At 41.2% G+C, this 126043-nt stretch overlaps 2 protein-coding genes across 3 annotated transcripts in view; one reads left to right on the forward strand and one right to left on the reverse strand.

Moving 5' to 3' along the window:
• Positions 1-17539, reverse strand: part of MRS2 (magnesium transporter MRS2) — a 42062-nt gene extending 24523 nt beyond the window's left edge. The window contains exons 1-5 of one of the 2 annotated variants that reach the window (XM_074319115.2): positions 17247-17539; positions 15383-15456; positions 11643-11679; positions 10033-10145; positions 459-632 (exon numbers count right to left, since the gene is read on the reverse strand). In XM_074319115.2, coding sequence (XP_074175216.1) covers positions 459-632; positions 10033-10145; positions 11643-11679; positions 15383-15456; positions 17247-17409 — 561 coding nt within the window. In that variant the 5' untranslated portion in view covers positions 17410-17539. The remainder of the gene's footprint in view (positions 1-458; positions 633-10032; positions 10146-11642; positions 11680-15382; positions 15457-17246) is intronic. The other variant, XM_019716818.3, reaches the window with a different exon arrangement.
• Positions 17540-30595: 13056 nt separating this feature from the next.
• On the forward strand, positions 30596-119448 carry SLC44A3 (solute carrier family 44 member 3). Its single transcript, XM_088799453.1, is given in 16 exon segments — positions 30596-30712; positions 31147-31254; positions 36628-36770; positions 38995-39128; positions 39864-39866; positions 40073-40166; positions 47892-48052; positions 50356-50442; positions 51675-51814; positions 54848-55034; positions 64572-64737; positions 83727-83883; positions 87337-87423; positions 108024-108161; positions 117425-117661; positions 118703-119448. Coding segments are annotated over 16 exon segments (1971 nt in total). The 5' UTR covers positions 30596-30685; the 3' UTR covers positions 118805-119448.
• Positions 119449-126043: the final 6595 nt, after the last annotated feature.

Raw genomic sequence — 126043 nt, forward strand, 5'->3', positions numbered from 1 at the left:
AGAATGATTTGATGAATGATTTGTGCTATAATATTTACCATGCGTAAGCACCTTTACAACATACATACAATTTAACGTAGAGAACAAAATGAAATATATTAAAACCTTCTTGACAGGTTCATTTATATCATATTTAGATGAATATTTTGAATTATCACCCCTGAATACAGGTATTAAAATTGTATAAAGGAGAGTCAACTTGAAAGGTGCTTTACCGAATGTCATAACATGATTCGCAAAGAGACTCTATATTCTACACCTAGAGACTTCACATCTATCTGACTGGGTCATCAAGTTTAAGAATTAATTACACTCTCCATACAGGACCCATAGAGATGTTTTTGTCTGGGGTGAGAGTATGGTTAGGGAAAGTGCCATTGAAACAATACCAACTTTGCCTACTCAATAGCATTCTAAAACCAGAACAAATTCAAGAAGCTAAGTAAAAACAGGCTTACCCAATACTGCAGGAGTGCTTCTATAGCTCTAAACTCAAAAGGTAAAGGGTATGTGACAAGTTGACCTTCTCCAGCCAACTGTGAAGGGAGTTCCCGGAACAGCCATTGCTCAAGATTTAAATTACGATAATCTAATATCAGAAGACATTCTGGAGTTATCACAGCTTTCAAATACTGTAAAAATAAAACAAAGAAATATATGTGTACATACACATACACACATGCACATATATTACAAGCTGTAGACTTGTAGGAAAAATATAACATTCATAAAATAAGATTTAATACTCTTAATTTTGGATTAAGCCTAAACTAAATCACTGTTCATTTGGTTTTTCAAGAAAAAACTCAAGACAGATTTGGTTTTGAAAAAAATAAGAAAGGATAAAACCAAAACATATGTGTGTATGTGTGTGTGTGTGTGTGTGTGTATATATATATATATATATATGTGTGTGTGTGTAAAAAGAAAGGAAGCCTTGATATCTCTAACTCACTCTCAACAGAACTGGAATTAAAGAAATTATGTATTTATTAAGACATCCAGAGTAATCGTGAGAAAAACAGGGAATAAAGGAAACAAGGTCTTCTTAAAAGTCATATATTCAGTACACTTTAAGAAAAGATTTAATAAATCATGATTAGTTTGGATGAAATGGGAAAATTTCCCTTTTAAAATATCATCAAATAATATCAAGCTAATTTGGAATTATGAAGATAAAACTTATTAGCCTTAGAACTCTAATTTAGAGCACTACGGACTTCTGGTCAAGATGAAGTAGATAAATGCTGTGCTCGTCTCCTTCCACGACCACATCAAAATTACAGCTAAATTATAGAACCACCCTTGAAAATCACCCGAAAACCAGGTGAACAGAAGTCCTATAACTAAGGATATAAAGAAGCCACGTCAAGACAGATAGAAGAGGCTGAGACACAAACCGGGCAGGTTTCACATCCATGGTGCAGCAATTAAGAATCAGAAGAGATATTTCAGCTGCGGAGGTTCCCCTGGAGAGCAAGTGGTCCTAGCCCAACACCAGGCTCCCCAGCTCACAGCACCAGGGCTGGAAACAGGAGTCCCCACAACATCTGGCTATGAAAATCAGTGGGGATTGCATCTGAATGAGACAGAGGGCTGCTGGAGTTCCAGGTATGTCACTTGAGGGGCCCATGCATGGACTCACTCCTGCACAGACTCACTCACTCTGGGCTCCAGTTCAGGGGTGGCAGCTTGACAAGCACTAAAAACATATGGGGAGGAGCTTCAGGGTGAGGGCTGGAGGAGCAGGGGTCAAGACAGCTCTCTCTGGAGACAGAAGTACTGCCAGACACCACTGTTCACTTGTTGAGCTATCCCTTCACCCAGCCAGCAGACACAGGCAGGTGCCAAATTTGAGTCTCCATCAAAGTGGCTAACACTTCCACCCTGCCCTGGTGATGCCCTGAAACCCTGGCCACCCAACTTGCACATCCAGACCGAGCAGCTTCCAGCAGCTTTTTCACATAAGCAACCTGCCTTGGTTCACACTGCAGATTTCTTAAAAAATCACTCAAAGCTCCACAAACCCCAAACAAGTAGTGGCTGGCCTTGGTGTGCACTGTATATCTTGCTAAGTGGCCCCAATGGCAGCACAAATAGCAACTGGCCTCAACTTGCATTATAACTCACATCAGGTGGCTGCAAGCCTGGCATAAGCTGGAGCCAGTGTTGGCTTGGATTGTAACTTTAAATGAAGTGGCCACAAACCCAATACAAGAGGCAGGTGGCCTCAGCTCACATTATGGTACCCACCAAAGGGTCCCAAGCCCAGCACTAGTGGCAGCTAGCCTCGTTTACAGCACAGCCTCTCCAATGCCTGCAAGCCCAGCACAAGTGGCAATAAACTGCAGATCACTTTGTAGCTCCCACCAGGCAGCCCAAGGCCAGGCACAGGCGGTGAATGACCTTGGCCTGCATCACAGCCCCTCTCAAGAGGCTCCAGAACTAAGAGACCTGGTGACCAGCTTCACCATAACACCAGAGCACCACCTAACCACCTACACAAACGACACATCCGAAAGGCAGACTCAGTTGGCACCAGAGCCCCACTAAAGTGACTTCTGCTCGTGAGATCCATCCTGGCACAACAGCTTGTCCTCCGTAGTCACAGCAAGCCCTTGCAGCCGGTCAGCCTGAGGGTCACTCCCACCTACTGATGTGCCAACAGCAATCAAGGCTCAACTACAACAGTAAGAGACACACAACCCACAAAGGGGACACCCTAGAACACCTGCTCAGGTGAGCCCAGAGACTGTTATCACTGGGCCCCATCTTCTACTTAAGGCCACTCTGTCAAGATGGGAGATGAAGCAGACCTACCTAATATATAGAAACAAACACAGGGAGGCAGCCAAAATAAGGAGACAAAAAAACATGTCCCAAATGAGAGAATGGGACGAAACTCCAGAAAAAGAACTAAACAAAATGGACACAAGCAATCTTCCAGATAAAGAGTTCAAAACACTGGTTATAAGAATGCTCAATGAACTTAGGGGAGGAATCAAACAAGATGAACCAAAAGAGGCCACACCAAGACACATCATAATTAAAATGCCAAAGGCTAAAGACAAAGAGAGAATCTTAAAAGTAGCAAGAGAAAAGCAGTTAGTTATGTACAAAGGCGCTCCCATAAGACTGTCAGCTGATTTCTTTTTTTTGAAGATTTTATTGGGGAAGGGGAACAGGACTTTATTGGGGAACAGTGTGTAGTTCCAGGTCTTTTTCCAAGTCAAGATTTTGTCCTTTTCAATCTTAGTTATGGGGGGAACAGCTCAGCTCCAGGTCCAGTTGCTGTTGTTAGCTGCAGGGGGCATAGCCCACCATCCCTTGCGGGAGTCGAACTGGCAACCTTGTGGTTGAGAAGACACGCTCCAACCAACTGAGCCATCTGGGAGCTCAGTGGCAGCTCAGCTCAAGGTGCCTGTGTTCAATCTTAGTTGCAGGGGGCGGAGCCCACCATCCCTTGTGGGACTCGAGTAGTCGAACAGGCAACCTTGTGGTTGAGAGCCCACTGGCCCATGTGGGAATCGAACCGGCAGCCTTCTCGGCGTTAGGAGCAGGGAGCTCCAACCACCTGAGCCACTGGGCCGGCCCTGTCAGCTGATTTCTTAATAGCAACTTTGCAGACCAGAAGTGATTGGCATGACTATTCAAAGTGATAAAAAGCAAAGACCTACACCAAGATTGCTCTACCCAGCAAAGTTATCATTTAGAATTGAAGGAGAAATCGTTTCTAAGACAAAAAAAAGCTGAATGAGTTCATCAACTCCAACCCACTACTACAAGAAATATTAAACGGAAGTCTTTAAGTAGAAAAAAATAAAAAATATGAATGAAAAAATATAGAAAAGAAACATTACTCACTGACAAAGGCAAACACTTGGTAAAAGCAGTGGATCAACCAACTATAAAGCTAGTATAAAGGTTAAAAAGCAAAAGTAGAAAGATCATGTGTAATTACAACAATAAATTAAGAGACACACACAAATACACACAACAAAAGAAGTGAAAAATAATGACAAAAACATAGACGTTGAAGGGGTGAGTAAAAACAGTGGCGATTTTAGAATGCATTCGAACTTAAGTGACCATCAACTTAAAATACACTGCTATAAACATAGCATGGTATATATGAAGCACATGGTAACCACAAGCCAAAAAATCTACAAGAGATATACAAGAAATATAGAAGAAAGAATCCAAACATGACACTATATAATCAACATACAAGGAGCGTAAGAGAATAAGGAACAGGAAAGAACTACAAAAAAAAATCAGAAAACAATTAATAAGATGGCAATAACTACATATCTATCAATAATTACTTTAAATGTAAATGGACTAAATGTTCAATCAAAGACACAGGGTGGCTAAAGAGAGAAAAGCACAAGACATATGCTGCCTACAGGAGGCCCACTTTAGATCAAAAGACATATACAGACTGAAAGTAAAGGGATGGAAAAAGATTCCATGAAAATGGAAATGAAAAAAAGTTGGAGTAGCAATACTTATATCAAACAAAATGGACTTTAAAACAAGGGCTGTAACAAGAGACAAAGAAGGGCATTTCATAATAATAAAGAGACCAATTCAAGGAGAGGATATAACGCTCGTAAACATCTACACACCCAATGTAGGAGCATCTCAATATGTAAAGCAAATATTGATGGATACAAAAGGAGAGATTGACAGTAACACAGTCATAGTAGGGGACTTTAATACCCCATTGACATAAATGTATAGATCATCAAGACAGAAAATCAATAAGGAAGACAGTGGCCTTAAATGAACATTAGATCAGGTGGACTTAATTGATATATTTCAAGCATTTCACCCCAAAGCAGCAGAATATACATTCTTTTCAATTATACATGAAATATTTTCCAGGACAGAACACGTTAGGCCACAAAACAAGTCTCAATAAATTTAAGAGGACTGAAATCATACCAAGCATCTTCTCTTGATCACAGTGGTATGAAACTAGAAACAATTACACGAAGAAAACAAACACACACATGTGAAGGCTAAATAACATGCTATTAAAGAATGAATGAGTTAACGATCTAGGAAGAAATCAAAAGATACCTTGAGCCAAATGAAAATGAAACGACCCAAAAATCTATGGGACCCAGCTAAAGCAGTTCTAAAAGGGAAGTTCATAGCAATATAGGGCTATCTGCAGAAATAAGAAAAATATCAAATAATCTAACTTTACACCTAAAGAACCAGAAAAAGATCAACAAAGCCGAAAATCAGTAGAAGGAAATACGAGTAATAAAGATCAAAGGAAAGAAACCAAATAGTCTAAAATAACAATGCAAAAGAGCAATGAAACCAAGAGTTGGTTCTTTGAAAACATAAACAAAACTGCTAAACCTTTAGACAGACTCATTAAGAAAAAAGAGAGGGCACAAATGAATAAAATCAGAAATGAAATGACAACAAAATATTAGCAAACTGAATTCAGCAATACATTAAAAAGATCATATACCATGATCAAGTGAGATTTATTCCCGGGATGCAAGGTTGGTTCATATTTGCATATTAATGTGATACAGCACTTAAAGAAAAATAAAAATCATATGATTATATCAATAGATTCAGAAAAAGCATTTGACAAAATCCAGCATCCATTTATGATAAAAACTCTCAGTAAAGTGGGAATACAGGGAACATACCTCAACGTAATAACGGCCATATATGACAAACCCACAGCTAACATCATATTCAATGGTGAAAAGCTAAAAGGTTTTCTTTAAGATTAGGAAAAAGACAAGGATGTTCACTCTTACCACTTTTATTCCACATAGTATTGGAAGTCCTAGACACAGCAATCAGACAAGAAAAAGAAATAAAAGGCATCTGAATTGGAAAGAAAGAAGTAAAACTGTCATTAGTTACAGATGACGTAAAACTGTAACTAGAGAGAACCCTAAAGATTCACCTAAAAGTTATTGGAAGTAATAAATTAATTCAGCAAAGTAGGATGCAAAATTAATATTCAGAAAGCGGTTGCATTTTTAAATACCAATAATTAACTATCAGAAAAAGAAATTAAGAAAACAATCCCATTTACAACTGCATCAAAAAAGAAATAAAATACCTAGGAATAAATTTAACCAAGGAGGTAGAAAACCTGTACTCAGAAAATTATAAGACACTGAAGAAAGAAATTGAAGATACAAATAAATGGAAACATGTACCATGATCACGGATAGGAAGAATTAACATGGTTAAAATGTCCATATTACCCAAAGCAATCTACAGATTCATTGCAATCCCTATCAAATTAACAATGGCATTTTTCACAAAACTAGAACAAATAATCCTAAAATTCATATGGAATTACAAAAAAACCCCATATAAACACAGTAATCTTGAAAAAAAAAGAACAAAGTTGTTGGTATCACATTACCTGATATTAAACTATACTACAAAGCAATAGTAATCAAAACTATAGTAATTAAAACAGCATAGTACTGGCATAAACACACACACATAGATCAATGGAACAGAACAGAGAGCCCAGAAATAAACCCACACCTATATGGTCAATTAATCTACGACAAAAGAGGCAAGAATATACAATGGGGTAAAGACAGTCTATTTAACAAATGATGTTGGGAAAAATGAACAGATACATGCAAAAGAATGAAACTGGATCACTTTCTTACCCATATACAAGAATAAACTCAAAATGGGTTAAAGACTTAAATGTAAGACCCGAAACAATAAATGCACTATAAGAAAACATACGCAGTAAGCTCTTGATGTCATTCTTAGTAATATATTTTTGGATATGTCTCCTTGGGCAAGGGAAACAAAAAGAAAAAATATACAAATGGGACTACATCAAACTAAAAAGTTTTTGCACAGCAAATGAAACCATTAACAAAACAAAAAGACCAGCTACTGAATGGGAGAAGTTATTCGCCAATGATAAATCTGACAAGGGGTTAATATCTAAAATATGTAAGGGACTCATACACCTTACCACCAAAAAAACCCCAAAACACAAACAATCCAATTAAAAAGTGGGCAGAGGATCTGAATAGATATTTCTCCAAAGAGGACATACAGAGGGCCAATAGACACATGAAAAGATGCTCAAAATTACCAATCATCAGAGAAATGCACATTAAAACCCCAATGAGATATCACCGCACACCTGTGAGAATGACTATCATCAATAAATCAACAAACAAGTATTGGTGAGGATGTGGAGTTGCTGCACTGTTGCTGGAATTGTAAATTGGTGCAGCCACTATGGAAAACAGTATGAATGTTCCTCAAAAAATTAAAACTAGAACTATTATATGACCCAGCAATTCCATTTCTGGATCTTCGATAAAATCCAAAACAGTAATTTAAAAAGGTATGAGTATATGCGCCTATACGTCCACAGTATCATTCTTTGCAATGCCAAGATATGGAAGCAACCTAAGTTCCCATCGAATGGATAAAGATGTAGTACATATATACTATGGAATTTTACTTACAGCCACTATGGAAAACAGTTCAAATGTTCCTCAAATAATTAAAAATAGGAGGTGGCCAGATGGCTCAGTTGGTTAGAGCGCAAGCTCTTAACAACAGGGTTGCCGGTTTGATTCCCACATGGGTCAGTGAACTGCGCCCTCCACAACTAGACTGAAGACAACAAGCTGCCGCTGAGCTTCCTGAGGGGAGGCCAGATGGCTCAGTTGGTTAGAATGCAAGCTCTCAACAAGGTTGCCATTTCAGTTCCTGCATGGGATGGTGGGCTGGGCCCCCTGCAACTAAGATTGAAAATGGCAACTGGACTTGGAGCTGAGCTGCGCCCTCCACAACTAGATTGTAGGACGACTTGGAGCTGGAAAAACACACTGTTCCCCAATAAAAAATTTAAAAAAAATTGCTTAAGAAAACCCATGAAAAAAAAATACTACTATATGACCCAGCAATTCCACTTCCGGATATTCAATAAAATCCAAAATAGTAATTTGAAAACATACGAGTATATGCACCCTATGTTCACATTATTTACAAAGCCAAGATACGGAAGCAACCTAAGTGCCCATCAAATGGATAAAGACATAGTACATATATACTATGGAATATTACTTAGCCATAAAAAAAGACTGAAATCTTGCCAGTTGTGACACATAGATGGACCTAGAGGGTATTGTACTAAGTGAAATAAGTCAGACTGAGAAAGACAAATATCATGATTTCACTTAGGGTTCCCAGGCAGGAATTCCCGCCTGCTCTCAGGAATTTTTTTCACTTTCCCGTTTCCAAATCCCGAGAAAAGTTGGTCGGGAAATCGGGAAAATTGGCTCCTTGAACCCAGTAATACTCACAATGGGAAATAAACATACTACTCACAATGCATCTCTTAGACATTTTTCCCATTTATCGCTGGGGTTCTGGGTGGGAATTCCCACCCGTTCTTGGGAATTTTTTCCACTTTTCCGTTCCTGAATCTCGACAAAAGTTGGTCAGGAAAATCGGCTCCTTGAACCCAGGTGGTTGGTAGTATCAGCTGTCACTTTGTGGAAACGATTAATCGTGGAGAACAGAAAACAGTTTATACCTCAGGATTCAGGAATGGGAAAGTGAAAAAAATTCCTGAGAACGGGTGGAAATTACAGCCTGGAAACCCTAATTTCACTTATACGTGGAATCTAAAGAATAAAATAAACATAACAAACAACATACAGAGAACATTTTGATGGTTGCCATATGGGAGGGGTTTGGGGGTTTGGTTGAAAAAGGTGAAGGGATTAAGAAGTACAAATTACCAATTATAAAAGCAATCGTGGTCATATAAAGTACAGCACAGGGAATATACTCAATAATATTGTAATGGCTATATTGTATGGTGTCAGAAGGGTGCTAGATCTAGCAAGGCGATCACTTTGTGGGTTATATAAGTGTCTAATTGCTGTGGTGTACACCTGAAATTCATGTAATATCATGTCAACTGTAATTGAAATATTAAGAAAATAAAATAAAAAAGAACACTGAAATTAGAAATTTATTCAAAAAAGAAAGATGGCATCATTTATATTAGAAGAGTAACAGAGAAGAGTAGCCTGTGGCCACTGTATCAGTGACATAAAAATTAGGGTTTTTTTTTACATTTTTTCAACATTTTATTGTAATTTTTACACAGAAATGTTGATAAATTATACAATGAACAGGTATATACATACTATTTATATAACTAAAATTCTACTAAAGTTGCTTTATTACACATTTCTCTATCTGTTCATCAAATAAATACTGTTCTAAAGGGTGCTAGCTACTGATAATAAAAGTGAAGAATGTTTCCTGGAGAAAATCACCTGCAAGAAGACTACTTCCATCTTTTAATTTTATATTTTATTAATTCTAGATAAATGGGCAAAAACCAGCCATCAAAGACTTTTGAAGAAAGCCAAGTCTCATGTCAATGCAGGGCCAATACCACTAAGACCCGTCTGTGACTCCTCATCTATTTCTGAACCGCAAACCTTAGCCCAACAAAATAACTTATGTTCATTTTAATTCTAAATCACTAGGGAAAGCCAAATTATATTTGGTGTACTCTGAGTAGGCAGAGGAAGATACAATGTATTTTAAAAAGCTTACCATAAAAATGAAAACATTTAATTTATATTCCTGGGCTATCTGCAAAACCAGAATATGTACTTGGTAGATAAAGTTATAATCACATATAATTGTATACAACTGAAAATGTCTATTATAAATCAAGCTTCTTTCTCTTATCATTTCAGAAGCTCGAGATTAAATGTAAACAGAGAGATGGAGACCATGTCAGAACTTTCCCAGCATAGCCCAGAGCAGTGCCAAGCCTGCTGAACATATGTATGTAATCCATATAAAATGAGTTCTACTCCTAACATGTTACATTATAAAATATCCTATGTTTTACATAGCTCTTTTCGTTATAAAATTACTTTTAACCCAGGTATTGATCATGATAGCTAAGGAATTAACTTTCATAAGACTGCAGTGGAGAAATGCAGATGAAATAAAATCCTTTACCTCCATTCGCATGATAATCCTATTGTTTCGGGTGGTGATGCTCATTAAATGCTGAAACCTCAAGTCTCTGGCTTGAAGACCTAATTCTTGATATAAGTCAGTTTTCTTCCTTTCTATAAAGGAAATATTTTCAATAAAAAGTGGGTTAGAGAACCATATGACTTCACTGATATGTGGTATATAAAACTGAAAACAACAAAAGCACAAGATAAACAAATGAAGGAACAAAAACTCATATAGTTTAGGGGTTACAAGAGGGGAAGGGGGGCTCTAGAAGAGGGTACACGGGGTCTAATATATGGTGATGAAAGAACTGACTGGGTGGTGAACACACAATGTGAGATATAATGTATTACAGAACTGTATGCCTGAAATCTACATAACTTTACCAAGTGTCACCCCAATAAATTAAAAAAAAAGTGGGCTAAACCACTCAACAGAAGAGTTTAGATTTTTATATCAGAGCACCTCCTCCATTCCCCCACCCGCCAAGAGAATTTTCTATTATTACCAGAAACAAAAGCTAAAATGAGTCTTTTTAACACCCATTTTTACCTCAAAAACATACTCAGGTTAAATCTGGTCAAACTCTAATTATTCTTTTCTTCTCATACCCATACTTCATAAAATTTCTCTGTACTTGGGACCAATATAAAAACCATAGCTATACATTATTAGAACTTAGAGAGTATGAATTTCTAACTCTAGAGACAGGTCATCTTTTTTTAATACGAATTATACAGAACTACACTCTTTTATTCTCACTACATTATCATCTTTAGTATTTTAAATTTGTGAAAAGTTCAATTTTCTTTCTTCTTGGAATAATACAAAAATGAGAAAATAAAGTCAGTTGTCACACTAGATTCTCCAACCTGAAAACTAAATTTATTACCTAAAGCAAAAAAATGACACTGGTTATAGTATTATCTGTACTTGTAGCATCAAACCACATCTGTGACAGAGCTCTAAGTAGAACAATCTTTTGAAGGAGACACTGAGCAAAAAACACCCAAAATATTTTATTACGATCTCAGGAACAACAGGAACAGGATCATGAAATTGGAAGTGAATGGGAGATCCGAAACCTGCCTCTGAGGATGGACAGTAATACTTTGTTTCATTTTAAAAAGTAACTGTCTACAAAAGCAATCATCAGCAGAGTTCCATCTGACTACCGTGCCTTCTCTCCTGCTTTTTGTCACCCACTACAATGTCAGAGGTATTATGTGATTCCCCCTTAAACATGGTACAGAAGATGAGTATGAGGACTAGGGCAGTGAGAATAAAGAGCAACAAAAGGGATGAGTGCTTCTCTGTGTTCCAGCTGCACTCCAAAATATCCCTTTACATCCTATTAAAGCAAATGTAGCTCATGACAGAAAAAAACAACACAAAACAAAACAAAACTGGGACAATATGCATGATCCAGGTATTGCCAGTTCCAATGAGGACTGATGGACAAATTCTGAAGGAAGTTCTCCTTCATATAAACACCCATACACTCAAAGAACATTCTACTCAAAACACTACAATTTCTTGATTTCCATCAGAATTCACTCATTCACTGATTTAAAAAGGTGATTTAGAAGAAATTTGAAGATACTTACCAAAAGAAGTAACATTTCCTTCTTTGTCAAATTTTGTCTGAAGAGAGATAATAAAAACAAAATATTATTTCCTCCCAAAATAGTATGCTATTTATGGTATTATAACATATGGCACTGATATCTCCTAAACACTGAAATGCAGATATAAAGGCTAACTGCCCTCCTTTAGGTTAAATTCAGTTATGAGTTAAAGGTTTTTTCCTTTGCTAGGACAAATCTGACCTGGATTAACTATCTTGGTTCCTCTGGAAATGTGATAAGAGTATTAGTTGTGTTACTAGGCAATATTGCTTACGGTAAAAATGTCCAATGATTGGTAGACTGCACTGGACTGGGAGGCCGATGAATGAATTACAGACACCTGGTGGGAAGCCATGGGTGCCTTTCTGAGTGGTGGCTCTTATAACTGGCCATGTTCCTTGTGGGAGCCTTGGATGTGCCGAGATGGTTACAAGAGATACTGGCACTAGAGGACATGGGAATTCTAAGCCAAGGCGGACCTCACACCCACCTGAGAATACTGTCTCATTGCACCTGAGCTGTAACAGAGGGTGCCAGAGTAACCCCTGGATGGCTGCAAGGACTTCTCTTGAAGAGGGAACATCTGATGCTGTCCTTCTGCATTCCCTATCTTTTATCATTTAATAGATTGGGACCAACTTGGCTTATCTTGTGAATCTAAGTATCTCCTGGAGGCTGTGAAGTCTCTCTGGTGGGCACTGCTGAACCAATAAAGATTTCCAGAAAGGCATCTTCTGATAGTTTGAAGAAAGAACACGAAGCAGAAAAATTTCCTAAAGCAAAGGGAACATTTTTCTGTAATACTGTCCACAGCCAAGTTTGAAGATGTCAAATTATAGTTGATGAATCACTATGTACCAGGCTGTAGTATTAAGCATGTATTTTCACCCTGTTCGAGAAAAGCATCCGAGGAGCTGGTTTGGGAAACGAGGGTTTTTTGAATACTTGATATGCTAAAAATCATTTGAATTTCCCAGCCCCTCCAAGCCTGCTTGCTTCAAACTGGCCAGCCCCCACTAGCCAGATTGACACATTGCGTTTCTCACACAGGGATTTTGTACAACTGGGATTCTCAATTCAATGCACTCTGCAATGGCTAAGAAAAAGTAAAATAAAGTGAAAAGTATAAAAAAAAAAAATGTATTTTCAGAAAGGTATATTCTTAGATATAGTTGCAGATACACTCCAAATCCTGGGTTATTACTATGGAAATATATTCATGCTGTGTTAATAATAATAATAATGCCCCACAATATATAGCTGGGTTCTCATCAGTAAAGATGACTGTGACTATATATAATGAGTACCACAAAACATAAGTATAAATGGGAAATTTACATCAAAGGAAACTTTATGTTTTATGTAATAGACTAGCTTTCCTCCATATATTTATTTCACAACTAATATCTGCTACAGAAAATTTGAAAATCAAGACAAATAAAATTATTCACCTGAAATGCCAATTTTAGAGAAAACCATGATAATATTTCACTGAATGTCTTTACAGACCTTTTCCTATTAAACATACGAGGTCAGACAATTAAGTTTGCGAACTCATCCTAGAAAAAGTGAGACATACCTCACTGCTGAATATCACCATGGTCACCTTCGAAGTACTGCCTTTGGGAAGCTATGCACTGACGCCAGTGCCCTGTACACCCTTCAAAGAAATTTTGGAACTCTTTTTCTGGAATGGCCATCAGAGCTGTTGTCATATTACCCTTAATGTCCTGAATGTCATCAAAATGTCTTCCTTTCAATATTTTGTTTATCTTTGGGTAAAGAAATCACTGGGGGCCAAATCAGGTGAGTAGGGAGGGTGTTCCAATACAGTCATTTGTTTACTGGCTAAAAACTCCCTCATAGACAGAGCAGTGTGAGCTGGTGCATTGTTGTGATGTCAGAGCCATGAATTGTTGGTGAAAAATTCAGGTCATCTTTTTCATGCAGCCTTTTCAGCACTTCCAAATAGTAAACTTGGTTAACTGTTTGTCCAGTTGGTACAAAGTCATAATGAATAATCCCTCTGATGTCAAAAAAGGGTTAGCAACAGCGTTGCAACAAGTTCGCAAACTTAATTGTCAGACCTCATATTCATGTTACAGACTTCTTTGCAGTCTCTCCTCAACTTTAAACTTAATATACACTGAATATTTTTGTATCTCAATATTTATCTGTGTCATTTGCAATGGGACTTTTTCTGCTTAAAAAAAGATCATAGAAACTACGTTTTCTTAAAATGTTTATGTAGCAATGTAACTTAATTACCAAAAGTGAGGTGATTAGCTCACTTTCTAAACTCACTTTATTTAAAACACTGTCAACTGATTTTGAGTGTTACTGGGAGACAATATTTCACCTGCAAAGAACCTTTTCTCAATATTTATCATCTGATTTTGTATTCTTGTCTAACTAAACTGGACAACTCTTCTAGAACACTGAGGAACAGTGATAATTTTTACAGGTAATTCTGGTGATTATCTTCTTCTGTATCATTTATAAAGAAAAGTTCTTAGTGTAATAAGCCTAAATAACAATGATAATGGCTGATACACATTAAATGCTTATCATGTGTGAGACACTCTTTTAAGCATTTTATATATGCATATTAAACTCCACAACAGTTCTATAAAGTAGCTACTATTATTCCCAGTTTACAGATGAGAATACTAAGGCACAAAGATGTTATAACTTGTCCAAGTCCACCCCATTAATAATAAGAGGCAGAGCTGAGATCTGAATTTAGGAACTCTGACTCAGAGCAAGCACACTTATTTTTAATTTAAAAAAAAATTTTTCAATTACAGTTGACCAGTCTCGACATAGCTTCTTCTGTGTATGCTTAGTTATAGGACTTCTGTTCAGCTAGACTGCAGGCAATTCTCCATGATGGTTGTTCCGTAGTTTAGTTGTAGTTTTGATGTGGTGTTGAGAGAAGGCAAGTACAGCGTTTACCTACTCTGTCATGTTGACTGGAACACTTCAGCACATTTATTTTTTTAATTAAACTTTTTTTTAAAAAATTGAAAGCCTACAAAAATGCTGCAAGAATATTACAACCAATTACAACATAACTTTTAAACAGAATCACCCTTTCTTAACAAATTTTGCTCCAATGGCCTATTTCTCTCTCTAAATATGTGTGTGATACACACAACTCTTACTTTATTAATTTTTGTACTGAACCATTTCAGGGACATTGTCCCTCTATGGTTAATAACTTTCAAGGACTTAATAGATTCATGGGGAAATCCTGAGTAGAGGCATACCTGGTTTTATTGTACTTTGCTTTATTGCTATTCACAGATGCTATGTTTTTTCACAAATTGAAAGTAAGACCTTCCACCAGCAAAAAGATTATAACTCACTTTATTGCGATGCCTGCTTTACTGCAGTGATCTGGAACCAAACCTGCAATATCTCTGAGGTCTGCTTATATTCAAGTAGGAAGCACTGAACTGTGATTGGAACGACCTGCTCCAGTACTAAAGAGCTGCACAGTCATTAGCAAAGTTTCAAGACAGCTGTTAAAACAAATCTAGCTGGCACTCACATCACTAGCTAATAAGCAAAACACAAAGACAACATGACTTTTGAGTATAATGATTCACTATACAACAAAAAATAAGTAATATCTTGGCCAACCAGTCCAACCCAGTTAACTTAATAAGTATGGGAAGTACTTTCTGTAAGTTATCAAACATAGTATACATACTCACCACAGTAAACACTGGAGCCACACTGGCTAAAGTGGCTTGAGAGACATCAGAAGTTCTAAACCGGTGCATTTCACCTGAGGGATGAATTAGAGAATTCCCTGTGATCATATGATTGGTTTTGCACATATAGCTAAGACACAACTCTCATATTATGTGGTCTTCAGACTATTTTACTATTTTCTCAACCCTTTTCCTAGAGAAAAAGAAGAAACACTCATTTTAATATTTCTAGGTGGTTACATTAGGTTTAGCACGGAATGATTTTTAAAAGCAATTGCTTAGGTGAGGCATTAGAATGATTTATGGATTCAATCATCCTTTTTCCTTTGTAATCATTATTGGTATCTCACAGTAGGATGAACAAATGTATAACACAGTGTTCTGAGATTAAAAGAAAATGTCCATTCCTTTTTGCATGATTTAAAAAGGCTCTTCATGTAAATTGGTAGATATATTTTTAAAAATATAGACCCCAAGTACCACTTGACCTTTCAGCATGCCAATATCAGGATTATTTGCTTGACTTACAAACTTTTATTTCTTTGTATTAACTTATTTTCCACAGATACACTACACACTTTATAATTAATACTTATCAAATAACCACCTGAACTGGAATGCGGACCCCACTGAATTGGAATGAAGACAAATCTTTACTTGAAAATAAATGAAAAACATGATTAGACTGAGTTGAAAGTGAGCTCTGAAGTATAACCAAGTAAATTTAGTATCTGACAAAAAAACAGTTCAAAATACTAAACATAAGAGGAATCAGTAGAAGGTGTAAAAATACTACCCGTTATTTTATGTTTCCAAAGTAGTTCAGCTGACTCCACATAATGTGCAGCTATATTCTCTAGCCTTATTCCTTCTCATTACTTACATTTAATGACGTGTAATTTGTTAGCACCTGAAGTTTGTTTTCCTTTTATAAAATACAAACTATATTATAAAGGTCAGCTGAATAGTGGTAAACGTCAGAGCTATAAATCAGCATTTGCTAATCAGTTACAAGTTAGATAAAGCATTACCAGGACAGAGATTTTGAATTTAAATATTTGTCCTAAAACATTACGTGGGCTGAACCTGGGTTGGGAAGCACTATCAAAGGAGGGACTATGGGATGAACCCAATTCAGACTCTCCACTGAATATGGGCAAAGAGGTGGAGATGGTGGGTTACTTTGCGAGGCTTTTGAGAGCACAACTACGTATCTGAGGGCAGTACAACACTGAGAAGCCTATACATTTTAACGCCTTTTGTTTCTCAGCAATAGTAGTATCCACGTTCTCACGTGTGAAAATGTTATATGGTCACGCTTTATCATTTGATGAAAAAATGAACAATTTAGATTCTTCCTTCCCGCCTCAATCCCCAGATGTGTTTAAGTGCACATCTTTCTCAGGGCAACAAGTCTCACTTCGAAAGGACCGCGTTTCTTCCCACACCCTACCTGAGCAACTGTGTGCACAAGGAAGAGGTAAAAGACAAGGAATAAAAACTAATGAGTAGTATTTCAGGTTGATGAACCCAATTCTGACTTCAGAACTAAGTGCGACTAAGGGTGAAATAGGTTTTAAAAAAACAAACCTCACCAGAGCACTTAGGCGGGGAGATAGGAACACAGGGCGGCGAGGAGAGCAGGGCGCGGGCACAGCCGAGTTCGGGACGGGGGCCGGGGCTCGCCCGCGCCCCTGGGCTGACAGACCCCCAGGTGCAGCCCCGGAGGCCGAGGCTGAGGGCGCGGACGGGGCGGCCTGCTACGCGGGTGGGGCCTGAGGTCATCGTGGGTCGGCGTCCCAGCGCCGCAGGACAGAGGGGAAGCGGGGAGGCTTGCAGCTGGGGGGGGAGGGGGGGGCAGTACCTTCCAGGCGGGGCCGGCGGGGTCTGCACAGCAGCGCAGCCCTGCTCCCTCCCAGGAGCCCAGCGGCGCGCCACGTCAGGCCCCGGGCCAGGGCACAGAGGCTGCGCCGGCGCAGCCCCACCGCGCACGGCAGGAACCGGGGCAGGCTCCGCAGGCACTCCATGGCGCTGGAACCAAGCGGAGGCAGCAGCGGCGCCGCACACCGTCATGCCGACTCCGGCGGCTCAGCCCGCACTGCGTGACCCCACGCGAACGCCGAGGTGCGCCCGCGCCGCGTCCTGAGCGCGCTTGGGCGGGACCATGGGAAGCGCTCCTTTGTCGCGGAGCTGTGACGTGTGGGGGGACAGGTGGAGGGGTGGGGCGCGTTCACCCGAGAGAGCGGGCGAGTCTAGATTGGACTTTAGGGCCCTTGAAGGGGTCTGGCTAGCGCATGAGGTGTCGATTATTTCTGTTAATTAGTAATAGTTTGTTGACTGTGTGGCAGCCACGTGCATACTCTGGCCTGCGTGCCAAGATGGAAGGGTATCTACTGAAGGGAAAAGAAAGAACCGGAGAGCTTTGTTATAAACATACAGTTCTTCCTGTAGGGTTCTCGCAATTGCGTGGAGCGGAGAACGTCCATAAGCCCTAGCTCCTCCCATAAACCCTCCCAACTGTTTGCTTCAGGTTCCAGTTTATCTTTATCAAGTTAAACGTAAAAAAAAATACCCAATGTATGTGTAATGCTTTGCAGTTTCTGGAGCATTTTCATTCATATGATAAAGTCTGCAGTTAGGAAGTGAGGAAGTGATGCCCATTGCCAATTCAATGTAAGTGTAATGTAGCAGAAATAACGCACTGTCCTGGGGAATGCTGTATTAAACTTTTGCTAGTGAAGGTTAAGGTACATAAATATACAGGACTTATAGTCCATATTTAATCAACTGTAAGATAGTATCTGTTGGGTCTCTGAATGTTAGAGATCTTGACTTAATGTTAGGTCTCTGAATGTTAGCTCTCAGAGACCTTGACTTGCGGACAGATCCATGACTGCAAGAAAACAGCAAAATGTCTGTTGGCCTGCCCCTGCAGACAGAGCCAAACTTGCGATAACAGAAAAGTCACAAAACAGCTACTGGCTTGCAGGTAGTCAACATTTTCTGTTCAAACAATGCTACCTTGGGGGCCGGCCCGGTGGCTCAGGTGGTTAGAGCTCCATGCTCCTAACTCCGAAGGCTGCCGGTTCGATTCCTACATGGGCCAGTGGGCTCTCAACCACAAGGTTGCCAGTTCGATTCCTTGACTCCCACAAGGGATGGTGGGCTGTGCCCCCTGCAACTAGAAAACAGCAACTGGACCTGGAACTGAGCTGCGCCCTCCACAACTAAGACTTGAAAGGACAACAACTTGAAGCTGAACGGCACCCTCCACAACTGAGATTGAAAGGACAACAACTTGACTTGGAAAAAAGTCCTGGAAGTACACACTGTTCCCCAATAAAATCCCGTTCCCCTTCCCCAATAAAATCTTTAAAAAAAACAACAACAATGCTACCTTGTCAGCACAGCCCCTATAAAACCCTCCACACCCCTTCCTTCGGGGCTGCAAGTCTCCTTTAGGCGTGCAGCCCAGCCTGTAGCGGTCTTTGCTCAGTCCGATATACTTTTCTCTCTTATAATAAAAACTTCCTTGTTGACCATGCGTGTTCCTTTACTGGCTGACCTATCATTTGTCGAAACGCGGGGAGGGTTTAGGCCAGAGAATGCAGGATCGCCTCTTTTCTTTCTCTTCTCCCTTCCGCGGGGCTTGATCCGCTCTCTGGCTACCCTCCCGGAACTGCCGTGAGGACACCTAGGGACTTTCTCCCTTCCGTTGCTCTCGGAGTGAATGAAATCTCCTATTCTCATCTCATACCTTCTGACTCTCACTGTTCTCGGACCTTCTGACTCTCACTCTTCTCGGACCTTCTGACTCTCACTCTTCTCGGACCTTCTGACTCTCACTGTTCTACAGTTCTACAAAAGTCCTAGTGTTAGACCAGAAGGTTCCTCTTGGCCCCCGTGGGGCCAGATCCTCCCTGTTTCGGGGACACCCAGCCTGTGAGTGATCTCTTGTACTCATGGGGGTTGAACACCGGGATTTGGGACCCTTCATCCTCTTCTTTTCCCCTTAATAGGAGGCTCCCTCCTCATCCTTCTCACTCCATCTATTCGAACCATGGGGACCTCACATTCGGTCTCTGCCAAACCCACCCCTCTCAGTTATCTCCTCCACAACTTACACTCCCTCAGGCTCAACTTACAGGAGATCCGACCCACATGACTTATCTTTTACTATAACATGCCTGACCCCAATATAACTTCTGTCACCACAACGGAAAGTGGTCAGAAATTCCCTATGTCCAGACCTTCTTTACTCTTCGACCTCGAACCTCCCTCTGCCAAACCTGCAACACTTTCCAAATTCTCCTAGCCCACTCTAAGCCTTCTCTGCCTCCAGATGAAGCTCCCTCGTTTGACCCAGCTAACGATCAGGCCCCTCTTCCTCGGCCCCATGCCCTACTACCTTCTCAGCTTAAACCTTCTCCCCCAAACTCCAGCTCCTCATTTCTGGAGGATTTGGTTCTGTAAGTGTTGTCACACAGCAGCCTAGCCGACAGTCCCCCCGTGTCTTTCCTTGAGGAAAGAAAAGTCTGTGAGACTGTGCCTTTTTGGGACTTTGCTTAACTCAGTGTTTTACACCTTATGTCTCTCTGTCTGGTCTCCAAAAGATGGTTCGCAGCCAAAGACGGGTAAGATATCTCACAGGAGACACAACCTAAGCCAGGCGGAACCGAGTGGAGACCTCCAATGAGCTGCCTTAGAAAATCAGAGAAGGAGCCTTGCCTCCCCTTCCCCCTGCCTGGGAAAAGCCATTGCTAACTCTGGCTTTCCTCTCTCACCTGCTTGTAAGAGAAGTCATGAGGGCAATAAAGATCAGCTCTCTCCACTTATCTCAACGGAACTGTTACAACATAAGAGACTTGCCCCCCAGGGAAGTGCATACCTCACCTAAGTCATCACATGACTTTCTGCTCCGGCTGCTTGGGGACAAAGATAATTGGTTTGATTCACTTTTGTGACATGATGTATGAGATTCACAGACCATGGAAAAGATAATGCTACTTCCTTGTAGGATTAGCAATAAAAGCCACCAGTCGGCCTGATTCGGGGCTCCAGTCTCTGGCGACTGCGAGACCCCCGGCCTTCTGAGATTTAACTGCATTAAGTCTCTGTTTCTTTCTTTCTTAAAACCTACCCCAACGCCGCCCCTTCTCGCACCCTCACGGCCGTGTTGCGCTGGACGTGACGTGTAAGTGCTCTGATTTATGTAACTTATTTGTTTTATTTGCCCCTGGTCTGTCTTCATTCCTTTTCCTTTTCTATTTGTGTCTTAGACACCAAGCTGATTGGGAGCTCTGTATCTATATCTTCTGTGAGCCCCCTATGTTGTATATTTAAAATTGTTTGGTGCACCAACGCTATATGCAGTAACTTGACAAAAGTAAGTCTTAAAAGATTTCTCTAACTCTCAGTAACTTTCAAGGTCTCATGGATAACCTCAAATGTAAACAAAGGGCTGCTGCTGCCTCTGCTTGAGGCTGAGGTAACTGAAGAGAAAAAAAAAAGAGGCACTTTTAAACCCAGGTGACGAGTCTCCCTCACTCCTTATTACAGTCTCCTGAAGTTATAAGGGCAACTATAAGATCTTAGGTCCTCCCTACAATTGTTGGTGGTTCTGTTTATGTATATAGCCTCTAAGGTCCATACTTGGGTCTGTTTTATGTACATTATAATGGTTTTGCCTCTAGATGGTATTGCCAGTTTATAATATTTGATTGACTAAAAGTAAGAGATTAAGTGCTTATATTAATTAAGATAATAAAAACTAACTCAACTACTTCTCAGCATCACATGATCTAAGGAAATATTTTATACTAAGGCTGGTTTCTTGGTTTTACTAAGTTGTGTTAAATGATAAAAGTTATTAACTATCTAGGTATTTCAAAACAATGAAATACTGAAATATCAATTATTGGATAGGTCTGAGTTTATTTCTGGCTTCTTGTCACAGGAACATTAAGAGATAAATTAAGATCTGTTAATGAATGTACCATGTATTTCATTACAAAAGCCTATGCTTTTGAAGGTTATAAAATATATTCCTCTATTTACCACGGAAAGTGCTCATTACTTGCTTTTGGTTATCACTAAAAATTAAGGTTATAAAGCTAGTACAAAATTCAAGTTCAGTTTTCTCTCTCTGATAATTAAGACAAAGTTTATGAGACTATTGGTCTACTACTAATACAAAAAGTTTCCCACCTAAAAAACAAAGATTATATGTGTGTGTGCATTACATATTGTATAGAAATACAATAATTTCTATATTCTAGGACTACTGGTGTTCATGTACCCTTCTCATGTCAGATATAAACAACTATTAAAAAATAATAATTTAACTGTTTTTACCAAAAACCTAGATAAGTTAGGATAAATTCATTAAGCTTGGCCTAGTATTTTCCCTCACCTGACAGCAAATTATAGTAATTCTGACCCATTGTTAATAAAAAGCCACACAATCTAGAAAAGGCCAGGAAATTTGTTTAAATATCTTTAACAACCGAGACAGTAAAAACAAGTAATAAAGGAACAGTGAGACTACAGACAAGGCCAGAGGCAGGCCAGATTTTTGGCCACAGTTATAAACAACCCAGGGCTGAAGCCACCTCAGGGTACCCCAGAAACCCCAGAAGAGGAAATGCCACCCGACAACAAATTATAGTAATTCTGACCCATTGTAAGGAAAGTAAGGAAAGTCCTAATCCTCCAAACCAGCAGTGCCTCCTGTGCAAACTAAAAGGGCACTGGAGGAGGGATTGCCTCCTATTCTGAAGGGAACAGGAACCAACTCCCTCAACACAAATGGCTGTGATCACTGTTGGGCCTGAAGTTCCCAGTGGCTCCCAAGCTCTTCTCATCACAGGGGTGGAATTGGGGGAGCTTGACGTGGCAGGTAAGTCTGTTAATTTCCTGATTAATATAGAAGCCATTTACTCTTTCTTGACTGCTCACTCTGGACCTATTTATTTCCTCTAAAACCTACTTGGTTGTAAAGATAAAAGCCCTAAATTTGGGCTCATTTTACTCAGCGTATTCTTTACCATTGGCCTATGCCTCAAAAAAAAAAAAAAAAAAAACAAAAAAAACATAAAATAAACAAATCACACTTAAAAAGGACTCTAGAAAAAGTGTTGTCAGGGGACCTCTAACCCCTAGCTCTAATTGCTGCCCATCGCTTTGGATTCTGACCTCAAATCTGTTATTTTCTATATTATTAACTTGGGAAAAGGACAACAGGCACTTAAAATATAAGGACTGGCACCTCCCCCAGGGCAACTACACATTACAGCCCCTTAAAGTTGTGAAGTTGTAATGTGTTAAAAGCCTGGAGGGGGAGGGGTCTCTAACAGCCCAGTTGTCTCCTAAACTGAAGGGACTCTGCAGTTCTCCCAAACACCCGAACTACTGTCAGGCTACAGAGAGTCAGCAGCTGGGTCCCCTTTCCCTTCGAATCAAACCTGTTTTATTAAAGTCTCCACAGGATTCCCCCAGAAAAAAGACTATTGCTTCTTTTCCTGTTAGCCAACTGAAGACCTTAAGCTTCTCTTTGAACAAACAAGTCACTCTTCCAGGACTGATAACTACTAATAACTAACCCCAGACTACTGGAGCTGCTCTCAATACCTTTATCTTAAGAGCTCGGTTTCCTCTTTACTTACACGCCCCTCCCCCTCCATGCCCTTCTCACTCTTAGGGACCCTAGTTATAGTCCCTTCTCTCACCTTCACTCGTTCCTCTTCTCATTATCTTCAGGCTACTCCTATTTGGACCTTGCCTTTTTGACCTTTTTGCCAAGTTTATCTCTTCCAGAATCAAGTCTATTAAGCTACAGATGGCTCTTGTGCAAGGCTTCCAGCCCACCCCTGAGAGCGACTCTGTAACCACCTTCAGCCCCTGGATCAGAACTTTAACTTCCAGCTGAACGCCCCTAAGGTAGTTCAGTCGGTATACAAGGCTGCCCGCATTTTGGAGGCCTAGTCGTTCCACCATTCCCCATTCCTCAGGAGGATCCAACCTCAACCTTCCTAGTCTTCTTGGCTTAGCCACAGAGGACTGACTGATGGAGCGCAGGGCCCCGGGCTCCCTCCTGCATCACAACAGCGGAGCCCAGGGTAACTCTTCAAGTGGCAAGTAAGCCAATCTCCTTCTTAATAGACACAGGGGCCACCTACTCTGCCCTGCCCAAATTTTCAGGGCCTACTCATCCCTCCCATATCTCCATTGACAGGATTGACGGCCTTATCTCGCAATCTCTAACTACCACAGCCCTAACTTGCTCACTTCATAACTCAGTTTTTACCACTCATTTCTAGTACTCCCCAGGTGTCCCACTTTCCAAATTCAGAGTCTCCTTTCAATTTCGTCCGCCTGATCCACCCTTCTCCTTGCGCTCTCCCCCTCCGACACTCAGCTACAGATCCCCTTAGCTCCATCCTTCATCAATCCCATTGTTTGGGACATCTCCACCCCTTCTATGGCTACACACCACTGTCTTGTCAAGATCAAGCTGTGCGATCCATCCTCGATTCCAAACCAACTCTTATACGCTTCTTTCTCACATTTCCTCCCTCCCCCCATACCACTCACTTCACTGTCCTAGACCTCAAAGATGACAGTTCTTCCCAAGAGTTAAGGGACAACCCCCTCCCCTTTTTCAGCCAGGCCCTAATAGCTGACCTAGCCTCTCTCAACCTTGCTTCCAACATACCCCTACAGTACGTGGATGATCTCTTTTTGTGCAGTCCATCTCACTCACTCTCTCTCCACCACACCTTTTCCCTTCTTAACTTCCTCAGTAACAAGGGCTACCAGGTATCCCCACACAAGACACAACTCTCTACCTCCTCGGTTGTCTACTTGGGAGTCCAACTCACTCCCACCCACAGGGCCACCATGGTCGACCGCATCTCCCTTATTAAATCCATACCACCCCTTGGGTCGCCACCTTCCTCAGTTCTTTTGAGCTCATGTATGGCAGACCTTTCCTACTAGTCAAGCTCCCTCCTAATATCTTACCAATGGGAGACTACCTCCCAGCCCTTAGTCTCATTTGGCAGATCCTTAGGAAACATGCAGACCGCATTCTTCCCAGACCCCAAAACACTTCCTCTCTCTCTTTTTGTCTCTTTCCCTAGCCCCAAGAGACTGAGTCCTTCTCAAAGACCTCAACCCTTCAGACTTATGACAATGGGGAAAAAAGGGGCCTTCCGGGTACTTCTCACCACCCCCACTGCAGCCAAGCTGCTGGGTCACCCCTCCTGGTTTCACTTCTCTAGGCTGAAAACATGGCTGAACCGCCTGTCCTGCCACTGCACGGGACCGCCCAGGCTCCACGATATCACAGCTCAGTCCTGCCTGGCTTCGACTTCACAGGAAAAACCGAGAAACTCATGAATGGTGACCCCTGCCCCTGCCCCTGTCCTCACTGCACAAACCAAACACCCCCAACCTCACTCCCAGCTCCTTTGCTACCCCTCCAAATCCTCTTGGTTGTCTCCACCTTTCCCCTTAACCTCCACAGGTCCATTTTAGAGCTCCTTTTTGATGATTCCATCACCTGTCTTCTCAACCCCAGAGGAGACATAAGCCGCCCAATGGTAACACTTTCCCTACCATTACCCCTTATCTCCTCCGGACCCTCAACCTAATTTATCATCTTCCACATACGCCTGCCTCCCCACCAGCTGGACAGACACCTGTACCCCAGTTTTACTTTCTCCAGATATTCAGATCGCCCCCAATAATCAGTCTCTACCTGTCCCCATACACACTCTCATGCACCAAAAAAGGGCCGTCTCCCTTATTCCACTCCTAGTGTCACTGGGCATCTCTGCGGGGGTAGCGACAGGAACAGCAGGGCTTAGAGTCTCCTTTCACCACTTTCAGGCCCTGTCACAGGACCTCGCCCAGGCCCAGAAAAACAGAGATGGCCACAAAAACCAGTGGAGTTCCTGGTTTATGGGTAGCTGGCGCCCTTGTCTTCTTCCCCTCGTAGGGCCTCTAATCATTATCTTTTTTGGTCCTAGACTTTGGTCCCTGCCTCCTCCGCCTTTTCACCCAATTCCTGTAAAGCAGACTCCAGGTGTTCGCAAATGGAGCTGTCCGTAAAATGCTTTTCCTACAACATTACCAGCCCCTTCCACAATGTCCCTCTCCTCTCGCCGCCCCTGTTCAACCTGAAGCAGCTACAGAAGAGAGACTCGATGGCCCCTCTCTTTTATAGTAACAAACAAGGCTGGAATGGTAGGTATCTGAATGTTAGAGACCTTGACTTAATGTTAGGTCTCTGAATGGTAGCTCTCAGAGACACTGACTTATAGACAGAGCTATGACTGCAAGAAAACAACAAAATGTCTGTTGGCCTGCCCCTGCAGACAGAGCCAAACTTGCGATAACAGAAAACGCCACAAAACAGCTACTGGCTTGCAGGCAGCCAACATATTCTGTTCAAACAATGCTACCCTGTCAGCACAGCCCCTATAAAACCCTCCTTACCTCCTCCTTCGGGGCTGCAAGTTTCCTTTAGGCGTGCAGCCCGGACTATAGTGGTCTTTGCTCAGTCCGATATACTTTTCTCTCTTACAATAAAAACTTTCTTAACTTGCTTGACCATGCACATTCCTTTACCGCCGACCTATCAGTGACAGTTTCATGGTACCATTATTTTACATGGTACCAAGAAAGAAAAAAATGCTGAGAAGTTATGCTTTCTAATTATATCACTGAAGATATCCAAATTTCAGTCTTTAAAATATGAAAAAAGTGAGCCTTTGAATTGATTAGATACAGTATATATGCATATTTAAAAAATGAATTAATAGACTTGTGTCCATCCCAATAGTAATGTAAGGGAGACACAAGTTTCACAGATTTCCATTCAATCATTATGTGTGAACACACAGCTAAGAAAACATAAGAGAGAACCATTTTGTCTGTGGGGTGTTGGGACTGAGGGTGGATTAAGAGGGCAGTAGACAGAGAAGGCTTCATAAAAGAGGGGATGTTTGATTTGCGCATGGAGGGCAAAGGAGGTCTTCAAGCACTATTTCCTGGGAGATTGTAGTCTGAAAAGAGCCCTGAGTATAGAGAACATGGTTGATATATTTTTTATTTTACTAAGGGCTTCAATGATGAAATACATATTTCAAAAACGTATGCCTTCAGAGACATTTCTTTGAGACAGTATGTGATACCTCTCTTTTAAAACGTGGCCCCCAGCACAATGAGACAGCTCTATTTAAGATGACCCTTGCAAAGCCTTAGAGAAACTCTGGGATGTGGCCAGACACATGATTTTGTAATTCATGTCAAGGATTTGGAATTTAATGTGAGAAGTGTGGGAGCCATGGGGGTCGGGGGAATTTGAACAGAGAGATAATGACCTGATTTATGTTTATTTATTTTTTGCCTGATTTGTGTTTAAATGGATTGTTTTGTCTATGTGGGGGAGAGATTACAGAAAGGCAAGTGTGGAAGCAGAGGGATGGTGATGATGGTTGGGGCTAAGGTGGACTGGGAGAAAATATTTGCCAATCACATAACTGATAAAGGACTTATATCCAGACTACATAACGAATTCTCAAAATTCAATTATATAGGTACAAAACTTGGTGAAGTGAAGTAGGAAATGTCTTGAGGTCATTCACAGGAGGGCTTTGCCCTGTGCAAAGTAGTAACCTAGGGGATAAGAGATCTGATTACTACACAAATAACATTACAATCAGACTGAATGGAAATGGACAAAGGAAAGCCAACAAATTAGACTCTGCAGTCAGCCCCTAGCAGTGTAAGCATCTATCTTCAAAAGAATTTGAGGACCCTAGAATCTGATTGCTCTGTGCTTCCATATTCCAGTTAGAAAGTCTGTGGTTAAATTGGTTAAGTCTATGAAGGACTAATCTCAATTTTCAAACCAAGCATGAAAAAACAATGAGTGAAAAAAGTTCCAGACAAGCTTCGTACCATATACCACCATTTTTAATAACATTCCCTAAGAAGCAAAAAATTATGTCATTTAAGGAATAAAATATTGTGAGATAAGTGTGTTTCAGCAAGGAGTTGATAAACAAAATTCAGAACCAAGGTTACCTGTGATATTGAAGGTTTGGCAAGGGGTGGTGTTCAGGAGGAACGTATGGTAATGCTCCAGTTCTTAAATTGGGAGGTGGCTTCAGGTATGCCTTGTAACTTAGATCTATTGTACATATAACATATATATGCTACATACACCTTTTGTAATAAAAAATTATTTTTAACCAAACTGAAAGTTCCAAGGATTACATTTAGGAAGGGAGCCTGGTGGCTATACTGTCCTCGTATTCATGCATACAAAAGTAGAGAAAACAATTTAATTAACCTCCATGTACACTTCCTCCAACTTTAGCAATTATCAATTGATGGTCAATTTCCCTAATACCTCCACCCACTTCCCTTTGCCCTGGACTTTTAAAAGCAAATCCCAGACAACCTATCATTTTATAAAAGTTTCAGTACGTAAATCTAAAAGATAAGGACTCTCCTTTTTAAATTTAACCCTGATGACATCATCAGGGTTAAATTTAAAAATTTAAATTAGTACTTAAAATCAATAAATATCCAATCAGGATTCACATTTCCTAATCCTCCTCTTCTTATTTTTACAGTTGGTTTAATCTGGATCTAAACAATGTCCATACATTGTAATTAGTTAAACTATCTCCCAAGTCTTTTTTAATTTATAGGTTTACTCTCTGTCTTTTTTTCGTATAATCTTTTTGCTGTTATTGTTATTGTCGATGTTGATGTACTTGAAGACTTTCCCACTCTTGGTCTTATTGGTGGCATCCCAGTGGTGTCATTTCACTTGTTCCTCCATTCTCTGTATTATAATTTGGTAGTCAGATTCAGGTGGACTTTTCTGGCATGACCTCTTCACAATGTAGTCTTCACTGTGAGGACACTGATGTCTGATGGTCCCTTTTTGTGATGTTTGGAAAACTGTGATATCCTAAATTCTATCTTTCCTTCCACTCTTATAAGCCAGAATACTTCTATAAAGAGAAAACTCTTTCATCAGTTATGGGATTATCCTGAAGTATGGTTTGTATAGAAGAGGCAGGATGTTCTTGATTCTTTCCCTTTATTTACCAGTTTTGGAAATAATGAGTCTGCCCTCTAGAAACTTCTCAAGGCAATCAATGAGGCTTCATTTTTACTTAGTATTAGTGTGAATGTATGAATATTAACATATTCGATGTGTTTCAAGATAGGATATTTATAGTTTTTTTTAGGGTCTGGTACAAGATGGGTCTTTCGATGCAGTGAGGCTGATTACATGAGGTAAGTTTTTCATATAATAGTTGAGGATTGGTGGATGCAGTAAGGGAGGGTTTGAAGAGAGCCTTGAAGGGTACAGTCATGTGATAATCTAGAAGAGTGATCTGTGGTTCTGATGAAGAGCTGTTCTCTGATGAGAGCTAGTTGGGTAGTTGGTCTACTGCTCCAGTAAATGGATTTTTAGGAAATTCCTAAAACAAATGATAAAGGTATTTTATATATATATATATATATATATATATATATATATATATATATACAAAATAAATAATATGTATATAAAATAAATACCATTTATTTTATATATATAAAGTTATGTATAAGTTATGTATATTACCTTTATTATTTGTTTTATACACATATATATGTAATATATGGCTTGAGACTTGCCCTTTCCATCTTAAGGTTCTTTCAACCTTAAAATTTATTTCCAGTATATGTCAAATATTTCCTCCTCTCCATTTGCATATCATTCCTTTTCTATTCTAGTTCTAGCCTTGATATTAATTAGAAAATTAAAAAATAAGCTGCCTTATTTTATTTTTTAAAATCTTTTCCTGCTGTCTCTGGAGAGTGGAAACTCCTCTTCCAATTATGAATTCCTCTTCAGCTTCATCTATTCTACTATTTAACCCATGTTATTAATAAATAGCATCAATGAACATTCATTCCAATTATTCTATTTTTCATGTCTAATCTTTCTGTTCGTTTTAGTTTCATAATATTTTTCCCGATTCAGATTGCTATTGTCACCCCTCATCTTCTTAACTATATTTTCATGCTTACTTAAAACCTTGGTCCATAAGCTCTAATAACTCAGTTTCAGATGGTAGACGTTGTTCAATTGTGGTTTTTTTAATAGTAGTTGTATTCCTCAGATGTCTAGTTATGCATTTGGCATGTGAATTCATGATCCCTGGCGTTTCAGCTACCCTGATAAATATTCCTCTGGCCAGGTTTCTACCATCAGGGGAGAAGCAGTATGGAAGCAAACAGTCACCCAGCAGCCTTGGTCGTGTGTGTGCTTGGGGGGAGTGGGGAGCACAGTCAATGGGATGGAGGATCAGTCTGCAGCTGCTTTAATTTTACTAGCATTTCAACTGTGAAGAGTCGGGCAATGATTGTCCCAAGGCAAAGTGGGAGAGAGGCAGAATCTCAGAACCTCAAATTCTTTTATTCCACCTCCCTCCTCAGCATCTCTTCCCTCCACACTTCCATTCTCATAGATGAAGGCTGGCTTCAGGACCCCCTGGGTTTCTATTCTTCTTGTACTTCCTAGCACCTGCGGTTTCTCCGGGGACTTGTATTTCTCCAGGGCAGACTGTGGGAGCCATCAGAGTCCACCGTCCTGGTAGAAACAGCACCGGCATGAAAATCACAGTGGTGTTTGCAGAGACACGCCTTGAGAGCGTCTCCTGGAGTGTCTGGGTTCAACTCCTTGCCTTACAGTTTGCTGGCTGTGTCTCTTCCGCGAGTGACATCGCTGCTGTCCTGTGCCTCAGTTTCCCTCATCAGCAGATTAGGGATAACGAGAGTTTATGCCGTGTGGATTATTTAATAATGCTTATAACGCAATACAACAAAATCTGGCACAGGTGAGCGCTACTCACTCGTTCGCTGCAAATCATACAACACCACATCTGTCCTCACCCCTTGGTATGGATTGGCTGAGACTTCCCGCTTTCAGCTCATGGCCGTGGGGGACCCGCTAACTAGGCAGCAGCCGGGACCCGCCCGGGGACCCCAGTGCTTACGTCAAAAAAGTGAGTGTCTGGAATACAGGGTAGGCGGGACCTCTCCCGAACACCGCGAGGAAGGCGGCTGACTCTGCCCCGCGGGTGCGCACAGAGGGCGGAGTTGACGGCACTCGGAGGCGGCCGCCAGGGGGCGCTGCGCCCTTCCTGTCGCTGGGGCTAGGACTGGGAGTGGAGGTGGGCGGTCGCTGGCCCTGTGTTGGCCCCCGGTCCCGGCAGGAGGCACGGGATGCGTTGCCTGGGCGCCAAGCACCTGGTGAGTGTCCGTCCCGGGGGAAAGGACCCAGGGGTAGGTTACTGGGAGAAGTGGGTTCAGGCTCCTCCTACACTCACCTGCCCCACCAGGACACTTCTGCCGTTCCCGATCCGCACTGATACACTGATAAAGCCCGGCCCAGGAGGGGGACCTGGGATCCCACTGCCGTTTTGGGGCACGACCGTGGGGCCGCCTCCAGGTGCACTAAAAGGTAGGGACTTGGCGACTGGGGACTTCACATCCGTTCCGCACGAGGTGTTTCCAAGCTCTACGAAAGCTCCAGGTGGCCATGGTACAATGCAAACAAACAAACAAACAAACAAACAAAGTTACTTTGAGCAGTCTTAAAGTCAGTTTGGGTTCCGTTTCCAGGTTGGGACCCGTTTGGTGTTTTATTCCCTTTTCTTCAACTTTCTCCCCTCTTTTTCTGGAAGGTTTCTGCAGAGAGAACCCCCAGGCAACGACAGTGGAGACCGCAGATTTATAGGAAATGCACAGATACGACGTGGTTGTTCTTGTTCTTTCTTTTTTGGATGGGTTTGGTAAGTGTAGGTGCCTGATGGGAAAGACACCAGAGTTGTGTGTCCCCAAATAACTGTGCCCCAAATGTAAATCACATGCTCAGGGCTTGTCTTGTGGAAGCCAGGGCTTCTGGAAAGGCTGTTGGAAAGACTGTCTTGTTGCTGCAGGCCTCCTTCTAACAGAAGGCCCCATTAGGAAATAAGAATCGCCCTTTGCAATGGGAATTGTTTAATAGGCCAGTGTGTGGTCTCTTATCTGAGCTCACTGTGCGGAAGTTCTTTTACCATCTCAGCCCCCCAAATTAAAATGTTCTTCAAATGTTTGCTGTTCTTCTAACAGGAAAATCCAGGGTGAGCCTATCGTGTTTCCCCGAAAATAAGACCTAGCCAGACCATCAGCTCTAATGCATCTTTTGGAGCAAACATTAATATAAGACTCGGTCTTATTTTACTATAATGTAAGACCAGGTCATGTCATGTCATGTCATGTCATGTCATGTCATGTCATGTCATGTCATGTCATGTCATGTCATGTCATGTCATGTCATGTCATGTCATGTCATGTCATGTCATGTCATGTCATGTCATGTCATGTCATGTCATATAATAATACCGGGTCTAATATAATATAATACTGGGTCTTATATTAATTTTTGCTCCAAAAGATGCATTAGAGCTGATGGTCCGGCTAGGTCTTATTTTCGGGAAAACACGGTAGAAATAAATTACTCTTAGTTTAGCTAAGCAGAACATACACACACTTGGTTGTGTTTAGCAGCCAAAGGGAAACAGGCCTTTGGTATAAACCCTCTAGTTAGATAGGTAACGATTTTTTTCCCAAGTTTTTTTCTTCTAGTTTCCAGGTATGTATGATGGCTGGTAGACCTCATCAGGCTGTGCTATTTTAGTCCTGGGAGAGTCTCTCAGAAGCTGAATCTTGAGGCTTTGATACTTATTTTACAGTTGTAGATGACAGCAAGAAAAGCCTCACTCAGCTTTTTCCAAGACCATGTTCATGAAATCATCCATTTCATATTGAGGCATGCATTTACTGGCTGGTAAATGATTAATTTATAAAGCCTAATAATAGCTACCAGAGAGTAATTTCCTTTGTTGAAAGGGTTAAAATTGGAATAGACCCTAAAATACCATATTTGTTCCTCTTTCTTTAGGAAAGCATTTATTCACTTGTTGACTTTCCCGACTGATTTCATATGGACAGACATGGTCACAGGCACAGTGAACTGTTGGGCCTGAAAGGTGTAACCATATGTTCAGTTGTCTATATCATGGCCCTTGGAGTGGAGAAAAATTGTGCACCTACAGCAGCTCTTCCTTAACTCCCCACAGAAGGCTGGTGTTTCTATCTGGGTCTGCCGTTGTATAAATGCACGGAGCAGCTGTTCTGCCTGTGCCTGGCAGCTTTGCTCTCGGGCTGTTATGTTATTTAAAGGTCTTCACTAGCCCCTAGTACTTCAAACCTAGTACATCACTGCCAAACTCTCAGTCCAACAGCTGTCTGGGGGCATCATAGCCTGAACAGTTATGAACCATCTGTGAGGTGGCACAGAACTAGAAACTGCTCTAAAATTACGTGCCATTTGCAAAATAAACCTGAAGGCTTCAATATGCCTGTGTTCTCTTTACTACATTAAATTTGAATAATGAGAGTCCTTAGTTGACTGGCTTTTAATATCTTTGGGAACATTTTTAAGCCACAGACATTTAAAACAGAACAAGGTAGTGTTTTTTTATGCTTCTGCTGTGCAGTCTTTCTAGTCTTGTGACGTCCTGACCTTGGTGATGTGCTGGACAGGATTATTATTGGTGGTGCTGCCTGCGGTGAGAGCTGGACAACGGTGGTTTGGGGCGAGCGTCCAGAATTCTAAACAGGGACATTCTGTTGCAGATAGAGTACCAGCTTTTAAAATATTTTCATAAGACATCTAGGACAGAATTTCTTAAAGTCTATACCATCTCTGCCTCTACTTACCTCCCCAGTGTTCTCTCCCACCTCACACTTTCCTACTTGTCTTTCAAAGTGCCATTTTCTGATATCACCATTGATGGTGAACTCCTTAGCACCCATACCGTACCTGGTATACGCACCTACTGAATCACCTATCATATGGAATTGTGATTGTGTGTTTGAAATTAAAACCATATAAATATGCACAGGTCATTTTTGACAAAGAAGCAAAAAACATACAATGGAGTAAAGAAAGCCTCTTCAATAAATGGTGCTGGCAGAATTGGACAGCCATGTGCAAAAGAATGAAACTGGACTGCTATCTGTCACCATGCACCAAAATTAATTCAAAGATCAAAGACTTAAGCATAAGACCTGACACAATAAACTGCATTAAAGAAAACATAGGTACTAAGCTTATGGACCTTGGGTTCAAAGAGCATTTTATGAATTTGACTCCAAAGGCAAGGGAAGTAAAAGCTAAAATAAATGAATGGAACTATATGAAACTTAAAAGCTTCTGCACAGCAAAAGAAACCATTGACAAAAGAAAGAGGCAACCAACTGAATGGGAGAAGATGTTTGCAAACAGTGCCTCTGATAAGGGGCCAATATCCAAAATATACAAGGAACTCATGCAACTCAAAAACAAAAAAACAAACAACCCAATTGAAAAATGGGCAGAGGACCTGAAGAGACATTTCTCCAAAGAAGACATACAAATGGCAAATAGACATATGAAAAAATGCTCAACATCACTAATCATCAGAGAAATGCAAATCAAAACCACAATGAGATATCACCTCACCCCAGTCAGAATGGCTATCATCAACACGACAAATAGTAACAAGTGTTGGAGAGGCTGTGGAGAAAAAGGAACCCTCATACACTGTTGGTGGGAATGCAGACTGGTGCAGCCGCTATGGAAGGCAGCGTGGATGTTCCTCAAATAATTATGAATAGAATTACCATATGACCCAGCAATCCCTCTCCTGGGTATCTACCCAAAAAAATCTGAAAACATTTATATATAAAGACAAGTGTGCTCCAATGTTCACTGCAGCTTTATTTACGGTGGCCAAGACATGGAAACAACCAAAATGTCCTTCGATAGATGAATGGATAAAGAAGTTGTGGTATATATACACAATGGAATACTATTTGGCGGTAAGAAAGGATGAAATAGGACCATTTGTGACAACATGGATGGATCTTGAGAGTATAATGCTAAGCGAAATAAGTCAGACAGAAAAAGCAGAGAACCATATGATTTCACTGCTTTGTGGCATATATACCAAAAACAACAAAAGAACAAGACAAACAAATGAGAAACAAAATCTCATAGACACAGACAATACTTTAGAGGTTATCAGAGAGTAAGGGAGCAGGGGGCGGGAGATGAGGGTAAGGGGGATCAAATATATGGTGATGGAAGAAGAACTGACACAATGGGATTTATAGATGATGTAATACAGAATTGTTCACCTGAAATCTATGTAACTTTGCTAACAGTTGTCACCCCAATAAACTTTAATTAAAAAAAAGAAAGAAATTAAAAAAAGTTTTGATGGTTAAAGTAGTAGTAGTATGGTAGGGACTCAGGATTATCCAAATCCTCTCCCTCTGCCCCCATAAAACCTTCTGCTGCTCTCTATGAGTTTCCCAAGGGAGATGTTAATATAAAGAATACTGATAAATGGGGCTGGCCTGGTGGCTCAGGTGGTTAGAGCTCCATGCTCCTAACTCCGAAGGCTGCCCGTTCGATTCCCACATGGGCCAGTGGGCTCTCAACCACAAGGTTGCCAGTTCAATTCCTCGAGTCCCTCAAGGGACGGTGGGCTGCGTCCCCTGCAACTAGCAACGGCAACTGGACCTGGAGCTGAGCTGCACCCTCCACAACTAAGACTGAAAGGACAACTTGAAGCTGAACAGCACCCTCCACAACTAAGATTGAAAAGGACAACAACTTGACGTGGAAAAAGTCCTGGAAGTACACTGTTCCCCAATAAAGTCCTGTACCCCTTCCCCAGTAAAAAAAAAAAAAGAAAAAAAGAAAGAATACTGATAAATGGAAAATATCACTTCATTATTAAATCTACGGTGAGCTGGGCAGAAGCACAGGACTCCTGTCTTCCCCCTAAGTCCCAACCCAGTCAGGATCCCCACAGTCCAGGTTGGAAGAGCAGGAGAAGACTGCTGAGGCTGCGTGAGTGCTCAGTTACACCCACAGCCTGGGAGTGAGGGGTGAGGGATCTGTCTACCAACAAAGGTGACTCTTTCTCCTCCTGGAGTCTACATAGGAGATGCTAGGGGACTGGGAGCTTCCTTCCAGGACACCTGCAGCTTATCTCCTAAGCCGGGTTCTTTGAGGACAGGAACTCTCTTTTGTTCATCTTTCTGTCGCCCAGTAACAGAGTCTCTGACACACACTGCACACTTGAAGACTGTTATTTTGATTATTAAATTAATAATGAATGCAGAATATCTGAAACATATTTGACTTTGGAACAATGTACCTTTGGAACATATGGTATTGATACTACATTAAATGGTGTACTATATCCTCTCTCCTGGAATGACACTATTGATAACGAGAGTATTAAATGGTATGCTATGCATCACATATTGGGAAACTTACAACACTAAGTTTGTTTTAGAGGAGAATACATACTCAATCTTGATAGAAGGACTGTCAAGCATATTAATGGAACTGAATTTTGAGCTGAAATATCAGATATTCCAAACTCATTATAAAATTGGATAAAAGTAACTAATAAATTGTAAGATGTTTTTTTCCCTCGGAATACCTGAGGTTCTTTATTTTGTGTATTTTAAGCATATTTCAAAACACCATCTTCACACTCACTACACACAGTATTTTGGTACATATCAACCATGTTGTCTCAACACTTGAGGGGCAGAGTCTTCTATTAAGACTAAAAGAAAAAGGAAGAGAGAAGGGGAGGTAGAAGGAGGAGGAGAAAGGGAGGAAAGGAAGGAAATTCAGGGAGAGAAGAAAGAAGGGAGGAGGGAAGGGAAGGGAAGAAGGAAGGGAGAATGGATGGATGGAAAGAAGCAGCATAGCACTGGTGCACCTAGATAAAACAACAACCTCAAGGGAAAGAAAATTGAGCTGTCCTGGTGAACTTAGGCCAAGAAGGAAAAAATGACAGACTCTTGAGAAGTGATGAGAAGATGGACCGGAATCTGTGTCAACATTTTAGAATGCTCTCCTACCTAACCTGTTAAAATAAGTGTCAGAGTAGCAGCAGTGTCCTAACTGACAGTATTGCTGAAGGAGAGAAGTGCAGTGATGCTAGGGAGTTCATTTTCTACCCAGTTCCATTTAATGTCAGCATTTGGGGGTGGGGCACAGGTCCGCAGCCCTTTAGCCAGGCTCTCATGTGCCACCTGGATTTTGCCAGATGTTCATCACAGGTTACTCGGTGGTGGCTGGAGCCACAGGAAGACTTCTCTTTGGCTATGACAGCTCTGGCAACGTGTGTGGCAAGAAGAACTACCCAGTAGAAGGGGCTCCTCTTTCAGGACAGGACATGACCCTAAAGAAGTAAGTGTTCAACTAAGTCCCCAACCTATAGAGGCACTATGTCGTATTTCAAACTTTGTGTAAATTAAGTCATCCGAGCCTGGAAACTGTTTTCCCATTCAAAATTCTGTGAGTCCATCTCATAAAAAGAGAGGCATGTGTGTGGTAATAAGGACACAGGTTTTAGAATCAGCCAGTCCTAAAATCAAATTCAGCCTCAAACTTTTCAGCTGTTTGACCTTGGGCAGATACTTACCCTTTGTGAGCTGGGTTTTCATCCTTTTAAGCATGGCTTGTTATACCCACCTCACAAGGTTTGTTTTAAGCCTCCGCTGAGACACACCATGAGCTAAGGCTTACTAAATGTTAGTTGTTACTCTTATTATCATAAAGTATTGGAATGATGTTACCAATTGTATGTTTCCAAGTGTACACCCTCCGTAGTATTGTGTCCACCTGGAAATACCTCGATCCTGACTGGGAATGCTGGGGACTGTGTCTCACCCTCACCCAGTCTCCACTCTCAACCATGGCACCGTGGGATCGCATTTTCCCCCTCCAACTCCAACACAGGAACAGGAAGGGAAGAGATAAGAGTCCCCTGAGGGGAGAGAAATCCCTGGCCCTGATTTTCTAAATGGAGACTGACTGCTTGTAATAATTTTTGTGACTTGATGACCAAAAGCAGCTCCTAGGAGAGAAATCTTGAGGGTCTGAATAGGTCCCAAGTGTAAGTTTGGCATCACCAAGTATGAATCTCGGACCAGGCCTCTTCTACCCCAGAGTGTTGCTCCTGAGGTGGGGTTGAGGGAGGGTGCTTTGTACTCTGGGTGTAGATTACCTGGGGCACTTCCCCTGCACTTGTGGTGTCACTTGCAGAGAACAGGAGGAGAAAGGGGCTGCCCAGATGCAGCCCTGCTCCTGTGTCACATCATGTTCCTAGTGCTGGGCTGAGACACAATCATCCTACTCTGAAAAGTCTCCAATTCATTAACCTCAACAGCCAAAAAATAGAAGCAACCCAAGTGTCTATCAACATACGCATGGATAAACAAAATGTGGTGTATACATATTATGAGGTATTATTCAGCCTTGAAAAGAATGGAGAGTCTGACACGTGCTACAACATGGGTGAACCTGGAGGATGTTAGGCTAAGTGGAATAAGACAGTTGCAAAAAGAAAAATATTTTGTGATCCCGCGTACATGAGGTCCATAGAGTAGTCACATTCATAGAGACAGAAAGGAGAAGGGTGGTTGCCAGGAGCTGAGGTGGGGGTACAGTGGGGAGTTATTGTTTAATGGGTATGGAGTTTCAGTTTTGCAAGATGAAAGGGTTCTGTGAGTGGGTGGTGGTGATGGCTGCACAATAATATGAAAGTACTTAGTAACACTTAAAATGATTAAGATGGTAAATGATATGTATTTTACCACAATTAAAAACCTTTTAGTAAAATATATGTTTATCATATACCCAGGAAATCTGTCGTCTCATCTATTGTGTATCCACCTCCCTTTCTCCCATCCCCCTGAAGGTGAAGGGAAAAAGGCTTCTGGGACCCCTCCCCTGGAGGGCCACTTTATAGGGCTCTTCCTCTAACATTCCTCTGATCCCAGCAACCTGGACAGGTACTGGGCATGGGTCTGGGAGCTGCCTCTGCTAGCCCCATCCATGACCCGTTAATGACACACCAGTTTTGTTTTCATGCCCCACCTGCCCAGTGTCTGAGCAGCTGCAGCAGGAGGGTTCTCATGAGTGTCCTGGCTCCTAAATTGGGAGGCAGAGGGAGAGACAGTGTTGGCCTCCTTTTTCCCTTTTCACTTCCCCAGGTTCAGCTAGTCTCTGAAGTATAGTTGACCACTCTCAGGTGCAAATATGCTTTCTGTGGATTGCATTGAACAGTCTCTTCACTGCCCTGATCTAGCAGTCCGTGGCAGTTCAGTCAGTCCCTTCCCATCCTTGGTGACTTCCTCAGATAACTCCCTAGTATTATTCCCCAGGAAAGGCTGAATCTGGAAAAGGGAAGTTTTGTTAACATTTGAGTGTGGTTCCCAAGCTGCATGACTTTCTAGATGACCCCCAGTAGGTATAATACATATTGAATAATGCTGAGGCATTTGATTATAAAAGCTTGCATAGTTATTCCCACATTTGATAACATGTGGATATTTTTTAAGTTCCACAATTAACCCCAATGAGAAGACATGCTCTAAGACATTCTTCTGCTGTTTCCTTTGTCTCCTAGACATGTGTTCTTTATGAATTCCTGCAATCTTGAAGTCAAGGATGGGAGGCTTGTTTCCACTGCCCTCTGTGTATCCAACTGTCCTGAAGAGACGCTCGATACCCTGGAAGAGATCCAACTCTTTGCAAAGAACAGTGATAGGCACTGAGGGACCAATTTTTACCCCTGAGGCTGGGGACCACGGTGGGGTAACCTGTGCAGACCTATGAGAGACAACTTACCCTGACACTGCTTTCTCTGGAAAGGTGGAAATTGCCTTTCTTTGGGGGCCTCTTGTGTGAAAACCGCCATAAACATTATCTCTTGAGCTTGTTCAGTTTTATTCAAGCTTATCTGGACTTACCTGAAACTCTAGCTATTCTCTGTTCACTGCTAGGGAATATAGAGTAGACAGCAAACATTTAGGGCCTGAAGGCAGGGTCAGATGGGTCAGAGAGCTCTGTGCACATAGGCACATCCAGTCCTAGAGAGCACACCCAGGCTTCCTGTTGAATTGCCAACAAGTATATTCTTTCATTAAAATGTTGGGGCCCGTGGTTACCAGAGGGGTAGTTGTAAGTTGTACCAAACATTTGTGTAACTGAAGTACCTCGCTCTGAGGCCACCTTTCAGAATTATGTTAGAAGGATTAAACAAGCAAAGGAAAATAAAAGAAATTGAAGGCAACCTACTGCCAATTTTATCTGCCTGTGAAATAGTGTACCAGATTTTAAAAACTTGTTTGCAAGGCTGGGTTGAAAATATCAAGCATGTACAGTAAGTAACCTTCAATTATTTTAGTACCAATCGTATAATGGTAGTATAATTTTAATTGTGAATTTGAGGTTTTAGAGAGAAAGTGAAAAAGAGAGGACCTAACTTGACCTCAGATGGTATGCTTATCCTTTTTGTCTCTAAGTCACCCATTGACCTATTTTCTAGATCTGAGTGCTTTATTCTGTCTACTTACCACTTTTGTAAAATGACTTTCCTTACTGTAAATGGTTTCCTTACTGGATAATGGTTTCCTTACTGGATCCCCTGGAAACATGGGCACAATATAGGAAAATGATACCGTCTGTGTATCTTCTGGTTCCAGGGTCCTCCCTGTGTGTTTATAGTTTGAATTCTTCCAACTACACTCAGAATGCACATGCAGACTCATTGTGCCCCAGGCTACCAGTTCCTCCAAGGTAAAAGCTTCCATACTTTTTCCTTATCTATCAACAAAAGTGACTGGGTACTTGGTGCGTGTCTGTTACTCTTCTAGGTATTGTGGGAAGCACAAAGCAGATAGTGGGTAAAGCCCCTGCCTGCAGGGAGCTTACAGTCTACAGAGAACCAGGGATAAACAAAGAAGGATTATTTGCAACATACAACAGACAGAGGGTTACGAACCAGGCTAACTAAGGAGAAAACTGAACAAACAATACAGATAAAGTAGTCCTAGACAACACTAGAGCTAGCAAAAGTAAAATATATGGATTGTTATTGAGTGGTTTTATAGTTTGTGTGTATTTTTTCTACTCCAGCAATTTGTTACAAAGTAGAAATAGTTAACTTTTTCTTTTTTTGTTGCAACCAGACATTGTTAGTTTTTAAAGCTTTAGATTTCTCCATGAGAAACAAACCTAGATGTGCAAAGCCAAGGGGCCACCACACCTTTCCTCTCAATGAGAACAGAAAACAGGTCCTTCTGAAGAAAACCACTCAGTGAACTCCTTTCAGGGTCTTATTCATCCCTATGAACTAGAGCAGGACCTGGCACAGGAGGCATCTTATATTCATAGACAAAGCTACAATGATGAAGCAGTGGTTGCATTGCCACGGTAAATGGCTCACGTTTGGGCCATTGAGAAGGCTAAGGAAAAGTGCAGTTAATGATCATTGCCTCTGTCAGGATGCTGAGGTGTACTGAAGGACGACTTGGGTTTATTTTGTGTTACCATTCTTTTCAACATTATAAATATGTTTAAATGAATGAGACTTCTGTGCAAAATCCATGATAAATAATAATTTAAGTAGTACAAGGCATGTGCCAACTATCTAGTACAGTGTTTTTTAAACTCTTGGTTGGAACTCACAGTAAGAAATTTATTATGTCAGAACCCCAATATATACATCCCTTCACACACACTTACGAGGTCTGACAATTAAGTTCGAAAATTTGTTGCAAAGCTTTTTTGTTATCAGAGGGATTATTCATTATGACTTTGTACCAACTGGACAAAGAGTTATCCAAGTTTACTATTTGGAAGTGCTGAAAAGGCTGCGTGAAAAAGTTAGAAGACCCAAACTTTTCACCAACAATTCATGGCTCTTGCATCATGACAATGCACCAGCTCACACGGCACTGTCTGTGAGGGAGTTTTTAGCCAGTAAACAAATAACTGTATTGGAACACCCTCCCTGCTCTCCTGATCTGGCCCCCAAAAACTTCTTTCTTTACCTGAAAATAAAGGAAATATTGAAAGGAAGACATTTGGATGACATTTAGGACATGAAGGGTAATACGACGACAGCTCTGATGGCCATTCCAGTAAAAGAGTTCCAAAATTGCTTTGAAGGGTGGACTAGGCGCTGGCATTGGTGCATATCTTCCCAAGGGGAGAACTTTGATGGTGACCATAGTGATATTCAGGAGTGAGGTATGTAGCACTTTTTCTAGGATGAGTTCGTGAACTTAATTGTCTGACCTCGTATATATATGGAACAGAAATAGAAGTCTCAAAAAACAAGATTTCCCCTTACTACATATGACTCACTCTAGAATAGTTCCTATTCTATTTTACTTTTTTAAAAAAGTAATTTATTTCATAATCTTCTAATGGGTTGCAAATGAAGCTTGAAAATACTGATCTAGCATGTGCTAAAAAAGTACTTGAATAGGTTGTAAGTGAATAGGAAGAAGAAGACAGTTGACTATCCTTGTGACATTCTTTTCTAAAATAAATAGTTTGTGCTATAAGCAGTTGAAAGAGGAGAGAATTATTTGCAGAGGTGAGTACCCATTGCATTTTTCTATAATATTTTTAAAATTCTGGGTCATGTCAGATATCATAAAAATGTCTCAATGAAACATAACTGAACCCAGGAAAATAAACTACAATAATCTAGTAGTTTGAATGGAAATTGTTTAAGGAGAGAAGGATTTTTTTTTTTTTTAACTTTATACCCTTTGACTCTCAACTCCCCATGTCCCCCTCCCCCGAGCCCCTGGCTACCACCATTCTAGTTTCTGCTTCTATGAGACTATTTTTTTTTTCTAATTACATTTATTGAAGCAGTCCCTATAAAACAGGTCAAATTTCCTTGATATCTGGGAAAACCAATATTCCAGAATTTGCCATTACCGTCAGAGCTAACTTACTCCTTATGATACCAAGACAAACTAAATGGTTTCAGTTGCAGGGGATAAAGAGGCATTTGTGGACATATACTAGGAATTTAATGCACAACAAACCCAAACAAGAGATGAAGGCCCACGGGAAATACAGTACATTAAAAAAATGAATAAATCCCTTAACCTTTTGTGTATACCTTACAAAATGCTCTCATATGGTAACTCCCATAGCCCAGTGTACGGTATTACCATCATCCTCATTTTGCAGGTAGACTGTGGTCCCAGCTCTGCCAATAACTAGCTTATACCCTTGAAGGAGACTCAGGCCACCCAGGGCTCAGCTGTTTAGTGCATGGCCAGGCCTCACACCACAGTCATTTTGTCTGTCCCTTCTCTCACTAATCAGTATTAGAGACACCCGTTTCATACATGGCAAATAAATCATGGGGAAATAGAAGCCAAGCACCTTTGAGCAGACTAACCATATTTTAATTCTAATTCACAACTTGATTTATTTTTTTCTTGGTATGTATTTTTTAATACATAAATATCCATATTGGTTTTGCAATGTTCCTGTGTGATATGTATTTTAATGTGCATAAATCATATTGCACATTTTTCTTAATGCTCTATGTTTTATAGATCTGTTCATGTGAATGAAGGTTAGGGGGATTATGAGGGATGCAGTCAGTGCCCTGCTCAGACCTGCTTTACCAGATGTAGTGGCCTGACTCCCAGCTGTTGTATGTATTGGCTGAAAGCCACTCACAGATGCCACCTTCTCCGAAGAATTGCCCTTGGTCAAACAGAAGCCAATTAGCCAGGGAGACTTACCTCTTCCCTCCACCCCTGCCCCCGGGATGTGGCCAGTGACTGACAGATATAGGGGTACAAGTGCCCCAGAGCACCCCTTGGGGTCAGGCTAAAGCGAGTCTCCGGCTGAGACCCCCTCCTCACTTATCTTTCTTTACCCTTTTCTTTCTCATTCCTTCCCTCCTAAGAACACTGTACCCCTGAATCACTTAAACAAGAATTTCTTAAACGAGAGTCCCTTAGGCTCTGACCTATGATAGTGACTGCACATTATCATCCACACTGGTACAACCACCATTCTATTCTCTGCTTCTGTGAGATTGACTATGCTCGATTTCCCATATAAGTGAGATCATGTAGTATTTGTGTTTGAGAAGGGTTTTTAAAAGAACACTCTTTGTAACTGTGCCTGCAGAAGGAATTGAAAGAGAATGGAATTTTTCAGGTTGTAACTTAACCTGAGCTGAATCACTTCTCCTCTTCCTGTAAATGGGAGGGCAACTGCAACTCCACGGGAGCTTGATATTGATGATGATACCAGCAAGCACTTACTGAGCTTGTGATGTTTGTCAGGTACTTTTCTAAGCTTTTGACGTGTATTAATTTATTTGGACCTCACAAAGCCTCTGTGCTGTAGGTATTGTTTCCATCCCTGTTTTATAGCTGAGAAAAGCGATGGAGAGATGGGTTAAGGTTGTGGAATTGCTGGCGTTCAAACTCAAACAGCATCCACATTTATTTCAATAACCAAAAACAAACAGTCAAGGCTACATTGGTTTTATTTTGCCTGACAAATGGCCTCCTTGGGCACACACCAAAGTGTGTGTGGGGGTCCCATACCATGTGTCCTAGGGTCACCATCTCTCTACCTCTCAAGCCAGTCCTTGTCTTTTCATTGCTTAAATGTAGACCTTTCTAACTTTTCAAGTGAAGACAAAACAGCTTATTGACCAGCCTTTCTTGGATGGATTTAGGCAGATAGAAATAACCTTGAGGGCTCCATTTCCTTTTCCTACACAAGCAAGTGTTTGTTTTAAGATAGAAATGATCATATTTATCGTGGAAGAGCCGGGCCAAGAGCAAAAAGCTTGAAAACATGAGAAGTGTGGCTATAGGGCCAAAGTACATTTTCTAAATACTTCTTTTTGACTAAACCAATTGTTTCTTCTTCCTCTGTTGATCTCACGAGGTGTAACATGCCCTTTTAGAGCAATGGCTGAATATCAAGAAGGTTCGTTACTAAGTAGGTATGAGCTTTTAAGGGCAGTGAAAAATTACTGCACAAGATAACATGCAAGTAGATCTTTTTCCTCTGATGTTCAATGTAATATTGTATTTTGAGTCCCCTGTGTATTAAAATCTGAAAGGCTTGGGTTTTCCCCTCCAGTAAATCAAGTTCTAGCCTCCCACACAGGTGCCCATGCCTGTCACTGCATTGTTTGCTAGGATGAATTCCAACAGGGTAATCCAAATATACAATTAGTTTTTCAAATTACTTCCTGCAGATTTGAGTGGCCTTGCTGGTAAGGAAAGGAAAAGCAGAAGTGGGGAAGAAACTGCAGTCTGTGGCCAAAAGACACAGCCCCATCCTAGCTAATGAAGCACTTTGTGGTAAACTGGTCAGCCACCCACCATGGGTGAGCTACACTTTATATGCCTCTCTTCACCCTCAAGGCTAAGATGGGTCATTCTTTACTAGCACAGGGTTATTAAGTGCCTAAAGCATTTACAAACCATGTTGATAAAATTAAGGTCTTAGGGAGAATTGTGTCTGGGGAAAAACAAATAAAATGACATTAAATCTATGTCAGACATTAAATCTATATCAGACTTTATTTTTCAGAAATACTAAATGAAGTTTCAGAAAACATTTGCTTTCAAACAATTCATATTTGTTGGTGGTAAGACTACTTAATAATAGAAAATAAAAAGAAATTAAAGTTTTAAAAATTGGAAGGCAAGAGGTAAAATGCTCTGCAGGTGGCAAGAAAATTAACTGAAAAACTACAAATAATAAGAGAACTTATTTAGGTGTCAGGGAACAAGATAAATATACTGAAATCTGCAGCATTTATATTTTTGAAAAGACTCCTTTTACCACAGTAAGAAAAAAGTACGTACAAAAACACAAGTCCCTGGAAAGAAATTTAATAACAAATGAATACGAACCACAGAAAGAAAACTTAAGTAGACTTCTGAGGTACAAAGAAAAGTTGAACAAATGGAAAGACAGACTGCATTCTTGATAGTACAATTCAGCATTATAAAGATGTCATTTCTCCTGAAGTTGAGCTATAAATTTATCATGATTGCAGTAAAAATAACAACAGGATTTTTTTCAGAAACTGGATAAGCTGATTTGAAATTTTATAATGAAAATGAAAAACAAGAATGGCCAAGAAAAATCTGAAAAAGAAAAACAATGAAGGGGACTAGCTAGCCCTCTCAGTTTTTTAAAACAACATACTATAGTACTAGAAACCATGGGAGAATTATTTTATAACCTGAAAGTAAGGCAGGCATCTAACTATAATGTAAAACTCAGAAGACATAAAATAAAACATTGAAAAATTTGGCTGCATTAAAAACAAATCTTTCTGCATGACAAAAACATTAGAGACAAAATTAACAGGCAAATAAGTTGCAATTTATATAAAAAAGAGATTGATTTCTCTAATTTATAAGAGGTCTTACTAATCAGCTTTTAATAGACCAATTTCTCAATATAGAAATTAGATAAGGATATACAGTGATGCTTCAAAGAAAAAAAAATAAGGTTATTAAAACATACAAAAAGAGGCTGTACTTCCCTCACGTAGGGGAGATTCCATTTACGGCTCTTTTACCTTGCAGACTGGCAACATCTCTCGAAGATTTGATAATGCACTGTCTTGGCAAGGGTGTGAGGAAATAAGCAGTGAGGGCAATTCATCAATATTCATTACGATGAATGTGCACATCCTTTAATCAAGCTTTTCTACTTCTGGAATTTAATCCACAGGTATCCTTATACCAGTATGAAAGGACATTTGTGCTAGCTTATTCACTGCAGTGTTTGTAATAGCAAAAGACTGAAAACAATGGCTGTCAGTGGAGGGCTGCTTAAGTAAACTATGGTATATCATTTAATGTAACACTGTTTAGCTCTTTTTTAAATAAGAGACTAGCAAGCTGGGAATAACTCAGAATTTTCTCAGTTGGATAAAGGTCATCTATGAGAAATCTACAATTAACCTATACTTAATGGTGAACTATTTATTGATCCACCTAAGATTAGAAATAAGGCAAGGATATCTGCTCTTACCACTTTCACTCAACATTGTAAAGGAGGTCCTAAGAATTGCAATAAAGTAAGGAAAACAAAAAGAAAGGAAGAAATGAAACCATCTTTATTTACAGGTGGCCTAATTATTTACATAGATAATCAAAGGTTACTTAACCTCTCTGTGGAAAACAGTAAAGCTAAATTTCAACATATCAATTTTATAAAGCAGTTTAGGAAAGCAAGAAAATGTGTCACATTTATACCAAATTAAGGATGTTGAGTTATGATACTAATGTGTACAACTTTAATTTTGTTTAACACTATCTGCCAAAATAAGCTTTATTCCCTATAACTTAAAGTGTGTGTGTGTGTGTGTGTGTGTGTGTGTGTGTGTGTGTGTTATTATGTACAGTTAATTCCACTGTTTTGGCTGCAATAAAATTGTTTTTGAAAAAAATACAATGCAAAGGAATTTTAAAAATAACTAAGTGCACTTAGCGAAATTGCAAGATATGAAGTCAAAATGAATTTCTATATACTAGCAGCAAACAATTAGGAAATAAATTTTTTAAGTCTAACTCAAGCAGCATCAAAATATAGAATTCTTAGGAATAAATTTAACAGAAAGCATGGACAACCTCAGCTGAAAACTTAAAGCCATTGCTGAGAGACACTGATACCTCAACAGGTAGAGAAATATTCCTTATTCACGAATTGGAAGTTTTTAATATTGTTAGAATGTCACTTCTTTCCGAATTGCTCTACAGTTTCAATACAATCCTTTCAATATAATTTCTGTAGAAATTGACAAGTTTAGTCTCAAAAATACGAAAAGCTAAGACCTAGGGCCACAAAGATTCTTGAAGAAGAACAAAGTTAGAGGGCTCACACCATCTGATTTCAAGACTTATTATAAAGTTACAGTGATTAAGACAGTTTGGTGTTGGAATAAGGAGAGACTAATAAGTAAGTGGATCAGGATAGAGAGCCCAGAAATGGAACCACATATATGTGATCAATGATTTGTAGTGAAAGTACCAAAGCAATTTCATGGGGAAAATAAGTATTTTCAACATATCATGCAGAAATAAGTGGGAAAATACAGGAAAAAATGACTTTGTATGAGGACTGTTACCTCATACACAAAAATTAATTTGAGTAAATCTTAGACCTAAACAGAAGAAATGGGATTCTTATGTTGGAGTTCCTAGTTTGTGTCTAAGAAGGGCCCTAGGCATGAGAGTCAGTAGGTCAGCTCTCCAAATTCAGGTGTCTGGTTTCTAGGAGCGCCCATAATCATTTCCCATCCAGAGCATCAGCTAGTCACTGTAGCAGCACAGTTGCCTGGCTTTCTAAGAGGTACTTTGCACACAGGGTGATAAACCTTTTTTTATTACTGCGTATCTTATGCTTTCTTGGTTGTTGAGAATTTTAAATAAACATGTTTTTTAAAGATAAGTAGTTAAACCTCTTTACCATTCAATCTTTTATTTTTAGCAAGTCTTTTCCCTTGTTTAATCGATGCATCCCTCAAACACCGGAAGGCTATTCTCTGTTTGCATCTGTTTTGGTAAATGATGTTGACACTCTCCATCGAATTCTACGTGGAATAATGTCAGGAACAGACACAATCCTTGGCCTGTGTATCCTCTCATTAGGTAAGTTTCAGTTAATTTTATTTCGTGATGATTTATGAATTGCCAAAGTTTCTTGCACTTATGTATATTGTACAATGTAAATTAACTTCTTAAATATAAAACTTCACTGTGTATATTTTCTTTATAGATGTATTTTCAATGTTTCAGGTTCAAGTGGGAGAGGGGACAATATAATTGGGGGAAGACCAGCTGGTTCTCTGCCAAGAGTCTTCATGAGGTGGGGGTGCTGTAATATAGTGACCATGTTCTAGTGCCTGGTCCTAAGCTCTGCATAAAGATGGATGTGCAAAGCAGAATGCCAGTCTGGCCATGAAAAGTACAGCTGTCAGAGGGACCAGAAACACATGGCTTCCGACCTTCCTGTAGGCGAGCTGGATCAGAAGGCCGCTTAGTGAACAGTGGGACGAGTTGTGCATCCAGGTCAAATAGCATCAGACGGCAATGGCATGATGTGTCCAACTCTTCCAAGGAGCATCCCTGGTTTGGGTTGTGGGCAGGTCAAGGCCTTGAGCCAGGACATGCCTCTTCCGGGCCTTTGTGGAAATAGCTACCCACTTCTTAACCCTTTGACTTCCCATTTTCTATGTTTCAGCTTGATGAGCCCCTTTAAGAGTTGACTTTCTCTTTGAGTAAGTTGATACACTCTGCTGCTGTGGGCAATAATACTAGCCTGTTACCTACCCCTTTCTACACTGGCTGCCTCCCAACCTCTGGGTTGAAAGAAACTCTTTGGTCAGATATGAACATGATTTTGCCAGTTTACAAATTGAGTTTTCCATAATTTCAGTACCAAAATATTACTAATTCCTGAATGCTTGGGATGCTTAACTGGTCACCAGAGTTCTTATGACTCAAATGGGCTAGGCATTGTTCTTACTTTTTTTGTGTGTGTGTTTTCCCAGGACCCATCAGCTCCAAGTCAAGTAGTTGTTTCAATCTAGTTGTGGAGGGCACAGCTTACAGTGGCCCATGTGAGGATCGAACCAGCAACCTTGTTAAGAGCACCACGCCCTAACCAAATGAGTGAACTGGCCGCCCATACTCTGAAGTCATTCATTCAAACCTTAGCATAATCCTATTGCCTTTTGCAAGAAAGGAAACCTGAGGCTTGGAGAGGCTAAGTGACTTGGCCAAGGTCACACACCTAGTAGAGTAGGTAGCTGAGGTGAGACTCAACTCAGATCTGATTCCAAACCCATGTTCTTAACCACTGCACTGAAAGAGCTATATGTAATCCTGATTTCTTACTCAGAAAAACAAAGTAAACTAGTATTTATAAATTCGCTATAATACTTAGAATAAATTTATAAACTTAAAAACCCAAATATTGGACAATAATATGCAGATTTTTTACATAGCTTGCCATATAATTGGAATCTTAAATTTTTCATTTTTAAAGGCATTAATCTTTCCTATTTAATAAGAATATCTGAAAACACTTAAAGTGAGAGGTTTTTTGGTTTTTGGTTTTTGGTTTTTTTTAAAGATTGTATTGGGGAAGGGGAACAGTGTGTATTTCCAGGACTTTATTGGGGAACCGTGTGTTTTTCCCAGGACTAGGGTTTCTAGGAGGGAATTCCCGCCTATTCTCGTGAATTTTTTTGCTTTCCTGTTCCTGAATCCTGAGAAAAGTTGGTCGGGAAATCGGGAAAATTGGCTCCTTGAACCCAGGTGGTTGGTAGTATTGGCCATCACTTTGTGGAAATGATTCATCGTGGAGAACAGAAAAGAGTTTATATCTTGGGATTCGGGAACAGGAAAGCGAGAAAAATTCCTGAGAACAGGTGGGAATTCCCACCCAGAAACCCTACCCAGGACCCATCAGCTCCAAGTCAAATTGTTGTCCTTCAATCTAGTTGTGGAGAGCACAGGTCAGCTCCAAGTCCAATGGCTATTCTAGTTGCGGGGGGTGGCGGGAGCACAGCCCACCATCCCATGCTGGAGTTGAACCAGTAACCTTGTTAAGAGCAGGCTCTCCAACCAACTGAGCCATCTGGCCACCCAAAAGTGAGAGCTTTTCATAAGCCCAGGAAGAAGTTAAAAGAGTTAAGTATGATAAAAAATTTTAAACGGTTCATTAGGACTTGAAAGAAAAAAATGTTTTGAATATTTGGGAATAAAACATGCTTAAATTTTTTTTTTTTTTTTTTTTTAAATTCAAGAAGAATGCTTGCACTTTCAGAAGCTGGCTTATAGTAGCGACTGAACTCATCTACGCTTCAGCCCTCACTCTTCTGGAGAGTTTAGGCATTATCTCTTTCACACCTTGGTTGCTGTAGTTTCCGTTTTGCTTAACTTTTCAGGCTTGTCTTTGGCCATGGTGTTCACCTTCCGATTCATCACCACCCTTCTGGTTCACACTTTCATTGCATTGGTTATTTTGGGACTGTGTGTAAGTATTTCCACTTGATTTATTTCTTTTTGATTAATAGAAAAGGCTTTCTGTTAAGTATAGAACTTAAAAGTTGCCATTTTTGAGCTAAAAGGGATATTAGAGTCTTTTTATCCAACCCCGCCAGGTTACATATGAGAAGACAGGCCCAGGGAGGGCAAGGGGAGTAGCTTACGTCTCATAGGTGATGGCAGAGTTAACGCCCAGTCTGTTGTGTCTTCTACACTATGCCCTCTGAGACATGCCTGCCACTTGAGTGACCTGCTATCCATACAGTTAAAAGACAATTCCAATGCCTGTTGGAAGCCTCTTAAAGGATTTCTTCTGAATTTGCACATCACCCACTGACATGTGGGTGCCGACATTGTCATGCAAAGGCTATGACCCATCTGAAGATGTGTAGGCCCTGAGCTGGGTCCCTGGAAACCCTCTCCTGTGCCCACTGTTTCCCTATTCATTGCTGGATTTGGGGCCCATCCAAGAAAGGTGGGGAGAGGTAGTCCAAGAGGCAGGGACATGGAGGAGGCTCAAGGCAGCAGCTATTTACTAACTGGTGTGGGGTAGTTGAGTTTTTAGTTATTGGTACAGCCATAGTGTTTCATTCCCCCATTAATCAGCTGTGCCCTCAGCCACTTCAGACCTCACAGCTCACAGGTACACAGTGCGCCTGGGCTGGAGTACCTGCACTGCAGCTGGTGAGGGATGCTTTCCCATCTACAACTAGTAAAGACAACTGTGACCTTCCCAGTCACTGTATATGGCATAGGTGGCAGTGCCTGAATGCAGAGCATTTGCAATTTAAGGTGTCTGCCCGTTTTTATAGGTGCCAACCCCATTTCTAGTCTCTTGTAGGAGTTGTCACCAGCAGAGCTCGTTTGGAAGTTTTAGACTTTGGACTCCAATGCTGTTCCTATCACCATCCTGTTGGTGCCATTTCCTCCCTGCTCACACCCAGACCCAACCTGTGGGCTGGGCTGATGGGACACACCTGTATTCTGGGGTCAACACACTGCATCTCCCAAAGATAAGAATCTACTCCAGATCTGGAGTGGGGGGTGGGAGTTAGGGGCTGCCCTGGCCCTGTCTAGCTCCTTCAGAGAGCTCGTCTTGCTGTAAAGCCTAGGGATTTGGGACCTACTGCCTGAGCCTGGCAACCCGGTGTATGGTCCCACATATTGGGATGGGGGGTGAAGGGGGTGGTTACCTGATGGCAGGTGCTGATCCCCACAGTGTTTTGCTTTCCAGTTGTCTGCGGTGTCTTATGGTGGCTGTATTATGACTACACCAATGACCTCAGCATAGCATTGGACACAGAAAGGGAAAATATGACGTGCTTGCTGGGGTTTGCTGTTGTATCTACAGTTCTCACAGTAAGAAACGTGCTGCCAGTAAGAGGTCAAGTAGCCAGGCAGAGCTCTGAAATCCAAATAATTGGACTTTAAACAGAAACAGCTCGAATGTGATATTATTTCACCTCATAGTGTGCGTCTATATTCATGTAGTGAATGGACACACATAGTTCAGGTTTTATTTGAGATTCCTTCATGGGGATACATAAAAACATTCAAAAAAAGAGAAAAAAGATGTCTTCCTTCTTTCCAAGTCATTTCTACCATCTCTCAGAGTTTGATTTGTTACTTGTGCTGATTTATTGTCCTTGAAGATAGAAGAACCATTTTTATCCCAAGTGGCTGTAAGGTGGACACTGTAAGGTGGAGAGGGGGCAGACTTAAAACAGTTCCTGTTTCCTGTTTGTGAGGATGGATGCTCTGCTCTCTCAGGGTGTGACAGCTCACACTGCCCTCGAGCACAGAGAGCCCTTTGTTTCCAAACCTGCAGGCTGCTGGGTTATTTTGGTGTTCCAAGAACCTGCTGTCTCCCAGTGAACTCTCTGGTTGAAAACAGGCCAACAGAGTATTGTTGAGGCAGCAGATATGGTTGTGGGGGGAGGGTGGTTCATCACTCCCCAGGTAGTATCAGAAGTGCTGGAATCACGAGGACCCTGGCGAGGGTCTGGAGGTGAATTCAGGGGACCCGTGATCACCTTTGCTAGCGTTGCTTACTGTTTTGTGGAGGAGCACTCATCAGGAGTTTCCAGAAGCCCATTCATTCTGTCAGCAAACAGATTCTCTCACAACTCAGATCTCTCCTAAGGAAACCCTTCAGCTCCCATGTGTAGTACATTCTTCACTTTTCCTCCTTTCTAGTGAGTTTAGGTCTGTGTTATTCACAAAAACTGTGCTCAGGGAGCAAGTGTGTGATGAGGTAAAGCACCGGATTTGTCCAGCCTCAGGCAAGGACCAGCCCATAGCTGAGCCAGGTCCTATGAAGGAGGCTGGGGAAAAAGGGCCCCTGTACCCCAGGCCAGGTGCTGGGGCTGCTGGGCCTCAGGGGAGGAGTAGGGCTGGGAGTTGTGGAGAGAGCCCCTCTACTCCCTGAGTCCTCCATAGTGCTTCCTTTGTCTTCATACACTGAACCTTTAATGGCCACCCAAATGCCAGGGTCCGAGGTGAATTTTCCTCCTCACCACGTGTCAGGTGAGTAAAAGAGGAGGCTGTGAGGGCAGAGAGGGGCTGTTTTCACCTGTGTCTGTGAGGACCAACCCCTGGCTGGTACAGAGGATAGAACTGAACCAGAGCTCGCACACACTCATTTGGCACACATGTCGCTGGATGAGCTTATTCTCATAAAAGCCCTAGACTCTTCATTGTCATCACCATTTACTGAGCCCTACTGTGAACAGAGCCGTGCACTACGCAATGGAGCCGGCAAGACACAACACACAGATAGCACATGTCCCATGATAAGGTGAATTACAAAACAAGGAATACCATGACATGGTGCATCGCGAAAGATCCCAGCCTTTGCAATCTCGGGTCTACATTCAAATCCACACCTCAATCTGTGACCTTGGAGAAATGACTTGGCTTCTTAGGCCTCAGTCTCCTCATCTGTCAAATGGGCATAGTACTACAAGCTTGCCCACAGGGGTATGGCGTTCCCTCTTCTCAAGGGGGCATCTGGTGGGAAGCTTGAATTCCCACCAGAGAGCGCCCCCCCTCCTCCCCCAGAGCTCACTGGCTTGAGACCAGAGACCGAGGAGCTGGGCAGGCTATGGAGCAAGAGGACAGCCATGCCCAGGGAAACCACTGCCTGCCAGCTTCCCCCTGCTAGCCCAGTCTTGGCTCCTCAAACCCTTGCACAAAGTGAGGGAAGGAGGACAGGGAGAGAAAGCCAGATTACGTCCCCTCGTCAGGGACCACTCCCTGTCCCTAGCACTTGCTGGTCTCCAAGGGGAAAGAGGAGATGTCAGCTGCTCCTCTTCTTCCCTTACTCCCCACTCCTTGCTTCTGCTTTCCCAGGCAAGGGAATGAGAGGAGAAAACCCACATTAGCAAGAGAGGAAAAGAAGCAGAAGGAACGTCACCTCCCTAACCCTCATCCCTTCATTCTCACCTTGGAGCCCCCATTTCTCCTCTCCCCATGCCCTCCCCACGTGTTGGAGCCCAGCAGAGACCCCGAGAGTCTCAGCTAGTGTCCTAAATCCTGAGAAGATCCTTATCTGCTACCAAGACCACTTGGGTGGGGATATGTTCCTGCCTTCTGAGTTCCCAGCAGATGCCTTGTAAATCAATTTGAAAATGTTGGTCTGGGAAGATGGAGGCTGCTGTGAATGGTATTGAAATGGCTTCACTATAACTGCTAGTGATAATGAAGAAAACTGGGTAAATGGCATTAAAGCTTCGCTCAGAGCATCAGCCTAGGAGCACAGGCTGAAATGCAGCACTTTGCAGCTTTGAGCCCAGAAGAGTGAAGTTGAGGCTTGGCCCCTGTGGCAAGGCCCCTCCTTGAAGAAACTCGCCAGTGCACAGAATGAGAGAGATGGCAGTGGCTGGGCCAGAATGTGGGGACAAAGGTCGTCTGTTTCTTTAATGTGATGTTTATATGCAGGGAGCTAAGGACAGGAGAGACGAAGTCACAGAAGTTTCTTTAAGGCATAATCACTGTCCTTCTCCCTCATGCTTGTGTCCCCTGCCTTTTGCAGTCCTTCAGCGTTTCCTGAGTAGCTCAGGTGTTGAGGTGGGAGGATGGATAGAAGACTGTTCCCTGACCCTGGAGGACCTATTCTCATTTTCTTTGCATTTTCTCTTGCTCTCTAACCAGATTGCAGGCTCCTCTAGGGCATGGATTACATCCTGTTCACTGTTACTAGAGCTGCAGAATCCAGCCTGGGAACCAGCATTTAGTAGATGCTCAATTTGTGTTTGAGAATTTATCTGATCAGTGATAATAAAAGCAGTGAGTAGCTATCTTAAAAGAACTGTTTGTTGCGCTATCAGTACAATATTAGGGTTTGTTTTATGCTCTTCTCAGTTCTTCACTATTTTATCCCTTTCTCACCAGGCAGTTCTGCTTGTCTTGATTTTTGTCCTAAAAAAGAAGAAGAAATTGGCAGTTGAACTTCTCTGGGTCACAAATAAAGCCATTAGCAGCTCTCCTTTCCTGCTGTTCCAGCCACTGTGGACATGTGCAATCCTCGTCTTCTTCTGGGTCCTCTGGGTGGCTGTGCTCCTGAGCCTGGGGACTGCAGGTAAGGGCAGTGGGCTTCACCTCGGAGTCAGAAACAGAAACCCTCACCATTTTGGAACCATCGCCATTTTTTATAGGGACCTCTTGTGGACTAGAGGTGTCTGATGACAGCAGTGACAGTGCTTGGGTCCCTGTTATAATGGAAGTCAGGAAAATTCTTTTTCCTCTTTTGTGTTGGCTTTTAAAAAGCTGGATTTGTGTTTCACGAGAGATTAAATTCAGTAAGGACTGAAAGAGCTTTAGGAAAAAAATGACAATATTTTTAAAGAGCCTACAGAAAGAATCTTATCAAATGTCTCTTTTGGATTTAAGCTTTATCCAAGGTAATTTACCAATTCCTATCAAATTAGTAGGTGATGAAGAAGAACCCTGGAAAGGCCATAATAAACTGTCGTTGTGCGTAATAGAGCCAGCTAAAGTTAAAGCAAGCCCAGGCTGAAGTTCGTTTGCTGCTGAGAAGATGGCGCTGTATCCTCCATCCTCCTGTCATCTCTGTACCGTGGGCTTCTACCAGACATTCCTCAGAATCAGCTATGGTGTTTTACTAGAATACAGGTGCTTGGGCCCCACCCTCAGAGATTCTGATTCACTTGGTTTGAGGTAGGACTAAGTATCTCCATATTTTCAAAGTCACATTCTAGAGCTGTGCTATTCAAAGTGCTGTCTCAAACCAGAGAAGGAGCTTAGGCCAGAATGTATATCACTCATTGCTTCCTTCATCGAGAAAGTCTTACTGTGCAAAAACAATGTCAGCAGAAAGAAACAGTGGGCTTAGTGATACAGTTGATGTACATTCCAGTACAAGCTCCTTGTCTCACTGCAGGCTGGGAACCACAGTGTGAGGACAGGTGTCCAGTCTGTGGACCACACTTTGAGTGGCACTGCTCTAGATCTTCTCTAACTCCTTCATTTGATTTGGTTAAGGCCCAGATTCACACTCTGATGTGAGTACAAAGCGTAAGGTGCTGTTTGAAACTGTCACCAGGCCATTAAGAACCACAGCAGATGTCAAATCAACAAGGCTAATGTGACTCCTTAGTGATTTATCAAGTTTAGCTCTAATCACGTATGTTAGAACACTTGCTGTGTAGCAGGTTCTTAGTGAACTGCATTCTCTTCCCTCTCCTCGGGAGTAAACTGACCTCTCAGAGATACTTCAAGATGGCCAGCAGGCTCTCTGCAAGACACAGCCCTTAGAAGCCCGTATTTCCAGCTTCAGAGACGCTATAGGGGCAGTCTCTTCTGTTGCGGGGTCTCTGGAAGCTTGCTGGAGGCCTGCAGTGAACTTCTGATAACGATCCAGGAAGGAACCCTGGTCAGACAGGTACAGGACTGTAATCAATCAGGATGAGGCTTGTCTGAATGATAGAAAACTCAAAACAGGGGCTTAAACAAAATATAAGGTAATTTCTCTCTCACATTAATGAAATCCACAAGGAGACCCCACGCCAGCATAGTTCTCCAGAGGTCAAGGTCCCAGGTACTTTCTCTCTTGTTCCACAGCCTCTACCACTTTCTTCCACCTCGTAGCTGAAATGGACACTCGGGCTCCAACAAGCAGGCCTTATCTAGCCTTTAGGAAGGTGGCAGGGAGGAAGATGAGCATGTTCCTCCCTCCTTCACCCCCACCCAGCAGTCATAACAGCACTTCCACTTACACCCCATTGGCCAAACCCTAGTTATAATGTGTTATAAGCATCACAATCCCCTTTCAGTGTGTGTGTTGTTATGCTCAACGTATAGGCAAGAAAATTGAGGTTCTGAGCGTCATTTGCTGAGGGTCATCCAGCTGGGAAGTGTGATGGCTCTCTGACTCCAGGGCTCTAGAATAGAGCCTGTAATCTTTCCCCCACTGCACATTTTCCTGTGTCGGGGATACAAAGCTAAGAAGTCAACATTAGGCCTCCTCAGATTTGTTTGTTCAAGAGGAAGCAGTACTGTGACCACAGCAGTTGGCTGGTGGACAGGGCCATATCCACAGTGAGGTATTTGGGGCCTGTGGCTGCAGGGCCAGAGGTTGAAACCAGAGTGGCTGGGAGTGAGGTGTGGCAGCAGGTGGCAGGGCAGGACGCCCACCCACTGTCCCTATGGGGTGAAGGAAGTTGTCTCTGGCTAAACCATGATGTGCATGCTTTGGAGCAGGGCACAGTCCTTCATTCGTTCTTTAATTCACGAAAGTGAGGTGAGCACTGTGGGGATGAGGTCCTGAGCGAGGCACTGGGGGACAGTGGCCATCGCTCACCACAGCACAGAGTTGAGCAGAACAGACTGACAGTTAAAAATGTGCTCATGGCAAAGGCTGATGAACATCAGGATAGGAGACATTTGGGGAGCCACAAGAGCGCCAGAACAAGTTGGAGAAGGCTTCTCAGAGGTTGGACTGGAAATTGCCAGATCAGAAAACACAGAGAAAGGCAAAAGGGGATTCAGGAACTTCACGACCAAACACAGAGGACAAGGAGAGGGCCAGTCCTGAGAGTTGGGGGTGCAGTCAGAAAGGAACAGACCTCAAGGCAGACTTAGGGGTGAGTTTTCAGCATGGTGCTCCTCTAGGCCTCCCCTCTTAGGTCCTAGCTGGGCACAGGGCCTAGGGTGCATTAAATAGCTTCCCTCCAGGACTGAGAGCAAGGGGGGTAGGGAGACGGTAGGCTACTATGTGGGCTGAAGGTAGCACGTCTTTCTAGAGCCACCTCAGGGGTCATGTATTAAAATATAGTATTTCTCTGTCAGTGGAAGGAGCAAAATGATCAAGAGCGAGAGGAATAGAGGGGCAGAATAGAAAAGTGGCTGCCAGGACTAACAGCAGTATCAATGAGCAAGCTGATTTTACACTTCACACAGTGACCACCTTTCTGCCTCCCTGGGGTTGGGGTTTATAAAAACCAGAGTGGCATCCATTCAGGTCACCTGAGTCTCCTTTCCATTTACTTGTGGGCTAACCCTGGTACACAAAACTCCTTTTGTCTTCAAAGGCCTTTTTACCCAGTGTCAGAGCAATAGCTTGGGCCAGGGCAGGTCAGCAGCTGCATCCCTTTGTTTCACATCATTTTGTCTCAGGAGATGCCCCAGTGATGCTTAGAGAGCCTGGGAGCCACTCTCAAGGCTCAGGCAAAGATGCAGGTGATCTGGGTGGGGAGAGACATGGGCACAGCAGCTGATCGTCTCATTTCATGCCCTCCCAGGCAGTTACAGTGAAGACAGGCTCCCTCTTTAGTCTGTGCCCAATGTCATGTCGGGGAGTCCTCAGTGGATAAACAGCTGTGAATTTTTTACTGTGTCAAATGGTTGAATGAATTAGTATTTTAATGTGTAAAAAGAAAAAAAAAATACAGAAAAAGTGAACTTAGGTTGATAACTTTTGTCCAGATGATCTGTTTGTTTAATGACTGTAAATCAGTCTTTGAACTAGTTGAGAAATTCTGGCTTCTCTGGGAATTTTTTAAGTAAAGCATTTTAAGGCCCCCAACAATGAGATTTATTAGTCCTTGTCTGCTTCCAGCAACATGACAGGAACTACTAAAATCCAGTGGGAATATGTGAAAACCCTAATAACCTTGAAAATCTAGCAGGTGCAATTGGCAGGTTGGAAAGAGCTTATGTGATCTGATTGCCCCCAGTTGTCACTAAGGTGGTCTGGAAGCCCCAGAGTCTGAACAATGGAAAAGGCCCATTTGGTGGAGGTGGGGGTGGGGCGATTTCCTTCCAGTCTGTGCTTCAGTTAGAAGAAGTAACACAGGGATGTACTTGGCACGCTTAAGACAGGCAAAGGGCCGTGCTCAGAAAGTGTGCAGCAGGGCCGGACAGAGGGTTTCCCACAAGGATCCAGCCTGTCTTTGGCCTTCCTTGTATGTCAGTCCGCTGTGGTTCCCTTTTCTCATTTTTGCAATGGAAAAGTGATGCTTTCCCCAGGTTGCCTCACAAGGATGCTAGGGGGCTGAGATGGGACCAGAGGTTTGCTTTGCAAATAAGGGCCATATATGTTCCTTGTAGTAGGAATTAATGCCAACTAAGGAATGTCTACTGCTAGCTTCAGCTTTGTGGTTTATTCTTTGCTCTGCCTGGCTTATTAGAGAACTCAGTTTAAAAGAAAACATTTTTGTTTTATTTTATGTTTTTAGTTACTAGAGATCTATTATAGAAGATAATGGAATTTATTTCAAAAAGCCAGCTGGTGTACCAGACCTGTCCTAGGATAGGCAGAAGGAGCTTGCACAAGAGAGATTTGAAACAGCTTCTGCTTTTCAGAAGTTGGTGGTCCCTTTGGGAAGGTGCAAAGGAAAGCACTTTCCATGAACGTCTCTGTCTTTGCACTTGCTGTGATCTTTGTCCAGAATCCCCTCCTCTTCCAACTCTCACTCCAGCTTTCTACCCCAGACTACTTGGAAAGCTAGCCATCCTTCAAGAAGTGTTTTGAGTATTGTATTTCTTAGAAAATCTCCCATCAATTCCCCAGGTATGCTTAGATATGTCTTCTTCATTTTCTTTGCATTTTTATTTCTTCATCCTTTCAGTAAATAATAACTGCGTGACTGCTGTGTGCACTGGGTACTAGAGACACAGCAGTGAGCAAGACAAAGGCCCTAGAGTGAGGAAAGAGGGAATCCATGAGTAAATGTACTATGTATCGGGTAATAAGTCCTATGAGGAACAGTAACGCAAGCTATGACTTGTGTGTTGTCATCCCCACTAATGTATGAACATCTTGAGGGCAGGGACTGTATGTTTTCCTTTCTGCGTCTCTTAACTCAGTGTGTTGCCTCTGAATAAGTTCAGCAAGTAGAGCTGAATCAGGAAGTGAGGTCACATCAGAGCTGTATTAAATGATATGTTACACATGGAAAGAACTTGGAAAATCACATGTCAACGAGATTTTCTTTTTCCCTAATCCTCATGCTGTCAGAGTTGAAGCTGAGCCTGTGCGAGACAGGCAAGAGGGGTGTCAGTGTGCTGGGGGTCCAGCAGGACACTTGAGCCAATTTGCTGGAAGAGACCAAGTTCACAGAATGTGCCAGAAAGTTGAGCCCTTACAAATTGGGCCTGCTTCCTTTGGGAAGTTATCACAACCAGCTGGACTGCCTTTCTTGAGAAACTGCCATTTAAAGTCTTTTGAGATGCTTTAAAGCTTGCTTATGATACCCAGATTTATAGCCACCTGTAGGAGGAATTTCCTCCAGGTTATATTGATGACCTCTAGGAAGAGCTCCAGAAACTCATCTCAGATCTCTATAATAAGATCTATTACTGTAAGAAGGTTGGTTCTTCATTTGTTTATTTAACAAATATTTATTGAACATTTACTATATTAGACCCTGTTACAGGTGCTGGAGATAGAACTTTCCTTCCAATATGGAAGCTAGAGAGAGATTAAATACAATAAATAAATGAATTGTATAGTACATTAAATGTTGATAAGTGGTATGGAGAGAAATAAAACAGAGAAAAGAAATGGGAACTACTTAAGTGGGTATAATTTTAAATTTAGTGATTGAGCAGAGCTTCATTGAGGTGATATGTCAGCAAAGATTCGAAGAGGGTGAGGGCAGAATCACGAAGCTCTAGGACAATGTCCTTGGCAAAGGGGACAGCAAGAGGCCAGGATACTGGGGACAAAGCAAGGGGACCCATGCAGCCAGAGTGGAATACTTGAGGAGAGCATGGGTCAGGTCCTGAGGCTATTATAGAAACGTTGGTTCTAATCTTCGGGAAGTCATTACAGAGTTTTAAGCAGAATGGTGACATAATCTGAGTTACATATGAATAGCAGTGATCTAGGGAGGAGATAATGGTGGCTTAGAACAGGGTCATAATGGTGGACATGGTGTGACATACTGGATTCTGCATCTATGAGGTTTCATGATATATTAGTTGAGGCATGTGAAGAAAACAGGAGTTGGGGACAACACTGAGGTTTTCTGAGCAACTGGAGCATGTGATTGCCATCAGCTGAGATGGGGTAAGACTTTGAATGGAGTATTTTAGGAAAGATCACATCATTTTGGTTGTCTTAATTGAGATATCTTTTAGGCAGCCAGAAGATGTCAGGTAGGCAGTTAGCTCTTTGAGTCTGAAGTTACTGGAGAGGTCCCAGCTAGAGATCTACATTTGGGAATTTGGGAGCATATAATAGTACTGAAACCATGATATTAGAATGAGTGTAGAGAGAGAAGATAGGAAATCCAAGGACTGTGCATTGATCGCTTCAATGTTAAAGGGTCCTAGAGATGAGGAAGAACAAGGAAAGGAGACTGAACGGGAGCAACCAGTGGGCAGAGGAGAGAAGGTGTGCTGTCCTGGAACTTGGTGGAAGATTGCAAGGAGATGTGAATGGTCCAGTGTGACACATGCTGCTGATGAGTAAGCAAGGACTAAGGACTGACCATTTAATTGAGCAATGCGGAGGTAAAACAAAACAGTTTCAGAGAAGTGTGGGGAGTGGATTGTAATTGGAGTGGGTTTAAGAAAAAGTGGGAGAGAAGAATTGGAAAGAGGAAGTGGAGACAATCTTGAGGAATTTGTTAAAAGGAACAAAGAAGTGGCAAGGAAGCTGGAGGAGGAAAAGGAGTCAAGAACAGATTTTTTTGTTTAAAGATGTGAGATAATTAAAAATGATTCCATAGAGAGGAGTATTTTGATGAAGCAAGAAAGAAGGAGAGAATTTCTGAAGAGGTATCTTCAAGCAGGTGAGAAAGAGGATCTTGGGTGGGGGTTGGCCTTAAGATCCTGGACAGTTTATCATATTAAGGGTTGTTGGATTATGGCCACATACTGATAATGGGTAGATGGAGGGGTAGGCGCTAGCAGAAATTTTCTGATTGCTTAAATTTTCTCAGAGAAACCAGAAGTAAGGTTACTGACTGAGAATGAGGATGGTGGGGGGTTGGGTGGGGGTGGGGGAAGAACTCTTAGAGGTTGGAGGAGAAATTATAAACATTCCAGAAGAAGGGGAGTTGAATAGATTAACATAACAACATGTGAATTCCTGGCAGTCATTCAGATGGTATCTTATTTCTGATTTTTGTTTGCCTTTTTAATTTTTCCCCCTAATAGCTAATGTCTAGCATAATTCCAGTGTGCAGTAGATGCTTAATAAATATTTGTGAATTTCAGAACTGGAGCCAGATCTATCTATCTCAATTATAGCGAACCCTATATTGTACTTACTATTCTAAGTGTCTTCCCCCTTTAATCCTCATAACAGCTACATATATGGCATTTAGAATCATGAGATTGAATGGGATCACCAAGGGAATGAGAAGCAGGTATTAGTGTCTTCAGATTACAGGTGATGAAACAGATTTAAAAAGTCTCATAACCTGCCGAAGTTTGGTGAGCCATTAAGGGACAGTGCAAAGATGTGAATGTCAGCTTGTGTGACTTTTAATCCAAGCCTGTAACCACTGCCACACAGTTCATCTTATCTGCCCTCTTCATCTTTACACTGAGAGAACTGAGGCCCAGGTTGCTTATAACATATGTCAAAGCTGAGACTGGAGCCAAGTACTCTCCTAGTTCCATCACCATCACCAAGACCCACCATATCTTGGGATCTACCTGTAGTCCAGTTCCCTTTAATTTAGCTACCCATAGCAGTTAGCTATATAGTTGTTTATGGGGCTCTTGACTGCACTGACCCAGCCATCCAGGAGAGGGCAAACATGTGCATGTAGACATGCATGCCCCACCCAGAAACTTGTTCCCGGCTTTCATCTTGAATGAAGCCAGAGAGCCTGACTCTGCAGAGAATGCTTGTCTAAAGTAATGGTTCTCAAGCAGCAATTTTCTTCCCCAGGTGGCATTTGGCAATGTCTGGAGGCAGTGTTTGGGTTGTCTTAATTGCAGGAGGGGAAGAAGGGGAGGGAGGGTGCTCCTGGCATCCATAGGGTAGATCCCCGGGAAGCTGCTAAACGCCCTACAATGCACAGGATAGCCTCTCCCCATCCCCAACAAAGAATTATCTGGTCTAAAACACCAATCGATATGCTGAGAGCTTGAGAAACCCTGTCCTAAAGGAAAATCTGTGAACAGTGTGGTATAACTGAACCAGGTGAACAAGCAGAAGATGGATTCAACAAAGATGTTCAGAAACAAGTGATCAGTTAAGAATAACTTAAGTGTTCTGCTACCTTGGGGAGTGCCAAGGGTGTGAAAGCCTGCGCGGAACTTGACCTATCACGTTAGCTGCTGTCCACTTGCTGACTCGCCATCCATGTGCCAAGCTGGGATGTGTGTGATTGTGCTGTGGACAGCACAAGGCAGCCACAAGGAGAGACACCCCACCTCCCCCACGACCCCCTGGAATCCAGGACCTTTTCTCTATTAGGGAAATCATCCCTCCTGTTCTGTGGAAAAATTCTCCACCCCCAAACCATTTGTGATGTTGTAGACCTATTCTTGCAACACTGCAGTCTGTGCCCGGAGCCTGTGGACCTTGCAGGAGCAGCAGTGAGCTTGTTGGCTGCCCTGTCGCTTCTGATATTCCAGGGAGTGCTTTTCCAAGGCTTCATTGACCCGATACACCTAAACTTGCCTGTCAGGTCACCTCCTTTGGAACTAGGGATGCTTTTCTGAAACACACCCATTTTGGAAAATCATAAGCATTTATTAGTGCCTTACCTGAAACAGAGATTGCCTCCAAGCCAGAATGAGCCCAGTGTTTGATAAAATTTGAACATCTCTCTGTAAATCAAGCTGCTGCACTCTTTCTCACAAAGTGACTCTTGTTCAGCAGAACATAGAGCATAAGGAACTAAGACCAACCTTCATTTGTGAGGCCAGTTTGCTCTACAGCAGGATTATCTTCTCCCACTTCCTTCACAGAGACTATTGTGAATGTCTAAAGATACATGCATTATGAAGCTAGGTATGAAAGGAAACATGAACTATGTTTAACTGTTGTTCAGGTTGTAGGTTTCACCAAAGATCAAAGTGCCCACCTTCTTACAGTAATTTATTTAAAATAAGAAGCGGAAGACATCAAGAAATCTTAACGCATTGCAAAGCTGTTTAAAAAAGAAAAAGAAGAAGATCCCTTGTCTCTTTTAAAAAGACTAAATTTTTGGTGAAGTGGGGTTCTATAACATGGTCATAACAACTTTTTGTAGTTTCATCCACATAATTTTTTATTGCATCAGAAAGTGATGTGGAAAAACCATAGGTTTTACACTCCAATGAGTCTGGTTTTATATTCTCCTTCCAATAGTCATGAGCAGTGAGACGTTACAACAGTTACATGACTCTCCTAAACCTCAGTTTTCACATCTACGAAGTAGAATGAATATTAGAGTATATGTCAAGTGTCTTGCAAATTGCGTACCAATCAGTCACTGTAATTATCATTATTGATAGTATTCATAAGTCAAATATGTGTTTTAGTTTTTGCTATGGAGATGTTACATTATGGTGGGTGCTTCAAATTTTTCTTTGGCATTCGTGTTTCATGTTATGCCAAAGGCCAGGCATGAGGAAGTGTGCCCTGTTGAACCAACTTCCATGGTTAGGAAAACATTGGTGTAAAGCATGTTTGTGTTGTAAACTTTAGGAGCTGCCCAGGTTATCGAAGGTGGCCGAGTGGAATATAAACCTCTTTCCGGCATTTGGTATATGTGGTGGTACCATTTAATTGGCCTCATCTGGACTAGCGAATTCATCCTCACATGCCAGCAAATGACTGTAGCGGGGGCAGTAGTTACTTCTTATTTCAACAGGTAGGTCTAGCATGTTACTCCTGTTGGTTTGTCTGTGTGTGTCATGCTGTGCGTCTCTAAAGGTATTTTGGAGTTTTGACATGACCCCTTAAAAGGGGTTGGCAAGTATAAAAGACTAAGCTAAAAATTTGGCTGGATGGTCATTTGGTGGTGAAAAGCAATGTCATACCTTAAATTTGTCACAGTTCCAAGCTCCTTTGCTTTAAGCTAGATAATTAAAAAGGAAGCCAAACAGGGAAATAACCACACTGCTTAGAATTGAAAGATGGAAAGGAAGGGTTGACTTCTCCTGTAAATATTCTTTCTTACTGACTTCAAACTTAAAAAAAAGTAATCTATTTGGAACACACTTCAGCAAGTTCTGTGAACTTCATTTTGTCCTATATAAAATGAGGGAAGGTTTGTTTGGAAAGTAACTTTAAATCCTAAAGGAAGTGTATATAACTGTAAAATATAATTCATGTTCATGTAATAGTTAAGTTCTAGTGAATGAATTACGTCTTTGTTCACCATGATACTTATTTCAGTGTTTATACCCCATTACCTCACAAAATAATTGAGGGCACACACAAGCACACACACACCCTCAACCCTTTACTCTTTTGTGAGCTTGTGACTCTCCACCTGGCAGTGATAAAGCCTCAGGCAAGAAGAGCATGGCCAGGACAATGACAGGGTTGGACTCAGAACAGAAAGTTTACTCCTCTAATCTCTGAGACCAAATGAGCAGATGAACTCAAGTGTTCCTGGGGTAAGAAAATCAACCAGGGATGATTCATACCATCAAGCAGTTACCGCCTGCCTATAAAGGGCACTGGGTTTTAATACAGTGGTGCTGTTTGGAGCCTCTGTTATTAGAGACTCCACAGGAGGGGCTGTAGCCCTTGGCATTGAGAACCTCTGAGGGGTGGGAGGTGTGTGGTGTGTGCTGCCTGCTCCTGAGTAGGGGAGCAAAGATTATTCTAACCAAAGTGGCCAGCAGGTAACAGCTGTCTGACAGCAGTGATTTGGTATTACCTTAGAATCACAAAACCAAAGCATTTTCAATAGGGCTTTTGGTTTGGACTTCCAAGGGAGCATATGCATGTATCTCATAACCCCTCCTTCTACTCCAACTCCCCACCAAAAACATGAAAGAATGAAAAAGGTATAAACACACAAGGACAGTGAAAAACAGAGATAATGACAACAAATAAGAAACATCAACCAAATGTTGAAAACTGAAGAGAGGATGGGTGAGGGTAAGTGATGACTCTGAACAGACTGGAGAAAGCTAAAAAAAAAAAGGCCTATGTATGTTGAGTGGAAAAGGAGGTGAAAATAAGATGCAGGCTGCTTTGAGCCACAAAACCCTAGAAAGGCTCAAGAATTCACATGTAAAACGAATTTCTGAAGATTAGTTAAGTCTTCCTAAGGAGCAGTTAGGCCCTAGGTCCCCTCCACACCACTAGGAGATGGAAGCTTTGCTTTCTAGAGAGGGAAACCAGAGACAGTCTGGACTTGGGATATCTAGCACAGCTGAGGCTGGGGTGAGGCTCTGTAATGAAAGAAGGGGGAATAAATGAGAGTCTAACTACCCAATAGTGAGGACACCTCACTACCACCTTCACCAACCCACATTCCACAGCTTAGCTCCCAGGATGTTGACAACCAGGTTGATATCCCCAAGGCAGGAGATCAGAGGATTCTTCTTTGAAGAAATTGTCTAATCCAAAGTGAAGACCTCCAGATAGTGCCGTATGGGGTCCCCCAATGAAATGGCCTGATTCCTTATTCGGAACCAGACAGTGAAACCCAACTAGTCAACAGTGAACCATCCCACAGAGCTTCCAGTTCACTCTTTAGTGCTTCATTCTTAAATATGGACGGATAACCAGTGATTATTAAACATTTGAAGAGAACCTCTAGTGAAAGAAAAATCAAGTGAACAAAAGAAAAGGAATTTAGGGAAAACAGAGACAATGCAGGCAGCAGAAGAAAACTACACACATAAAAAATAAAACCACTATAATATCCTCAGCGAACGCAAAGACATACTGTATCCATAAAATAAGAACAACAACAACAAAAAAGGAATAGCAAAGGAATGAAAAAGACCTTTTAGTAATTAGAAACATGATTGTACAAGTGAAAATTTTCTATTAAAGGATTAAAATATAAAATTGAAGAACTCTTCTTGGACGTAGAACCAAAAACACAAAGAGATGGAAAATAGGAGAAGAAGGATAAAAAGTTAGAGGATAAATTTAGGAGAGTCAGCTAATCTGACTAATATGAGTTCCAGAAATAGAGGACAAACAAAAAAGAAGGGAGGAAATTATCAAAGAACACTTCCCAGAGCTGTAGGACTTGAGTAAAGAAGATGCTAGAAGCGTCTAGAGGGAAAAACAGATCACAGGCAAAGGATCAAGAACTAAAGTAGGATCTGATGTTCAATAGCAACTCTGAATCAAGAAGACAGTGGAGCAAGGCTGTCAAAATACTTCTTTTAAGATTTGTATTAAAATATAATTAACATACAATATTATATTAGTTTCAGGTGTACATCATAGTTATTCAACAGTACCCATCTAGAATTATACAGACTTGTTATCACATTATTGATTATATTTCCTTTGTTAAAGAAGTGATAAGTCCAGCAACCATCTAACACTGTACCACAGTATCACAATATTATTGATCTTCCCCCCTTTTTAAAGTTTTCAATTAGAGTTGACATTCAATATTATTTTATATTAGTTTCAAGTGTGTTAGACATTTATATAATTTAGGAAGTGATCCCCTTGACTAGTACTACCTGGCACTATACATAGTTATTACCATGTTATTGATTATATTACCTATATTTTACATCCTCATGACTATTTTGTAACTACCAATTTGTACTTCTTAATCCCTTCAGCTTTTTCACCCTGCCCCTAACTCCCTCTTATCTATCACCCCAACAAATCTAGTATCCATCTGCACCATATGTAGTTATTACAATATTACTGACTACACGTATATTCCTTATATTATACCCTACATCCCCATGAGTACTGTGTAACAACCAATTTGTATTTCTTAATCCCTTCCTCTTTTCACCTATCCTCATCCCGCCTCCTATCTGGCAGCCATCAAAATGTTCTCTGTATCTATGAATTTGTTTCTGTTTTGTTTGTTTATTTTGTTCTTTAGATTCCACTCATAAATTAAATCATATGACATTTGTCTTTTGCTGTCTGACTTATTACACTCAGCACAGTACCCTCTAGGTTCATCCATGTTGTCACAGATGGCAAGATTTCCTTTTTTTTTTAACAGCTGAGTAATATTCCATTGTATATATGTACCACCTCTTCTTTATCCATTCATCCATTCCGGGACACCCAAGTTGCCTTCATATCTTGGCTTATGTAAATAATGCCTCAATGAACATATGGATGAGCACATCCCCTCAAAGTAGCATTTTGGGTTTGTTTGGATAAATACCCAGAAGTGAGATTACTAGATCCTTCATTGTCTCTTGTTATAGTCTTTGTTTTAAAGTCTATTTTGTCTGGTATATGTATTGCTACCCCAGTTTTTTGTTTGTTTGTTTCCATTTTCATGAAATATCTTTTCCATCCCCTTACTTTCAGGCTGTGTGTGTCTTACAATCTGAAGTATGTCTCTTGTAGGCAGCATAGGTAAGGGTCTTTCTTGTTTTCTTATCCATTCAGCCCCCCATCTTTTGATGGGAGCATTTAATCCATTTACATTGAAAGTAATTGTTGATAAGTATGTAGTTATTGCCATTTTGTTCATATATTTTATTTTATTTTTTCATCGTAAAGAAGTCCCTCTAAGATTCCTTGTAATACTGATTTGGTGGTGATGAACTCCTTTAGCTTTTTCTTGTCTGGGAAGCTCTTTATCTGTCCTTTGATTATAAATGATAACTTTGCTGGGTAGAGTAATCTTGGTTGTAGGTCCTTACTTTTCATCACTTTGAATATTTCCTGCCAATCCCTTCTGACCTGCAAAGTTTCTGTTGAGAAATCATCTGACAGTCTTATGGGAGCTCCCTTATAGATAACTATCTGCTTTTCTCTTGCTGCTTTGAAGATTCTCTCTTTGTCTTTAACCTTTGGCATTTTAATTATGATGTGTCTTGATGCTGGCCTCTTTGGGTTCATCTTGTTTGGACTCTCTGCACTGCCTGGGCTTGTATATCTATTTGCTTCACTAGGTTAAGGAAGTTTTCTGTCATTATTTCTTCAAATAGGTTTTCAATTCCTTGCTCTTATCCTTCTGGTATCCCTATAATGCGTATATTGGTATGCATGAGGTTGTCCCAGAGATCCCTTAAATTCTCCTTAATGTTTTGGATTCTTTTTTGTTTTTGCTGTTCTGATTGGGTGTTTTCTGCTACTTTATCTTCTACATCACTGGTTCAGTCCTCTGCTTCATCTAATCTACTGTTGATTTCCTGTAATGTATTCTTCATTTCTGTTATTGTAGTCTTTATTTCTGACTGGTTCCTTTTCATGTTTTTTATTTCTATTTTTATGTTTTTCTATTTCTTTGCTGAAGTTCTCCCTGAGAAAATTGAACATCCTTATAACCAGTGTTTGGTATTCTGCATCTGGTAGATTGATTGTCTCCATTTTGTGTAGTTCTTTTCTTGGAGCTTTGTTCTGTTTTTATTTTGGACATGTTTGTTTGTCTCCTCATTTTGGCTACCTTCCTGTGTTTGTTTCCATGTATTAGGTAGGGCTGCTATGTCTCCCAGTCTTAGTAGAGTGGCCTTATGTAGTAGGTGTGCTGTGTGGCCCAGAGGCGCAGTCTTTCTGGTCACTTGAGCCACGCACTCCAGTTGTGTCCCTTGTGTGGGTTGTGTGTGCCCTCCTCTTGTAGTTGAGCCTTGGTTGCTATTTGCATATCAATGGGTCAATGGGAAGGATATACCCTCCTGCTCACTGGTTGTGAGGACTGGCTGTGACTACAGTGGACGAATTGTTGTGCAGGGCCGACCCTACAGAGCAGCATCTGCTTCAGCAGGGCTCTGGTGCCTACCCAATCTGCACCTTGTGTATATTGTCCTTGGAGGAGGCCAGGTGATACTCCATCTTTTTCAAACCTGGACACTGGGTGCGTCAGCCCCACGGCCACCTGAGAGTGGATCCACTGTAGGTTAAGTTCTGCCACAGCCCATGCCCCACTCAGGGCCACTCAGCAGGAGCCACAAAGAAATCCACAGTTGGCTGCCACCTGTGCTGTGCTTGAATGTGCCTTGAGAGGCCAAACTGTATACCAAGGCCAGCTGCCGCTAGTGCTGAGCTTAGGGCTGCTCAGCCAGAGGTACAGGACATACTCAGGTCAGCTGCTGCTTGTCTGGGTTCCGTGAACCTTTGAGAGACCTTAGAAAAGTCTGCAGCCTGAGATAAGGCAGGCAGTTTGTATGAAAAAGCTACTGAGAGCAGCTTGAGTGTGCACAAAAGTTGGGTGGGGTACAGTCTTGAATCACCAGGGTGTGGAGAATGAACAGCGTTAGCCAGCTTAATGGAGAGTCAAGATATGACAGTGCCTGCATCTGCGTGCTGGGAAAGGGGAGGGCTCAACAAAAAAACAATAGCTTTTGCCAGCTCTTGCATCCAGGATAAAGCTGCCCCTCCAGCTCCCGTGCCATGCCAGACAACTCAGTTCCCAACCATATGTCCCTGCCACCTTTCCAGCTGCTGCCCTAGCACTGGAGCTCTCTCAGAGCCACTGATTCTGTCAGTGAGTAAGTCCTTGCATGGTCCCTTTAAGAGGAGAGTCTAGGACTCCAGCCGCCCTCTGTCTCACTCAGTCACAATCTCCGCTGTTTTTCACAACCAGAAATTATGGGGACTTCTCTCCTGAGCACTGGAACCCTGGACTGGGGTGGGGCTGGAACCTCTCGCTCCTCTGGGGGAAACCTCCACAGCCAAATATCCCTCACAATTTTTAATGGTCACATGCGGGTGTGGTGGCCAGCCCGTTCTCTGTCTCTGCCTCTCCTACCAGTCTCGAGATGGCTTCTTGTGCAAGTCCTTAGTTGTAGGGTTTCAGTTCAGCAAGGTTTTAGGCGATTCTCAATGATGGTAGTTTTGTAGTTTAGTTGAAATTTTGATGTAGTCATGAGAGAAGGTAAGCACAGTGTTTACCTACTGCGCCATCTTGACCAGAACCCTCAAGACTGTCAAAATTTTAAGACAAGATGACTTCCAATGTAGAATTCTAGACCTACTCATACTATCAGCAAAGGCAAATGAAATCACGTTCAGGCATGGATCATTTCAAAAGATTTCCCTCCCTACGTTATTTTTGGGGAAAGATGTTCTCTATTTAATGAATGAGAAAGCCGGAGAGGGAAATATGAGTTTCAAGGAATGGGCTCCAATCCAGAGAAGAAGAGAAGGGACTTCCCGGGAGGGTAGCTATGCAGCAGGTATAGAGAACATCCAGTCCAATGTAGAGCAGGAGAGCAGTGGGCTCCAGGAGGGAGGTCTCCAAGAAAAAAAAAGGAAACCGAGAGAATACCAGATATATTTGAACATGTGGAGAAAAGATTTATACTTTGGTGTAGCCTATAGAAAATCAAGCAAATGGGAAATGTGAAATTATTATTACTTAAGGAAAACTCAAAAGTTGTACAGGAAAGGAAATGCAATCAGAATACACTACTACAAGGGGTTACAGCGTGGTGCTAATAACACCAAGGTTGCTGGTTCAATCCCCACATGGGCCACTGTGAGCTGTGCCCGCCTTAAAAAAAAAAAAAAGAATACACTACTACTTGGATCAGTTGTGAATGTTATTTATATACTGATACTGTAAACACTAAACATTAACTAAAACATACTCAATGGCAAAAGATTCAAAGCATTTCCTCTAAGATCAGGAACAAGGGTGCAGACTCATGGGTGCAGACTCTCATGACTCCTATTTAACATAGTACTAGAAGTTCTAGCAGAACAATCAGATGTGAAAAAGAAATGAAAGCAATCCAAATTGGAAAGGAATAAGTAAAATCGTCTTTGTTTGGAGATTATATGATCCTATATAAGTATAGAAAACTCTAAAGACTCTACCAAAAAAAATGGATAGAACTAGTCAATGAATTCAATAAAATTTCAGGATACAAAATTAACGTACAGAAAACTGTTGCATTTTCTATACACTAACAAGGACATATCTAAAAGAGAAATGAAGAAAGCAACCCCATTCATGATAGCATCAAAAACAATAAAATACCTAGGAATAAGTTTAACCAAGGAGGTGAAAGACATGTATACTGAAAACTAGAAGATTTTGATGAAAGAAATTGACGAAAAGACAAACAAATGGAAAGATATCCTGGATCAGAAGAATTAATATTGTTAAAATGTTCATACTGCCCAAAGCTATCTATAGATTCAGTGCAATCTCTATCAAAATTCCAATGGCATTTTTCACAGAAATAGAAAAAAAAGTCCTAAAATTTGTGTGGAATTACAAAAGACCCCGAATAGCCAAAGTAATCCTGAGAAAGAAGAACAAAACTGGAGGTATCACACTTCCTGATTTCAAACTATATCACAATAGTATAGTAATCAAAACAGTATGGTACTGACATAAAAATGTACACACAGACCAATGGAACACAATCAAGAGCTCAGAAATCAACCTTTGCATATATGGTCAACTAATATTTGACAGGGGAGCCAGGAATACTCAATGGGAAAAATATAGTCTCTTCAATAAATGGTGCTGGGAAAACTGGATAACTACATGCAGAAGAACGAAATTAGACCCCGTCTTCACTCACAAGAATTAATTAGAAATGGATTAAAGGCTTACACATAGGAAATAAAACTGTAAAACTCCTAAAAGAAAACATAGGGGAAAAAAATCGTAGGGGTTGGTCTTGGCAATGAGTTTTTGCACGACACCAAAATCAAAAGCAACAAAAGCAAAAAATTAATAAGTGAGACTACATCAAATTAAAAAGCTTCTGAACAGCAAAAGAAACAACAAAATGAAAAGGCAACCTATAGAATGGGAGAAAATATTTGCAAATCAGATATCTGATAAGGAGTTAATACCCAAAATACATAAAGAACTCACACCTCAATAGAAAAAAAAAAAAAAGCCCAATTAAAAAATGGACAGAGGAACTGAGTAGACATCTTTCTAGAAAAGACATATGATGGCTAACAGGTACATAAAAAGATGTTCAACATCACTAATCATCAGGGAAATGCAATTCAAAAACACAATGAGGTATCACCTCACACCTTTTAGAATGTCTGTCATCAAAAAGACAAGAGATGGTGGCTGGTTAGCTCAGTTAGTTAGAGTGTGGTGCTACCAGCAAGGTTGCCAGTTTGATCACTGTGGGCTGCGCCCTCCTTAAAAAAAGAAAAGAAAAAAATCAGTGAAACCAAGAACTGGGGGGAAAAAAGACAAGAGATAAGTTTGAAAAAGATGTGGAGAAAAGGGAACTCATGGGGCACCGCTGGTGGGAATGTAAATTGATACAACCACTATGGAAAATATTATGAAGATTCCTCAAAAAATTAAAAATAAAACTGCCATATGATTTAGCAGTCCCACTGCTGGGTGTATATCCAAAGGAAATGAAAACAGGTTATTGAGATATATGCACTCCCATGTTCATTGCAGTATTATTCACAATAGCCATGATATGGAAGCAAAAACCTGTCTGTCACTGGATGAATGGATAAAGAAGATACGATACACACACACATACACACACACCACACACACACACACACACACACACACACACACACACACACACACAATGGCATACTATTCAGCCATGAGAAAAAAGGAAATCCTGCCATTTGTGACAACATGGACAGACCTTAAGGGCATTATGCTAAGTGAAATAAGACAGAGAAAAACAAATACTGTGTGATCTCACTTATAAGTGGAATCTAAAAAGCTAAACTCATAGAAACAGAGAGTAGATGACCAGGGGCTGGGACATGGGGTGGAGGGAGAAATGGGTAGATGTTAGTGAAAGTGTATAAACTTATAGTTATAAGATAAATAAGTTCTGGGGATTTAATGTATAGCTTGGTGATTATAGTTAATAAGACTGTATTATATACTTGAAAGTTGCAAAGAAAGTAAATCTTAAATGTTCTCACCACAAAAAAGAAATACTAATTAAGTGAGGTGATGGAGGTGTTAGCAAACACTATGGTGATAATCATTTTGCAATATATAAATGTACCAAATGAACACATGTATATATATCTTAAACTTACACGGTGCTATATCTCAATTAGATCTCAAAGCTTAAAAAAGACATTAACTAAAAATTTTAATATAATTATTGAATAGAAGGGGAGATGGGAAAATAAGTAGGTTGGGGAGTTTAAGCTGTGTAGAGAACTAAACCAGTATCTTCAGAGTGGGAAGTAAGTAGACAATATCCAACGCTGAAAAGTCAAGAAATAGCAGTAAGAACATGTAATTTAGACATGTGGAGGTAAGTTCCATGAAGAAAAAGCTAAGATATTATCTCTAGGGAGAGAAAACTAGGAGTAGGGGAAGAAAACTGCTGTCTTTCCTATGAAACCTAGCAGTATTATTTGACTTTTTAAGATATTTCACATATTAGTTTGAAAATATAAACAAATTAATTTAAAATAAAATGTGGGATAATTTATTTTTAGCACTACTATTTCATTTATTAAAGAGTTCTGCTTTCTTTTTGATTTTATGCCTAATTTTGAATCTTTATGGTTTTTTCCTTATCTCAAGGTTCAAATACTTTCCCCCCAATGTTATTTATTTACTTATTTATTTATTTACTTTTGTTTACATTTGACATTCACAATATTATTTTATGTTAGTTTCAGGTGTACAGTATAGTGGTTAGACATTTATATAATTTACGAAGTGGTTCCCCTGACTAGTCTCATACCCACCTGGCACTATACATAGTTATTACCATATTATTGACTACATTCTCCATGCTATATTTTACATCCCCTTGACTATTTTGTGACTACCAATTTGTACTTTTTGATCCCTTCACCTTTTTCGGCTATCTCCCCAGTCCCCTTGCCATCTGGCAACCATCAGTTTGTTCTTTATGAGTCTATTTCTGTTTTGTTTGTTTGTTTATTTTGTTCTTTAGATTAACACGTAAGTGAAACCAAATGGTATTTGTCTTTCTCTGTTTGACTTATTTCACTCAGCACACATTCCAGGTCCATCCATGTTGTCGCAAATTGTAAGATTTTATTCTTTTTTGTAGCTGAGTAGTATTCCATTGTATATATGTACCATTACTTTATCCATTCATCTATTGATGGACACTTAGGTTGCTTCCATATCTTGGCTGTTATAAATGATGCTGCAGTGAACATAGGGGTATATATATCTTTTTGAATTACTGTTTTGGATTTCTTCAGATAAATATCCAGAACTGGAATTTCAAGGTCATACGGTAGTTCTATTTTTAATTTTCTGAGGAATCTCCACACTGCTTTCCACAGTGGCTGCACCAATTCATAATCCCACCAACAGTGCATGAGGGTTCCCTTTTCTCCACATTCTTACCAGCACCTGCGTTTGTTAATTTATTGATGATAGCCATTATGACAGGTGTGAGGTGATATCTCATTGTGTTTTAATTTTCATTTCTCTGATGATTAGTGATATTGAGCATCTTTCCATATGTCCATTGACCATCTGTATGTCCTCTTTGGAGAAATGTCTATTCAGGTCCTTTGCCCATTTTTTAAAATGGGATTGTTAGTTTTTTTGGTGTTGAGTTGCATGAGTTTTTTAATAAATTTTGGATATTAACCCCTTATTGGATGTATCGTTGACAAATATTTTCTCCCATTCAGTAGGTTGTCTTTTTGTTTTGTTGATGTGTTTTGTTGATGGTTTCCTTTGCTGGCAAAAACTTTTTAGTTTGATATAGTCCCATTTGTTTATTTTTCCTTTTGTTTCCCTTGCTTGAGGACATGTATCAAAAAAAAATATTACCAAGAGCAATGTTAGAGAGTTTCCTGCCTATGTTTTCTTATAGTAGTTTTATGGGTTCGGGACTTACATTTAAGTCTTTAATCCATTTTGAGTTTATTCTTGTATATGGTGTAAGAGGTGGTCTAATTTCATTTTTTTGCATGTATCTGTCCAATTTTCCCAATACCATTTATTGAATAGACTGCTTTTACCCCATTGTATATTCTTACCTCCTTTGTCATAGATTAATTACCATATAGATGTGGGTTTATTTCTGGGCTCTCTATTCTGTTCCATAGACCTATGTGTCTGTTTTTATACCAGTATCATGCTGTTTTGAGTACTATGGCCTTTTAATATGGTTTGATATAAGGTATTGTGATACCTTTAACTTTGTTCTTTTTTCTCAAGTCTGCTGTGGCTATTCAAAGTCTTTTGTGGTTCCATATAAATTATAGGATTATTTTTTTCTAGTTCTGTGAAAAATGCCATTGGTATTTTGATAGGTATTGCATTGAATCCACAGATTGCTTTGGGTGGTATGGACATTATAATGATTTTAATTCTTCCTATCCAGGAGCATGGTACCGTGTTTTTCCGAAAATAAGACCTAGCCAGACAATCAGCTCTAGTGCATCTTTTGGAGCAAAAATTAATATAAGACCGTCTTATTTTACTGTAAGACCAGGTATAATATAATATAATATAATATAATATAATATAATATAATATAATACCCGGTCTTATTTTACTATCATATAAGACAATATAATATAATATATACCAGCTCTTATATTAATTTTTGCTCCAAAAGACGCATTAGAACTAATTGTCTGGCTAGGTCTTATTTTCAAGGAAATGCGGTATATGCTTCCATTTATTTGTATCTTCTTCAGTTTCTTTTGTCAATGTCTTATAATTCTCCAAGTACAGGTCTTTTACCTCCTTGGTTAAATTTATTCCTTGGTATTTTTTGGGGGGTGAGGGGTTCAATTATAAATGGGATTTTTTCCTAATTTCTTTTCTGATAGTTTGTTATTAGAGTATAAAATGCACCTGATTTCTGAATATGAATTTGGTATTGTGCTACTTTGCTGAATTTATTAATTAGTACTAATAGTTTTCTAGGGTGGAATCGTTAGGGTTCTCTACATAGTATCGTGTCATCTGCAAATATTGACAGTTTTACCTCTTCCTTTCCAATTTGGATGACTTTTATTTATTTTTCTTGCGTGATTGCTGTGTCTAGGTCTTCCAGCACTATGTGGAATAAAAGTGGTAAGAATGGACATCTTGTCTTGTCCTGCTCTTAAAGAAAAAGCTTTCAGTTTTTCACTATTGAGTATGATGTTAGCTGTGGATTTGTCACATATGGCCTTTATTATGTTGAGGTATGTTCACTCTATCCCCACTTTACTGAGAGTTTTTTTTTTTTTTTTATCATAAATGGATGTTGGATTTTGTCAGGTTTTTTTTTCTGCATCTACTGATATGATCATATGATTTTTACCCATTATTTTGTTTATGTGGTGTATCACTTTAATTAGTTTGCAGATATTGAACCAACCTAATATCCTGGGAATAAATCGTAGTTGATCATGTTCCTTTTAATGTATTGCTGAATTTGGTTTGCTAATACTTTGTTGAGGATTTTTGCATCTATGTTCATCAGGGATATTGGCCTATAATTATCTTTTTTTTGCAGTGTCTTTGGTTTGGTTATCAGAGTAATGCTGGCTTCATAAAATGAGTTGTGAGCTTTCCCTCCTCTTCAATTTTTTTTAGATTAGTTTGAGAAGGATAGGTATTAATTCTGCTTTGAATGTTTGGTAGTAGTATTCACCTGTGAAGACATCTGGTTTGTTGGGAGTTTTTTGAAAACAGATTTCATTACTAGTAATCAGTTTGTTCAGATTTTCTGTTTTTTCTTGACTCAGTTTTGGAAGATCAGATGTTTCTAGGAACTTATCCATTTATTCCAGATTGTCCAATTTGTTGGCATATAGCTGTTTGTATAATTTTCTTATAATCTTTTGTATTTCTGTAGTGTTCATTGTCACTTCTCTTTCATTTCTCATATCTTTATGTGGGTCCTCGATTTTTCTTGATGAGTCTGGCTAAAGGTTTATAAATTTTGTTTATCTTTTCAAATAACCTGCTCTTGGTTTCACTGATCTTTTGTATTGGTTTTATGGACTCTATTTCATTTATTTCCACTCTGATTTTTATTTTCTTCCTTCTCATAACTTTGGGCCTTGTTTGCTGTTTTTTTTTCTGGTTCCTTTAAGTGTAAGGTTAGATTATTTATTTGAGGTTTTTCTTGTTTCTTGAGGTAAGCCTGTATTGTTATGAATTTCCTTCTTAGGATTGCTTTCAGTGTGTCCTACATATTTTGGGTCATTGTGTTTTCATTTTCATTTGGCTCAAGACATCTTTTGATTTCTTCCTTGATCTCATTGTTAATTCATTGTTTACTAGCATGCTATTTAGCCTCCATGTGTTTTGTTTTTTTGTAATTGATTTTTAGTTTTATTGTTGTCAGAGAAGATGCTTAATGTGATTTCAGTCTTCTTAACTTTATTGAGACTTATTTTGTGGCCTAGCATGTGGCCTATCTTGGAAAATATTCCATGTGCACTTTAAAAGAATATATGTTCTGCTGTTTTGGGGTAAAATGGTCTAAAAATATCAATAAAATCCATCTGATGTAATGTGTTATTTAAGGCTGCAGTTTCCTTGTTGATTTTCTCACTGGAAGATCTATTCATTGATATCAATGGGGTGTTAGAGTCTCCTACTATGAGTGTATTACTGTCAATCTTTCCCTTTATGTGGTTAATATATTGCTTTATATATTTAGATGCTCCTATGTTGGGTGTACAAATGTTCAAAAATTGTATATCTTCTTGTTGGATTGATCCCTTTATCATCATGAAAATGTCCTTTTTATTATAGCTTAGTTTTAAAGTCTGTTTTGTCTGATATAAATATTGCTACCCCAGGTTTTTGTTTGTTTGTTTGTTTGTTTCTATTTGCATGAAATATCTTCTTCCATGCCTTTACTTTTAGTCTGTGTGTGTCTTTCAATCTGAAGTGAGTCTCTTGTAGGCAGCATATGTAAGTGTTTCATTTTCTTATCCATTCAGCCACCCTGTGTCTTTTGATGAGAGCATTTAATCCACTTACATTTAATTGTTGATATATATGTAGTTATTGTCATTTTTTTATTCATAGTTTTTATTTCTCCTCCTCCTCCTCATCCTCCCCCTCTTCCTCCTCCTCCTCCTTCTTCTTCTCCTTCTCCTTCTTCTCCTTCTTCTTCATCTCCTCCTCCTCCTCCTCTTCCTCCTCCTCCTTCTTCAAGAAGTCCCTTTAACATTTCTTGTAATACTGGTTTGGTGGTCATGAATTCCTTTAGCTTTCTCTTGTCTGAGAAGTTCTTTATCTGTCCTTTGACTCTAAATGATAACTTTGCTGGGTATAGTAATCTTGGTTGTAGATCCTTGCTTTTCATTACTTTAAATATTTTGTGCCAATCCCTTCTGGCCTGCATGTTGAGAAATCAGCTGATAGTCTTATGGGAGCTCCCTTATAGGTAACTAACTGCCTTTCTCTTGCTGCTTTTTAAGATTCTCTTTGTCTTTAACTTCTCACATTTTAATTATGATATATTTTGGTGTGGGCCTCCTTGAGTTCATCTTGTTTGGGACTGCCTGTGTCTCTAGACTTATATGTCTATTTCCTTCATCAGGTTAGGGAAGTTTTCCATCATTATTTTTTTCAAATAAGTTCTCAATCCCTTGCTCTCTCTCTCTTCTTTTTCTGGTACCTTTATGATACAAATGGTACATTTTGTGTTGTCCCAGAGGTCCCTTAAACTATCCTAATTTTTTGAAATACTTTTTTTTTTTTGCTGTTCTGATTGGGTGTTTTCTTCTACTTTGTCCTCCAAATAGGTGATTTAGTCCTCTGCTTCATCTAACCTGCTGTTGTGGCTCTCTAATATATTTTTCATTTCAGTTGTTGTAGTCTTTATTTCTGAATGATTATTTTTCATGGTTTCTATGTCCTTTTTAATGCTTAGTATCTTTTTGTTGATGTTCTCCCTGAGATCATTGAGCATCTTTATAACCAGTGTTTTAAACTCTGTCTCTTGTAGGTTGGTTGCCTCCATTTTGCTTAGTTCTTTTTCTGGATTGTTTTCCTGTTCTTTTATTTGGGACACACTTCTTTGTTTCCTCATTTTTGCTACCTCTCTGTGTTTGCTTCTGTGCATTAGGTAGATCTGTTACATCTCCCAGTCTTGGCAGGGTGGCCTTATGTAGGTGTCCTGTGGGGCCCAGTGGCACAATCTCCCTGGTCACCTGCACTGGGTGTTCCAGGAGTGTCTCTTTCGTGGGTTGCGTGTGCCCTCCTGTTAGCTGAGCCCTGATTGCTATTGGCACATCAGTGGTTGGGATTGACCCTCAGGCTGACTGACTGTGCGGTTTGGCAATGTCCACAACTTACAGGATGCTGTGTGGGGGGCTTACCACATGAAACAGGATTCGCCCCAGCAGGCTCTGGTTCCTGTTGAGACGCCCTTTGAGTGTGCCACTTATGGAGCTAATGTGGGGGTGCTCTGCTGTGATCTGAAGCCAACCTTCAAGCATGTTGGTGCTGGGGCCTTTTGGGAGGGGCTCCAGTGGAGGCCCATGTCAGCCACCGCCTATGACTGGTCCGCAACTACCTGGTAGGAGCCACAGTGCGATCTACATTTGGTCGCTGACTCTGCTAAACCTGGAGGCACGTGGGAGAGGCCACACTATGAACTGAGGATGGCAGCCACCAGTATCGGGTCTGGGGTAGTTCCACAAAGAGCCAGGACACACTGAGGCCTGCTGCTGGTTGCCAGCCACCATAAGTTTCAGCCACTGATGAAACCTCCTTCGGAGTTGGATGTGGCAGGGTCTCAGTGAGTCATTAGGGTTGAGCAAGCAAAGCTCACCAGACCAATTCAGATTCAGATTTGGCCATGAGTGTGTGTGTGGTGGGGGGAGGGAAGGGGCTCAGGTAAGATGGCATCCATCTTCAGGCTGCACAGGAGAAGGTCCTCTCACAGAGAAAATGGAGACTATCTTCCAGCTCTTACCCAAAGCCACACACCTCATTTTGTCCCCCGTATGTCTCTGTCCTTCTGCTGACATCCCCCAAGTCACTGTCCTTCTGCTGAAGCCTATGGAGAGTGCCTGCAAGTGAGTCTGTGTGGGCCTTTTAAGAGGATGTCTGGGTTTCCTGCAGCCTTCTGTCCCACCCACACAGTCAGGTTCCCCACTGTTTTTCACAGCCAGATGTTGTGGGTCTCCTCTTCTTGTCAACAGTACTCTATGCTGAGAGCCTGGTGTGGGGCTGGGGTACCTTGCTCCTCCATGGGGAACCTCTGTGGCCGAGATATCCCTCCCAATTTTCATCCTCCACATGGAGGTTTGGGGCCAGCCCGTTTCGCATCTCTGCACCTCCTACCAGTCTCTATGTAACTTCTTTATATCCTTAGTTATAAAACCTGTTCAGCTAGAGTTCAGATGGTTCTCCAGATTGGTTGTTCTATACTTTAGAACACAATTTTGATGTGTTCATGGGATGAAGCAATCACAGCATTTATCTACTCTACCACCTTGGATCTCTCAAAAGAGTTCTTAGTGAGCACTAGGCTGGAACTAACTAGAACTAAAACTTGTTTCTAGAACCTTGAAGTTGCTTTCTTGGCTATATTCTGTGTTGTCTGAGGGGCTAGTAGTTGCAAAACAGCACTTATGTATCATGACCTAAGATGGATGGGATCATTAATCCCTTCGCCTAGCAACTTGAGTCAATGCAGTGTCCTGGGGCCCTCACTCTACTTCATGGAGCACTCAGGGCAACCACAAGTTTAAAAGAAGGAGGATGCTGGGTTCATGGGGCACATCCTGAGTTATTTCCTCTCTCGCACTGCCTGGGTCTCCCTTACTGCCACTACCCAGAGAATGGAGTGGAAAGTGCTCAACACTCAGTACTCCTGGGAGACAGACGCATATGCCTGACTGGAGGCCCCAGCCTCCTTATAAGCTCATCCTTGAGTGTCCTAATATACCCGCAGTGCAATGCCATCCCATAAGCCAAGTCTCAAAATAGAGTTAAGTTTAGAGATAATTTTAAATTGGTTAAATTATTTTTAAGTCTAGAGTATTATTTTAAGCCTCACCAGGTATAATCAGATCCTCTTCCTGAAGGCAGGTTTTGCTGGCTATTAGCAAGACAGAGCTGAAGGCACTAGCTGTATACACAGCAGGGGAGGGATGACACATGCTGTTACCTTGGAATGGGGAAAAGGGTGTAAGCAAAGGTGGGGGCCTCAAAGACACTCCACTTACTTTTCAGGGCAGGTATTGAATGACTGCTGGCTCCGTGAGTTGGCCTGGGTTTAAAGAGCCTTCTTTTTAAATTGTCTCTTGTCATGTGATAACCCAGTTTCTGAAGTCTTCTTCCAAGCAAGCCATGGCGAGCCTGGAGTCATCAGCAGGGTGCATTATGGACTAGGGCAGTTGAGACTGTAGAAACTCCTCTGCCTGAAATGATTAATACCATCCAAGCGAAATCTGAGAAAGTTGATGCCTAACCCCAAACTTCAATACCTTGAGGACCAGCCCCCTAGGCTCCCATTCACAGTGGCCTGTGAATCTTTTGTTTCCCTACCAGATGGAAAGCAGGTGTTGTCCTCTTCTCCTTGTACCCCTTTCTGAGCACCATAATAAGTTCTAAGGCACATAAATCTCCTAAATGGAAAAGTAAACATTCTTCCTTTTAAAAAAATGAGGAAAGGGGGAAAAATATGTGTCAGATTTTCCTGGCCTGTACTTCTAGTTTATCAGATCAAAATAAATTCATATCAGCAATAGCCTCCCTGGTATTTCCTATTTTCAATAATACTGGGTTGAAACACACTTCACCCTTTCTATGGGACAAATGGATTATAGTTATTCTGCTCCTGACCTTACTTTCATGCTCTCTTTTCCTTCCTGGATGATTTAAGTAACAGCAAAATACAGACGTTGCCAACTCTGGAAATATTTCTGGCTGCATTCCTTTTCCTCCCTCAAAACCTAGGCTCTTGTCAAAACCTTAATTCATGGTGAGTTATTAGCAACCAGACCAAGTTGTAGAATGAAATCCATTATGAAGAAACCAAGCTTCACTTGGAATCTGAGAAGTAGCTTCTCGGAAAGGGCCTCATTTTCATTTTCTAGAACAAGCATCAGCAGAATTCAGAGGGTCAGGGGAGGAGTTGTCTCTGCCCTCCCTCTTTTGTTTTATCCTCCAGGTTTGGTGTGCCCATTTCCTATTTTATTTCTTTCTCTGCCTGTGAAACTGAATTTTGCATTCTTGGGAGCTGTGTCATGACAAGTCCCGTAAATGATTTGCACTGAAATGACCTTTAAAGAGCAGGGTAGAAATCAGCTGGATTTCAGGAGCCCAGAGCTGTCCTGAAGCCAAAACTTCCTGTCCGTTTGCTTTCAGCTGGAGCTCACTATTACCTCTCTGGCTGCAATCCTGATCATGTGATTTGGTGGTGATTTTAATCAGCAAGCCAATGCTGGCAATATTTACATATGCTAGTGTAAATTAAACCTTGGGGATTATTATATAATCTCCTGAAAATAAATGAGATTAATAGGCAATTTAAAGGATTGGTGGAAGGGGTAGGTGTTGTAAAGAGGGAACCTGGTTTATTTTAACTCATTAGTGTTTTTTTATTATTATTATTACTATTTCCTGTTCTATGTTTGATTGTAGCATTTAGTGCCACCAAACGGAATTAACTTAGCCCAAGAAATAATTTAACCTAGCTACCAAGGAGTATAAAATTTTTGCCAAATGCTTACTACATCACTGCTTTGTAAATTATTAGTACCATTGCTGATTTGAACCAGAGAGATTTTTGTTTCTTTTTAAATAGTGTTTTTAAAATGCTGTCTTTTCCCCCCCCATCCCAGAGATAAAAATGACCCTCCTGATGGCCCAATCCTTTCATCTCTCTCCATTCTCTTCTGCTACCACCAAGGAACAGTTGTAAAAGGGTCATTTTTAATCACCATGTTGAGGATTCCAAGAACCATTCTCACGCACATTTACAATACTCTGAAAGACAAGGTAAGGCAGCAGCTTACTACAAAGTTAATCACTGGAAAACTCCAGCAGGTCCCAGGACAGAAGAATGTGACCTGGGACAGTGGCTATTCTGAAGGCTCCAGTGTTCTTCAGGTCCCATCCCCCACCCCTAGCAAACTTTTTGTCCCCAGTCAGTTTTGTTTATGGTTTTATGTGTTTGCTTTTCCACCCACAAGGTAGTGAAGGTGGGGAAGGAGCAGTTCTGAGTTAGGTCATTAGGTGGTTTCCTTCTTATTTAAATGCTGAGAAAATGGTAGGAATTCTTCAGAGGAAATTTAAACAAGTTTTTGTGAACAGTTAGATGCTTTTTTTAAAGTAAGAAAATACACTATAAGATAATAATATTTGCATTTTAATGCTAAAATATTCTCTGCCTTTTGGATTTCCTAGAGGTGCCATGGGAAGTTACTGGTGTGTGTGTGTGTGTGTGTGTGTGTGTGTGTGTGTGTGTGTGTGTGAGAGAGAGAGAGAGAGAGAGAGAGAGAGAGACCATGAGTGAGAGAGAACAATCTTAACGATGAGAAATGAATGGGCAAGATGACCTAAATCTCTGCTCAAAAGATAGAAAACTGTAGGGCTTTTGTGCCTGGGGTTTTTCTCCTCCTTGGTTTTTATTTCCATGCACATTTGGTTATGAATGCCAGTGGAAACCAACACACCAGGAAAACAGCTGTTCTCAGGGTGTTTCTGGCCCGGCCTGCCAAACAAGGGAGGGTTGGACTTTTCCCAACTTCTCTGTTCTCACACAACTCTAATCTTTTCCCCAATCCCCACCTCAGCTTCCCTTGGTCAGTTTTACAAACTTGTCCTTAGTAAATTAGGGAAATTTTACATGTGGATTCCTTATTATATTTTAGAATTGTTTTTATTTGCTATTTAAAGCAGACATCTGAATTGTTGGTATTTTAAAGTCCGTAATCAAGATTTGAGATTAGTATATTATTTAAGAACAGTTGATTGAATTTCACATAAAGTTATCCAGCTTTTTTATCTTGAAGTGCTTGTGGAGCAGTTGCCTTGATCATAGAGTGTTTTCTTGTATTTCTATTGAAATATTTAGATACTAGTTGTGTACCCCAATAAAAAAAGAACCAAATTTAACATTTTTGGAAATAAATTCTATAGTGAGTCTTTCAGGGCTAAATTTCAAGGATAAATTAGTCTAAACTTATCCTATTTAGGGCTGAATTTCAAGGGATGAAAAAAGTACATTCATTTTGGTGACTTGAAGAGGCATTTCCACATCCGGGCCAAATCTAGCCTTTCTGGCTCCTGCGTTTTGAAATTGATCCTTCAATTTTAGCCAACTTGGAGAAGGATTTCTTGAAGAACAGAACAGCTTTTTATTTTGTGTGCGTGTGTGTGTTTGTGTTATGTGTGTGTGTGTGTGTATGCCCTCCTACCTCTTGCAGCTGATTTAATAATTAAAATAGACATGAGACAGATTAATGAGAGAAAATGACCAAATGTAACTACATACATACCGTGTTTCCGCGAAAATAAGACCGGGTCTTACATTAAGTTTTGCTCCAAAAGGCACATTAGGGCTTATGTTCAGGGGATGTCATCCTGAAAAATCATGCTAGGGCCTATTTTCCAGTTTGGTCTTATTTTTCTGGGAAACACGGTATGTATGAAAACTCCACATACATGAAGCATCAGAGACAGAGAGGGAAAACGGGGGAATAGATGACATTCTGTGCTAAGGATGAGGCACAGCACCTTGGGGCTTCAGCGGGGAAGGACAATTCACAGGACAATAAAAAGAACAGGTTTTCAGTAATTACAAGTTTGATGTGCCCTACAAATAAGTACAAATAAATCACAAAATATTGTTTCTGGCGATAACTCTTATTATTGGCAAGGCCCCTAATTTAAATTCTTTAAGAGAGAGGTAAAGGTTTTTTGTGAACCCACAGGGTCTCGAGTGCCTTCAGCTCCAAATAATTCACATGCCGAAGTGGCACATTATGGGGAGGGATATTCTGTGTGTGTGTGTGTGTGCGCATGTGTGTGTGTACAAATATAGAGATAGAGATATAGAGATATATATAGACATTAGTAATAGATAATCATAAATTAACGAGCAGTAGGAGAGCTTGCCATCTCCCCTCTACCCACCCCACCCCCAAACTAGGTCTTAAACTCTGGGAAACCAGCCTTCCATAAATCTAAAAGAGAAGTCATTGTGTTGGTCTCTCTGGCAGAGGTCTAAAAGATTATTTATCACTCCTGAGATTTCATAAGGACCAAGGGGCCAGACTCCTTTTTGGTGATGTCACTGTTGGAGAAATGTGTCCTTTTTTTTTTTAATTTATTTTTTAAATTTATTGGGGTGACATTTGTTAGTAAAATTACATAGATCTCAGGTGTCCAATTCTGTATTACATCATCTATAAATCCCATTGTGTGTTCAACACCCAGAGTCAGTTCTCCTTCCATCACCATATATTTGATCCCCCTTACCCTCATCTCCCACCCGAAATGTGTCCTTTCTTAGGTTAAAAAGAAATGGTCTTCCTCAGCAGCCTTGCAGCTTTGTACTGTGTCTACAATTTAAACATCTCACACAGTGATTGTGTGATCTTTCCTATGTTAAATGGCTCATTCACATCCACAGCCATGCTAAAAAGTATCCAGAGGAAGTTTCATCCAATTGAATTAACGCCAGGACAAGAAAATGTCCATATAAGGCTGAGGCTGAGTTATTCCTGGGGTCCTCATATAGGACTATTTCAGGATTGTTTTCAGGCTTTTTTTTTCCCCCCACTTTGGGCTGTGAGTAAGACGCATTCAGTCACCCCCTCCTCCAAGAGTTTTCTCATTTACTCTTGAGTTATACAAAAGTCCAAGTTGTATTTCAAAGGACTAATTTATTCCTTGAAATTTAGCCCTGAAAGTCTCACTATAGGATTTATTTCCAAAAATGTTAAACTTGATTCTTTTTTAATGTGGGCACATAACTAGTATATACAAAGCATTATTTGGGTTTTTTTATTTTTGTTTTTGTTTTTGTCTTGGGATGTGAAGTTTTCATAAATATAAGCTGTTTGAAAAAGCAAAGTTTATAGTTGAAGACACTGAATGGGAGATGAGGGAAGAAAGATTTTTTTTTCACTAGAACCAGAAGGCCTACTTTTTACCTTCACTAACATATGGACGAACTCTTTCCCTTTCCACTGAGGTCAACAGCAGTCGTAACAGGTAAGCCCTCTAGAGAGAAATTTTGCTCATCAGTAATAACAATAGTAATTAGTAATAGTAGTAGCATGTGAACAGTAGAAGAATTTCTCCGATACTAAATGAGCACTGCTGCAGTGCTTCCCCAGGTAGCAGTCTCTAGGTGGAAACAGTGTGTGTCCACAGAAACTGTTCCTTTTCTTCCTTCCTGTGTTGTTTCTGACTCTGTTCCTTTGGTTCTGAATCTGATCCCAGCAGTGGAGTACATGGGCAAGGAGCATGTTCAGATGTTGCTTCTGCTGTGTCTGCTGTCTTGACAAATGCCTGCGCCATCTCAACCAGGTAAGTCTCCTCTCACGTGCCTCAGGGACAGAGGGGCCACTGGTGGATTCTGTCTCTTAGGTCAGGGATTGGCAAATTCTTTCTGTAAAAGCAGAGATTGGTAAATATTTTAGGCTTTTGGGACATTCAGCCTTGGTCAAAACTACTTAACTCTGCCATGGTAGTAGGAAAGCAGCCATAGACAAAATGTAAATGATTAGATGTGACTGTGTGCCAATAAAACTTTATTTATAGGCACTGAGATTTGAATTTCATATAATTTTCATGTATCAAAAATCTTCAGGGTGGCCGGTTAGCTCAGTTGGTTGGAGCGTGGTGCTGATGACACCAGTGTTGCCGGTTTGATCCCCGCAAGGGTCAATCTTCTTTTGATTTTTTTTTTTTTTTTTTAACCATTTAAAAAAATGTGAAAATTATTCGTAGCTCTGGCCAGGGGAAAGCAGGCTGTCTGCTGGATCTGGCTCCTGGGCTGGAGTTTACATTAGAACCTTATGTTGTTGAAGCCAATCTCCAAATTCTAAAAGAAATGTGTTTCTTTTCAAAAATAAAGAGTGGAGGAGGCTTTAAAAACCCGACCATAATGAATATAGTATAGCAACTGAGAGCTAATTTTCAGTGTCTTCTCCAAGAACTGTAATTTTCCTGAAAAGGAAAAGAGTCACTTCCCTAATTTTTATATATTTCACTAGCCTTTCTCATTCATGCTATAAATATTCCTTTAAAAAATTACATATTGTGATTGTTTGGATTTCAATTTTTTTTCTTTCCTGGGTCTTTCAAATTGATAGAAATTTAAATATATATTTTATATCTCTGTAAATAATTTAGGAGATTTTAATAGCCCTTAGTCAAATTTATACAAAGTAGTATTTAAGTGGTATTAAGAATATCTTTCATTATTCAGAAAGTGTAGTCTTCTTACAGTAAAGCTCTATTTTTGAGGCTCTTCTTAAGAATCTTGGAGTGTATTTTAGAATGTATTTAGTTTTCATTTGGATTGCTTCAAACCAGCATGTATAAAACAGAGTAAAATACCACCTTTCAGAATGGCGGTTCATATAGCAAGTCAAGCCAGACCCTATGACTGTCTTGTCATGTTATAATATGCCAGCCTCTCTCTCTTCCTAGAACTGTGTGCACGTATCCAGGTACCAATTTATTCCACAAAGATTTTGACATACATTACAGAAATGTACTATGATAACATGAACATCAAGGCTAAACAACATATAGCTAGACTTGGAAGACAAAAGTATAGACAAATATGTTGACCACATGGTCCTGCAAGTTGCCATCCCTTCTCACTTCGTTGTGTAAATTGAGGTTCTTTCCATGTCCCTCTTTCACTTATAGCTTTCAAACTGCCCCATGGAATCCTTGTGGATGCAGGGTCCACCACTTCATTAGGGAAGATAAATAGGTGAGGAGGAGGAAGGGTGGGCTCTGCCCCGTACCACCACCACCCTACCCTGCCTTCCCACCAGAGCAGCTCCACTTTTATCTGGTTTAGGAGTGGGATTCCACCGAAGGTTTCATTTGAACACAGGACTCAGATGCTATAACACATTTGAAAACCACTGTCTCATACCATGTTCATGTTTGTTTTCTCTGCCATGTCATCCTGAGGGATATATTATCTGCATTCTGAAATTTCATCACCTTACATTAATCCAATACCTTTTCCCTTGGGAGTTCAAAATGTTTCCAAGGTCATAAGTAGCTTAGTATTAACCACACTATAATTGCCGTTGTAAAGGTGAGAAATCTTTATAACTGATGTACGATGGGAGTGACTGTCCTTGAATCAGAAAAACGCTCAGCTAGCCTTCATCCAGCTCATAGTGAATCAGTGTTGCAAACAAGGATCAGTCCTTTGGATTCTGATTATGGTGCTGGTGCACTAGGCCTTGACCTTGTTGATGGAAAGGTAGCTGCCACCAATTCAATGACAACAGGAGTCCCCAATCTGGGATGCAATAAAATGAGAGACTTTATTCAGGAGAATAGTTTCCAAACTGGGGAAACAGCCTCCAGAGGAAACCAAAAGTTTTCTCCTCCAAGACAAAGGGGAGGCCCTCTTATGTAGAGAAAGTACCCACCTTGGTCCCTGATTGGTCCATTTTTATGCAAATGAAGGATCCAAATTTGTACAATTTGATTGGTCCAAACTTCACTGTCTTGATTGGTCAGAATTGCGTGTTCTGATTGGTCAGTAAAGATGCAGATAAAGATATAGCTGAGCAGCCCCAATTGGACAAGGCAGGTTTCAGCTCATTGGTCCAAATATGATTCCACAAACTCCTTTATAAGGGTCAGCTCAGCTGCAGGAATGCAGTACAGGAGGCTTGGCAACCCGTTTGTGGCTTTTCCTTAAAATGCAGCATGTATGAGAGGCCCCCTGTAAACAATGGCTGTTAGACTCATTATGAATTTGGGCCCAGTTAACCATAAGGAGTCCTTCTTGACAGGTATATTCCTTTTTGGGGTCAACAAACTAAACCAGCTGTCAGAACAGCTTTAACTTGGAGTGGTTCATACAGCTGATATAGGCACTGCGGGAGGTCTAAGATTCAAAAGATTGAGAAAGCAGAGGAGGAAGAATGGAAAAGAAAGAGAAATAATTGATGTGAATATTGATCTGGAGAGAAAGGTCACCTCTATTCTAAATCAATTTCTGGAAAGCAGAATGAAATAAAGATTTTTAAGAATAAATATAATTATTGTATAATGGCAGTCAGAGCTATTGTCAACCTCATTTGGTGGTGGACAAAGGAAAGTGAGCTGAAAGTGAGAGAAGGAATTTAGATTAGCCTTTTGAAAAATTTCCTGGCACTGGAATGAATTACTTGGGGAATATTTCTCTGGAAATCAGATTTGAAAGAGCTGACGCCTATTTCATTTTCCTTGTTTTGTGCAGTAGGAGCTGGGAAATGCTAAAAGAGAGTGAGGTCCATTTGTTACCACCAGAACCCAGATGCTCTTAACAGCAAGGAGATTAGTTGTGTTTCATCATTGCTGCTTAAAAGCCTAGTCTGTCTTCACTAGTCCTGGAAGGGAGGTGGGTGGCAGTTGCTACATTTTGTAGACACCTAGCCTAAGGCTCTGCATAATTCCCTTTCAGAGTGGGGGGTGCAACCCCACATCTCATCATCTCTCATTACTTATATATCTGCAGCATAAATACCAGATGTGTGTATACTTGAAAACAATTATATGTGTACCCCTCACACATTTTTTTATCCAACACTCATTTGTTTATTTACGCTGTATTTGAACATTTGAACTCAGGCATAGTGGGGAAGGGGACTGTGGTGAAACAGAATTAGTTACAAGTGAAGCAAAGTCAGTCCTTAAAGGAGCTGACAAGGTAGTCTGAGGAGTCGGGGAACAGGCGGAGACATTTGCATGAGACATTTATACAACAATACAGAGAGGTACATGTTGTAAGCGCTAGAATGAGGGCTGTGGAAATTCAAAAAGGGAATCTTGGTAATTGGGGAGGTGCTTTGACTTGGTAATTAGGAGATGCTTCTTAGAGGAGGTTGGATTTGTCAGACCTGAGCATAAAGCATAACAGGAGGTCACCAGCTAATAACAATAGCAATAGCTGAGGATTCTTGGCACTCACTACATTGCCAAGTGGTGTAAGCACTTTTCCTGCATTACATCATTTGTTAGTTTTCAACACAGCCCTTTGAGATAGCATCTCCAATTTACAGATGAGGAAACTGAGGTTTAGAGAGGGCACATAGTTAGTGGCAGAACTAGGATTTGAATTCATATCTGTTTTGCCTGTGAGATCCAAGCCCTTAACTACTTACTATACATTTTTAAACAGCCGAAGAGGGAGTCACAACCACTGTCTGGGGTGGATCTCTTCAGTCCAAGCCATGGTCCAGAGAAGTCAGCTTGCTGACAGTTGAGCAAGGCTTGTTAAAGGCAGATTTTTGTGAAGGAGGACAGGAAAGGTATAAGGCTATTGATGGGGGTGAAGACTAAATCATGCGATTATAAATCCAGAAAAGGCTTGTCAAGAGGTCAGGCAAGTCAGTATCAAAGCTTCTGGGAGGCCAGGTTGGCTTCTCAGATTTTCAGGCATGGAGATCCTACAGCCTCTCCTTCCCTTCCAGCATTTCCAGGAACCTGACTGAGATGTTTGCTTATGGGCCTCTGCAAGCTAACCCATCAGCAAGAATGGCACATTTCTTACTGTTCCTTATGTGTCCACACACAGTTCCTCATGGAAATGTCTCCCTAAGTGTACATCTCATCCATTGAGGACACAGACCTCTGTCCCAGCTCTGATGGTGGTTTTAGATTAGTGTTCCTCTGAGTTTGAAACCCACTGGTGGACCACAGGATTCTTCCTGGGGGTTCCAAACTGATCTGGACATTGTAGAATGTCCTTTCTTCAATTGTTACAGGCAAATGGCAGAATTTCATGGATTTTCATTTTCATGTACAACCAAGGTCTATTTACCAATCAGTAAAGTAGATAGTCTGTTACTAAAGCTTACTAAAATGTGTTATTTAGGAACTAAAATTGGTGTTTTACTTAGTTTTCTGAGGACTCAAATTCATTATTTTGTTAAGACCTCTGGCTGCTATGGTGATGGCTGGCAACCCTGCAAAGCTTGTGAATTTTGCAAATTGGGGAAAGAACACTTTGCTATGGGTATACCACCAGCATTGCCTTGTGTTGTTCAAGTGCCATTATTCCTGTCTTAATTGACATTTTTCTTCAGTTATCCATTTGGCTCTTGTTTAATTCATTCTATTTCTTTTTATCATGTTGAGCATTGCATTCCTCTTCAATCCTTTGTTCTTTCAGCAGAAGTGGAAACGGGGTAGGAAGTGAGCTGTGGGCCGAGGTTAAACAAGTTTGAGGACTATTTCCATGCCAGTCTCCTGGGAGGAGCTCCCAGTCAGGTGTAACAACAGTGGGCCTCTTTGTGGAACTTCCGTGAATTCTTCCACCTTGCTGATCCTCTGCAGAATGAGGAGGTCAGTTTAAATGACCCTGAGGGCCTCATGCGGCTTTCTCAACCGAACCTTCCAGAGGTGCCCAGTCAAGAGCCGGGGCATGTGTCACCCTGCTGCACTGCCACTGTGACATGGTTTGTGTGGGATGTGGGGCAGAGTGGGGAAAACGTGAATTGTGTGTTTTCCTGTCATGTGGAACATGACTGTTTTTTTCATGCTGTACTTATTCATGGCGAGGACTTACCCTGGGATCACAAAGATGAGTAAGGCTTCAGGAAGCCTGATCTCAAGGCACCAGAATCTTGGTGAGTGGGCTGAGACTGTGAGTGACCAAAGAGGAGCCATCTCTCTGCATCCCCTTACAGTGATTCTCCCAGTATTGCTGCTACAGGGTGATGACAATCAACAAATAAAATAACGGGATGAGATTCTGGTAAAATGCCAGTCACCTTTGTCCTTCTCAACAGTGGAGGACAATGTAACGTCCAATAGCTTTCTCATCCCATTTCCGCTGTGTACTGTTATGCAGGGTAGTTGGGTGCCTGGTGAATCTTTGCTGAATCCCAGTCAGTGATTTGAGTAGAGGACGAGATGACTCAGACCCACGTGAATGCAGTCCGTAAAGCTGCCAACCTCCTTCACTCTGGCATCCAACTAGATATGACATAAGCCAATGCACAGATTACTGCCTCCTGGCATTTGATCGGAAATGCTGCAGCTTTCCGTTTTCCTGACTAACAAACAGACTGGTCAGAAAGGCCCCAGATAATCTGGTTGAGTCCAGTGCAGAGAAAAACTTGCTGCTACTTAGAAAATTCACACATCCCTCCCTTCCCTACTTCATAGCCTCTCCCCAGCCCATGCTGCCTGCCAGTACTTTGTTTTTACAGTGCGTATAATGTTGGTCTCTGTCTTCTAAGCCTTTGTGTCAGACATGACTTTGTAATATCGCAAAGCCTTCCTCCCTCCCCCCACCTTCCTTGCAGTTAGCTTGGTTTCAATGATTCCCTTTCTTGCGGTTCATCAATAGCAAAGGCACTTGGTGACTTTTCCTTGTTGGGTTTTGATTCATCCCAAGCCAACTGGCAGATCTCCAGTGACTCCTCTTCTTTCCTCTCCCTGGAGTAACATGTGCATCTCGGGGGAAAAAAAAATAATGAATATTGTGCAATTTATCTAACTAATGCAATTTATCTAAGTAGATTATGGCAATGATATGAAAGTTCTTAAGAGGACACAGTTCTTTTGGTAACTGACATGCCACAATAGGTACCCTCGTCACAGAGCATCCAGAGAGCCATTTTTTCAATGACAGCAGCGGTTCTGAATCCTGTCGCCCCCACCAACTGGTTTAGAGCTATTCTAGGGCAGCCAGCTGATGATGAGAGCCCCAGACAGATGCCTCCATGTGTGCGTGTCTTAGAAAGGAACTCGCATGTGTGTCAATATGATAGTTTGCATCAAGGCCCATTTAAAGAGAATGGTAATCCCCACAGCCCAGCTGTTTTGTGGCAAATGCTGCTACCCTGGCTTTAGATAGAAAGGAATTGAGACACCTATTTGTCAGAGGCCCCAGACTGTCTGGGAGAAGACTAACTATATCCTCATGTTTCCTGGTGCCTGGCTCAGAACCTGTTGTTCTTAGGGCCGTGGCTTCATGTGGCTTTCCTGGGAGCAGCCTCTCTGGAGCCTAGCTCCCACCTGCTGTGGGCTTGTTGCAATGGTCAGGGCTCAGAGGGTTGAGGCCCTAAAGCCTCTTCCCCAAGTGGGCCTCAGCACCCTCTCCTCCTTTTGGGGTAGGACCCAGTGAGCAGCTGCCATCTTAGGTTGGCCTCTGAGGTCCTTCCTGACTTGAAATTCTTCTACCTTGTCAGAGAGGCAACTAATATTTGTTGAATAAGTGATTACCTCACTAGAGGGAAGGGAGGGTAAGTTATGCAATGGGCCCTCAGCCAAGTAGGAAACCCTCCGGGTAGGCACCTGAGTGTTAGGCATTAATTACTTTGACTTCCTCTAAGGTGTGCAGCTCCTGAAGACAAGAAGCACTGATGGGCACTTACACGTACCACGCACTGTGCTAACTACTTTACATGCCTTTGTCTTCACAATGATCCTGTGAGGGAAATACTATTATTATCCTTTTTCTTTTTTTCAATAGACGATGACATGTAGGTTCAGAGAGGTTAAGTGGCAACCTGCTCTAGGTTAGACGGGAGGCAGTAACAGAGCTAAATGCTGAGGTTTTGGAGACCCAATGAGTCATTCCTTCTTCCTTATCCAAGTTCTGAACAATTATGTGACACGAGTCAGGCAGATGAAGATTAAAAGTATATTCTTGATGTCTAATCAGCAGGTGGGAAAATGCATTGTAGGAGCAGCTTATTGATGTTTTACCCCTGAATCAGAAAGATGAGCCCTGGGTCCTCCCTGTAAACTAAGGAGCTGAGAAGGTACAGTCTTGGTGACAGGCTGTGCTCTGCTACTCCCTCCAAACTTACCCAGCCCCTTAAGTTTGCCTCCTCCTCTGGGAACGAATGAGATGTATTACCCTAAAGAAGGTCCCTGGCCATGGAAATACAAATACAAGGTTACCCCACACCAAGAGAGGTCGCGGAGCACCCTCCCTTCCTTACAGCAGAACCTGGGGTCCAGAGGGATCGAGGACCTCAACCAGGGTCACATAGTGGGTAGAGCTCGTTCTGATTCTTCTCCTCTCGACCTTGTATCTTCTCTCCCCCTGCCCTCCGAGCTTCACTGAGACATCTGGGGACAGACAGCTATGTCAGATGACACAGTATGTTGCTACGAGCCACCGTGGCCTACCTTTTAAGCAGAATCTGTGCATCTCCCCGATCCCTCAGTCAACATGGCAGTCAAGCCCATGCTCGTAGGGGCAGAAGTGTGGGGAACATTTGGGTTCTGGAAAGGTTGGTGTCTTACCTGTTATTAATGGCACCACACCCTGAGTTTCCTTCTCCAAGTGTCCTGTCTTCTTCCTTCTTCCAGAAGACGATTGTCCACATCTTATCAGAGCTCCTTCTTCCTCACTCCTTCCCCTCCTTGGACCTGGACCATATGTCTATTTTTCCCAGAAGTGTGATGGAGTGGGAAGAAGGCAGACTTTGAGGCAGACAGGTCTGGGTTTGAATCATAGCTCCTCCACTTATGACTGGGACAGGTGACTTCACCTCTTTTAGACTCAGTTTTCCCATATATAAAGCAAAATTCTTAACACCTACATCACAGGCTGTTGAGAGGGTTAACTAAGCTAATACATATAAACATAATAGCATGGTGTCTGGTTCTTAGTACATGCTCTGTACATGTTAGTGTCTTTTGTAAGGGGAAGGAGAGGGTTTAGGTCCTTTATTTTATTCATTCAGCACATATTGGAGGTCTACCCTATGCCAGACAAAGTGGGCATAATAATGCCTATCTCCCAGGATTATTGTAAATAATTAAAGAGATCATGTGCCTGGCATGTAGAGGTAGATACTGAATCAGTGGAAGTTATTATTATCAACCCATGAAGTGTAGGAGCTCTGATTTTATCATATGCATTGAGGACAGTGCTGATTTCCTCAGGTTCCTCATGACGTCTGTTCCGTTAGGGGCACATCAGCATCCATAGGAAACATCTCAAAATACTCCTTTCTCTTCCCCACCCCCACCGCGGCCAGAATCCCTGCAATAATGACTTGTGGGGGAGTCAAATTGCTAAGAGTGGCCCTCCTGGTCCTTACAGTCCAGAGTAATGCCCAAGTTGCCCCCTTGCAAAGGGTGGTGGTGAGGGAAAGCCAGCCCTCAAATCCAAACCTGTGACCACGAGACAGAAAATGATTGTGGTCCGAGGCTAAGGAATCATGCCCTGCACAGCATATCCATTTGGCCCCTTTTTTCTGCATCTCATTTTCTTTCTCTCTTCACTCTAATTTTTCAGCAGGTAATGGCAGTTGTGTCTGTGCCCAGCAAGGGCAACTGGGACTGTTTTTAACAACACTGGTTCAAAGGGCATCTGATCCAAGGAATCGCCACTTGCTTAACTCTAAGGCTCCTTTCACAATCCCTATTGTTCTTTGTACCTTTCATCATGACATGCTCCAGGTACGCTGGAAACATGCTGAGGGAGATTGCCTGTGTTTTTAACTTCCATCTATGAATACTATCTCTGGAGTCAGCAAAATCTGATTACCTCAAATAAAGAAGCAGGTGATACATGAAAACATTGGCTCTGATGATCAGTGTTTGATGTGGGGCCGTGGCAGTGCAGACAGATGCCCTCGTGTGTTCTTTCCACCACAGGCTAGTGTCGGCTGTGGGTGCCATCATCTATGATCACAGCCAGGGTGGGGGCTGGTGGGGGCCAGATGGGGGAGGTAGGTTCTCAACATTACCCTAAGGGCTTAAGAAATGTAAAGATTATGGATTCATTTTGACATTTCCCAAATTCATTTAGTGTGGAAATGAAATTAAACCATAAGTACCTCCTACTCCAAATCTAATTCTTCCTTGTGACAGACAGCAGGTTTCTTCATGTGATTTCTCACTGTCTGCTTCTGGAACTGAGTTTTTTCAGAGGGCTCCAACTGCCTACCTCTGAAGCCCACACCCTCCCTTTATACCTTGCCAGGCAAGGTGCTGGCTGTGAGGACATTCCTGCCCTGTCCTTCCCCAGCTGTCTTTGTCCTAGACATTAGACATGTCGGGAGAAGGAAGTGATCATTGGCCAGGGACGAGAGAATGCGTTCATAAAAAGGTAAGGAGAAGGAAAGAAGCTGAGTCACAGTGGTCACGGGAGTCAAAGCTGCTTTGATGCAGCAGTCAGTAACTCATGTTCTACATAAGTTAGGATCTAACACTGCTCTGGGCTCCCAGCTCCCTGAGTCTCATCTTTGAGTGACTTCCATATAGGTGTGAATCTCAGCCACAAATTCAGCTGTGCAAGAAATACTGTCCCATGTCTCAACCTAATTTCTGACTAGGAGCTCTCATTTCACTGAACTGGTAGAAATTTTAATAACAAGTTCTTGGGGGACTATATTCCCCCACAGGGTTATAGGAGGTATCAGGTGTCCCCAGGCATTAGTACATACAGGTGGCCCTTGAGACATCCATCTTCCTATTTCCTTGTCTCCTTGAGGCCCTGCTTGGGGAACAGGAATCTTCTCTAAGACTCCCACAGTCCTCTCTGCCTGGACATGCTAGTGGTAGGGTAGCCAACCCTCCTGCTTTGCCTGGGACTGTTCTGGCTCTAGCACTGAAGCCCCCAGTCTCTGGAACCCCCTCACTCCTGGCATACCTGGCCCCTTGGAGAGGGCACTTCCCTTTAGAGTTTTGACATTTCTCCATGCTCTGCTAAAAAAACAAGCGACCTGGATCCCTGGTCAAGATCCACGCATCTCCTCTCCCTCCTTCCCCAGCCCAGGGGTACCTCATTTTCTCATCTGGGATGGAGACCTGCGTGCTCACCTGCTGCTCCCAAATGTTTGGTTCATAGTGGGGGTCCCCTTTCTGCACCTTCTCTACTGGTAGATAAGGGCTTAAAGAGCTTAATATTTTGGAAAGCAAAAGCCTGTAAGAATTGTGACTGGGTGTCTTCCTGCCCCCACCCATTACTAGCCCCTAATCTCACCTTGGGGAGTGAGCACAGAGCCTGAGTCCTGCTTGAGTGGGGAATGTGGAGAGGAGGGAAAGGCGAAAAGGAAAAGAAACAAAAGTCAGGAGAGCAAAGTAAACCATCAAACAGATATTGGGAAGAGCTGGACAGTCTTTCTGCCATTTAGTCTCATTTGTATGGATGTTTGAGAAACAAAGTCTGTGAAAAGTAGGAGAGGAAATGATTATGAGAATTTTGGTTTAGTTAGCTTGCTTATCTAGGTGGGGCTAGAAAGTTCCTAAAAGTTCTGGCAGGTGGATTCAGGCTTTCACAGTCCTTCAAGTGGTTTTATCTTTCCCTTCCTTTTGCCTTGTATAGAATGCCTCAGTTTCATAGAGGTATGGAGGGGAGAGGCATTTGCTAGACTTGCATTCCTCCAAGGAGGAGACAGCTGAGGCCAAATGACTTTGTTAGGATGCATCTCAGTGTGGGTGGAAAGGGCGTTCTGGGCCTGTTTGCCATGCCCTTGTCATGCCTCCATCAGCAGGCAACAGAGAAACTCAGTGGGGTTCCAAGAACAAAGTGCTACTGACCTGGCTCAGTGCCCTGCACTCAGTCCTGAGCTTGGCAGAGGCACAGCTTTCATACATGTCTGTGGATGGACGAATGATGGAATATGAGAGCCCACACTTTCTCAGCACCCACCCTGGTTCAAGCTGCCTTCACACAGCCTTTAGCATCTGTTAAGAGTAGCAAGGAGGCAACAAGGAAAGAGGAAATACATGCTCAAATGAGCTGCCCTTTCCTGTTGGTGCTGCCCTAACAGCATCTGGGACTGATGGAAGGGAAACTGTTTTCCGTGCAGAAGTGCCAGTGGACAGAGGAGGCTGACATGGAAGCTTCAGAAAGTTCTGTTATTATAATGAGTGTCTTTAAGCAAATGCATTTTCTTATCAAAGGTTTTAACTGCGTGCTGGACCAAGCTATGGTCCAAAGCTAAATAATGACTCCCGACAGCCAGTGGCCTTTCAGTTGTAGGATCCGATCAGAGGGCCTAATACTCCACGCCCACCAACAGTGTGCCCGTGGAGGAACAGACACCCGACTGAAAATTATCTCCCCAAACACGCAATATATGAAAACATGTAAACATTCCCATTTCTGCTCTTCATCTCCTCGTTCCCATTTTCTCGGTCCTGAGCTTCAAATCAGAGATGTTTGATATCCTCTTAACTCAAGAACCAACCTCCTAAAGTCTGTCAATAACACAGCCATTACTGAGTTCTTAGAGTATCCCGGCACCGTGGTAGACATTTCACTGGCGCAGTCTAAGTTTATCCTCTCATGGATGCCACTGTTATGCGGTTGCTACTACTAGGCCGCTGTCCAAATGAGGACGCTGAGGCCCAGGGCCCAAAGAGCTGATCTAGGGTTACTAGTTCCAGCCCTACTGTGTGGTGAGTCATAGGACTCCACCAACTGTGGCCTTCATGGCTTCATTGTGCTGCCTGGAGTTCCTTGTCAAGGATAAGGGTACATAGCAGGGAACCAATGGTCTTTGCTAACTAGGGCCAGACAGCCCACCTAGTTTATCTTCTTTATAAGGCCTAAAGTCAAAAAACACTGTGAGCCTTTCCCATCCCCTGCATTTCCTATTTCACAGGTCCACAAGTTTAATTTTGCCTTGCAAGGACCAGGCCTCCCTTCTGCCTCGCTCATTCCTCCACTGATTATGCCTAGGTCCCATGACGTTCACAGTGGCAGAGCCCTGTAACTGTGACGGGCTCACTGGACTGACGCAGCCCTTTGCAGCCCTGGGCTCTGCACCACCTGCCTCGTTAAGAATCGTATCATTGTGCTGGTATTTTCACTGCAGAGTACAGAGCTTTCTAGCACATCAGCGATGGGCCAAGTTCAGCAAGATGCAGTTGCCTGATTTGGCTTTTTCTGGATTTGTGGGAGGAGGGGACACTGGCTATGAACGCCTAATTCATGTCCCATTTCCATTGCTTTTGCCTCATGACTTAGCCTGTTGAGATTTCCACTTTCTTGTCACTAAAATGAGAGCATTGTCTTTCGTGAGGTTGCAGTACCTTTTAATCCTCACATTCTACTGAAGGAACAAACTGACTGTCAATCAGTTTGGGTTTTGTATGAAGAAATATTATTTGGAAGACAACCTTGATTTGCCAAAAGCACCGTCCTTTATCTATTCAACAAACATTAGCCTTGCAGAGTGGGCTGGCATCAGGAACAGCCTCTTGACAGAAGAAACAGCATCCTGCGGGGCAATATGAGGTGCCGCTGGTATAGAGCAGGTGTGTGTGATGATAATCATGGTGGCAGTGTTAGGTATACTTTGTAAAGGAAATGAGACTGTCATTGTTCAAGAGGCTATAAATGGGGGCCGGCCCGGTGGCTCAGGCAGTTAGAGCTCCATGCTCCTAACTCCGAAGGCTGCCGGTTCGATTCCCACATGGGCCAGTGGGCTCTCAACCACAAGCTTGCCAGTTCAATTCCTCGAGTCCCTCAAGGGACGGTGGGCTGCGTCCCCTGCAACTAGCAACGGCAACTGGACCTGGAGCTGAGCTGTGCCCTCCACAACTAAAACCGAAAGGACAACTTGAAGCTGAACAGCACCCTCCACAACTGAGATTGAAAGGACAACAACTTGACTTGGAAAAAAGTCCTGGAAGTACATACTGTTCCCCAATAAAGTCCTGTTCTCCTTCCCCAATAAAATCTTTAAAAAAAAAAAAAAAAAAGAGGCTATAAACGTTTAAAACCCCAACAAAGTCAGAATAACAATGAAACGCACTAAAATCAGGAGGCAGGAGAAAGTGTGAGAGGACTCATCCTTTACTATTCATGCTGCCTAAACTTAAGACACAGTGTTAAGAAAAAAATAAGTCCTTTAACCTCTTAACAATATTCATAATGCTTTTAGAAAGATTTTTTAGAAACTTAAGTCTTGTGTGTGAAGATACATTTGCCTGAAATTCAAATATTCATTCAGTGTCAGTTTAATTTTCTTTTGTTGAAGTCAAATTACCATTAGAATTTTGTATTTAAAATACCATGCAGAGCATGGTTGCATTTTTATAATTTATGTTCGCCCACTGTCCCTCCTTCCTTTTGTCTGTGGATACTTGCAGAGAAAGGTTAGGTGAGGTCATGTGATAGTAATTTCTGAGGAGTGGAATCGGACTGATTTTCTTGCTGTCTTCTTTGTCTCTTTCTATGTTGCTTGTTGCTTGAATTTTTTTAATGATGAACATGAAAATAATAAAGTCATTATTCCAAAAAATAAGGAAAATGTAAATAAATTTTAAAAGAGCACACAAAACAGCACTGCCATGTGCCTGGCTTTACAGGCAGCAGCAGGTCTCAGCAAAGGCACGATTCTTCTTCCACCCGGTCTCCACTGCGTCCCAACCCTGGAGGGGACTGGCAGGTTTCCCCATTCATATCTCATTGGATTTTGGCAACTGGTGACCAGGGAACTCTTGAACTGACCTGCAGGGTGAATGCCAGGCCCTGCCAGGCCCAGGGGCTGTTTGCACATGACCTCCTTCAGCATGTGTTTGTGATAAAAACACAGCTTGGGATGGTTCCTGCAAGTTTTACTGTAGGTCCCTTGGCTGTATGGAGATCTATCTGGGTTCAGACTTCGCTGTATTTCTTTCAGTTCCCAGGAAAGGATGAGTACCATGTTGTGTATTCATTGTCCATTTACTTGAGTTTGTTTTAGTAGTTCTTGTTTTATTTTGAGTTGATAAATATCGGAACTTTGTTAGGCTGGCTTTCCAGAAAAAAAGCTGGCTATTCATGGTATGATTTTTTTGGAAATACCTTCCCTCCTATACGGAGGAAAGCACTGTTTACTTTTCTGAAGAGTCAACAGAGCCTGGGGTTCATAGTTCCTCCACCCAGAGAAGAATGGCTTCAGTTTACAGGGAGGACAAATGGCTGCCCTTAGCTGAGGAAGGACACAGGGCTGAGCTGTGCTGGCTTCAGTTTTGACTTAAGGAGCAAAAGAGTTCTTTCTGTGTAAAAGCTGCAATTAGCATTCTTGGATAACTCTCAAAGTAAATTAAAGAGGTAATCCAACTTTTCCATTCCCTAAAAGTACTCTTAAATCTCTTACATTTTTCTTTAAAAAATAAGAATTTTCTGTGAAATGGGACTAATAATACCCATGGTGATTATTTCTCTGAGTTGTGAGAAACATATGAGATCCAATAAGATGATAACAGGAGGGTGCCTGGTCCACTAAGAAGTATGCGTGGACATCGAGCATCTTTATGTAGAACTAACTGTAGGGCTGGCAGACACTTTGACCAGCAACAGAACAAGGCACCTGTGAGGTGACATTACTTAGTGGACGCCACTTACCAGTTTTTGGAGGCAACGTAGTCAGAACCCAACCTCTTTCCGTTAAGCCATCCTGCTACGTCCTTAGCTCTTTTTAATGACACATCTCATGAGTGGACACTTTATGATTTTAAACCCTTGGGAAGGAGAAGCACAAAGTACAGCTCAAACTAAATGTTTTCCTGATGCACCTGAATGAGTCAGAGAGCCATTTCTGGAAAGTGATGCCACATGGGTCACGTGTGTGTGCGCAAGGGGGAATGCTACCTGATGTCTCTGTGCTTTAGTTTCCTCGCCAACCTCATCACCCTGTTGGGGTTCTAAAGGATTAAATTAGTCAATGCATTCAGGGGAATATAGAATACAGCCTGGCACATGGCATACACTCCTTAATGCTTGCCATTATTATTATTTATTCACACACAGAAGATGCATACCTGCTTACTAACAGCAAGAAAACAAAACAACAAAAACCAGAAACAAATTAGGAAGCTACTGTCAGGTCTATGGCAAAAGCCATTTGGGACATATCACTAAGGCATCTCTTGAAGACTGTTGGAGGAAAGCAGAATACCTGGAAATAGTGACAATTCCTAAGACTCTGATTTTCTCCCCAGAGAAGAGCTCATTTTCTTTGGGCTTGGCCCCAGGCTTATGATTGCTAATGGAGCCAGTGTGCTCAGTGGGTGGACAGTCAAATAGCATTTATGTGGAACTCAGGCAGAGCCCAGTAGGCACTGCGGAGGTACTGAGTTGGCACTGGGAGTGAGTATTGGGAGGTGCAGGGCTTTGTAGCTCCAGAGAGGATGGTGATGAGGGGAGACCTGCCCTGAACCTTCACAAGGCAGCCTGGGAGAGCTCCCAGAAGCACAGGCTGAAAATCACACAAGTTTTGAAACTTCCTATTGCTTCCCTTGCTCTACACGCAGTATATCAGCCCCACCAAGGTCTGGCTCATGACTCCTCCAGACCTGTTTCCCACCACACTTTGCTTGGCCCAGAGTCTCACTTCACTGCCTTTTCCTGCTGCTGCCTCAGCTCTCATCCACCCCATTCCCTGCAGGGGACAGCAAACTTTGGGGACCAGCTAAGTGCCACTTCTGAGAAGAAGTCTTCCCAACCACTGCCCTCCCAGGCCGCTTCCTCCCGGTCACCCCCAGCCAGTGCTTCTATTCCCTGTTGCTCTCACATTCGTACTTTAGTAATTGTTCATTGTTCACAAGTCTTCACAGCTACACAGGGCCTTCCTCCTTTGTGTCATTCCCCCCACAATCTCCTGCCACTTGTGACAGACCTTGGTGGATGGTCCATGAAAGTCTGAAAACTAGTCAGCCTATACCTAAAGGGAGTCTTCAATCCCAGGCAAGGGAGTGAGAATGAGGCCCTAACGTTGAAGTTCCATTGTCAGGTTGGGAACCCTTTCTTGTATCTACTTTGTGTTTTTATAGCTTCAATTTTAAGATGCAGAAATATCCACTATTTGGTGATGATAAAGAAACGTGCACACCGAATTGTGGCTGGTAATAAATTAATAGTTTGATAACACTATCTCTTTTTTTCTTGCTTAAAGATAAGCCTTCAGGATATCCTGATTAATTTTTGCAGCTAACGAAACATGTCATCATGTCATCTAATCTTTATTATATCCAGTCCTTTGCACATATTGTTGAGGTCTAGCAGGTTCGTCCTGAGTCCTGGCAGTGCAGGCAAATGCAGATGCTCTGAGGAAGGACTTACAACACTGAACCTTTAGTGCAGTCCGTCTTCCAGCTGCCTGACAAGGAAGCAGCTTCTACTCAGAATAAGTGAAAATGAGCTAATGACGAAACTGCAGAAATTTTCAATCCTTATCCTGTCTTGAGTGATTCTTCCCTCCTCTAGCTATTCGTTCAGACATTAATTCTAGGCCTTTCTCGCACTCAGGGTTGAACCTGTGGTAAAATGCTAATGGGATAGTAACTGCAGCACTGCATGCATAATTGCCCAATCAGAAAATGGATTGAATGCCCTCTTTCAGTGACACGATACATGAAAGAGAAGATAAATGGTTATAGGCCCAAAAAATCTGTGGAGTCAACACATGCATGAGAAAGTACTATTTTAACCATTAATCATTGTAACCAAGGACCAAAATCTATTTTTATTGCTATGAGTAGTGGTGCTAAATTGATTACAAGGCATGGTCTATAGGTAAAGAAGTCCCCGTAAAAACTGTCTTCTCCAGTCTGAATCAGGAAGGACACTAAGACCCTGAAAGACACTTAGAAGGGGAAGTGATGGAGTGGTGGGCTGGGGACGAGCCTAAATGCAAAGGAAAAGGTCAGTTGGCATGTGGTGGAACTGCCGCAGCAAAGAAAGACCATGTTGGGGCCTGGAATGTGGTCTGGAGAGCAAGTCCTGCCCTTCTTGGGTCCGTGCAAGTGGCAGGGATTTAAGTCTAAGGATAAAGAAAGCACGGGTCCTTTCCACACCTCCTCAGTGCTTACAGAGTTGCTTGTGTTTCCCAGTTCTAAATCGTTTTTGGTGAGGTCTGGATGATAATAACAACCCTTTATTATATGCTTTCCATGTGCCAAGAGCTTTACTAAGGGCTTCACAGAGAACACGGTCTTTAATCCTTCCAACATCCCTTGGCAGTAGGTACTATAACTCACTTTATAGGTAAGGAAATTGAAGTCTGGAGAGGTGAAATCATTTGCCCATGACTGACAGCCAATGGTAGAACTGGAATTTGAACCCAGAGGTTATCTGGCTACAGAGCCTATGCTTACCTTAACCACCACGCTTTTAAATAGTATTTTGTTCTAATGAAAATTGATAGTGTAATGTCCAGAAGGTTAGAGAAAAAAACAACAACTCTGATTTACGAGGAGACCTGGGGAATCAACCGTGATCTTTCTTTTCTTTCTTTTTTTTTTTTTTTTTTAAGATTTTATTGGGGAAGGGGAACAGGACTTTATTGGGGAACAGTGTGTACTTCCAGGACTTTTTTCCAAGTCAAGTTGTTGTCCTTTCAATCTTAGTTGTGGAGGTCGCAGCTCAGCTCCAGGTCCAGTTGACGTTGCTAGTTGCAGGGGGTGGAGCCCACCATTCCTTGGGGGACTCGAGGAATTGAACTGGCAACCTTGTGGTTGAGAGCCCACTGGCCCATGTGGGAATCCAACCAGCAGCCTTTGGAGTTAGGAGCATGGAGCTGTAACCGCTGGGGCCACCGGGCTGGCCCCTCGACCGTGATCTTGGTTTCCAGTTTATAAAAGAATGATAATGCCATTCATCACCCTCACCACCCACCCTACAGATGTTTTTTCAGGATTAATGAAAGTCATCAGGACTCTGAAAACCTTAGATGATTGAAGATGCTTAAACAATGAGCACATGAGTTTCCACATCTTTCCTCAAGGCTTAAGTCCCCAAACTGGGGACAGCTTTCAATAACAGCCATTTTGCATTCATTCAGTTCTAAATCAGAAACCAAACGTTGTTTGGGGATTAAGGCATTCCTAAGGGACTTCATTTGACTAAATAAAACCTCTCTGAGGCAAGCAGGGAAGGTGTGTACCAACCCTTTCGTCTTTTAAAAACTGAATGTTCCTCTCCAGTTGGCTTGATGAAAAGGGAGTTTGGTAAAGTGGTGAGTTCGTTCTACTGTCTTACTCCCAAGCTTCTTACTCCTCTCCACCGCCTCCATCACTTACTCTAATTAACACTTGTGTTGTTAGGGGCTGAATTACTGCAACAGACTCCAAATTGGTTTCCTTCCGTTTTTGAGTGGGTGTGTGAAAGGATTAATTTGTATATCATGAGATGAAAACTTTAATCCTTTATCCCAGGCAAAGGGAATGACAAACCCAAGCAGGTAGTATTCAGAGTATTTTCCCAAGAAAGCTATAAATTCTTTGTTGTAAACTTCAGGACAAGTAGTATTTTTAAAGATTTAAAGGGAAATAATAGATTTCTTTTTAATGATCATAAGGGGAAGATATTTTGGAACAATGACCCAAGAAATTGTGTCATGTGAACATAAACTCACACACACACCCTATACACCCTCTTTGATTTAGTAATCCCATTTATGGAAATTTATCCTTAAGAAATGATCCAAAATCAGGAAATTAAGATGTTCAGTGTGTAGTTTTTATGATAGTAAAATATTTGAAATAGTCTAATATGCATGCCCAAGCTGTGTAAACACACAACGCTGATAAAATATGTATTTATTAAAAATTAAAATTATAAAAGCCATGGAGCAAAATGAAAATGTTTATTATATGAAGGAAAAAAGTCTACAGTGACACTGTACCATTTAAAGTCTCTATTTTTTCATTTCTAGGATTTCTATTCAGTTTATTTTCTATTCTGCCTCTTCATTTTCACAACATGCCGTCATTCCTATGATCACTATTCCTTCCATTATCTTCTTGGCATCTTTAACATACTCCCTGGAATACTATATCTCAGATTGTTCTCAGATTCTCTTGGGTGTTGTGCTGTTTATTTCCTTGGGTCATCTGTAAATTTTTCTTCATCTTCTTCAAGGGTGGTTGTCTGTGGGACTCCACCCTTCCCTGGCCTGACGTGTGTGTGTGTGTGTGTGTGTGTGTGTGTGTGTGTGTGTGGGCGGGGGGGGGGTTGGGAAGAGAGGTATGGTTTTCTTTTTTTCTTTTTTTAAGCTGGAGTTTCACAGTGATGTCTTTTTTTTTTTTTTTTTTTTTTTTTTTAATTGGGGAATATTGGGGAACAGTGTGTTACTCCAGGGCCCATCAGTTCCACGTCAAGTTGTTGTCCTTCAATCGAGTTGTGGAGGGCACAGTTCAGCTCAGCTCCAAGTCCAGTCACCATTTTCAATCTTAGTTGCAGGGGGTGCAGCCCACCATCCCATGTGGGAATTGAACCGGCAACCTTGCTGTTAAGAGCTTGCACTCTAGCCAACTGAGCCATCCAGCCGCCCCTCTGGAAGCTCAGCAGCAGCTCGTTGTCTTCAATCCAGTTGTGGAGGGCGCAGCTCACTGGCCCATGTGGGAATCAAACCAGCAACCCTGTTGTTCAGAGCTCATGCTCTAACCAACTGAGCCATCTGGCCGCTCCGAGGCATGGTTTTCTTTGCCCCTCCGGACCATAATGGTCCCAGGCAGGTGGTGTACTTCTTTACCGTTTTCCTGGGATGGTTGCTAGAGTTAGAACTGAGTACAAATCCTGAATTTGTGCAGGGCTTGATCATCGTCTCTTACCCAGAGGGGATTAAGTCCCCAGCCCCCAGCCAGAGAGCCTTTAGTGATTCCATGCCTATTGAGCCATTGGGTTCAGCTCTTTCACCAGCCACTAGGGTCTGCTTTGTTTCTAGCACCTAAACTTCCTTTTCTGTCCTCAAACTCTGCTGTGTGTTAAAAAATAATTTATACTTTACACCTCATTTCCATGTGTTTGTAGTGGGATGTTCAATCCACCATACTGACCAAAAGTACTAATTTCTCTTTTCCGTTTACTCCAACTGTGAAAATATATATGTATATAATCAGACTGGAAGGGACTATAAAATGAAATGATTTATTATGGGTTTATAGTAATCATTTTTCTGTTACAAATATTGTCATTGTCTTTAAAACAATATAAGAATCATCATCTTTTAATCTATTGTCTTTTGTTTCAGAATGCGTATACTGCCACGGCCATTAATGGGACAGACTTTTGTACATCAGCGAAAGATGCACTCAAACTCTTATCGAAGAATTCAAGTCAGTTCACATCTGTTAACTGCTTTGGAGACTTCATAATTTTTCTAGGAAAGGTAAGAAGTTGTCACTAAAATAATAAATGAAGGAACTTGGGACCCCAAAATGAAATCATACAATAAGGCTTAGAATGAAAATGAATGTTTTTTGAGTACTTACTCTATGGTAGATGCTGTGCGTACTTGTCTCATTTAATCCTCAACCCTGTGAGCTATTCCTGTTTTGCAGCTGAGGAAACTGAGGTTTAATAACTCGTCCATGTGTCCACAATAGGTAGAGCTAGGCTTTGAATTCTAGTCTCACTCTCTTATCTATGACCTATTCTCTCTACCATTCTGAGTCCCACTGTTTCATATCTAAAATGAAAATAATACCAGCCTCAGAAAATGGATAATTTTTTGGGGGGAAATGTCATAAAATATATGGAAATAGTATTGAAACCTGATAAAATGTCTGTATTATGTGATGTCGTTAAGTCCATAAATAGACAGAATTGTTGATTTTTCCAAATGGAGCCAAGGTTACATTTCTGTTGTCATCTGAATAGTTTTCTTCAAGGAACTGTCTGTAGTCTTGCGGAGCAAAGGAGCATCTTGGAGCTCGAACCTCTCATGGTGTGAAGGGCAAACCCTGAAGTTGGGATCTTTAATGCCAAAACTCAGTCTTCCTATCTATAAACTAAAGATAACACATGCCCTTTCTAGCTTGTAGGAAAGAGGAACTGGAATATTGATGAAAGCAGTGCTCAGCCCCACCTTGCCCAAGCTTTAAGTTGAAGGTTCTTTGTACTATGCCACAGTGTGTCTTCCCATGTGATTGTCACCCACTGGGCCTAATTCTGGATGCCTCAATTGATCCCACTTCCACTTGACTGCCCTTTAGATTCTTGACCATGGAAGTCCTGACCTTCCTGCCCCATCTTTGCTGTTCCAAGCTAGATATCCTTGCTTCTTCCAACCATTTCTCCAAATAGGACATGAATGTGGGGTCTTTGCTGGTGCCCCAGAGTAAACAAGATCGCAGTCTCCAGTTGTGACCTGGCCTATGCCAAATATGGGGACTCTTGGCTTCTCATTTAACATTTTCGGCTTCTGTGGAATTTGGTGTGTCTCTGGGAAATATCACAGTTATCTGTTGTTAGTTGCAAGTTATAACATACTTGGATTTCACAGATGTGTATTAATTGCGCATATATTTTGAGGCTCAGCTGGGTCCTAGAGACTTTCCATGGACAGTAGCTCTAGAAGCACAAACTGGTTATGCTTTTCAAAATAGCCAAAATAATCTAAGTTTTAATTGTATTTAAATGGATAACATTGTTTACATTAGTTTGGTAGGATTATAGGTGATGCATCTTCTAATAACTAGTTCCAAAAATTTTTCGTATGGCATTTCATCTTTGTAACAGATTTGTCTTTTATTTTAGGCAATAATCCATTTTCCTGTATGTCCCATAAGGAACACATAATTGCTAATGATCTTCTAATGAGCATGTGAAACCAGTGAGTCTTTGTTTGAATGAAGTAGCATTCAGAAAGTCATGTCCATCTTTTAGATATCCAAGGGCAATGTGGAATCCAGTTGGGCTCCATTTTGTCTGATAAGGATTAGGTACATCCTGGCCTGTAATCCTGTTCCTGGAAATAAAATCATTGCATATATTCAAAGCCTGGAATAATACTATTATCTCTCCACACCAGCATTGGAAAGCCCTTCTGTAGAGTCCCCAGGGTAAAAACATCACATATTGATAGGACGTCATCAAAATGGCGGCGTGAGATGAGCCTCTGTAAAGCTCCCCTGGAATTTACAACTAATCGAACAACAATAATTCCACAAAGGACTCCCTGCACAGCAGACAGGCAAGACGAAGAGGCCCACTACCGAAATCACCTACAGGTGGGAGATTCGCGTGAGTGGGAGGAAGAGGAGGGAAGGGAGAAGTGCAGAGACGGAGCAGCACGGGCGCAGGACGCAGACCTAGCTCAGTGCTCTGAGCTCGCTGCTTCCCGGAACTACTGCAGCTGCAGGAGAGGGAGGAACTCGGACTGCTAGGGCTCTGCTTATCGCCCACAGGGCTGAGGGGGCAGTATATAACATGGCTGAACCCAACGCTCACGACAGAGACCTCGGAGAAAAGAGTGAGGGAAGAAGGCTGAAAACGGTGGTTTAAGCCCTCACTGCCGAGCCGAGACCAGAAGCCTTAGGCACTGAGACTAGCCGCCCCCTCCCTACCCTCCCAGAGCTAGCCCCGCCCCCACCTGCCCGGTGCTAGAAACAGAACAGTAGCAGTGTCAGATCAAAAGAACAGAATATTTGCTGTTCTGAGAACTGTGGACCGCAGACAGATTCACAGCCCAACTAGTTCTGGCAAAGGAGAGAGAGCTGTGGAAGCAGGACCGGCTGTGCTGGTGGTCACAGCCATTGCTCTGGGCCACCTCTCACAACTCACCCCGCCCCTGGCCCCACCTATCTGGGCGGATCCCTGCAGGAGTAAACAGAACTGCTAAAACATACGGGCTCTGAATCTGGTGCAGGAAGAGCTTTGGAACTTCAAAAGCTCTCCGCATACCCACAGGGACACTGCGTCCTGTGACCCAGGCAAACTATTAACAGAGGAGAAGCCCGTCTCCCAGGGAATACCCCCATTGTGTGAGAAGCTGGAATAGTGCAGAAAAAACATAGCACTACCGTGTGAGAGAAAGAAAAAAGGCTGCAGTCAAAGAGAAAATAAAACATTCTACTAACAAGTACTAGAAAACAAAAGAAAGACCTCTTCCTATCAATCTGTTGCAGAAGCCACTCCTGTAGATGTCTAGGAAGAGAAATAATAAATTAGTAATTGCCATGAATAACCAAGGCAACAAAACAGCTCAGAGAGAAAGTGAAAAGTCTCAGAAAAGGAAATTAAAGATATGGAAGTATGTGACTTAAATGACAGAGAATTCAAGATTACAGTTCTGAAAAAAAATCAACGAGATGCAAGAAAACACAGAAAGGCAGTTTAATGAACTCAGAAACACAATCAAAGAAAAACATGAGCATTTTACAAAAGAGATTGAAATTTTAAAAAAGAACCAAATAGAATTTCTGGAGATTAAGAACTCAATAGAAGAAATTAAGAATTAAATAACCAGCTTAGGTAGCAGAGTTGATCAGATGGAGGAAAGAATCAGTGACATCAAAGATAGAAACCCGGAAATTACACAGATGGAAGAAGAAAGAGACTTGAGACTTAAAAGAAATGAAAGAAATCTACAACAACAACTTTCTGACTCCATCAAAAAGAGCAATATAAGAATAATGGGCATAGCAGAAGGAGAAGAAAGAGAGAAGGGAACAGAGAATATATTCAAACAAATTGTTGATGAGAACTTCCCAAACTTGTGGACAGAACTGGATCCTTGAATCCAAGAAGCAAAAAGAACACCTAATTACCTCAACCCCAACAGGCCTTCTCCAAGGCACATTGTATTGAAGCTGTCTAAAATCAATGACAAAGAAAGAATCCTCAAGGCAGCCAGGGAAAAGAAGATGGTAACCTACAAAGGAAAGCCCATTAGATTAACATCAGATTTTTCAGCAGAAACTCTACAAGCCAGGAGGGAGTGGAACCAAATATTCAGACTATTGAAAGAGAGAAATTATGAGCCAAGAATAATATATCCAGCAAAGATATCCTTTAGATATGCAGGAGGAATAAAGACCTTTCCAGGCATAAAGAAGCTGAGGGAATTTTCTAATACACGACCTGCACTACAAGAAATACTAAAGGAGGCTATTCAACCACCATCAAGAGGGACAATTTGTGGCAACCAAAACATAAAAAGGGAGAGAGTAAAGGCCTGAACCGGAATATGGGAATGGAGAAAGTAAGCCTGCTGAAGAAAATGGAATACTCTAAATATCAAACTTTCTTTTACATAAACTTAAGGGTAACCAATCAAAAAAAAATCAAGAACTGAAATATATACTGTAATAAAGGAAGAAACAGAGGGAAACATCATAGAATACCACCACACAGAAATAATAGACAGCAACAAAAAGGCAAAGAAACAATGGAGACAAAGCCTTACCAGAAAACTAAAGATAGAATGACAGGAAATCCTCACATATGAATACTTACCCTAAATGTAAATGGACCGAACTCACCAATAAAAAGGCACAGAGTAGCAGATTGGATCAAAAAACTAAACCCAACCATATGCTGTCTCCAAGAGACACATCTCAACTATAAGGACAAGCATAGACTCAAAGTGAAAGGGTGGAAATTGACACTCCAAGCAAATGGTACCCAGAGAAAATCAGGTGTAGCCATAATGATATCAGATGAAACAGACTTCAGGGTTAAAAAGATAACAAGAGACAAAGATGGACATTTCATAATGGTAAAAGGGACTATACAACAAGAAGACATAATAGTCATCAATATTTATGCCCCTAATCAGGGAGTACCGAAATATACCAAGCAACTACTAACAGAACTAAAGGGAGAAATTGACCAAAACACAATTATACTAGGGGACTTAAATACATCATTGACAGCTATGGATAGATCATCCAAACAGAAAATAAATAACGAAATAGCAGCCCTAAATGACACATTAGATGAAATGGACATAATTGACATATGTAGAGCACTTCTTCCTAAAACCTCAGACTATACATTCTTTTCTAGTGTACATGAAACATTCTCAAGGATAGACCATATATTGGGACAGAAAATCAGCCTCAGCAAATTTAAGAAGATTGAAGTCATACCAAGCATATTCTCTGATCACAAGGCTTTGAAATTGGATATCAACTGCAAAAAGAAAACAGGAAAACCCATAAATACATGGAGATTAAACAACATACTTTTAAAGAACGACTGGGGGGCCGGCGCGGTGGCTCAGGCGGTTAGAGCTCCGTGCTCCTAACGCCGAAGGCTGCCGGTTTGATTCCCACATGGGCCAGTGGGCTCTCAACCACAAGGTTGCCAGTTCAATTCCTCGAATCCCGCAAGGGATGGTGGGCAGCGCCCCCTGCAACTAAGATTGAACACGGCACCTTGAGCTGAGCTGCCTCCCGGATGGCTCAGTTGGTTGGAGCGCGTCTTCTCAACTACAAGGTTGCCGGTTCGACTCCCGCAAGGGATGGTGGGCTGCGCCCCCTGCAACCAGCAAACGGCAACTGGACCTGGAGCTGAGCTGCGCCCTCCACAACTAAGATTGAAAGGACAACAAGTTGATTTGGAAAAAGTCCTGGAAGTACACACTGTTCCCCAATAAACTCCTGTTGAAAAAAAATAAAATAAAATAAAGAACGACTGGGTCAAAGAAGAAATTAGAGGAGAGATCAAAAGACACATAGAAACAAATGACAATGAAAACACATCCTACCAAAATTTTGGGGGTGCAGCGAAAGCAGTATTAAGAGGGAAATTTATCTCATTACAGGCCTATCTCAAGAAACGAGAAAAATCCCAAATAAATAACCTCATGTTACACCTTAAAGAACTAGAAAAAGAAGAACAAGTGAAACCCAAGGTCAGCAGAAGAAAGGAAATAACAAAAATTAGAGCAGAACTAAAAGAAATAGAGAACAAAAAGACAATATAAAAAATTAATGTGACAAAGAACTGGTTCTTTGAAAAGATTAACAAAATTGACAAACCCTTGGCTAGACTCACTAGATAAAAAGTGAGAAGACACTAATTAACAAAATCAGAAATGAAAAAAGGGAAGTTATCACGGACACCACAGAAATACAAAGGATCATCCAAGAATACTATGAAGGACTATATGCCACCAAATTCAATAACCTGGAAGAAATGGACAAGTTCATAGAAGCATATAGCCTTCCAAGGCTGAACCATTAAGAAGTGGAAAATCTAAACAGACCAATCACCAGTAACAAAATTGAATCAGTCATCCAAAACCTTCCGAAAAGCAAAAGTCCTGGACCAGATGGCTTCACTAGTGAATTCTACCAAACCTTCAAAGATGATCTAATACCAATCCTGCTCAAACTCTTCCAAAAAATTGAAGAAGAGACAGTACTCCCTAACTCATTTTATGAGGCCAACATTACCCCGATACCAAAACCTGGTAAGGATAGCACAACAAAGGAAAACTACAGACCAATATCTCTGATGAACACAGATGCAAAAATCCTAAATAAAATTCTAGCAAATAGAATACAACAATGCATTAAAAAGATTATTCATCACGACCAAGAGGGGTTCATCCCCGGGGCACAAGGATGGTTCAACATACGAAAATCCATCAATGTGATACATCACATAAACAAAATAAAGGACAAAAATCATATGATTATATCAATTGATGCAGAAAAAGCATTTGACAAGATGCAGTATCCATTTATGATTAAAACACTTAATAAAATAGGTATGGAAGGAAAATACTTCAACATAATACAGGCCATATAGGACAAGCCCTCTGCATATCTCATAATTAGTGGTGAAAAACTGAAGCCCTTTGCTCTATGTTTAGGAACATGACAGGGCTGTCCCCTATCACTTCTGCTTTTCAACTTAGTGTTGGAAGTCCTCACCAGAGCAATCAGGCAAGAGAAAGAAATAAAAGGCATTCAAATTGGGAAAGAAGAAGTTAAATTATCACTCTTTGCAGATGACATGATGCTATATATAGAAAACACTAAAGTCTCCACCAAAAAGCTACTAGAAACAATCAACGAATACAGTAAAGTTGCTGGCTACAAAATCAACGTACAAAAGTCCATCGCATTCCTATATACTAACAATGAAATCTCAGAAAAAGAAATACAAAAAACAATTCCTTTTGCAATGGCAGCAAAAAGAATAAAATACCTAGGAATAAACTTAACCAAGGATGTGAAGGACCTATATGCTGAAAACTATAAGACATTTTTAAAACAAATTGAAGAAGACACAAAGAAATGGGAAGACATTCCATACTCATGGATTGGAAGAATCAACATAGTTAAAATGGCCATATTACCCAAAGCAATATAAAGATTTAATGCAATCCCCATCAAAATCCCAATGGCGTATTTTAAAGAAATAGAACAAAAAATCATCAGATTTGTGTGCAACCACAAAAGACCCCGAATAGCCAAAGCAATCTTAAGAAAAAAGAACAATAATGGAGGTCTCACACTCCCTGACTTTAGCTTGTACTACAGGGCTACAATAATCAAAACAGCATGGTATTGGCAGAAAAACAGACACATAGACCAATGGAATAGAATTGAGAACCCAGAAATAAAACCACATAAATATGGACAGATAATTTTTGACAAAGAAGCTGAAAACATACAATGGAGGAAAGACAGCTTCTTCAATAAATGGTTCTGGGAGAATTGGATAGCCACGTGCAAAAGAATGAAACTGGACTGCTATCTGTCACCATGTACCAAAATTAACTGAAAATGGATCAAAGACTTAAGCATAAGACCTGACACAATAAACTGCATAGAAGAAAACATAGGTACTAAATTTATGGACCTTGGGTTCAAAGAGCATTTTATGAATTTGACTCCAATGGCAATGGAAGTAAAAGCTAAGGTAAACGAATGGGACTATATGAAACTTAAAAGCTTCTGCACAGCAAAAGAAACCATCGACAAAATAAAGAGGCCACCAACTGAATGGGAGAAGATGTTTGCAAACAGTGCCTCCAATAAAGGGCTAATATCAAAAATATACAAGAACTCATGAAACCCAACAACAAAAAAATAAACAACCCAGTTGAAAAATGGGTAGAGGACCTGAAGAAACATTTCTCCAAAGAGGACATACAAATGGCAAATAGACATATGAAAAAATGCTCAACATCACTAATCATCAGAGAAATGCAAATCAAAACCACAATGAGATATCACCTCACCCTAGTCAGAATGGCGATCATCAACAAGACAAATAGTAACAAGTGTTGGAGAGGCTGTGGAAAAAAAGGAACCCTCATACACTGTTGGTGGGAATGCAGACTAGTGCAGCCGTTATGGAAGGCAGTGTGGAGGTTCCTCAAAAAATTATGAATAGAATTACCATATGACTCAGAAATCCCTCTCCTGGGTATCTACCCAAAAAATCTGAAAACATTTATCCATAAAGACACGTGTGCTCCAATGTTTATTGCAACTTTGTTTACGGTGGCCAAGACATGGAAACAAGCATTTTGCCCTTCAATAGATGAATGGATAAAGAAGTTGTGGTATATATACAATGGAATACTATTCAGCAGGAAGAAAAGATGATATAGGAACATTTGTGACAACATGGATAGATCTTGAGAGTATGATGCTAAGCGAAATAAGTCAGACAGAAAAAGCAGAGAACCTTATGATTTCACTGATATGTGGTATATAAACCAAAAACAACAAAAGAAGAAGACAAACAAATGAGAAACAAAAACTCATAGACAGAGACAATAGTTTAGTGGTTACCAGAGGGTAAGGGGGGTGGTGGGTGGGAGATGAGGGTAATGGGGATCAAATATATGGTGATGGAAGAAGAACTGACAAAATGGGATTTATAGATGATGTAATACAGAATTGTTCACCTGAAATCTATGTAATTTTACTAACAATTGTCACCCCAATAAATTTTTTTAAAAAATCACGTATTAAACTACACTACTGTGTTTCCCCGAAAACCTAGCCGGACCATGAGCTCTAATGCGTTTTTTGGAGCAAAAATTAACATAAGACTCGGTATTATATTATATCATATTATATTATATTACATTATATTACACTGTATTATATTAAACCGAGGCTTATATTAAAATAAGACCAGTAGTATATATGATATGATATGATATATTATACCCAGTCTTAATTAAAATAAGACTGGGTCTTATATTAATTTTTGGTCCAAAAGGAGCACTAGAGCTGATGGTCGGGCTAGGTATTATTTTGGGGGAAACACGGTATATCCACTCAATGGATTTGTTGCACATTGTAAAAATGGCATTTGTAAAAAAGTTTTTAAATGAAGATGCTTATTCTGGTGGTAAGGGAAAAAACAATAACAAGTTTGTGAGGTATCATTACATCTACATAAATAGAAAAACTAGGCACAGATAGAATGAAAGTACATATACTGTTCCCACCCTCCAAATTAATTAGGATTTTTTTGGTATCTTAGCTTTTCTTTTTTTTCTTCTTTCTATTTCATTGCACCAAATTTTCTGACAAGCATTCTGTATAATGGGGGACCCGCAAATGCTCATACACACACATATGTATATGAAACTATGGTAACTGACAATCTTTTCTACAATTTCTAACCAACCTGTTTATAAAGATTTGCAACAAACTCTTGTTTTGACAGGTGTTAGTGGTGTGTTTCACTGTTTTTGGAGGACTGATGGCATTTAACTATCACCGAGTGCTCCAAGTGTGGGCAATCCCACTGCTATTGGTAACTTTTTTTGCCTACCTAGTGGCCCATAAGTTTTTATCTGTGTTTGAAACTGTGCTGGATTTACTTTTCCTATGTTTTGCTGTCAATCTGGAAACAGATGATGGATCACCAGAAAAGCCCTACTTTATGGACCAAGAGTTTTTGGTAAGCAAGCGTGTCATTTCCTGTGGCAGTCTCCATCCTCACAAAAGTGTTGCAGACTAACACATAAAGGAGGCATGCACCAGCCTCATTTTCTCTTCCTGGGGCTCTCTGAGCTCTCTCACATGGCCTGAATGTTCTGAGAGTGAGATAGGAGCTGTGTTCTGAGACAAGTGAAGCTGAACAATTAACACTGACTAAATGACGTTGGGTAGGAGATGTTCTGGACACAGTAGCAGTCCAAGTCCCTTTAGTGCTAAGTGCTTGGTCTGGCCTTTCAGATGGTCTGGAGGTTTAACAGTCTATCTTTTTCGAAAGCATTTTTGCATCCCCAAGCATCACATCATACTCATTGTCTATTAGGGGGCACACACTCCAGTGAAGATTAATCCCCATCTGTGCCAGTATGGGCAGATTTGTGATCGCAAGCCCTTTAGTAACCCAGGCACACTACCACAAGAAAAGCCACACCCTTGGTGGAGCCCCATGCTGCCTCTGTCTGGAAATAGCAGGCAGCTGTTTCCCACTGCTTTTGTGACACAGTTGTTATTTGCATTATCCTATATAAACAGGGATATTTTAACAACTGTATAAAGTCTCTCTTCCCTTTCCTTTGTCTGGATCAAGTGACATTTTAATAATTTTCTTTCATTCTGTTGTAATAAAACTTAGGTATTAAGGCTCTTTTGCTTTTGAATAAAACATTCAAAGCACTCTTCCGTTCAGCCAAGCACTGAAGTTCAACAAGCACTTCTATAGTTTTACAAGTAATGTGTCCTCATCCTTCTCCACATAAAACATAAAAATGTAACAACACTTTCCTTATTTGTACATACTTTCAAGAAAATATTTCTGATGGTGGTAGGAAGCGAACCAGGTCTTCTTTTTCTGATTTACACTTTTCTGATTAAAAATCCAGTATGAAATCTGGATTCAACAGGGAAAACTTATTTTTAGGGTTCAAGTCTCTAAAATGACAAGGCCAAGTAAATCGTTGTCAACAATGTAGACACATATAGTCTAACTCATTCTTTTGTTTTTCAGAGTTTTGTTAAAAGGATGAACAAATTAAACAATTCAAGGGCATAGAGAGAAGAGAATTTAAGGAATGAAGAAGGAACAGAACTCCGACCCATTGTGAGATAAGCACCCGTTAGTATTTGTACCTGGAAAAAGTTTCCTTCTTCTGAGAGAGACAGTCACAGAATAAATGATAAAGCCCAATAGACTCTATTCCTCATTCTTTTGGCCCTTATTGTTTGGCCATGTTACAATACTAGAACCATCAAAGTTTTTGTACCTACTGGGACAGAAAAGCCTTTTACGACCTTGTTTATATGCATCAGTTAAAAAGCACATTGTGTAGGGGTGGCCAGTTAGCTCTGTTGGTTAGAGCACGGTGCTGATAAACACCAAGGTTGAAGGTTCGATCCCTGCGTGGGCCACTGTGAGCTGCACCCTCCTTAAGAAAAAAAAAACAAAGAAGAAAAACAAAACAGCACACTGTGTAAATACTCATTTCAGGGCACTGGTGAAAAGCACACCCCTCACTGACAACCAGTAAATAAACCCTAGAAGAAATCTCTGGAATGCTGCCCTAGTACAGAGCACGACTTTTCCTGACTCATCCAATCCTGGGAATGTGCTAAATATGTTGTAACAATTCTTAGTTGTTGTGACAATTAAAACCAGAACTGTCGGGCTGGCCTGGTGGCTCAGGTGGTTGGAGCGCCATGCTCCTAACACCGAGGTTGCCAGTTCGATTCCCACATGGGCCAGTGAACGGCTGACGACCAACTGCTTCGGGGCGGGGCGGGGCGGGGGGGGGGGGGGGCGGGTAGCGCAAGGCTCATAATACCAGCATGGGCCAGGGAGCTGTGTCCTACACAACTAGACTGAGAAACAATGGCTTGAACCAGACTGGGGCGGGAGGGTGGGGGGAGGGAGGCAGAAGAAGGGGGAAAAAACAAACAAAAAACTCCAGAACTGTCACATGATAGGTGTGGTCTAAAACAAAAGGCAGGAGAAGTTTAACCAGATATCACTCAAGTTTGTTAAAAGTACAAGGCTACCTCTTAAAAATTAACAAACATTCTTGAGAAGTGATTTCAACCACAGCCCCACCCAAAAATCACCTGGAGGAAGGTTTATAATACTCTGCCTGGATTCCATCCCCAGAGATTTAGATTCAATGGCAGAAGAGGGGTTGTGTGTGTGTGTGGGGGGTGGGGGGTAGGGGAGAAAGGTGGGAGATGCCTTTTCTTTTTACAGCTTTAAACAAATAGGAACTTTTAACATATTGACTGGCAGGTGCATTTCACGTAGATGAGCAGGTAAACAGAATTACTCTCCTAACAGGCAGTGCATTGAAGGCTTCCCTAAACTACCCTTTTCCAAGATGGCAAGAAAGAGCTTGTCACCTCAGGTCTACTTTAACAAATGCAAAATACCACTTTTTTCTTAAACAGCACCGCTAAATTAGTTGAGCTCCAAAGTCTCTTTTAGGAAAGGGATTTACAGAGCAGTTTCTGGAAACATTAGTCACTGTGGCATGATAAGCAAGTAGACTTCATTTTTATGGGTGCAGCACACCCCGTGCATGTCCTCACTATCTGCCTCAGCAAAAAACAAGCAGGCACGTTTCACCCACAGCTCTAATAGAGCCAATCCTATCAGAAGAAATCACAGGGCTAAGAAAATGTCAGAAAGCGTGAGTTACCAATTTTCTTTTAATGAATGGATTTTTTTTCTCATTACAAACCCACTGTTTGACCTTCTCTACATCATGACTGAAGGTTAGGTTTTACTAATACTTCATACTGTAAACCCTAGTTTGCTATCAAATGGCATATCCTATTTCTGATCCAGTATGTTTCTTCCTTTTTTTAAAAGTATATGTTTCTTAGAAAGTATAAATAAATAGATGAATAATTGTTTTAAAGTAATGGCATTATAAGTGATTTTTAAAATTTTATTCATCTAAACATTGTGTGTGCTATATTTCCATGTAATGCATTCTTTTTTCAATTACAGTTGACATACAGTTTTATATAGTTTCAGGTGTACAACATTCTGATTAGACATGTGTATACCTTATGAAGTAATCACCCTGGTAAGTCTAGTACTCATCTGAAATCATTCAGTTATTTACAGTATTATTGACTATATTCCCTATGCTGTTCTTTATATCCCTGTGACTATTTTTGTAACTGGCAATTTATACTCCTTAATCCCTTCACCTTTTTCACCCATTCCCCAAGTCCCCTCCCATCTGACAACTATCAGTTCTCTGTATCTATGAGTGTTTTGTTTGTTTTTAGATTCCACATATAAGTGAAATCATACAGTATTTGTCTTTCTCTGACTTATTTCACTTTACATACTACCCTTCAGCTCCATCGCAAATGGCAAGATTTCATTATTTTTTATGGTAATATTCCATTGTATATATTTGTACACCCAATCGTTATCCATTCATCCATCGATAGACACTTAGATTGCTTCCATATCTTGGCTATTGAAAATGATGCTGCAATGAACATAGGGGTGCATTTATCTTTTTGAATTAATGTTTTGGATTTCCTCAGATAGTACCCAGAAGTAGAACTGCTGAGTCATAAGGTAGTTCTATTTTAACTTTTTGAGGAACCTCCGTACTGTTTTCCACAGTGGCTATACCAACTTACATTCCCACCAATAGTGCACGAGGGTTCCCTTTTTTCCATATCCTCGCCAACACTTGTTGTTTATTGATTTATTGATGATAGCCATTCTCACAGGTGAGAGGTGATATCTCATTGTGGTTTTGATTTGCATTTCCCTTATATTTAGTGATGTTGAGTATCTTTTCATGTCTATTGGCTATCTGTATGTCTTCTTTGAAGAAATGTCTATTCATGTCCTCTGCCCATTTTTTAATTTTGGAATTTTTTTTTGATGTTGAGCTATATGAGTTATCCCATTCAGTAGGGATCTTTATGTTTTGTTGATGGTTTTCTTTTGTAGTGCAAAAGCTTTTCATGATGTAGTCCCATTTGTTTATTTTTTTATTTTGTTGTCTTTGCCCTTAGGAGACATATCAAAAAACTTTCTAGAGCAGTGTCAGAGTTTATTGCCTGCATTTTCTTCTAAGAGTTTTATGGTTTTGGGTCTTACATTTAAGTCTTTAATCCATTGAGTTTATTCTTGCATATGGTGTAAGAAAGTGGTCTAGTTTTGTTTTTTTGCATGTATCTCTCCAGTTTTCCCAACACTTATTTATTGAAGAGACTATCTTTACCCCACTGTATATTCTTGCCTCTTTTGTCATAGATTAGTTGACAAAGTGGGTTAATTTCTGGGCTCTCTATTCTGTTCCATTGAGCTATGTGTCTGTTTTTATGCCAGTACCACGCTGTTTTGATTACTATAGCCTTGTAGTAGTTTGATATCAAGTAGTGTGATACCTCCAACTTTGTTCTTCTTTCACAAGATTGCTTTGGCTATTTGGGGTCTTTTGTGTTTCCATATAAATTTTAGGATTATTTGTTCTAGTTCTGTGAAAAATGCCATTGGTATTTTGATCAGGATTGCATTGAATCTGTAGGTTGCTTTAGGTAGGAAAGACATTTTAACAATGTTAATTCTTCCAATCCATAAGCATGGTACATCGTTCCATCTATTTGTGTCTTCTTCAGTTTCTTTCTTCAATGTCTTACATTTTTCCAAGTACAAGTATTTGCCTCCTTGGTTGAATTTATTGCTAGGTATTTTACTCTTTTGATACAATTGTAAACGGGATTGTTTTCTTAACTCTTCTTCCTGATAGTTCATTATTGGTGTGCATTAATTTTATCCCTTGCAACTTTACTGAATTCAGTTATTAGTCTTTTGGTGGATTCTTTAAGATTCTCTCTATATTATCATGTTATCTGCAAATAATGAGTTTTACTTTGTCCTTTGCAATTTGTATGCCTTTTATTTCTTTCTCTTGTCTTATTGCTGTGTCTAGGACTTCTAATGCTATATAGAATAAAAGTGGTAGTCATCCTTGTCTTGTTCCTGATCTTAATGAAAAAGCTTTCACCTTTTCACCATTAAGTGTGATGTTAGCTGTGGGTTTGTCATATATGACCTTTATTATGTTGATACGTTCCCTGTAGCCCCATTTTGCTGAGAATTTTTTTTTATCGTAAGTGGATGTTGGATTTTGTCAGATGCTTTTTCTGCATCTATTAATACATCATATGATTTTTATCCTTCATTTTGTTTATGTGGTATATCATGTTAATTGAGCTGCAGATATTGAACCAACCTTGTATCCTGGGACTAAATCACACTTGATGATGGTGTATGATCCTTTTAATGTATTGCTGAATTTCATTTGCTAATATTTTGTTGAGGAGTTTTGCATCTATATTCATCAGATATATTGGCCTATTTCCTTTTTTTATAGTGTCTTTGTTTGGTTTGGGTATCAGGGTAATGTTGGCCTCATAGAGAGTTTGTGAACTTTCCCTTCTCTTCAATTTTTTGAGATAGGTTGAGAAGGATAGGTATTAATTCTTCTGTGAATGTTTGGTAGCATTCACCTGTGAAGACATCTGTTTATCGGCTGTGTTTTGATTACTGATTCAATTTCATTACTAGTAGTCTGTTCAGATTTTCTGTTTCTTCTTGATTCAGTCTTAGAAGAGTGTATTTTTCTAGGAATTTATCCATTTATTCCATGTTGCCCAATATAGTTGTTTGTAGAATTTTCTTACAATCCTTTGTATTTCTGTGGTGTTCATTGTCACTTCTCGTATTTCTGATATTCTTTATTTGGGTCCTCTCCTTTTCTTAATAAGTCTATCTAAAGGTTTATCAATTTTGTTTATCTTTTCATAGGACAAGCTCTTGGTTTCATTGATCTTTTAAGTTTTCAAATTATTTATTGTATTTATATATAATCTTCCTATATTTGTCTTTTAACCTTCGTACTAGTTTTATAATTCGTTGATCCATTACTTTTACTGTTTACCTTTGTCAGTGAGTTTTTTTTCTTTCCTATATTTTCTTATTTTGGCCTTTTCTTTTTACTTAAAGAAAACCCTTTAACATTTTTGTACTGTTTTATTGGTGAACTCTTTTAGCTTCTGCTTGTCTGAGAAACTCTTTCTCTCCTTTGATTTTAAATGACAGCCTTGCTGGGTAATGTTAGTTGTAGGTGTTTCTTTTCATAACTTTGAATATTTCCTGCCAAGCCCTTCTGGCCTGCAAAGTTTCTGTTGAGAAATCAGCTGGCAGTCTTATGGGAGCTTCCTTGTACATAACTGCTTTTCTCTTGCTGCTTTGAAGATTCTTTGTTTAACCATTTAATTAAGCATTTGAATTATGTGTCTTGTTGTGGGCCTCCTTGGATTCATCTTGTTTGGAACTCTCTGCCGTTGATGGACTTGTATGTCTATTTCATTTGCCAGGTTAGGGAAGTTTTCAGTCATTATTTCTTCAAATAGGTTTTCAATTCTTTTCTCTCTTCTCCTTCTGGACCCCTATGACACGAATATTGGTACGCTTGATGTTGTCCCAGAGGTCCCTTAAACTATCCTCATTTTTTTTTGGTTCTTTTCTTTTTGCTGTTCTGATTGGGTGTTTTCCTCTACCTTGTCTTCATGATCACCCATTCGATCCTCTGCTTCATCTAATGTGCTGTTAATTCTCTCTAGTGTGTTTTTCATTTCAGTTATTGCATTCTTCAGTTCTGATTGGTTCTTTTTATACTTTCAATCTCTTTATTGATGTTCTCCCTGAATTCATCTATTTTTCTCCTATATACAATGAACATCCTTATAACCAGTGTTTTGAATTATTTATCTGGTAGATTGCTCATACACATTTCATTTAGTTCTTTTTCTGGAATTTTGTGCTGTTCTTTCATTTGGGACATCTGTCTCCTCATTTTGGCTGACTCTCTATCTATGTATTAGGTAGGACTGTGTGTCCCAGTGTTGAAAGAGTGGCCTTATGTAGAAGGTGTCCTTTGGGGCCTAGTACTGTAGTCCTCCCAGTCACCTGAGCCTGATTCTCTAGGAGTGTTTCCTGTGTAGGTTGCATGTGCCCTCCTATTAAGTAGGGCTTTGATTGCTGCGGGCACATCAGTGAGTGAGGCTTACCTTCAGTCTGACTGGCTGGCTGCCACTACAGCACATGAGCTATTGTGTGGGGGCTGACCCCTTGGAGCTTAAAGTCATTTTAGAAGGGCTCTGATGCCAACCAAGGTTATCCATTGGCTGTTAGTTGTGGAACTGGTTGGGAGGGGATCTGGTGTGGTCTGAAGGCAGCCACTGGGTGTGTTGGGTTTGGAGACTCTTATACTGGTCTTGGGGCTGACTGGTAGGAGCTACGAAGTGATCTGTGGTCAGTTGGTGCTCGTGTCAGGCTTGGACGTGCTTGGGAGAGGCCATGATGTGAGCTGAGGCCAGCTGCCACTTATGCCAGGCCAGACTTGGGGCCAGTTGGTGTTTCTTCTTTTTTTTTGGTACCCCCCCTCCACCACAGTTTTTAAGCCATTCTTTCTGTCTAGTTGTAGGACACAGCTCCCTATTCCATGCTGGTGTTATGAGCCTTGTGCTCCACGCTGAGGCAGTCAGTCGTTGGTCGCCGGCCACTCACAGCAGCTCACGGCAGCTCTCATTGGCTGCCGGCCACTCACACCGACTGCCGGCGTGGCTGCTGGCCACTCTCGGCAGCCCACAGCAGCTCATACCGACCTCCGGTTGTTCACGGCAGCCCAGCTCCAGGGAGAGACGTTGTTCAGTGTTAGCTGTAGAGGGCGCAGCTCACTGGCCCATGTGAGAATCAAACTGGCGGCCTTTGGCATTAGGAACACGGTGCTCTAACCTCCTGAGCCACCAGGATGCCCCCCAGTTGGTGGTTTTACAATGCAAGTTGAGGCCATTTGCTGCTTGTGCTGGGCACAGGACTGCTTGACAGGAGCTATATACTTACTCACGCAAGCTTTACTTGTGTGGTATTTTTGGTCCTTTGAGACTGCAGCACAAGCTGAGAAAGGCACTTGTGTGGAGCTGCTGAAGTCTCAGGCCTGGTGGGTGCATTGGTTGGGGCTGGGTCTCAAGAAATCACCAGGCCAGGCAAACCATGTTATCCAAGTTGATGGAAAGCATAGATTTGGCACCTGCCTGCAGTAGGCCAGCTGGGTGGGAGGAGACCTCACAAAGTAACAATGGTGCCTACCAGCACTTCCATCCCTGGGGTAAGTTCCCCTGACACCATTTCCCCTGACCCCATCCTCCAGCCCTCACCCTGAACTTAGTCATTTTAGATTCTCATGTATGCCCCTGGTGCTTCTAAGCTGCTGCTCGTATGCTGGACCTGACAGTGAATGAGTTTGTTCCACAGCCCTTT

This window comes from Rhinolophus sinicus, chromosome 7 (assembly GCF_057876585.1).
Source record: "Rhinolophus sinicus isolate RSI-liver-muscle chromosome 7, RSI-T2T, whole genome shotgun sequence".
Taxonomy (NCBI): Eukaryota; Metazoa; Chordata; class Mammalia; order Chiroptera; family Rhinolophidae; genus Rhinolophus; species Rhinolophus sinicus.